General features: G+C 40.7%; 6 protein-coding genes across 16 annotated transcripts; 1 reads left to right on the forward strand and 5 right to left on the reverse strand.

The window, feature by feature from the left end:
* Positions 1-14,830: 14,830 nt before the first annotated feature.
* On the reverse strand, positions 14,831-40,469 carry LOC145434531 (DBH-like monooxygenase protein 1 homolog). 3 transcript variants are annotated; one of them, XM_080311877.1, is made up of 17 exons: positions 39,920-40,466; positions 37,890-37,958; positions 34,735-34,865; positions 34,557-34,667; positions 34,143-34,289; positions 33,879-33,969; positions 33,762-33,809; positions 31,791-31,918; positions 31,059-31,133; positions 29,890-30,091; positions 29,668-29,831; positions 29,517-29,611; positions 17,928-18,084; positions 17,749-17,845; positions 17,549-17,679; positions 16,131-16,226; positions 14,831-16,069 (listed from the first exon to the last, which is right to left on the reverse strand). In XM_080311877.1, the coding sequence occupies exons 1-17, from the start codon at positions 40,086-40,088 to the stop codon at positions 15,995-15,997; spliced, it is 1,986 nt and encodes a 661-aa protein (XP_080168003.1). In that variant the 5' UTR covers positions 40,089-40,466; the 3' UTR covers positions 14,831-15,994. The 3 variants fall into 3 exon arrangements, with proteins under 3 accessions (XP_080168003.1, XP_080168002.1, XP_080168004.1); XM_080311876.1 differs by having other exon boundaries at positions 37,890-37,961; XM_080311878.1 differs by lacking the exons at positions 14,831-16,069; positions 16,131-16,226 and having other exon boundaries at positions 17,332-17,679; positions 37,890-37,961; positions 39,920-40,469.
* An 8,028-nt stretch (positions 40,470-48,497) lies between these two features.
* Positions 48,498-56,967, reverse strand: LOC145434538 (DBH-like monooxygenase protein 1 homolog). Its single transcript, XM_080311889.1, has 5 exons — positions 56,795-56,967; positions 52,246-52,356; positions 51,386-51,532; positions 49,767-49,854; positions 48,498-49,701 (listed from the first exon to the last, which is right to left on the reverse strand). The coding sequence occupies exons 1-5, from the start codon at positions 56,933-56,935 to the stop codon at positions 49,640-49,642; spliced, it is 549 nt and encodes a 182-aa protein (XP_080168015.1). The 5' UTR covers positions 56,936-56,967; the 3' UTR covers positions 48,498-49,639.
* A 5,092-nt stretch (positions 56,968-62,059) lies between these two features.
* On the reverse strand, positions 62,060-69,829 carry LOC145434537 (uncharacterized). Of its 7 annotated transcripts, XM_080311884.1 has the most exons (7): positions 69,616-69,829; positions 69,513-69,553; positions 69,062-69,200; positions 68,914-68,991; positions 68,784-68,834; positions 64,242-64,406; positions 62,060-62,294 (listed from the first exon to the last, which is right to left on the reverse strand). In XM_080311884.1, the coding sequence occupies exons 1-7, from the start codon at positions 69,662-69,664 to the stop codon at positions 62,179-62,181; spliced, it is 639 nt and encodes a 212-aa protein (XP_080168010.1). In that variant the 5' UTR covers positions 69,665-69,829; the 3' UTR covers positions 62,060-62,178. The 7 variants fall into 7 exon arrangements, 6 of the variants coding, with proteins under 6 accessions (XP_080168010.1, XP_080168011.1, XP_080168009.1 ...); XM_080311885.1 differs by having other exon boundaries at positions 68,914-68,988; positions 69,513-69,829; XM_080311883.1 differs by having other exon boundaries at positions 69,513-69,829.
* A 2,176-nt stretch (positions 69,830-72,005) lies between these two features.
* Positions 72,006-90,015, reverse strand: LOC145434530 (DBH-like monooxygenase protein 1). 3 transcript variants are annotated; one of them, XM_080311874.1, is made up of 20 exons: positions 89,727-90,011; positions 88,311-88,421; positions 84,395-84,541; positions 83,804-83,891; positions 83,685-83,738; positions 80,144-80,274; positions 79,465-79,575; positions 79,086-79,238; positions 78,818-78,908; positions 78,705-78,752; positions 75,611-75,735; positions 75,367-75,441; positions 75,064-75,265; positions 74,844-75,007; positions 74,693-74,787; positions 73,369-73,525; positions 73,207-73,303; positions 73,007-73,137; positions 72,286-72,381; positions 72,006-72,219 (listed from the first exon to the last, which is right to left on the reverse strand). In XM_080311874.1, exons 1-20 carry the CDS (start codon positions 89,976-89,978, stop codon positions 72,139-72,141), a joined length of 2,409 nt encoding a protein of 802 aa, XP_080168000.1. In that variant the 5' UTR covers positions 89,979-90,011; the 3' UTR covers positions 72,006-72,138. The 3 variants fall into 3 exon arrangements, with proteins under 3 accessions (XP_080168000.1, XP_080167999.1, XP_080168001.1); XM_080311873.1 differs by having other exon boundaries at positions 75,611-75,738; positions 89,727-90,008; XM_080311875.1 differs by lacking the exon at positions 72,006-72,219 and having other exon boundaries at positions 72,312-72,522; positions 75,611-75,738; positions 89,727-90,015.
* Positions 90,016-93,456: 3,441 nt separating this feature from the next.
* LOC145434683 (uncharacterized) lies at positions 93,457-96,855 on the forward strand. The gene is made up of 3 exons (XM_080312029.1): positions 93,457-93,744; positions 94,450-95,678; positions 96,370-96,855. The coding sequence occupies exons 1-3, from the start codon at positions 93,717-93,719 to the stop codon at positions 96,853-96,855; spliced, it is 1,743 nt and encodes a 580-aa protein (XP_080168155.1). The 5' UTR covers positions 93,457-93,716.
* A 1,940-nt stretch (positions 96,856-98,795) lies between these two features.
* Positions 98,796-114,231, reverse strand: LOC145434545 (DBH-like monooxygenase protein 1 homolog). Its single transcript, XM_080311893.1, has 20 exons — positions 114,021-114,231; positions 113,555-113,665; positions 112,676-112,822; positions 111,335-111,422; positions 111,218-111,268; positions 109,863-109,993; positions 109,690-109,800; positions 109,015-109,161; positions 104,072-104,162; positions 103,959-104,006; positions 102,962-103,089; positions 102,679-102,753; positions 101,390-101,591; positions 101,171-101,334; positions 101,015-101,109; positions 99,979-100,135; positions 99,817-99,913; positions 99,609-99,739; positions 99,057-99,152; positions 98,796-98,993 (listed from the first exon to the last, which is right to left on the reverse strand). Exons 1-20 carry the CDS (start codon positions 114,177-114,179, stop codon positions 98,913-98,915), a joined length of 2,310 nt encoding a protein of 769 aa, XP_080168019.1. The 5' UTR covers positions 114,180-114,231; the 3' UTR covers positions 98,796-98,912.
* Between the last annotated feature and the right edge of the window lie 21,128 nt (positions 114,232-135,359).

Consider the following 135,359-nt stretch of genomic DNA (forward strand, 5'->3'; position numbering starts at 1 on the left):
TTTGACCCGGCCGGGGATAGAACCCACGACCTACCGATCGAGAAGCTGGACGCATCACCATTACACTATCTCGCTCGTGTGCCACCCTGCATGTCACCAACTATACGTCACGGGGGTCACAAAATGCCAAGGGTTGCCACGTTGACCTGATTAAATAGCTATATACCAGGGTTGTCCATAATTTGGAAAATCTCGAAAAAGATGCGTATCCATGTCAGACATGGGATAATCGCGATTAGTAATCGTAATCGATTACGACGATTACAGCATTTTCAAGTAATCGTAATCGCAATCGATCACATTCGAAAAAATCCCGAAGTAACCGTAATCGTAATCGACTACTTCCCATATTTAATCGATTTCTTTGTGAAATAACGATTACTTTTTATTCGTACAAGGACTGCGACATAAACTGAACACTCGTGAACAAGGAAGAGCTATTATACCAGTTATTGAGAGCACAAACGTCTGATTTTCAAATGCCACTGCTCATTATTACGTCAGAGGTGGCCTATTAGCTTTGCTCGTCTTTGCGTAGGAAGTGTCCACTGTCCACGCATAGTAAATAGATATTCGATGTACATTAGTGTGGTTGTAATAACAAGTAACCCACCGTGCTGCATATCGGTTTATCAATACATTTCAGACGCCAGTGCCTCGCATCAGGATAATTAATCATAATCACCTCTCTGCCTAAGTTAAAATAGCAACTTTTGTATTGATGATTGGTTATGGTTATGCTTGGTTAAACTACAGAATGTAGTAGTTCTAATTCTATAGTTAAATGCAGTTTCACCGTTGCTGCTTGGCGAGCAGCAGGCCTATATGGTACGAACGTACAGCAGACAAAGGTTTAAAATTTTGTGCTCGTCAAATAAAACATTACGGTTTCCACAACGAAGCATTAAAATCAACAGCTGCTGATATATATCATAACTTGGCCGTTGTTTTGCCGTTTCCCGTAATGGCAGTTTGCATTACATTATCTGCATTAAGTTGAAGGCAGAATTTTACGTTCACTTTCTGTTGTTCTCATATTATTCTACTCGAAACGGGCGCCAATCGCTATTTTACAATTCTACACTGTACATGTGGACCTGCCGGCATCGCCATCGGCTTATATACCTTGTTAGCGTGGGTTGTAGCTAGAATCAGGATCGAAACAGCAAAAGCTTCCCCCAACCAAACGTTGGTCTTGGGCCCCTATAGGGTATAGTCAATTTTGAAGTTGAAGATTTAATTTCGTCAATAATATTGGTAATTGCATTATATTGCATTTTTAATCCTATCTCAGCGCCCGATGGTCAGATTTACCTGAAGAGCGCGGGGGGGGGGGGCGTAATTCATAAATATTTATAACATCTGGTATCTTGCAATAATTACGTTATTGTATGTTGTTAATTCATGACCTCCGGTCTGTTATATAGCCGAAAGATATTGATTGTAGTGGCCCAAATAGCAGACTAAAAAAAATTGCGAGAGACGCACACACAAATTGTCATGTCTAATGCTCTGTGGGTGCTGCCCGGGTGGCATTTGCATCGTGGGCTCGGATTGGAAGGAATGGACTGTTAGTCACGCCCACCAAGCGCGGCTATTAACAATGGACACATACCCTAAGTTTTGGCCAGTGTCTTTCTTTAATAGCACAATTCGTGGAGTCTTATGTTGGCCGAAACTGCATATGTCTTTTGATGTGTCGAGGAGCGGTATTGACTGGCACCTAAATCCCTATTATGCATGCTTTATTTCTTGAGGGGGAGACGTATGCATTTCGAAATCAAGCTATCTAGAGACATTTAATTTGCAAAGCTCGAAGAGAAATTCCAAGTTAATGAAATCTCTCGAAAATACGCTATAATTTATGTTGGTTTACAAAATACTTTTGAATCCCCTCCAACCACGCTTCCCACCCAATTGGGGAATTGGGGGTGCGGCAGTTATGGACCTGGCAAGAATGCAAATCATTGGGTGCGATAAACTGTCCTCTATAGAAATGGAAAATGGGTACATTATGACGTAACAAGGACATGTCCCATCTTTTTTAAAGACAGTTGGTATATCATTGGGTCTTTCCATGTATTGTCTTCCAATATAACTACTACGATGCAAAATAAATGTAATCGTGAGTAATCGTAATCGTAATCGACTACTTCCCTATTTTGCTGTAATCGTAATCGTAATCGTAATCGCGTGATTCAGAAGTAATCGTAATCGCAATCGATTACATTCATGAAGTAATCACCCCATGTCTGATCCATGTCTCATTCTGTAGATTATCAATAAAAAACATCAATGAACCTGTAATAAGCTCATAGGAAAGTCCTTAACATTCGTCTAAATGCGTTTGAAAGTAGCTGCCGTAGAGTGGGCGTGTTAGCGACCATAGAACGGCGAGAAGACTAATAATCACGAAATCACGTCTATTAATTGGTTATTCAGCTATGCTTGAATGATCACGACCACAGCGGCTTGCTGATTATGTGCTTTTATTAGTCCAAGGAGATTGCTAACAGCAACGATTCTGTAAGCGCATTGTACATTGGTGATTTAGTAATAAAATGAGACATCTGGTCATTGAATGCTTTAGTGTTAAAACTAGGTAACGATAGGTTTAGAGCAACAATAGCCTCTTACAGGCATAACAGAGGTGAAACAGCGAATGATTGTGCACTTATAGAACTAAGTATAGATCCAAGAAATACCTATATGATATGCTTGAGATTACGCCAAGTGGTCCTGCTTTTCTGGGTGCAGGTAAGGCATTTTAGACATCACCAAACTGGTGCAGCATAACATGTGAGATGGATGCTGGACACAATCCTGTATGCTCAGAAGATATGTGGGCCGACCAGGTAGCTTACATTGGATCTATGAAGAAGAGTGTAACTACCACACCGCTTCAATCCATCCTTTTTATGTCCATGTCTGGTTTGATTCAAGCATTAGTCGTTATGCAGCCGGTATTGATCTGACATCAGTGGCGGTTCGTCCTATAGGGCAACTGGGGCATTGCCCCGCCTAAAATTCTGTTCAATAACAATTTAACCATTTATAGACGCACCGCGCTCAATATATACCGAGATCACAGCGAAACCCGCGTTCTTCTTGTGCTTTCGCTTGCAAATGCCCATACATAGAGAAGTCTCTGCGAAAATCGAATTCTCTTCTGTGTTTTCGCTTTTGAATGCCTAGCCGGGGCTTGCCCCGGTAGCGCTCATAACAAGCTTTCACTATCTATTCTCTCAAAGCCGCGCACAATTAAGAAACGGTGATATACTCTCTCCTATTCGTAAAATGGCCGAGCAACCGGGGCATATATGCCTGTCGCCCCTAAGGTGTGATGTAACAATCGTATCTATGTCTGAACTCGGATACCGTGATATGCGTTGAGTCGACCTTTGCTGGAATAGGTCGATTTTGATGGTGTTTCACACCATAATAATTCTTGAAACTTGGTATGTCATGTCGTGATGGTGGTATTTAACACTGTCCTAAGTTTCAGGGTTTCTACTCAAAGTTTAGGGTAGTAATTCCGTTTCCAAAGTCGAGTGTGTGCTGATCCGTCATGTATCGCAAACATATTTCACGCAAAGCCGGTATTGGTCTCCATTAATTTTAACGATGCTCCTTAGCTAGATCCGTCATGAGCTTTTACATGGTATGTCTTGATTTTAGTATCGAACGCTGTGCCAAGTCTCAAGGTTGGCACTCAATGATTAGGGCAGCAATTTCGTTATCAAGTTCGAGTATGGTAGAGATGTGCGCTGATCTGACACTTAGCCTACCTAACGCATTGCGGATTTCACGCAAAAGCCGGTGTATCTGTGTTCCATACTGAGATAGGTGATGAGATGATGATATCATGAAACAGTTTACTAACATCCTCGGTTTGCATTCAAATATTTAGTTATATTTTATATTCTCCAATGTCAATTTCACCGTGGAATGGTGGCCTTCGGGCCATTTGCTCACAATTACAACCCCTGTCAAGCGCGATAGCTGTTTCGTTTTCGATGGCGGCTAACAGCTCATCGCTTGATCAGCCTATTCCTCAGTAAATTTTACGCAAAATTCGGCGTTGATCAATTCGTATTAATTTTGACAGTGTACCATACCGAAAACGGTCATGAGGCTACTTCTCGATGATTTCATGTAACAGTGTACCAAGTTTTCGGCTTTCATCCACGTATTTATTCGGTAATATATTTTCCGAAGGCGATTTTGCAGCAGACATATAGACAGTAGACACTATAGACAGTAAGCCGTATGTGTCGTGTGACAATCTCCAGCCTCAAGGTCAAAATCTCCCAAGCTGTAACGGGACCGAATTTCCGAGGCTGCTATCCGTAGTTCTTCAGAATGATGTTTTGGATTCAATATGACATTTCCTTGTCCAATCTATGAGATAACAATTGCGTATGTGTCCGAACTCGTTGACCTTTCCAGTAAGGCATACGCAATCTCTCGATTTATAGTCATTTCCATTTCTGCAGATAAGTAGTCAGGTCAAGTGCGATCATGAATCGTGTTGAATCTTTGCTCCGTACGCCGTTTAGCCAGCTGCCTTTAGAGCAAAAATTAGAGGTAAAGCGACTAGGTCCGTATCAGCCTAGAAATTGCCCATTGGTCCAATCGTACGCCGGAGGAAAACGCACTCGTGCCTTTTCTTCAGCGAATTTCGATAAAAATGAATGGCTTACTTATAGCGAGGATAAAAACGCCTTGTTTTGCTTTTACTGTCTTTTATTCGACAGTGCCGGTACCGGAAGCAGTGGCTCTTGTTGGAACAAAATTGGTTATCGCGATCTGAAGCATTTGTCAGAGCGTGTGAAAGCGCACCAAAAATCCAAAAATCATTGTTTACGGGAAATTCATGTGACCATCATGAACGTTGAAAAACGCTACTGTGACGTCATATTGATAACAAGTCGCTTGCGGCCCTTGCCCCATCACCCGATATCGTCACGAGCCGCCACTGTCTGACATTCATTAAGAACATGTTAAGCAATGCAAGCAAACTGTGTTTTTTGCTGGTCCTACCAGCATAGTCTGTGCTTATCTTTAGACCTCTTTGCCTGGCATCATTGAGCACTTTGACAGCACTTGCGGGTATGATTCATTATGCTGTAAGAATTTGACAAGTGCCAAGCATAAATGACTGATTCATCCAGCACTTACAGCATTCATGACTTCAATTATGTACCACGACAACAGCCTAATAAGATCAGACAAAGTAGTGTCAATGTCAAGCTTTATATTTGTATTCCCCTCTGAAACTAGAAATCCGTTTGCCACTGGCATAAGCGCCTTTGCACTATTTTTCCGCGTGTTTTTGTGCTTTCCATCAATGAAATCAAGGCATTCAGGCTACAACGGTTACTTTCACAATAAGCCATCCAGTCATGTATTTAAAGATATTGTGAAGCAGCTGTTCTTAGTTCATCATGTATTTCGTAACTCAACACGTTCTGAATTAATCCTAAATCATTAGTTGCGGACCAACCTACAATGCACTTACGGAATCACCGCCGTCAGCCGACTCCTTGACGAGCTCATCAACAAGCCGCCAACGTCGTGGTCATTGAAGCATAACAGATTAGCCAATCAAACGCCTTGATTTCGTGATTACTAGTCTGCTTGTCGTTCTATGGTCGCTGACACGCCCGCTCTACGGCAGCTACTTTCAAACGCATTTAGACTAATGTTAACGACTTTCCTGTGAGCTTATTGCAGGTTCATTGACGTTTTTTAGGTATAATCTATAGAATGAGACATGGATACGCATAAATTTTGAGATTTTCCAAATTATGGACAACCCTACTATATACCCTACGCAACGCAAGCTACGACATATTACTATTCCCCATGACAGTCTCATACATTGTTGCGTCCGTAGGATTGCCAAGTCACCGTTCCGAGTTGCAAGTCCTTTTCTGATTTTGACGTTTGACCCGACTCAACTCGAGTCATTTTTATTTAATTACTCAGTCAATCCGACATCGAGTAATTTTACGAGAAGGTCGCAACAAACCAAATCACAAATTTCAGTTACGAGTCATCAACGGGTCATGTTTTATCATCATGACCTAGAAATGTGACGTAATAGCTGATCTTCTACCACATGGTAGCTTAAATGATGTGATAGTGAAGTTTGTTGAGATTTCAGTAGTTTATTCCAGGTCACTGCGGGATTGGATTCAACGGTATCGCCAATGAACTCATTGAGGAAGCTGCTACGTTTCAAGCAGAACAAATATCCAGTGACATCCCACTCTCCCTTCAAGAAGCCAAAATAATAACCAAAGAACTGACTCACACAAAAAACGAATTTGAAACGAATAATCCCGAAAATCTCTACAAGCGAATTCACGTCGCACATGATATCTCGCAGCCACTGGGACTATCAAGAAGGGAAACAGCAATATTGTTACGGCTTCAGACTGGATATTGCAAGCTGAACGGGCCCTTAAATAGAATCGGATGTCACGACGATGTCAAATGTGCAACATGTGGCATTATAGACACGGTTGAGCATTTCTTATTACAATGTTCTCGATATAGCTCGAAGCGAAACTATTTAAAGGACATAGCAATACGAAACCATGTGCCCATAGACATTGTATCACTTCTCGGAAACCCTTACACAATTTTGCCTGTGATCGATTATGCTTTCCTCACCCAGAGGCAACTATAATGTAGTAGGAGAATCGGGTGCATATGCTTACAACACTTTGGTCTGGTGCACAAGGCCGTACCCAGCTAGCACGCCCACTTGGTATCCAGGTGGAATTTAGGTGGTTAGGTGGGATGGATAATCGGAATGGGTTAGTACAGGGGTGGGCAAACTACGGCCCGCGGGCCGCATGCGGCCCGCAACACCGTTTTGTGCGGCCCGCGAAAGCCTCAACAAACGTTGTAAAAGAAATTGAGAAAATGCGTACAAAAACCAAATTACTGTAGGGAATTGATTAAACTTTTTCTCAATATATTTCAACATGGTGATAATAAGTTATATTCTTACCAGGACCGTAACTGCCGCACCCCAAAACCTCCAATGGGAGGCCAAAATTATTTCGTGAATATACTTGAATCATAAAGTATTTTTTATAAATTTATGCAACTTCTAAAAAAAATTTCGCGCTGTACGCGATTTGCTGTTGTCGAATAACTTGATTATTGGATACTCTTCCCCCAACAAAAATACGCATGATTTATCGAAATGGGCACTTCGGCGTCGGCCATTATCACGCCACGACGCACCAAGACATATGAAGTTATAGGCCATGTAATATGCGACTCCGAGAAGTGTGCCAGAACGATCCCAGCAAGACGACCTTGGCAAAAAAGGACTGCCCTTGTTCTGACCGACAACTTCGAGATATATAGGGCCTATGTTCAATTGTTCATGGGCGCCTAAATGGCTGGCGCCGAATGTTCCTGTCCTGGCGATCTGATCACAAGACAAATGTAATGTCGAGGTAAAGGTAACATTGTTTGCCTGTAAAGAAATACCAATTTGAAAACGTATATTACGTATTTTAGTTTAGTACGTTTGGGCGATTTCAATATCTTTTGACACAACAGATAGGAGGTCACGAAATAGCATCATGTAACGAAGTCATTATACCAACGTGTAATGTTTATTTATTATTTAGGGGTCCTACCTTTTCCAACACACCTCACACAGCTCTACCGGTAAATCTGATTACGTGGGCAGAGAGAGGATAAAAATGATAGCAATATATATGCAATTCTCGATTATATCATAAATTATAGCAATTTTATAGCAATATAGCAATTTTTCGCACTTCGCGCATTAAGACGAAGCATTCGAAGCAAGCACTAAAAGGATACTTAATGTACATGATAAGTAGGGGCAAACAGCGTATAGCAGAAGTTCTGTTTATCACCTTATGTGGGGGTTCAAGACCAACGTTTTGGGGGGCCTAGTGCTGTTACGACCCTGATGCTTATCATAGTATTTTTTTAAATCCATTGATGGCGCGATAGTCCGACCTTGAGGCCCATGTGTTTTTGCAAGGTTTGAATTGCTCACAGAAAGTGAAATGACTTAATTCGGACCACGACTGTGATTTTAGATTGGCAACACGAGCAAGTTTATTACTTTCAGTTCTGTACTTGGAAAAACCGCTTCGCGAGTGTGTTATATAGATTGGTTCTTTGTATGTGGAGAAGTATTTATATTTATAATATTTATTTTTTGTGAGAAGCGTATTTAAAGGTAACATGAGGGTTGTGATGCTGTCAGCATTGTGTGTCCTGGAGTTGAACCAAAAGTACAATGAGCATAGCATATCTATGTACAGATCGCTGCGAGCAGACTCAATTTTACATCCAGTTAAGAATCGGGACAACCGACTTTCATCTCTAAATTGGACCATGAGGACAACCAGCTTCTAAACTCTCGCCAATGTTTCTAACGCGTATACGCTATCATCAAATCAATGTCTGGTTTCTTTTGAACATACAAATACATATATAATATTTCCATGTCATCGGTCACTATATAGCCTAATCATTTTACAATATTGGATTTGGGCTTATACTATCCCAATTTTATATTGTGCGGCCCGCGAATGGATTCAAATGTTGAATGAGGCCCGCGAGCTAAAAAGTTTGCCCACCCCTGGGTTAGTAACATGTAACCCACATCGAAACCAAGCGGGATTTCCATCCATAAAGATGCGTGGTTATACCATACCAATCCCAGGTAGATTGCAATAAGTCTCTTCTCATTGTACCTATCAATTTGAACTCGGGGGAGTTTCACTTGTTGAGGTTTTGATATCAAATCATCTTGAAACACGAGAAATCCACTTATAGATGAGCTCAGATTTCCCATATATTACCCACACAGGAACCAACCTTATTTTCCATCAATGTTATTTGGTTTATTTCATCGAATAATAGAGGCGGTTCCGTATGTAGTAAAGTTTTCTAGCTATTATGCGATCCCTGTTGCTTGCTCGAACATCGAACATTAAAACCCCTACCATGCTTTACTTCGTCAATGTGATTTGAACTATTTAAAATTGTCACACTGAAGTGAACTTAAATTTCCGTTGCTAGAGTACTCAATTCCCCACAGCGTGCGTTATAATTTTCTTGCGTAGATCCCATTACCTTTATCCCTTATCTGTATCTATTAATTTTAACACAGGATTAATTTGACTCGTAAAATTTATATGATCAAATAACTGGAACATGTTATTTTATCGTCAATGAAGACGGGTCGATTTTTCATACGGCTCCCACATGTGACCGAGTAGTTTTCCGAAATAGAGATGCTTCTGTTATATTTTCCTACAGCAAGGTTTGTTCATCTATATAGTAAAGTCATATTATAATCGGTTTCCGATTTATTCATTTGCGATGATGGTCGCTGGGACATTTCCAAATTGAATTCCATCTCCATATGAATTGAATTCGGGTACTGGTGACGATAAGCGCCTGAGAATCGGGCGGCCTCGGTTCGACTCCCGTCGGAGGTTTGTCCGGGCTCCTCTTCTTCCGACATGTGACCCGAGAATGACTCGACGAAAGAATGCACTCGCAAGTTATGGAAATCGCTAGCAAGGGCCGTGGTCTCGAAAATGATCAACATCGAGAGTAACTGTGACGGCGAGCAATCTAAGCCGAGGTAGATGTCAGTCTAAAAGACGGCAACTGCGCGTCGGTCGGCATCTTCCTATCTGTTCATTACATCGCTTTGTGTCTTATCGCATTGTACATTGTGTGTGTCTTGTTCAGTTGAAAATATAACTTAACGATTACACAACAGTGATGACGGCCTCACTCACCCACCGTAAAGGTTATATACTAAGATTGTCGTATTTATTGGTTGGTGGTAGCAGGTATGTACTGTACAGTATACAATGTTAAAGTTGACTAACGTGTAGGGTTTACCTAACATCGCCTTAGCACATGTCTACTTCGAATTCTCGGCCTGCACCGCAGCTGCCACTGCTACAAGGACCGGGGTCGTAATATTGTCTTCGCTACCAGCTTAGTGGGTTACCCACATGGCTCCCCATAAAATACCTCTGTAATATGGGGCCAAAAAGGTACGGGTACCGATTGGTTTCCCCACCTGGTTACTACAATTCATCTCACCTTGATACATTGTGGTACCTAAGTAGGCGTGCTACCTGGGTAGCTGCTAAGCACCATAACCCCCAATATATACACATTTAAATGCAACCCTAGTTATAATATGTCGTGTGCGAAAAATCATTTGGCGTGCCGTGAACCATGAAAAATCATCTCGCGTGTCAATGTAAAGATATAGTAGCTATAAGTGTTCGGATCAAGTCACCATCTTCGCGTCACAAGTCATCTCGAGTCATTGCACATTTTGACTCGATTCGAGTCAAGTCAATCGATTTTCGAAGGTGATTCGAGTCTAGTCAACTCACTCTATTTTTAAGGCCACCCGAGTCAAATCAAGTCAAGTCACGAGTCAAGTCAGAATTCAAGTCAAATTGAATATTCGAAGATCGAATGATTATTCAAAGTCATTATATTTTGCTGGCTGTTTGAAACACAGATTGATTCGCCATTTATTCTGAATCAAATAACTAATATAAAGTTAAATGTACATTAAAAAGTCGTACAACTGCTAACAGAATACGCGAGTATCAGTAGCCTATAGCTCCAGGTTGTTACTTATCAGTCAAAATAGAGGATCGAACCCCTCGAGAAGTTGAAACAGATTGATGATCCAATACCGTGAATGCACTAGGCCAGTGCTCTTCAACCTTTTTCGTCGCGGTACACCCTTTTAACATTTTCTCAAAACTCGTACACCCCGACCATATAATACACCGATAACGCAGAAAGTTGCATTTTGATTACATATATAACACGTCCGGATTCCAGCGGGGAGTCGCCATCGCCCATGGACAACAAATACTCGTATGAAATTTGATACTGGGAACTTAACACCGCGGAGAGCCCTTGTGGTGTTCTGTGCCTTCACTTATTTCATGAGATATGCCTTGCGTAAATTTTCTTATTGTAGAAGCGAAACATCCCAGCAGGCTTAAAATATATAATTTATGTACCAAAATCGCGAGTATAAATGTCAAGAAAAGATACTAGAATTATGTGTGTAGTCGCGCGGAGCATTAAAATTTTGCCCCTTGAATGGATTTCGTCGAAAATGTTGGTAGTTTCACATATTATTGTCAAAAGTTTATTCATTCTCAGCTCACATGATCAGATTAACCCGTAGAGCTGATGGAGGGGGTCTTCGAAAATATTGGGCACAATATTAATGATGATGCATCTTCCGGTTCTTATTATTATTATTATTATTATTATTATTATGTATAAAAGCATTTAGTGGTGCTTTTCGCATCGAAGGCTTTTTGCACCACGGCGCTTTAGATATTTTGATCAAAATGATAGCATGAAATGTCGTGAAAATACAAGATGAGTACATAGCTAAATGCGACGCTTTGACTCTCGTATGAAGTCCAGTAGATCGGCAATAATGTTGATGTCTGTTAAAAGGTTCTTATTAATCACTTAGTTGCATGTTGTTATTCAGGGTTGTAATGACTCGAGTCACGAATTTTTGGTGACTCGACTTGACTCGAGTAATTTTCTTGAAAAGGGAAAATGACTCGACGCGACTCGAGTCAATATTTGGATTGACTCGACTTGTACTCGAGTCATTACGCATGACTCGACCCAAGTCATTGACTCGGCATATTTTATATGACTTGAAGATAAAGAAATTGGCGAATCGTACTGGCTACATCAACGCATATGACGAATTCTGCCGATATCGCTATTTGTCGCCACTGCTTTCGTTGCACTCGTCTGATATCAGATATGCCGCCGTAAAAACAAGAGACAATGGCACATATAGTAGCAATGCATTGTACAAAATCATCCTGTGATGAAGAGGTAATAGATCCTCCGCAATCAAAGTACTCGAGACTTTTCGATTATACAAGCAAACAATAGAAGCAAAGTTTAATTAGAGGCAATGAAATGATCCAGATGGTCAAGTACTTGGAAGAGACTGATAAGCTCGTGTGTAGATTTGAAGGCGATGATTCTTTGCATTATTGGGCGACCAGAAATGAAGAGTATCCAATGCTCTTCAATGTGGTTCAAAAATGCTTGTAAATTCCTGTATCTAGTGCGCCAGTGTTTCAGTGGATGTGGATTTATTCTAAGGCCATGTCGCTATAACATATATGAGTATCTCCTTTCCATTTTTGAATTGTAACTCATCATTTATTTGATCTGCTGTCAGTGAAAACACACAATACACTCCATCCATTTGACATTTTGTTAGGTAAGTGCATTTGGCACGTGAGTAATAATGAATGGCTAATGTTGCGTGATGTTTGTACAATAGGGTTGTTCAAAAATAACTTCTTATTTATTTTACTGGATGGCTACTTTATTGTACTGGGTGGTAACTAAAATTGTAATGTTGCATAAAAAGAATACTGAATCTGGCTTAATTTTAAAAAGTAGAGTCAATGATATGAGAGGAGAAAATTTTATATTTGAAAATAAAGGGAGTGTTTTTGGTGAGAAATTATTTCATATAATATAATTACATGCTAGTAGTAAGCCGACTATTTTTTCATATCCAAAATATTCCACTCTAATAAATTCGCTTTTTCTAGTTGGAATTGAGCCAAATTTGCTATGAATCATATTTCTACACAATATAACAATATCATGAGGCGGCCGGTAAAATTCGAAAATCTCTATTTGTAGTTAATCCAAAATTTCCTCTCATATTAGTAACGCTCCGGCGGCTATTTCGGGAGCTGAGCAGGAAAGCTGACCTTTTTTAGTCAACCACTTGATGATGTGAAAGAAAAACTGCACGTCTACATAAACATGCATCTGTTGATTCTCTATCAGATGGTATCTAGACGTGAATTCGTTGGTTCTATATCAGATAGCATGTAGAATGAATTCGTTGATTCTCTATAAGCTAATTCAGGATTGAAAACATCAGTTGAACATGACTTCAATACTGTGATTGGACTCGACTCGAGTCATAACACTATGACTCGGACTTGAGCCTCTAAACGGTGACTTGGGCTCGGACTCGACTCGGTGATGAATTGAAAATGACTCGACTTGACTCGAGTCAAAACCACAAAAGTAAGATTGACTCGTGACTCGGAACAATGTGACTTGGTTACAACCCTGTTGTTATTTCTTGGCCTCCCACCAGGATTGTTTGTATTGTTATTATTAATTATTTCTATAACACATCAATGACAGTGGCGATAATCGCATGTTTAGAATTTGTGCGCCACGACTGTGCATTTCTTAATGACATCACAAAATTACGTATCGAAGCTTCGAATGGAGCAGAATTGACCTCGGATCAACTCTTTGTACATTCCACAAGCGGGACCATTCAGAAATATCGAGCCACTCTGAAGCATGAAGGGGGTTTGGTCGTTACGTATACTCGCGACGGGATCGAGCATTATCAACCTCTGAATCCGGCTGACGAATTCGTCATCTATTCGCCCAGCGTAGTTGTTCCTAATCCCGACCTTCCGCTCGTATCGTATATACTACAAGCCAGTGATCGCTACATCAAACAAAACGGTCAGATCGAACGCAAGAACTCGGATCGCAACGTCGGATGGCAGCAAAGCGGTGTACCTCGAAACATCAACCGATCCGGAGGATTTCAGCACGCGAATCGGCGCAATAGCGATCAGCGATATCATTGATATGCTCTTTTTTCGAAATAAAATCGTACACTATACAATGCTATTTCAATGAGACCGAGTAAAAGTTAGGAGACATGAAAGGTGCTGAATCGTATGAAATGCGGTGACTACAGGGTTCGAACCTACAACCTAGATCAAGATAGTTGACTGATTCCTCTGTGATGACGTTATGAAATCTAGTTCAAAGTTTAGTGTATTACACGAGAATTCATATTCTCAAAAACAGCTCAGTACGTATAATCATGATGATGTAGCAATGGGTGTTATATGGAGGGATGATGTAACAATAGACGTGGCTGATGACGTAGCAGATGATGTGGCAATGGGCGGATGATGTGGCAATGTAGGCGTGGTAATTAAGGCGACGTGGCCTTCTGGGATTGGACGGTAACAAACGAATCCCATCCTACTACTCCCGCTTCGCTAAAAGTATACTTAGCTTTAAGCAAAAGTTCTGTCAGTGTCCTACTAATTACTGAAGACCCTTTAAGTTATTCCCTAATCTTTTGATAATTTAAATCCATATTGAAGTTTCCTATTTTATATTCACTTGCTGCAAATGTGTACTCATGAGCAATGTTCCCTCTAATTTTTCACGAGTCTGCTCGCACTCGCGAACTCACTGCGCGGTCTCTTGGAAAACAGTGCGTAACGACTAAAAAAGGCCATCACTTCGCCGCGGCGACTTTGTCAGCAGTTATCCGCCGCACGCGCGCAGCTTGAAGGGAACATTGCTCACAAGCAGCTAAATTCTAGACGAAAAACGACCAGATGTAGGCCTATACATCAATCACTAAAGTTGGGTATCATCAATGACTTCCTGCAGTCACGTTTACTATCATAACATGAGACAGTTTACCAGCAACAGCAGCTTCTACTCCAAAGTGCTACTTTGAAACTCGCAAAGTACACAGACTGCATTAGTGGCCGTAGGCACATTGATATAATCGTTTCGTAATAAACCAACTCGACTATATTCTATGTCAGCAGCAGAGACCTTTACCCAGAAAAGAATGAGTAACTTTGGAGCCGTGCTGCAAGTCGACAGATACGGAATCATACGAAACAATATCGATCTAGTCTAGTGTATATGAAAATGGTAGCCAAATAACGCAAAGTAGGCCTATACCAAAAAATAATGTAAATGACGCTCATCATCCAGCTGAGCATATTCATTCAATCTACTCAATCTGACAAAATATGGCATCTCATTTGACCGCGTGATTCGACGACTTAGTTTCATCATGTGAAATTCAAATCAGATTTCATGACCAGTGAAGGCTAGCAATTTTATGTTAGGTATTGCTCATTCAGCTAGTGATTCCCAAATTGTCGTACGCAGGAGCATCTCAAGTGATACGCGAGTACCTTCATCGAACCTATAAATTTATGTATTTAAAAAATTATTAGATCAATATTTTTAATTTGCTTTGTAGCCACGTAACGTTGGGTTTCTGGTCCCAGGTACTGAGAATCTTCGATGAACTAATGACCTATTGGCACAAATAATATAAAATACTTGCTTGCTTCTTATGTTCAACTATGCCCCGAGGTTAAACTATATCAGACATGCACCGATATATTCACCATTGTACAATCGCATGTTAAGCCAGATCATCCATCATCCCAAAAGTTCACAAAGCTCATTTTATAACACCTTGACGAACTTTTATGAACAAATGTAACAAATCCCTGAAAAGAATTGTCACGATACGCGCGTTTCACAGTGTCGCGCGTTGAGAATTATCACCTGTTGTCACGATTTCAAAAGATTATCACCGAATCATGCCATCACGTTTTAGAATTTCTGCCAAAGTGGTCTAGTTGCTATTAACTTGTAATCAAGCTAACATAATGGCTCTCAGCACTTCCAAGTTATCGGCTCCTGTTTCGGTCGATATAACGAGGTGGTACGTAAGCTCAGTAAAAATGTTCAAAATCTTACAATTAAGTTTGGAAGTCACTGATTTAGGCTGTATAGGTGTATAGCTTTTCAATCAACGTTATTTCGTGACATGGTCTCAATTGTCCGTTTTGTTATATGCTTCTCCATCATTTTTTCTAGTTGGCATCACCATACCGTGCATCGCTCTGACATCATTCAGGCGGTGAAGAAAAATTTCCATTCAAGACTCATGATTTACTGGTTGGATAACACTTTTTTTTTATCGCCAATAAAGTACAATTTCAAATAACTTTTTGAATGTCGCCGATCAATCCATCATATAGGCCAACTTCAATCTTTAAGTCGACGGACATGACGGATTCATGTCGACATATTCCCCAATTTTCGGCGGCGTGAAGCTTTTGAAAAAGCTCTGAATATGGAAACAGACACAATTATTGTGGATTTGAGTATCGGAGTAAATTGATACCAACCACCAAAGGTGTGCTTTCATGGTGACAGGTGACGAATTGCTTCGTTTTTGCAATAAACTCCTGGGCGAACCTCCGCTTCTCGTTGTCCCACACAACCTTGACATTTAAAATATGATCAGTAACTGACAATGAAAGGATAGCCGGAGTCCGAATTGGCATACTTAAGGATACTTACCTCCGAATATTAACATTAGCCGGATCGGCCTCAGACAGATCATGTAAAAATACTATGGACTTCTATTAATGACGATGTGAATTCAATACGACATATACTTCGATATTTTCAGTTAAAATTAGGAAAATTAACTGGAAATGTTCCTACGTGAAATCTCGTCCTTCGCTGGATTATGCTCCGTGAGTTCGCTAGTGCCATGGAGACATACCCTATGGAACGTTAAGGAAATCGATTGGAAGTGATCGAAATTATCAGCGTTGGTGCTCAAGTAAAAACGTAAGTAAGGTCCTCAATTTCTACAAAATAACCAGTATAGGTAGAGTTTCCCAAGTGTCCCCCGTGTGAAAGCTATTTATACTTGAACTACAGAAAATTCGAGTAAGTAGTTTGACATGAGTGGATTTGGTCGAATTAAACAATTTAACCTGTGGTTGCTACTTTTGGAGTTACAAAATACTGTATAGAATACCTACGCAACCGATGTTATCTTACTACTGACAGTACAAATGGCTCCAATATTTGAAAGTATCTTGAGTTACGGTGAGACAGAGTCTTTTTCGACCATTTAGGACAATTTTCGTCACTAACGTGATGCAATGAAAATAGCCGCTAAAGCTACTTTGAACATTACCATCCATATCCAAACTATAGAAAGTGGTAATTTAGAGTAGAAATGTAATTAGTCTAAAGACAAAGCATTTTCTATATATAGTTATATATAGATGCCATATGTCCTTTTTAGGGAATTGTCCTCTTAATTTCAAGAAAACCAAAATATCTCCCGAGGACGCTCAAATGTCCTCTTTATTCGCAAATCATCCTCTTCCATTGTCGTAAGTGTTAAGTGATGACATGGAGACGACTAAAATGGCAATTTAACGTCGACAGAAAAGTCGCGTGAAAACTGGATCCATATACCATTTATATACAGTTGACTGAAAAAGCGGTCAGCCCAACGCAAATTTGCTCGGAAGCTCTTTTTTGGCCAACTAAGACTCATAACCATTTTCCGTCAAAATCTTCGGTTTTAATGTTTGTTAGTATCATTTGTAAAAAGTTTTCTCTTTCCCGGATGTCATAATATGATAATCAGATAGTCATATATGTATAGGTAAATGTGCGATGTGAAATTATTTTTTTTCTGACTGAGAGAAAATCCAGGTTTCGTGAGGGGTTGCGGATTATTGTAGGGGTTTCATAGGGTACACAGTTCCGTCACTGATCTAGAATCTGAACAACCGACCCCAGAAAGCAGTTTCTCCGAGATGATTTCCATCGCCTTCCAAAAGTTGTTGGATATTTCCGATCTGACTCGACGCACGTCACGTTGTTTGAAAGTCACGTTTAATCCTTTTGCGAGAACATCGAAATTTTCTAAATATATGCAGTCCTCCATCTCATACTCGAAATACAGAAGGGAAGCGTAATAGCTTTTTATATCACCTAAAACTGATCCCCTTGACGCACACATAGACACAGGTAACGCTGGGTAATGTAATATAAAGGCGAGGCACATTTCACTAGAAGTTGGCAAGCCGCCCTGAAAAATGTTTCGAAGTTTCGAAGTTTTGAATAGTACCGAAGTGCTGATTTTTACATTAAACCAAGCTGCAAAACTGTACCGGTGTGATGTTTTTCCTATCGAGTGTTGAATAGCCACATTCCAATGCCAATGAATCGCCCGCTTTCAACAATACAGGCTCCTCGAAATATTGAACTTCCTGATAATTGAAGTCGTAATGTTGATCAGACACCACGGCTTTCAGCTCCGTTCCATTCCTATAACAAGGTAATGATTTTACGTTAACCTTTTGCATGCTTGAAACAGGTAACTATACGTATCACAATCAGGACCAAAACAGCACCTCGTCAGTCCTCACCACCCCCAAAAAAACATTGCTATTGGGCCTCCATAAGATAGGCGGGCGGACCCTTTGGTATAATGACTTATTGACATGATGTTATTTCGTGACCTCCTGATCAAAAGATATCGAAATCGCCCAAACTAATAGACGCACGCAATTACAAATTGATATTTCTGCACTGGCAAATAACTTTTTCTGCGGGTTGGAATTTGCCTCGTTGGGTTCAGATTGCTGGGACAGGACAGGCCTAAAACTTATATATCTTGGAGCGTCGTGCCGTGGTAATGACCGACGCCAAAATGGCCATTTCTGTAAATCATGCGTAATTTTTTACTTGGGAGAAGGGCACCTAATATTCAAGATAATTGACACCAATAAATCGCGCCCAGCGCGAACAATTTCTTTAAAAGTTGCATAAATTTTCAATTTTTTTTACAATTCATGGTAATTCACGAAATAATATTTGGTTTCCTTCGAGCTCCCTCGTCATTTGGGGGTTTTGGGTTGCGGCAGTTACCGTACTAATCATAATATAGATATGGAGTTTATATATTACTTGAAATATTATTTCGCGGTACCATATTAAAGTCCCGAACCAGTCTACTGATTTCAAAATGTTACCTCGTGCCGCTGCTTTTCAGTTGAATACTTTATTATCAGGCATATATTTGATAATACACAGGTCGCAACACCTTTATTCGTGAACAACGAAATTAGCAGGAATACTATGATTATCCGGTTGAATACAACTATGAACCGATCAAAAGTATCTCTAACGACGATATAAGTTGGCATATTTCTGTGTTTCCTGTCGTAATCTGGCTTAGCCCTGCGTAAATGCGCTGTGAGCAATACAAGATATTTAACTGTAAACACGTTGGAATTTGGTCATCATTATTAAATCGCAAGTCGTGTTTCTCTTCCCAAGTCCTGGGACCTATTGTTGGGAAGTGACACAGCAGTGCGATCATAATAATTGAATACATGAATAGTATACTTGTGTAAACTGTATATGATGTTTCCGCATTAGCGTTTTGACATTTTGAATGGCTACCTTTATCCCATTTTTCCTTAAAACTCAGAACTTCGTGTGCACTGTGCAGTGTGCCCTTTCGAATTAGAGAGAGTGCAACCAAAACGCCGGGTGGCCTAGACTAGGGGTGTCAAACTCAATTCGGGTCGCGGGCCGGATCATTAAAATGTGTGTCAACACACATCCAAATGAAATTACTGGTTTATTGCATACACATAGGCCTACAGTTTACTGAGTAAACTTGCTTACGTTACAGGAATAAGCTACCCCTCGAACGGCAGGACTTTCAAAAGTTATTTGTTTTTGATATTTGTTCTGTGAGATGTCATATTTCATGCACCCAAACCTTCTGATGATCGGATAAGTGTGTTCTGGCGGCGGACAGACTAACCGGCGGATAGTGGGGCTCATGCACTTTCGGACCGAAGTCACGACAGCCATACGGAGAAAATAGCTCGAAAGACCGAAAGTGCATGAGCACCGTCTTAGTCAGGGTTCGTCAAATCAAATTTTAGCATGACGCGCTTTGGATGTGCGATTATCGCCCAAGCCGATCTATTCGATACACCCTATGGGTATATTATCGTAGTATAAATAAAAGTGGTTGAAAAACTGTCACCTACGTTATGGTATTTACCATGTCACTTGGCTCCAAAATGCAGAGATATGTCCTAATCAATTTTAAAGTTATGGGTGTACGACTAATATTCACTTCGAATGGTAGCTTGGCCCTTTAAATCAGAGGTCTCAAACACGCGGTCCGCGAGAACATTTTGTGCGGCCCGCGACGACATTTTGGGATTCGACGATGTATTCAAATGCCATATATCTTATTTAGATTTAAGAACTTAAAGTTCATTCTAAAACTACTGCAAAAACCTGAAATCTCAGTACACTTCACTATCACATCGCTTTTAAGGCAGCAATGCGGTAGTAGATTAGGTATTTCGTCACATTTCTAGTTCATAATGATAAAACATGACCCGTTGATGATTTGTGACAGAAATTTGTTATTTGGTTTGATGCGACTTTTCGTAAAATTACTCGAATTCGGATTGACTGGGTGATCATATAAAAATGACTCGAGTTGAGTCGGGTCAAACGTTAAATCAGAGAAAGTCTGGCGACTTGGAATGGTGACTTGGTAGTCCCACGGACGCTACAATTTATGGGTGCGATCGTTGAAAAGGTTAAGAAACAATGCTATTATTATGGTACACTAATTATTATATTCATGTTGCTATTGATCTGTTTCAATACTAATCGAAAGCAAATCTAACGCTGATTAAATTTGACTTTGGCAATGGCAGTAACAATAGCTTACTTACCACGACCATATCCTAAACCCGGATTAGGCTACACCGCTTAAATTTTCTGTTATCAGATCAATCTTCAGTAAATTTTTAAATATTATACATAAAATTGTAGCTCGTCAAAGATGCGCTAGCTGTATTATAACCCGACAGCTTTTACGATTATGCATATATGCATGACGTAATGATGCATCCTCTCGCATGATGTCCATAACTCATTATTTTAACAGATTATGCCCGGCTTAAAAACAATTTTATTCAAATATTTGAAAATATGATTTTTTTTCGTGCCAAGCGTGGATAATACAATAGTAAATTACATTTTCACGATGGCTGTGGAATGCCTGTCTGCAAGGTCCCGTTAAATAAGGTCTACTTGGAAATTATACATTCAATACCCCTATTATTGATGCTGCGGATCGCGGCGTCATCAAAAACTAGGAAATTTGCCCGTGACCACATTTGAGTGTGAGACCTCTGCTTTAAATCAATGACACAATCCTGTCCACGCAAAATGAAGTGGGGTCTATTGGAACAATATTTTTGAAAAATGTACACATATTGACAATTGGACGTAGAACAAAAATCGACGGTAAATTAAATTGAACGGAAGGTAAGGGAGTGTGACCAACCAGATTCGTAGGTTAAACGGAAGGAATTATATCCCCTTTCATTACATACGGTACGTCTCCTTTAACTGCGCTCCCCTTTTGCTGCTGAATCTTGAAACTTGACATCTCTTTCCCTTAACGATCGCATCAATATTTGGATTCAAATACCGACTAGCAGTGCATTTAACGACCTCGTTAAAATGTTTATCGGTTGGCCGTGAGCGTTGAACTGTTTTATTATTGTTCATTGCAAAGAACACTTGTTCGCGAAGATATGTTGTTCCAAACATGGATAAAACCTTGGCGGCCATGGCTGTTAATCTGGGGTACTGCGGTGTAAGATGTTGTTGTTGTTGTTTATTAAACAAAAAAACTGGCGCTTATCGCCTGACGGCCTTTTGCACCACAGTCATTGAGCATAGTACACAGATAAGGGAGTTAACACGAAATAATGATCAATAGCACAATGATGTAGAATCAATCAAGTGAGATAAGGTGATTCCAAAAATTGATTCACTCACGAACATTACAGAAATAAATTACAGACTATACGTTTATAAATAGCGGTTGCACGATAACACAAATTCAACGACATACGGGACCATACGAGAATCAGTGAGCAAATCATCAATACAGAAATTCACTTTTAATTGAACACATTTATCAATAAGAAATGAACGATGAAAGTCATATTTAGGGCAACTAATTAAGAAATGATCCACAGTTTCGGGGTAGCGGCAGTAACAACACGCAGGAGAGTCTACCATTCCAAGTTTGAACAAATGGCCATTTAATCGACAATGACCTGATTGCAATCGAAGGATTATACTATCATAAAGGCGATTACCATAACCAGGGGAAGGATGTAGAACAGAACTGTTGAAGGACTTGTAACGTAGGCCGTTTTCGGAGCTCTGGTATTCTTGATCCCACAATGCCATGCAGTGGCGACGGATTATGTGCCGGGCTTCTTGTTCGGAGAGCGTCGGCATATCTTCGGACATTGACGGAGTGGTGGAGACATTCTTTGCCAATCTGTCAGCTTCTTCATTGCCGTGAATGCCCACATGGCCGGGAATCCAAAGGAATGATACGTTGACGTCGAGTTCCCTCAATCGAGACAGGGAGAATAAAATATCATAAACCAGCTTATGGCGAGGATACATGTTGAAGTTACGAATGCAAGCCAGGGCACTCGAACAATCTGACATGATCAGATAATCGGTTGACGAGTTGCGATTTCGTGTAATCCAACTCAGCGCTAGGTCGATCGCTATCATTTCAGTCGAGAAGACAGAGTGCTCGGCTGAACAAGCCTGGGCAACTGAAACGTCAAGTGAAGGGATGCAAAACGCCGCTCCCCCTCCAACAAGCGATTTAGATCCGTCCGTGTATATTAGCGTGTGTGCATCGTAGTTATCGGCAACGTGACTTAAACAAGTCTGGTTATAGGCCTCAATGACGCCACGTAAAGCATTCTCCGAGAGGAGAGATAAATCAACACGTGGTTGAGGTAACAACCACGGAGGAGACGAGGGAAGCCGGTACCTGTCCAATATGAAGCCATTGAATAGCGGTGATTTAGTATAGGTGTTGAATGTCTGAAAGCTTGGATTTGTGAGACAGTAAATGTCATGCCAGGAATCTTCAATAATTTGGCTGATGAACGAGTTTCTCGGGTCCTGGTTCATCAGGTGGCACCGGTAATTCATTGAAATGAACTTGTGCCGCAGATGCAGAGGCATTTCCCGACATTCGGCTTGAATCACGCAAATCGGGGTGCTGCGCATGGCATTTGTACAGATCCGTAAAGCTTTACTCTGGATAACCTGGATCTTCTTCAGATGCGTGACCGGTGCAAAAAAGTACGCCGGCATTCCGTACTCCATGATGGAGCGAACGAGGGAACGGTAGACACACAGGAGACTCTTCTTACTGGCTCCCCAACTTGTCCCAGTTAGAGCTCTCAACAAATTCAATCTTTTACTACATTTAGAGGAAATGTATTCGATATGTGCTTTGTAGGATAGTCTCTTATCAAAAACGACGCCGAGATATTTGAATGTTTCCACGAACGGTATATTCGAACCATCCAGTTGGAGAGCAAGAGGAGGTATTTTTCTTTTTCGTGTAAATAACATTGCGACGGTTTTGGATTTGGACAAGAGCATACCCCACTTGTCACACCATTCTTGAATGGAGTCCAGAGAGCGCTGCATGGACAGAAGTAGGTCTGGGATGGAGAGACCGCAATCCCAAAGTAAGAGGTCGTCGGCGAATAGGGCATGGGAGGTGTTTACCAACAGGGGAAGATCGGCCATCATGATTGCAAAGAGCAGAGGGCTAATGACACTGCCCTGTGGCAGGCCATTTTTTAAAAAATGAACGTTGGAGAGAGAACCACCAACTCGAACTTGAAAAGATCGGTGTGACAGAAAATTATTTATCCAATTCAACGTTTGGCCCTTTATTCCAAGCTCTGTTAGTTTGAACAAAAGACCGTTGCGCCATACCATATCATACGCGGATTGGATGTCCAAAAAGACTGCAATCACGGAATACCGATTGTTGACCGCTTTGTACACGGTATCATGAAGTTGCATGATGTTATCCATGGTGCTACGCCCATGACGAAATCCGGACTGAGCGGCGTTGAGAAGGGAGTTAGATTCCAAGTACCATCTCAAGCGCCTCGTTACCATCACCTCCATTACTTTACATAGGTGACTAGTCAGCGAAATGGGACGATAGGATTTAGCCGCAGCTGGGTCTTTCTCACCTTTCAATATGGGGACAACAACAGAGTGTTTCCAGGTGTCGGGAAGAAGGCCATTACTCCAAGAAGAGTTGATCAAACGGAGGATATATGTTAGAGACTTGTCAGACAAGTGCTTTAACATGGGGTAAGCGATATCGTCCAAGCCCGGGCTGGTGTTTCCTCGCGACGAAATGGCTGATTTCAGTTCGGCCATGGAAAAAGGATCGTTAATGATATCATTGTTAGGCGCTGAGAGACTGGTGATTCGGGAGGATATTTGATTCTCAACCGCTTCCTTCCTTGTTCGGAATGCTGACGTGTAATTGCTATCACTGCTAACCGACGAAAAGTGCAAGGCTAGAGCGTCAGCCTTCGACCTGTCGTCACTACCGGTAACGACGCCACCAATAGTGATCGGAGGTATGATATTGTAGGAACGAACACCAGAAAAGGAGCGAACTACCTTCCAAACTTTGGAGTAATTACTGGAATCATTCAGAGAAGAACAGAAGTTTTCCCAACTTGCCCTTTTAGAAGAAAGAATCATTTTCCGGCATTCCGACCGCAAGCGTTTATATCGGGTTACATCATTCATGCAGAAGGTCCGTTTCATTTTTAGGAAAGCAGCTCTCTTGCGTCTTACGGCTCTATCGCAAGACGCATTCCACCATGGCACAGAAGGTTTTCGGTTCGAGGAATGAGATTTTGGAATTGACGAATGCGCCGCGTCCAGTGCGCATTCTGAGAAAGTCTTGTTCAAAAAGTTTACATCTTCATAGCCCGAAGATTCTAAGCTCCTATCGATTTTTCTTTCAAAGGCCGCCCAATCTGCTCTGCGAAAATTCCACGAGTTTTTCCTGTTTGTTTCATTTGAAAACGTTTCTTTGAAAGTAGTTATCACAATAAAATGGTCGCTTCCCAGTAAACGATCCGTGACGTCGGTTCGGCACTTCGAGGATACGTCGGCTGACGCGATGGATAAATCTAGTAGCGAGTATCGGTTTATGGCGTTAGAGGCAATATTAAGATGGGTTGGCGAGCTGCTATTCAACACCACCAATCCATTTTGGTCGAAAGCGTCAAATAGGAGGCGGCCCCGTCGGTTATTTCGTTGCCCCCAGGAAAGATGGTGGGCATTAAAATCCCCGAAGATTATTGCACGACGTGACAGCGATTCAAGGAAAACAAAAGCGCTATCTTCTGAAATTGCGGTAGGGCTCATATAGACGTTGCAGATGCGTAGGTGACAGATGGATATACATAACACTTCAATGCAAGATGGGGTGTCAAGTTGGATCTCAGTCGCGGGGAGAGATTCCCGCACGAAAATGGCCAGACCACCGGAATGAAGCGAGTTGTCTTTACGAAAGACCCGAAAACCCGTCAGCTTGGGGGAATACTTATCGATGAGATGAGTCTCTTGAAGCAATATTACATCAGGGGTATTTGGTAGGTTATTGATATATTGTTTAAGCTCGGGTAGTTTACGATAAATACCTCTACAATTCCATTGGATGAAACGAAGAGCTTGATTAGACATTTACTTTAGGAGCAGGAGCCGAAAAACCATGCTTAAGGCATGCTCTGGAAACGATTTCAAGCGCATTGCATTGACCTGATTTGACAGCCTCCATCGTATATTCAACGATTCCAACAAGTAGGGAAAGTAACTGCGAAAGATCTGGGGTGGATGTTTGACACGAAGACATAGGGGTATTCTCTTCCAATTCGGTAGGCCTATGGCTAGCAGCATCGCTAACAGTATTTTCTTTCGATTTGGTCTGACTGAAATGTCGCAAATCCCCATGATTGGGAGCAGGAGCGGAAATGGTATGTTTGCTAAGGATCGAACTGATTTTGGTGCGACGAGGTCGTGGTTGTCGAAAATATGTAGAGTCGTTAGCAAGGACTTCACTAAAAGTCCTGTCCATATGAGAAGTAGGCAAAGAGGTAGCAACTGTGGCAGAGTTCAACACGACCTTCGCTTCGGAATAACTGATTTTTGTACGTTCTTTGATAATTTGCAGTTTAGCTTCGGTTTTATATACGCTACAACCGCCATATGCGGCACTGTGAGGTTTTTCGCAGTTGATGCAAAATTTTTCCTTCGTGCACGAGGCATGTTCGTGGTCAGAACTACCACATTTACTACAAGTTGCTTTTCCTCTACACGATTCTTTGGAGTGGCCGTACCTATTGCAGCGATAGCATCTCAAAGGGGGAGGATTATAAGGCCTAGTCCAGAACCGAAGGTAAGAGAAATTGACACTCTCAGGTACCTTTTCACAGCGGAAGTAGAGGAGAACGGCGGAACAGGAGTCGTAACCTTTGTCGACTTTCCTCTTGAGGCGTTTTACGGCTGATACTCCAACACCGCTAAGGTTGTCGAGTAGTTCTGACTCCTTGATATCTAGGGGCACGCCAGAAATGACAGCTCTGCTAGCAAATGATTTTTCGGGGTACAGAGAGGTTTTTACGTTAATTTTAGAGCCGGAAACTTTGTCTGTCAAACAGTCAGACTGGAGGAGAGCTTGAACCTGTTTCGGACTAGTGCATGTGATTAGAAGGTCTCCTGACCGAAGAGGACGAGGTCCCTCATATTCGCCGATCAATGAATAGAGTGCCCTATGCACTACTGTAGGATGGAGGCGCTTCAACGAAAGGCCTTCACCTGATACCACGACTCTCATTTGGCTACTATGTTGTTGACCTGCTCCATCCTGAGGTCGCTCGCTCAATTCCGGTTCCTGGGTGCTAAGAGGTTGCTTCGTAGGCTGACTAGCATAATCCTTAGCGGAGACTTTCGCTAAAGAAGCACGAGCATCGCTATCACTATCACTATTGACCACGTCCGTAGAAACACACGACAGTTTGCGTTTGCCAGAGGAAGAGACTTCCATCCGATACTGGCGTTGTAGATCACTAATTATTATAGAGCGCTTGTCTATCTCAGACTACTCAGCTAGGAAGCGCAGCAAGAGGTCCGCACGCGACGACGTCTCAAGCCGAATCGCGGTGTAAGATAAAACTTGTTCAAGTCCACTGACGCAAATTTATCCTTCATTCTGGTATCGCACTGCAGGTCAATTAGCTCGAGTTGAATTTCAGCAGCCATTTTAAATGGCTTGAATGTAAATGGCGATCGGAACACGGCAAATGTGTTCTTGAGCTAGTGGAAGACCCGAAACCTCCGTTCAAACTCTTGCAGTAAATCTGCTATGTTTGTTTTGTAGTTTTCCGCGCCTGTACACTGTACAGTGTACAGTATGGTGCATTCCATCTCACAGCTGTTAGACATGGAAAATGTTTAGGTCACCTCTGTAAAGCCGAGCCTCCCACAGTGACAGTTTCATTTTGAACCCGCGTCTGTCGTCTTCATACTGGGTCACAACCTTATCGCGCCCCTGCAAATTCGTGTTAAGCGTGTTCAAGTGTTGCGTAATGTCAACCATAAAAGAGATCATGCTCCCATTCTTTGGATTGAAGTTCGTCTACTGGGCGACCTTAATGGTCCATGAACTCTTCAATTTCGCCTCGCAGCACAAAAAATCGCTTCGGTACTTCGCCTCCACTAAACCACCGCACACCAGTGTTATATAGTGGTACTATACGTCCTCCTTTTCCTGGTTTTGAAAACGTCCATTTTTTTTGAGATTTTGTCCTCTTTTTTGAGAATTTTGGTTAAACACAGGGCAAAATTCGACCGAGATACCATAAAATAGCACTGAACTAACGCTCAGGCGGGTATTTCAGGAGCTGAGCGAAAGTTTACCTTTTTTGTCAATCACCTGATAAAATGAAAAAAAAACAGTATTTTGGGCGCTGAGCGAGAAAGCTGACATTTTTTAGTCAACCGACCACGAAGTGGGACAAATTCACCATTTTTCACGATTTTCCACCGATATTCTAAGTTTGCAAATGGTGAAAAAGTATCCTCCTTCCCCTGTTCCAGAATATGGTAACCCTAGTTTTATATGGTAGACCAGCATGGGCGTCATTTTCGCTGATGAATTCATCGAACTGGCGATGATTTGATCCGAGCGCTCTGATGAAATTAACCACACTCATAACATGGTTCATCTTTATAGAGTTTTGCAGCATAATGCTTCCTGATGCAAAATACAGAGGAAGGAATATACGTCTCGTCCACCGTTCATCTTCACCCGAAATTTCGTGGCCACACTGGTCTTCTTTCCGACCATCGACATCGCACCGTCAGTAGCCAGGCTTATTGCACGGGACCAGTCTACCCCGCCCTGTCAAGCGCTCCAACGAGTGAGAAGAAAATATCATTCTCTGTTGTAGTATCGGTCATGGGCACGAATTGAAGCAATTCCTCAGTCATTTGTAACGACGGATCAACACCCCTAGTGAATATGGCCAATTGGGCAACATCTGTGATATCGATGCTCTCATCGATCGCCACTGAAAATGCGATAAATGATTTAATCATTTCTTTTATTCGCTTTCCAAGTCATTTGATACGTCAGTTATTCTATGTGCGACCGTGTTTCTTGAAAGGCTGATATTGACAAATGCGTGCCGCTTTTCAGGGCACACTACCTCCGCAGCTTTCAGCATGCACGTTTTTACTACCTCTCCATCAGAATATGGCTTGGATGCCCGAACCAACTCATAAGAAATAAGGTAGATTGCCATCACAGATGCTTCAGCTATACCCCGGTGGCGGGTAAACGTGGATTGCTGGATCTTCAGGCAGGCCTCAAGTTTTTTATTTCGTCACTTGGTAGATGTCCTTGGAAATCTCCGTATTTCTTTTCATGGTGAGTCTCGTAGTAGCATCGAATATTATATTATTTGAGAACAGAAACTTGCTGATTACAAACCAAGCATACTAGCTGCGCGTCCAACTCTATGAATGAAAAACTCTTTGGTCCATTTTTGTTTGAATATTCGCACTCGGTATCCACTCTTATAATTTTTCCCATTTTCTGAATGTGGATTATCGTGATACATTGTGATATAATAATAACTGGGTCGGTTAGGAATATCACTGTCGGTATGTCGTTACAATCTCCAGCGCCCCACGCTTAGACAAGGGGGCGCAAACTAAAAAAGTGTAATTTCGTTCGGTCGTCACTTGTGTCTATTACCAGCGAGATGCGATGTCAGTAACAAGCGTATCATATTACCATCCGGCAGATGCCAGTCACTGGAATTTGCGTACAACCGCGTACTGTTCATTCCTGCTGATTAGCAGCATTCATACGTAACAATTGAGAGCAAAGCGCTGCAACGCGTCCGATCGATTGCTTTCGTAATGTTATATGATTAATAAAAACCATCGGTAAAACTGAGAAATCTGAGCATGCGTATTTTTCAATAATCCAGAAATGGTCTCGCGGGCAGGATGAAATGGTCTCTTGGGCCGTATGTTTGACACCCCTGCATATTACTATATTCGATTGTTGTGTATATATCCGACTACAAATGCCGGGGCTCCTGCTAAATTATTAGACGAGCCAAGATTATGTGAGTTATTTGACAGGTTAATTACATGGAGTTACGGGACATACAATCACGAGAATGAAGAAACCTAATTCATCAAACTAAGCAAAAAGTATCTTAGCAAGTATCTTCTTAAATCGATAAAATGGCAACTATAATTGCCTGAAATGACGCAGTCTCATCGCGGTTCCGGCCAAGTGAGAATGAAGCAAAACTCCGAACATCTTGACTTCATCTACTCCAGCTCCTTCCATCGCCTATAATTCATGGCTGCGATTAGTGCTCAAGGTTTAGCAGGGATAAATAGCGTTACCCTGTTCAAACAACTTTCGCGACAATAACCGTTCAGCCGCAAATTCTCGTGCCCCGGTGGAATCCATATCGTGGAGATGGCGTGCTGGATGTTGAAAAGGCCGATCATGTTCCGTGGTCTTTCTCTCACATACGAAATCTGCATTCCTGAGCTGTCACGAAACTCTAACCGAAAAAATAACGATTTCTAGACTAAATTTCGCTTCTAATAAAAGTCTCGCACCTTTGCCTTCGGGATTGTCATAATGCATTTCTATCATCGCGTATTGAGGGTGACTGTAGCCGCCTATCGGAATTCCGGAATCCACCGGATACGAAGATCCAGACCCACCAATTGCCCAACCCCCGATACTTTTACTGCAGCCTGCGGAATAAGGACTGATCTCCTCATAGCACTCATACGAGCGTGCCAGCTGTTCAGGGCTCTAAAATTATAAACAGTTGTTTTGACGAGTCATGTTTTAGTTAATCAGTTTGGATGTTTTAGTGAATCAGTTTAACACTTTAGCTGCCAAGGCCTATTATGGAAATTACTAGTAAACGCCAGCAAACAATGAATTTTCGACTAGTTGGATATTTGGCTGGAATTGGGCGTGCTGATAAGTGTAAACCTTGTGCATCTGATGAAATTTTTTTTTTCCAATATCAAGGAATTATAAAAATATTGTAATTTTAGTTGTTGCTCATTTTTTGAAAAGCCACCTAGTGGTCAAACCAAAACATTGTTAACCAATAGTATACATATGTGATTTAAAAAAAAATACTTCCGGCAACAAAAATAGTTGTTTATGACAACAAGCCTTTCGAGTAGCCTCGAATACGGCCGTAATCAGCGGATAGAACTAATTCCGGACTTTACTGTACGCATTTGAAAAATATCTTAAATATAGGATTGCTGGCAGTCAAAGTGGTAATTCAACTGTCCTTTATTTTCATTCCGTTATTCTCCTCGACAACTCTTAATTGTTTTGTTTGATTTAATGATTGGTTGATTGAATTGTTGCATCGTCCGTTTTCGTTTACCTTTATATTGCTCTGTTGCTGCTATTTCTTTCTCCATTCAACTGTTATCGGACGAGCAAGCAATCTTGCGAATCTCACCATTTACATGTCTTTATTCTGAACAAGCTGTTTCCGTATAATTCATTTGGACTGCTTGAATTTGAGATCAGAAGAAGATTTGATACGCAATGGTTTGTCTAGTCCGAGCCAGATTTAGTGTACAGCAGACAGGATCCGACACCTGACAAAGCGCCACTCATTCACTTCAGTGCCGCGTCGGAACAACAGTCAAACAATTTGGACAGAATCATGTCGAGGTAAGAAAACTACATGATTTCATTACCATCAATATCGTATACTTATGCAACACGCAACAAAAGGCATACTTACAACATCTACGTCGCACAAATGTATTATCATATGGTGTACGTTTCGTTCGTTTCCTTTTGTTATATACGGGAAATACTGAAAAGGAATGAAGAATACACTAATATAAGTGTTAAGCTCGAATATACCTTTCAACTACTATTCAATTCCAATCGTATTTTAGTGAATAGTTCCTAATCCCTGAATTATTAGCGATGTTAAAAGTATTCACCGTTGATGCTCAAGTAGAAACACAAAAAACGTGGTATTCATTTTCAAATACAAGTAAAAATGGGCTTTAAAACACCTTCTGGAACTGATTTCAGTGAGATTTTAAATTAAAGATCGTAAAAGTATTCGAGTAATAGAGTTTGAGAGAACAGATTTGTTTGAGGGATCACTTACTCCCAACAGGTGTCTCTTACTCATATATTAGAGATATATCTACGAGCGACTATGGTGATAAAATGCAGAATGACTAATGATACGTCATATAGGTGCAATTTCCGAAAGAAATTCAGTAGTCGAGGTATAGAGACCACTCCACTCATAAAGCCATTGTAGGCACCACGCCTCTCTAATATCGGAAATCGAAAGCCAGAAAAGTAATTACTTTTGTTTGTTGACTGTTTGGATACGCATTGCAAGTACAGGCGACGCCTACTTAATTACTTCATAAATATAGAAGTATTTTGTTTCTGAGTATATTGGTGCAGAATAATGCGAAGTCGAACTTTCACGATCTATGAAACCTACTCCAGTGATATATACAGTTTCGTTCGCTTCGGAAATTTTCGCATACTGGCACAAATAGTTTGTCGACTTCGCTGGTACGAGATAATTGGAAGGTCCCACAATGACCTGAGGCTCGACATTCTTCTTTGCTGTAACATTTGTCAGAAATTATTCGTAAGACATAGGCACAAACATAATTTTTAGTGCAATAAAATTGTTGACACATAACTGTACGATATGATTATTAACATTTTTATAGAACGGGGAATTGGAGAATATCGCTGATTATGGTGTTGTGCGCACGGTTTCGGTTTAAATCATTTCAATCGGTGTCTTGATGAGCTTTTACCTATTCAATACGAGCATAGCAGCGGAGGATAAACATTGCCGTGATGAGATATCGCATAGATAAACGCGAATGAATAAATAAATAAATAGTGACGTGAATAAATGAAAACAATTGGAAACGTACGCAGTTCAGCATGCAATATTACCACGAGCAGCTGATTTCACTGAACAAAATTTGGTTCAATTCGAATATTTTTTACGTGTCGGTGATCAAACTTTCGAAATCTTGGTTTAACCATGTTCTCAATTGATGACACACCTATTCAGGGCCACACGACTTCCAGTCTTTGCAAAAAATCCTCACAACCAGTCTGTAAAATAACTGCATAACAGAACCTCTCTTCTGTAACGAAGTCGGGAGATTATGTTTTGCTCACATTTTCGTATTCTCTCGCATCAGTCTAAGTTTTGAGTGGATTTTGAAAACCGTCCTGATCTTGTGAAAATGAACAATATTGAACGATTTCAGAGACCTCACTATTCAGCATACTGTGAAGCAACAGTATGCACGAGAGTAAATGACTTAACAGAAGTGTTGGGATGACTCGAGTCTCAACCAGGGTTTATAGACTCCACCGGGGTCCGAAGAACCAAATTAGGGTGTGCGAAATACATTGTGGATTTAGTCCTATATGCGGTGGTATATTTTCTTGGCCAATTTATTCAACTGTAAAATAGTCTTTGCGCTACGTGCGATTTTATGTGAATTGGCTTCTCTGATTTTGATATAGGTACCATCGAAAATTGTGTTAGATGGACAGGGGCTACGAGAAAGCTCATTGGAAGCACACGGAGTGCGATCGCAAAAATGGTTAAGAAGCAATGCTATTACTATGGCTCAAGAATGATTATATTTAAGTTGTTATTGATATGTTCCTTTAATAATAATTGAAGGCAAATTCTAACGCTGATTTAATTTGACTTTGGCAACGAATGGCAATAGCCTATATACTTATCACGACTATATCAAAAGCAGGATTAGCCTACACTGCTCAAATGCTCTGATATCTGATCAATCTTCAGTAAATTTTAAAATATTATACATAAAATTGTAGCACGTCAAAGTTCCACTAGCTGCAATATTATAACCCGACAGTTTTACGATGTCATGATGCAACCTCTCGTATGATGTCTATACCTCGTTAATTAAAAAAACAATTTTATTCAAATATTTGAAAATGTGATTTTTTTCCCGTGTCAAGCGTGAATATTATAATAGTAAATTACATTTCCACAATGTTTGTGGAATACCTGTCTGCAAGGTCGCGTCAAGTAAGGCCTATACTTGCAAATTATACATTGATTATCCCTGTTATTGATAATGCAGCCCGCGGCGTCATCAAAAACTAGGAAATTTGCCCGCGAGCACATTTGAGTTTGAGACCGCTGCAGTAGCCTATAACGTAATATAAGCGATGTCGGAAACAATGAGTTTCGATATTATGCAGATTTTGATTATATTTTTTTTGCCAACTCTATGTAAAGATGTTTTGGCCGGCGGTATTCACTGTACAGTCTACAGACATGACGCAATGAAATTTTGGTGTTAGATGCATGCAATAATATTTATTACTACAATTTTAATTGGTCACAAAATGTACGTTGTTTTCTGCAAACAAATAAATAATATTAACTCATTCTTACATGATCTTTTCGAAGCAATGCGATTAATCAACTTCAAGCTTTTCCCACCTGAGAAGTTATTAGAATTGGCTAAGTAATGAAAAAAACTATTTCGTCTATGAACCGAAATCATATTACCTCTGTTGAAACCGTGGTAATGACCGAAATGTGGTTTTGCTTCAGACAAGTCACTTTTTCCATACGCCCAAATTACCTTATACGTACCTGACTGAAATAGTCGTGATAATACTAATGTAGTGTTTTAGGAATGAAAACGTTATGTAGACTGATCTTGTTGTTTGGCTGAATACGTGAAATATTACTCATGAGATATTTCCGACCATCGGCAGATACAATGAATATCTCCTAATAATGACGTTTTAAATCGCTCATAAATCTCACCTCTATGTCCATATCCTCTGAATTACACATCAATCTATTACGTCGAATTGTAACTCCGGTATGGGTGTCATTTTCCCAACCCGAAATTATCTCGACGTTTTGTTCCTGGTCTACATCCGGCACACCATTTCGATCTGCGTGGCAGTCCTGTTAAATCGTGATGCCTATCTGTCATGTCGTAACCTTCATATTTACTGCAAAATGCTGCTTTCCTGTTACTTCCGTCCAGATAAATATGGTTAAAGATCGGTTCTATGAAGGTACATAAGCGAATAACTATTGTGAATATTAAATTTAAATATGACGTTGGACACGCATTGAAAAGTGTCTTACATTTAATATAATATTTAATAGTATTTATCTAATTTATGACATAATATATTGGTGAACGAGGTGTTTAAAACCCTCACGTACCAAAGCATACGCTTCGCCGGACTTCACTCCCATCATAATAATATCAGCACCATTCATTGACGTAGTTCTTGAAAAACCAAGTCCGACCCATCCTTTGGTGGGAGCAATGACCTATCATAAATGAAATAGCGTCTCAGAAATCCAAACCACTCAAAGGATCACAAGTAATTATCTATACCTGCATCGTGATAGCAGTTTCATCAAAATCCCAGTAGAAATTTACTGGCATCATTTCATCCAATAATACATTGTACGAGAATGCTATCTCTCCAGGCTCAAGCGATACCATGGACTCTGGGTTCTCGGAACCTGCAAGGAATTTTATACGTACAAAGTAAGAATTGCATTAAACTACACTGCATAAAAGATATCAATATTCTGAATTCGAGGAAACAGGGAAAGAGCCTACGACTAAACAGATGCCACAAAGTTTTAGATATGATTTTGAAGTAAAAGTGATACGGTGTTGCTGTTTGTTGCATTCATGGTGTTTGTGAACTACTATGGTTATTTACGGTAGGCCAATCTTCGTCACTTTTATTCCGTATCTGCCGCTTGTAATACCTCCCACCTCTGGCTTTTCTATGATACCGATTACTCGGATGAGATGGCGAGAAGGTGCCTAGATATACCTCCATCACTCGAGTAGGAATATGGAGTGGACCTTGATCGGACGCGCAAGCCATTGGTGTTTCAGCTGTGGTTTATACCAGTGGTTCTCAACCTCAGACTGACTACCATAAAATAGGGTTACCATACGTCCTCTTCTAAGAGGATTTGTCCGGCTCTGGCGGGTATTTCGGAGTGAAAAACGGCGATTTGAGCTCTGAGCGAAAAGTTGACCTTTTATTTAGTCAACCTATCACATAGTTGGAACAATTGACCGATTTTTGAGAATTCTTCTCCGGTTTTGCAAGTCTCAAATTTCTGAAAAAGTGTCCTCTTTTTAGAATTCCAAAATATGGTAAGCCTACCATAAAATCACCCTGATGCCATCATGAAGATAAATAATTACGATCAAAACCCTCGAAACGTCACTCCCTAGCACCATATAATTGCAGAAAACGGTTGCATACTGTACATTTTGGCTTCATTTCAACTTTGAAATTTCACCGGTCCGCCAGACATTTTTTGAAATTTTACCGGTCCGCGAGGTGAAAAAGGTTGAGAACCACTGGGTTAGAGCACTAAATATTTGTATACCGGAGTCAGAGGTAAAACATTTTAGTTTTTGCCGAGCATGACGCCGGGATTTAAGATTCTAATTGAAGTAGGTCTTATGACAGAACGTGAAAACAGACACTCGGTCAAGGGAAGGCCAAGGCAAATTTCAAATAAAAAATGCAAGTTACGCTTAGCGTTAGGGCTATATAGGCTGCACACTGCTCGAAAAGAAGCGACCAAGACAATAAGCTTTGTAGGCCTACTATCCCCTATTCCTTTCAGTACAGTGGTTCTCGAACCGGGGAGAAGCATTCGAAGGAGGCGCGAAACCGAGATTGAATGAACATTTTTTCGGGCATTGCGCGATTTACGCCCAGCTCATTGCTGTTCCTCTGTGTATTGTCCGACTTAGATATTTGAGAATACTCTCATTAACAGCCATCACTATCCATGCCATCAAACTATCCGTTGGGATTGTTAGCATCCTCGTTGCTCTTGATAATAATTTGTGACATCATGAACGTGGATACGGGTTTAAAGAGAGCCGAAAATGTATCATGTTTAACATTGTTTTCAATCATGGCGTCGAATAGATTTTGTTTAATTAACCGCAAGTTTCTCTTTACCTAACATCAACACATTCACTGAGCTGCATTTAATAGCAATGTAATTTATAAATAAAATCAAAATGAGCCGAAGAATAAAGTTAAAAATTTTACCAGGCCCGCCAGCATATTTTAGAGTTCTCATCTCGCCCTCGGCGAAAAATAATTACCCATTCTTGCCATAGGGCGTTCTCAGCTTATCGAGGTGTCTTACATAGTAAGCCCATCAGTAACCGTGCCAAGCAATAAGTTTTTGCAACCTTCATCTCGCCAGTGACAATATCATTTTCCAACAAATTATATCTCCGGTGCAATAATATGTGCTAGCCAGTGGTTCTCAACCTTTTTTTAGATACACCCCCCTTTTTCATAGTGAAAAATTTCGCGCCCCCTTATCGTCATATCACAAAATCCAACTGGGATGTTAACAACCCCTACAGATTGTTTGGTGGTATGGACGGTTATGAATGTTGATGAGAGAATAAAAATATATGAAATTGGGTATATATAGAGAGAAACGCGTGTGCATTGCAGGTAAATCGCGCCGAGCGCGAAAATTTTTTCAGGTGACCGCTTCTTCGCGCCCCTTCAGATGCTTCACGCCCCCCCCCCCCCCCCCCAAGGGAGCGCGCCCCCCAGGTTGAGAACCCCTGTGCTAGACGGTTATTAACAGGGATGTGGAGTCGGCGGAGGAGTCGGAGTTTGGCCAATTTTCGCTTGATTGAGTCGGAGTAGGAGTCGTGAAAACTGAAGTGGCTTGAGTCGGAGACGGAGTAATGGAAAAAATACTGACTGGAGTCGCAGTTGGTGAAAATGACCCTGACTTCGACACCGACTCCAACTTCTTTATCGTGAAAACAATTGCTTTCAAAGGTATCTTTAAATTACTAATATATTAACTATAATAGGATTTTTATGTACCATCAATCACTGGTATTAGAAACGATATAGATCGGGGGCGGCCAAGCCGTGCCCCGCAGGTCAAATGTGGCACCAAAGGGGATCACAGCATAGTGTCCTATATGGTGTCGACACAGGCAAATCTCACGCCTCAGTGAAATTGTATCACGTCACAATTTCCATTTGGCTACAGGCAATTTGACGGTCATTTTTGACCGGCTTGCCGAGCATTAAATTTGGTAAAACAGGCATCATTCGAAAGCTGACTCTGCACTGATTACGAAAATATAACTTTTATTCCGCTCGTGGCCCTGGAACTCCAACAATTAGCTTCGAATTTTTCATTGTTATGGATATTGGCATTGGGACGCAACAATGCTGTCTGGCGAAAAGAGAGTGTAGCTCAAGGAAAAAAGAGCCAGACAGCAATGTTCAGCAGTAGTAGTGGAAATAGGTGAAATATATCGAAATCGCACCACTGTACCATAAACAATTTCGAAATCCGATAAGTCATCGTGCTCTGTCTAGCTATAAACTTGAAATTCATGGCCCTGAAACACATTGGCTGTAAGATTCCTCTATATTTAGAAAGTTGAACTTAAATCCCCTGCAGCAATACAGTTCTAGCTGTTATGCGTAAAAGGCTACGAATTATAGTTCTCACCATTCACAACGCTTGTTGTCGTTTCTTCGCTAGTAGAGGTCACGATTGTTGCTTTAGTCGCAATTGAATCTGCTATATATAAAATCGGTAATATATAGCCAAAACACAGTTGACTCCCCTTAATTCGAACACTGGTTTCGTTTAACTTAGTGCAAATTAAGCGGAAATTCAATTATTCAATAATATCAATGAATATCAAAAATATGCTCAAATGTAGTTGTCGTCTCCAAGTAGAGACTTATGAAGAATGTGATTGGAGTGGGCTGACTCTGAATCTCCTCTCTCAACTGGCACGAAACAAGAACTCCAAATGGACGAATATCTTATTAAAATACCGTTGAAAAATTGCTGGTAATATCCTGGTAAGACCAAATACTCCAGTAAATAAAACAATAAATGAACAGACCAACAACAACGAAACAAAGCTGGCTACTCTCACCACGTCGCTCACGTAAATGAACACACGTGCGCTCCAAAGTAGTTTAAGTGGCGAGTGAGCCATAAAGAAAATAATATCCACCGTGACAGTAGTTGAAATCAGCCTATACTCCGTTGAGCGCTACTTCTGAGTTTGAATTTGGTGAGCTTTTTTGAATACGAGATAGGTTTCATCTTCAAAAATCGTCTTCTCAGAATTCCTACAGATTCCGTCAGAATTCATACAGACTCCGTCAATTTCTCGCACCCCCACGGAGCCGCGCCCCCAGGCTGAGAACCCCTGCTTTAAATAGATAGGGGACTGTAGCTTATTTCGTATCTTCGCCGGAAGAGCTTAAGTCGCCTTAAGATTTGGCAGTAGAATTGTTACCAGGCGCAAGAGGCTACACTTGGGCAGAACACTTATCTTCCTCCCACCTCTTTACCTTCGCTGTCGCCTCCACGCCACAGCGTATTTTGTAATTGTTGTCATACATCTTGCCTGTATACTCGGAACTGCTTATGACAGTGGTTCTCAACCTTTTCGTCTTCGCGGACCCATTTTCGACGAACGCGGAACCCCGCGGGCCCCCCACAAAAATTTTGATCAAATTTAGCTCAATTATCGTGCAATCATCATTTATCTTGTGCAAGTAATAACAACAGGCTCAGTGATAAACGGCGAAAATGACTTTTCTTGAAAATGAAATCATACTATTCATATGTACATTGGGTTGCATTCCATTATTTAAAAGCGAATTCTGCAACTGCATTTCTTGAAATACATGGTCGTATCTTGAAAATCCGCGCCTTCGATTTGATATGAACGAGTGCCCAGAATCCATTCCCACAATTATTGGTGGTGGTGGCGAATGTAATGATAACGCGTAACGCTTCCGGAGACACATTTGGGTATGATCACAACAAATATGGCACCAGAATTGACGAACAATTTTTTTCAATAAGCATGTAACGTTTATAGCCTGCTCATTACTATCTAGCAGCAGTTATTATGGGAAAATGGTATGTATACCACGGGAAAATGGATTTATGTAAACATTTCGAAGTCAACGTGACTTTTTTCTCCAATCCTCAACAAAACATCTCTAAACTGCAAAATGTTTGTATCAGTAGTCTAATGGCGATTCAGCAATTAGAATGAGTCTACACAGTAGGATATTTCATCTCAGACGGCCATTCTGCTGACGTGAGCTCTGGAGTTTTATTAGTAATGAAGAGAAACCACCTCGTGATTTTCCGAATTGAGAATATCTATTCGGCTATCAACTATTTTGAGGCTTCGCGGACCCCTGAGGGTCCGCGGACCTCCGGTTGAGAACCACTGGATTACGATCTTCGCTTTACATCGAGACCCTCCGCTCAGCAAAGCCTATATACTACATACACCCTCTACCAGGAGCGACACAAAACTACAAGAATTTCAGTCTTCTGCAACTATAGCTGCATAAGCCTAGAAAACCCTCTAGCCTCAAGCTACAGACATATAGACAAACACTGTATAATACTAACCTAAGTCACCTTCACCAATGCTACGAAACCGACCTACTCAAAGCTGAAGCAGCTAATACACAAAAATGTATAGACCCGCTTACCTAGGACGGCGGCGATCAATTGACGCAATGGTTTCCTAAGAAATAGCGACTGCAGACGTCTTCTCAGCTGCCGTTGACTGTGATAAGATATTGCAGCTGAAAAGTGAAATACATTCGTTATACCAGATCCGACCAAACATGTAGGGGAGATGTGGTACCGATGGATCATAAATTGCAAAATGATATCTGGCCCTCAAATCTTCAGCCGAGAATAGCAGATCTTTTGCAGTCTCAACACTGCGATACAAGCTCTACCTATCGCGGACATTTATATGAACATCCGCCTTTTCAAAACATATTTATAAACGTTTAAAATTTGTTGCTCGAACGTGTCATCGGTACCTACCCGGTGGGTCCAAAGGCACACAGCCATGGGACCTATGAAACATACGCTCAGAAATTAAAATTTGTTAACCTGTTTTGTTGTGGACTATAAGCTAAGCTACAGCAAGCCAATGAAGAATGTTTCGTTGCCACTTTCAAGAATAAAATCAATTATATCAACTCAAAATGTTGGCAGAAAATCACGCTTTGATTTACGCCAATACTTACAAAATTAATGTCACATACATATTACCCCCAAATCGACATTTTGATATTCAAATACCTCGGTATAGCGATAAAACACCGCAGGTAACTATGATTTACAGCCTATATATATGTAGGCGGGTTTCTGTTGTTAAGTGATTAGTTGGTCCATCTATTTTGCTTGATTTGGCTATGGTGCCATAGGTCCCCCACCTCGTAAATATTATAATTGAATTGAAAATAGCCCCCTCGAGGATGATTGACGATGATATTGATTTAAAAAATATGTGCCATTGATTTAAAAAATATGTGCCATTATATACCCTGATACAAGCCCAATACTTCACATCAAAAATTATGGCGGACTTGTTAGTCTGAAAGGTGATATAGAAAAATGCAAATGTCGATCCAAATTTACTTTACACCCCCTAAAACGTAAATCATTCGTCACAGACCCCATAACTCACGCAGGTCGAAATTTTTTTCATGTGAGGAAAGATTCTGCCAGCATGTAATTGTAGGCAAATTCACGGAGTCTAATCATGGAATTATCATGGAGAATTTTTCAAGTATTTTCGGTCCCAGTGATCCATCGGTACCACATCTCCCCTACATTATACAACCTCATGATGAGAGATAAAGAGAGGGTAAAGCAAACAAAAAAGAGCTCCTTGAGGATCTCAAATATGGCATACGGACTGAACAAGCCAGGATACTGTTCTAAGAGGCACAAGAACCCTACAAGAGCAAGTGCCAATAGAAGCAGTGCCAATAGAAGCAACTAATGCCGAGGTTGCAGATGCGGTTCAGAGATATACCTGTGGACAAGTGATCAACATACTTAAAACAAACCTCCGGGTATCCAAAATCCATAATGGGTACAGACAGATCATGATAAAAAACTATCGCTCTATGGAAAACTACCTTCACACGTTTCTATCAGTAAAATCCAATGTAAGATTTTTCTCCCAACGGGAGAATGCATACCGCACTGTTACAAATGTCTTCAAACAGGGCACTCCACCAGACAATGCCAGAGTGTTACTGTCTTCATTGAATGCAAGGAGCCAGGACATCACAGGGAAGACTGCCCACAACTAAGGCAAGATTACCCGACAATCCGGTAGACATCAGAAGAATTGAAGAAAATAATACTGATAACACGTAAACGTAGACAAAAATAAAGAAAAAAACAGTTAACATCCGGCTGCAGATGAACGAATTAAAGAAACTAATGAAGATGACTTCCGGGTAAGAGGACACGTAAACGTAGACGAAAATAAAGAAGAAAACATTGAACATGTGACTGCAGATGAACAAGACAATGATGAGGCTGTAAACGGAGTCGAAAACGAACTCCAGCAATGTAGTTGGGTTCATAGGCGCCTACTTTTATTTTTGAATGGGGTGGCGGCAGGCGCGTAGACGGGGGGGGGGGTGTCGAAACCCTCTCCTTTTGAAACGCAGAACACCGTCTTTTCGAAATGACCATTCCCATTCCGATACTTATATTCAGTTGCAATTCAACAAGTCGTATTATCAGTGTTACGCGCGGCCGCGACCAATTAGCGAGATTCTTCTGTGCACGCAGGTCGCACAATGTAACGAGATGCGATCTCCAGCTGAGATGATTGCGAAATTAGGTTATTGATTGCTGCGCACTCGACATTCGTCGCTGGACTGCCCAGTAACACGGCGTGACAATTCTGGAACAGGAAAGACAGACAAGAATGATGATTACAAACGCGCGCGACCTATATCAGTATTTATCCCTTACCGCCAACACGATGGGTTTTTACTCAGTATTGAGTAGCTCGAATCGCGACAATTGGTTGCTGATTAAAACATCGATTTTGACTGCATCGCTGCATTTCCCGATTTACGACGTCGTAAACGAGGTTGCTTCGTTTGTCTGATTACTAATCACCGATTACAATTTATTGGGGCGTTTTAAGCACTAGTTCGTCGCCGCCCACGAACCTGCGTATTCAATTGTTCGCGCGCGTATCGGTTAATGGTAAATAATTGGCATTTACGCGCTATCACGGACTCCCTAATTGACAGCGCTGATGATTTGAAATCGCAGAAGGCGGGCGTTTAATCTTAGGGAATGCAAACTTACATTATGGGCACATAGAAACAATTACAGCATATTCAAAAACTTTTTATACTATTCAGAGAAGAAAGAAACAGAAAACTTTACTTCCATGGCAGAACGATTATAATTTAGACAAACCTAACAACGGAATATTCGAACGACCACAACATAACTATACCAAATGGAGCCCAAAAACTTGCGCTGAACTCGAAAGACCACAAAGAGTCCCTAACAATCCTGAACATCTATGCGCCGCAATCAAGTTGGAAAACACAAGATGATTTCTTCCGACATCTTACTGTGGGAATAAGACAAAATGGCAGCCCTATCATACCGGGTGATGTCAACATGATCATGGATAAGATAGACTGTGAAAGGCAAACTACCTTTATAGTAACCGAAGCCGCAGAGATATGGATTATTAAAATTAAACAACAAGAAAATGGTAGATATCTACAGATGGCGTCATCCCTTTACAAATATCTTTATGAAGACGAGCGCTTTCAACTCGCGCCGCATAGACATAATCTATGTTACGAAAGATCTAGCCATGATGACGACGGCCGCATGCTATGAAATCAACGGCTTCTCAGACTATAAGTACTATGCAACAATTAGAATTAAACCAAAGATATCAGAGAAATGGGGGGAAGGGACGTGGAACAACAACGCGTCTCACCACAACAACACCAAATACCTACTAGAAAAACTATACGAGGAATTTAGCTTTAGAAATTTAGAATGCCCCGGCACATGATGTTGGTTGGTCGACCTTAAAAAGAAACTAAAGAAGATCTCTATAACATACGGAATAGAAGTGAAAAGGAAGCAGAGCGAAATCCAAGGGAGCCCAAAATGTAAATTAAACTCTCAAAATATAAATCCAGAGTAGAGGGCCCAAATGACTCGAAAGCTAATGGATATAGAAAAGGAGAAACTCGACTGTCTCGTGAGATTCAATTTTAAACAGATACTCGAGGAGAATGGAAAACCTTCACACTAATTCTACGCCAAACTCAAAAACAGGAAAATGAGAAAAAAATACACGATTGGAAGACAAAGCTGTTCATGTTATGGAAGACAGAAAGGAAATTATAGACAGTATTCAGGAATTCTATGAATACCTATAGAGCGACAAAAATGTTGGTGAAGAAAATCTCCAACAACAAATAAATGAATCCATAGTAAATACCCTAGCACCTGATAAAGGGGAACTGCAGGATAGCCCTATTTCAGAATCGGAATTAGAAATAGCAATCAAAACTTTACATACATACAAGACGCACAAGACACTGGGTTCAGATGGTATATTAATCGAGTTTTACAAAACCTTCTTCTATCCAGTTAAAAACGACATGCTACAGCTTTACAACAATGTAGCCTATTACTGTTCGGCAACACTGCTCATTCGTGAAGTGAATTAATAGTAAGTCTCATATATAAGAAAGGGGATCCCGAAGAAATAAAGAACTGGAGACCCATATCCCTGACAACCGTTGATTATAAGATCCTTACATAGATTCTAGTAAATAGGATGAAAACTGATCTCAATGACGTCATTTTGCCGCCCCAACAGTGTGCGGTAGAAAAGAGACAGATGTCTGAGATATTGAAAAACATCGAGGCCGTGATATTTACAGTAATGAAAAGAAAACACTTTTAATATTAGCAAACGTTGATCAGGTGAAGGCTTTTGACAGAGACCCCCACTAATTTCTCTTTGAGATCACGAGAAAACTTAATTTTGGAAAGAGATCGAGAGAACTTATTCAAAAAATACACCAAAGTCCCTTAAGTAAGGATGACATTAATGGTAACTACACCGAAGATATTCGCCTTAGAAGAGGACTCTGCCATGGCTGCCCCCTAAGTAGGCCTATGTGCCTTAACGCATTCACAGCTGAACCCTTTACGCAAATGATCCTAAGAAATGAAAAGATAAAAACTTTAAAGTCGGACAGTTCCAACTTAAGATATTACAATGCGCACATGACTTGACGATCCTCATCACCGACTTGGAACGTATGAGGAATTTACATGCTTTGAAAAAGCTAAATAACTAACTAAATAAACAAAAAACTAAAATACTCAGCCTTCACTACAAAGCCTAATCGACGAGCAAGAATAAACTACAGGAAAATATCAAGACGACCATCAAAATATTGGGACAGTACTTCGGTGAAGAGCAAATAAAAACAACAAGGCGGGGCTACCAGGAAAATAGAAAACGCACTCTATGGCAACAATCATCGTTAACTTACCTGGAATGGTAAAAACACAATCATAAACTCGACGATATCGATTCTAATTAGCTATAATGCGAGATCCACCCCCCTTTATTGGAGACAACTGTCAAGATAACAAAACCAGTCCTTCAATATTTATGGAGTTCGGAAAAAATTGAAATAATAAAAAGAAACAATTTTATGAGTGAAACACAAGAAGGTTCAATTGATACACAGCACGTTCCTAGTAAGATCAAAGGCATGACATCGGCATCGAGTTAAGTCATGACTCGAGTCATCCCAACACTGGTATGTAAGTTGAGGGATCGATTCAATTTAGGATGAGCGTCCTTTTTGGTGTTACATCGGGTTACCATGAGATGCGAAAAAGAGGACTCTCAAAAACCCTGACAGCTGTAATACGCCCGGAAAAGACAAACTGGGTAAATTCTAAAGTTTTGGAATCATTGTACCAGGTCCACACTTAGACTCGACCTCCGTTTTACTCGAATTATTTCGAAACTCTTTCATTCACTGCGTCGCAGTCGAGTTTCTGATGGTATCTTCATCAGACATTGGGTGATTACTTCATGAATGTAATCGATTGCGATTACGATTACTTACAAATGACGCGATTACGATTACGATTACAGCAAAATCAGGAAGTAGTCGATTACGATTACGATTGCATTGGAAAAGTAATCACGATTACTCACGATTACATTTATTTTGCATCTTAGAGGTGATATTGGAAGACAATATATGGATTGCGCTGAAAAGGCCTAATGAGATAACAAACTTCATTTAAAAAGGATGCGTCATTTGCTTGTTGCGTCATAATGGAACCTACCTCTTGCCCATTTTTATATAGGACGATCAATTGCACCCAACGATTTGCATTCTTGCCAGGTCCTTGACTGCCGCACCCCAAATTTCCCAATAGGGTGAGGAGCGAGATCGAAGATGACTCAAAGTATTTCGTAGACCAACATAAATTATTGAGTATTTTCGAGAGATTAAATTGACTTGAAAATTCTCTCTAGATAAGCTTGATTTTGAAATGCATACGTCTTCCCCTCAACAAAAAAACATGGCCTACATTATTTATAGTAGGGCTGCATTTAAAACAAATGGTTGTTTAAAACACTTTGTTGTGTAAATACTTTTCAAATAACATGTTGAATGAGCCTATATGGACAGTAACCACCTGATTTAGCCGACGTACATCGATATGGGATGGTTGAAACCCTCAAAATAGTCGGTTCAACAGTTAAACGACAGATATTTCATCAAAGGAGCTATATTTACCCTATATTTTTTAACGTCAATGTCAATACACATTCGTGACGACATGGCTCAAAAAACATGATTCAAACATGTTTACTTTAAATTGATTTTTGTTTTAAATGCAACCCTACTTTATAGGAATAGGAATTTAGGTTCCAGTCAATACCGTGCCACGACACGCCAAAAGACATATGCGACTTCACGAAGTGTGCTACTAAAGAAAGACCTTGGTTGAAACTTAGGGTTTGTGTCCATTGCCAATAGCCGCGCTGGGTGGGCGTGAATAATAGTCCACGGTCCTTCCAATGTGAGCCCACGATTACCAGTGAACCCAGTCCTCGGTGAACCCAGCCTTACAAACTCGGCCCTCGGTGAACTCGGACCTCGGTGAACTCGGCCCTCGGGATCTTTTGTTATCAAGTGTATTAACAAGTATTATTATGAATTATTAAACTAACAATGTTATTATCAACTGATTTGTCGATCTTGTAAGGAGGTCAGGGCATGCGTAGATCACGCAGTCACGGCGTGATCAGATCACGGATTGCCCAAGCGCCAGGCGCGGGAAAGAACGCGACGTTCACATATCGATCAGACCTCAGTGAACTCAGCCTTACAAACTCGGCCCTCGCCGAACTTGGACCTCGGTGAACCCGGCCCTCGGTCAATTCCACCCTCGGGAAATTTTGTATTCACCGGCAACCCTAATATCCCCCTTCCCTAACCCTAATATCCCACCTCCGGCAACCCTAATATCCCACCTCCGGCAACCCTAATATCCCACCTCCGGCAACCCTAATATCTCCCCTCCCCCAACCCTAATATCCCACCTCCACCAACCCTAATCTCCCACCTCCGGCAACCCTAATATCCCACCTCCGGCAACCCTAATATCCCCCCTCCCCCAACCCTAATATCCCACCTCCACCAACCCTAATCTCCCACCTCCACCAACCCTAATATCCCACCTCCACCAACCCTAATATCCCAGCTCCCAGCATTAATTCAAGATTGTTCGGGGGCGGAATTCACCGAGGTCCATAGTATTCGAGAAACACCACGAATACCACAAAACAAAAAAGTAGAGTATGTGAGCATCGCGTTATCTCCCCCACTTACTCAATCCGTGAATACAAAATTTCCCGAGGGCTGAGTTCACCGAGGTCTGAGTTCACCGAGGGCCGAGTTTGTAAGGCTGGGTTCACCGAGGGCTGGGTTCACCGGCAACCGAGCCCACAATGAAAATGTTTCTTTTAGTCTACTACGTTTGGGATACAACAATATCTTTTGATGATATCACAGACCGGAGGTCACGAATTAACAACATACATTAAAGTAAAACAGGATACCAGACACTATAATTATGAAATACGTGCCCCCAGCTCTACAGGTAAATCTGAACATCGGGGTAGAGTAAGGATTAAAAATTAATAATAATAAAATGCGATTACCAATATTACTGACGAAACTCAGACTTCAACTTGAAAATATCACCCCATGAGGGCCAAAGACCAACGTTTGGACTGGAGGAAGAGTTGCTGTTTTGGCCCTGAGTCTAGCTACAACCTCCGCTAACATGATATATATTATATAAGCCCATGGCTATGACGGCAGGTCCCGATGTTGAGTAAAGAATTGTGAAATGAGGATTGGCGCCCGTTTCAAGAAGAGTCATGTGAGAATAAGATTCTAATTCGTAAAATTCTGCATTCAACTTAATACAGATAATGCACTGCAATCTGCCGTTACGAGAAACGGCAAAAACGGCTCGGTTATGATGCAGCTGTTGATTTTCAACGCTTCGTTGTGGAAACCGTAATGTTTTATTTGACGAGTACAAAATTTCAAATCTTTGTCCGGTGTACGTACGTACTAGATAGGCCTACCGCTCGCCAAGCAGAATCGGTCAAACTGCGTTTAACTATAAGCATAACCAAACATCAATACACAAGTTACTATTTTAAACTAGGCAGAGTGGTGATTAATTATCCTGCTGCGAGGTACTGGCGTGTGAAACGTTTTGTTAACCTGATATACAGTACGGCGGGTGTTCTTACGATCACACTAATGTACGTACATCGGATATATCTATTTGCTGTGGATACTTCTTACGCAATGACCAGCAAAGCTAATAGGCTACTTCTGACGTAATAATGAGCAATGGCATTTGAAAATCAGACGTTTGTGCTATTACGAGCCTGGTATAATATCTCTTCATTGTTCACGAATGTTCAGTTTATGTAATAGTCCTAGTGCAAATAAGAAGCACTCGTTCTTTCACAAAGAAATCGATTATATATGGGAAGTATAGTCGATTACGATTACGATTACTTCGGAATTTTTTCGAATGTAATCGATTGTGATTACGATTACTTGAAAATGCTGTAATCGTCGTAATCGATTACGATTACTAATCGCGATTACCCCATGTCTGATCTTCATACTTTTTCTAGATAAAGTGGACAAATTCTCAAAAAAGAGAACATTTAGGCCTCCTCCGAGAACACGTTCTGTTCACTAAAACTGAGGACAAACCGTCTTAAAACAGGGCGTATGGTAACCCTAGTGTTACATTTTGGTTAGGTTTAGGGTGGGAATTGTGTCAAGCCATGATTGGGGTCAAGTTAGGGTTCGGACTAACCTTAGGACAGAATATGAGTTATTAGTATATAGGCTCATTGTTCGGAATAATCCCTTTCTCAATAAAGCTTAGCACAACGACATACCTTTACTCAAATAATCAACTTACAAATGTAATAATTTGAGATTATTGTAGAGTACTGAAGCTATTCGCCGCTTTCCAACAACAATAATCCAATTTATTTGTAGCTACAACTATTATTTCGATGTTTTTTTTTCTCAGCACAGAAGCCTTTAAAACCTCGATAAGTATCAAGGCATCCACAACGTAGAGTACGAGGCTTTGTATGTAGGTGAAAACGACAGTTCGATGAAACCTTGATCCATCCATAGCATTATCACAAAATGCAATTGAATGCTTACCATCAAAAATACCAACTTATCATCAATTGGTGTAGAATTGGCATTGCGTTCTTTAATATTTGTGGCCGCATGAAATGTACAAATCTGAATTTATCGCGTAATCCATATTTCTATAGCCACGTATTACGCGATACTAGACTAGAATCGGACGAAGCTTCATTCTCGATCACGAATCGACTCACTTACGCACTCGATTTTGCCAATCCGAAATATTTTGGGTATTTACCCAATACATTGATTAACAAAGTCAATTGAATGACAATTCCGCCTATCCTCAGATTATTGCTATTGGAAATGGTAACTTACTAAAGTCAGGTGAGGAAAATTTAGTGTAGTTCCCTAAGTTTATTTATTGTATCAAGTGAAAAGATTACAAAATTGTGATAACATAAAAAGATAGGAAGTAATTAAAACAACTTAAAGAAGCCTTGCAATCAACCGTCCGTCCTGTCAGCGCACCAGATTGAATATAATGGAAGGCAACATGAAACGAACTAAAATAGACAAACGTGAAAATGAAGTGGCGATTACGAATTTAATATAAGCCTGAAAATATCAAGGATTTTGAATACAGAATGTTCATAACTCGCCTGCTGGTCCCGATTGATCTTTTCTTCTCAATAAATCGATTTCAGTATTGCCTTGAAATATTGTTAATTAACTGCTCATTTGATGCTTATTTGGTAGTCACAAACATGTATATCACCTGATCTTATGTTATGGAATTTTACCACATTCCTTTCGACCTGTATGTCGACTTGGTCGACCACCCAGAAAACTTCCATATTCCCAGCCTTAATAAGAATATCAATATTTGTTATTATTCTGCAACATATGCAATGTTGTTGCATATTTCATAAGCCTCAGACGTAACTAGATAGCATGCATGCAGTTATAACTGACGAGAGAGAGAGAAAGAGAGATATCAGTTTCATTCGCACCATCCAGATGCTTTGGCGAAATAGATGCGATGCAAGCGATAGGATGAGGGATATCCAGTTAGCAAGATCAAATCGTTTTTTTTTTCTTTCCATATTGTATCTAGAAATGGTGAACACCTAGCGGGGAAGCTGCGGAAACCAGTTTTGCATTCAATTCTTTGGTCCCAGCCGACCGGCTAATGATGGTGCACGTGTCCTTCCGACTGACACAATATCTCCATCTCGATAGCAAAGATAGACTCTAAATTAATTCCAGTAATAAAAATTATGGTTGTGCATGAATTTGAGTGTTATTTTTATGTATTCTATCGATTGTTCTGCCAATAAGAATGATTTTTTGTCAAACTTATTTCACTTAAAACTCACACAAGGAGTTGAGGAGAGTCGTATTTAAAAGAGAGAGTAATTAAAAATCAACATGTTAAAAAGATGGCCCTCGTTCAAAACAGGTTCTATTGCGTCATTTTTCATTATTCCGTCACGATGTCGTTATTTTAGATTGTCACGTCACATTGCCATGTGGCTCTTCAAGAATTACAATTGAAAATTGTCAATATGGCTCCTTTGACAAAAAAGATTTCAGACCGCTGTCTCACACGGACATGATAATCATAACATCCATACAGTGCCAGTGATATGCAATTGCTGCTAAACCGACGACGGCTGCGAGAGCTTCAATTAAATTGTGTGTGTCGACTATATCTACTAATGCAAGTAGCGCAACGGCTCGTACTGCATTTTTTTGAAGGTATTTACACAATTTTGACGTGATTAAGCGGCTATTCGAAAGGAACATATGCATGCTTAATATATGGTGCATTATCCAAATGAAATAACCAATTTAGTCCACTAATAATTAGCATTATGTAAATATTGCAGCAAACAATACATTCGTATTGTCAAATTTATTCCACTGGAAGCATTTCGACTAGCTCTCTTCAGCAGTGAACGCCAGTAAATGAGGTTAACCAAGTTCGAAATTTAGATATAATTTTTTCGTTGTGTCGTAATAATGACAAGTAAACAGAGTCGCGAACGGCAGTAAACAGTGCACGGCTACGGTACAGCACACACAAAATCAGCTGTAAAACAGTCGAATAACAACACATGAACACAACACTAACGGAAGATTCCCAGCGTGTAGAGATGTTCCTTCTGGCGACAAATTTTTTCTATATTTCGAACTTGGTTAACCTCATTTACTGTCGTTCACTGCCGAAGAGAGCCAGACGAAAAGCTTCCAGTGGAATGAATTTGGCAATATGAACGTCTTGTTTACTGCAATATTGAAGTTCTGTACTTCGAAAAGCCTATTATATCAATATAAACCAGGATGCATATTCCTACAGCAAGAAAAATAAGCAGCTCATCTGGTATTCTTCACCTCGATTGTTTTGTCAAAAACATTGCCCGATTTGAGTGGACGTCTCACTGTTACAGTCGTATGAGTCGCGTTTTCAAAGCCGTCCAAGATATCAACATTCTGCTCTGCGTCAACGAATAAATGTCCAGTTCTCGTTGTATAACAGTCCTGTAAATTATACACATTTCAATGAAACCGCCGTGTACATCATTCTGCATAAAAAGTAAAGGCTAAGCCTTCCGATTTCTAACAAACAGAGCCTGACTTGCTTAGAGTTTTTGGGCGGAAAACGATAAAACCAATAACATGCACTTTCAATGCTAACCACGATATCGAAAAGAACATGACATCTAGCTTATAGAGACATTTCCAAAAAATTAAAATATTTATGTCAATAGCTTTACAGGCACGCCACGCTTCGACAAGAAACGACCTAGAAATGATAAATCTTGACCGCTGGAAGTTGTCGTGACTAGTATTGAAATAATTCTACTGTTCGGAGTATTCAATTAGTGTTCATCAGTTTACACCAATTACCCAAGTGGTATGATTGTAGATGTGTACTTCCAGTTCTTGGGCGAGCAATCCGGACCTTTTTACTTAGTTGGAATAGAATACTTTCATTTGAGTATAAATTGGCGGTTTTCCTTCTACTCTACCTGAGTGCCAACAATACCTTATTTGACCCTCAGTGACTCACACCACCTCCGACTTCAATTAATATATGATTATTCCCATCCAAGCATTCGCATATTAGAGTTTTCTGACCCCGTACTACCATGTTAGGAAGTCATTAAAAGTCCCGATACGTTTTTCCACTAAAGGTCGTTATCCTGATTAGACCTAACAGAATTTTAAATTACTGTCCTATAGTGACGCACATAAACATACTCCATTCCGTTTCGCACCCCTCCGACTATGAAATCGACACCTGTAACTGCGCGAGTTGGTGCAAAACCGATTCCAATCCATCCTTTCGTTTCTCCAATCATCTGAATTTGAAAAGAGGTGAGGTAAAATCGATATTCCATAGATCAGGGGCGGGCAACATACGGCCCGCGGGCCGGATCCGGCCGGCGGACAGTTTTCCGTCTTATATGATAATGTGGCCTGCGGCTACCGAGATACCCCGCTACTTGCTTACTACGTCAAATTTTAGTGACTGTATGTCATTCGTATGCGCAGCGTGCGAGTGGAGCTTGCACGTAAGTTCGTCGAAGCGAGAAGACTTGCATTATCGGCATTTACGATGTACTCAACCCTAATATCGTTTGTGGTAATCATGGTGTTGGTAGACTACAATGGTCATTTACACCAGACCGATATTTCTAATTTTTGATTCCGTAACCGCCGACTTGTAGCACGGCACACTTGTAGGCTTTTGTAAGACACCGCTTTTGCCAGGGAACGCCAACTCAAAACGGGTCGCGGGCCACATTTCAAATTTCGTAGATGCCGCGGTCCGCATGAATTTAATATCGAGATAAAATAGGCCACACAGATGAACAACGACGTTATCTCATCACCTACTCATCCTTAATGAATTGCTATATTGGTAAATTTGGGGTACGGGCTTATCGAGCACCTTGAAATATTAATTAGGGATTGCACTGTGAGTTGATTGAGCACAGCATAGTTTCCTATAAGGTGTGTACACAAGCAAATCTCACGACTCAGTGAAATAGGTCTACGTCACACTTTCCCTTTGTTCAAAGGCAATTTGGCGGTAATTTTTGACCGGCTTGCCTAGCCTTAAAACTGATAAAACAGGTTTCAATCGAAAGCTACTGCGGTGCTGGTTGCGAAAATATAAATTCCATTCTGCTGGTGGTCCTGGAATCCCCCCAAATCAGCTTCGAATGTTGCATTGTAACGGAGTTTGGTATTGTGACGCAACTATGCCATCTGGGAGCAGGTGAGGAGCAGAGTCAACCGCAAGCCATTATTGGCCATTGCTGCGCAACCGATTGAGCATTCACACTCTTACTCTCGTGCGCGCTTGCTCCTGAGCTGCTCAGACGGCATGGCTGCGTCACAATACCAAACTCCGTCACAATGCAACATTCAAGGCTGATTTTTGGGGTTCCAGAACCTCGAGCAGAATAGAATTCATATTTTCGCAACCAGCACCACAGTAGCTTTCGATTGATACCCGTTTTATTAAATTTAATGCTCGGCAAGTCGGTCAGAACTACCGTCCAATTGCCTTTGACCAAATGGAAAGTGTGACGTAGACCAATTTCACTGAGCCGTGAGATTTGCCTCTTTCCACACCATATAGGACACTATGATCAGAGAGAAGCAGACATGGCAGCGCCTGTATGACAATGCTGTTCTCAAATCCTCATTATATCCTCGTCATTATCGATGAGAAATGGCTTTGAAGTGACATTACTATCGTTAAAATACATTCATTAAATACGATTTCTTCCTTGTGTATGTGGATAAATGGCGAATAATGTGTCGATTCAGCAATCCGGCCCGCCAAGTAGTTAATTTTCCTATATCCGGCCCGCCGACTGGAGAAGTTGCCCGCCCCTGCTGTAGATGCCTATCTGGAAAGCGAGAGAGTCTCGAATCGTGACATATCATACACATATCAACAATTTTTTTTACAATTATCTACTAGTTGTTGACGATCAACCCTGACGAGTGTCAGCCAAAAACATTCGGGTGCATTTCAATATGAATATATTTTTCAGTTACTGGAAATAGTTTTCTACCTTTTTATACTTGATAAAAGTTGCAGTAAAAATGGAAAAATTGAAAAATGTTGCAATTGCATAATATATCAATTTTGAGCATTTAGAACAGTGATTCCCAAGTGCGGCCCCCAGATATCCTTCTTGTGGCCCCCAACATATATTAAGAAATCGATTAATGACAAAAATGAAATTTATATTTGTAAAATACTCTTGCTTGGCTTGACCTATGTGGTTTTTAATTATAGAATTGCAGGAAAGTTGTGAATTGTGAGTATCGACTGCTAACGTTATGTTACTGCTGTTTCAATACAATGTGCCCCAACTTTCCAGTTGAACGAGCAGTAGCTATAGATATAAATAGGTATTGATAACTTTCAAAATCGGAGGAAAATCTCTCCCTCGTGGTCGCTTGACTAAAAAAGAAAGAGGCACAATTCCCGGAACATACAGTTTTTCTTTCACATTAACAGGTGGTTGACTGAGAAAAAACTTCCAGGTCCAGCTCCGAAATAGCCGCCGTCGCGTTCCTACAGTGCTGACTTAATGTATATCAGTCGAATTTGGCCCTATGTAACCAAAATCCTCAAAAAAGAAGACATTTGGGCGTCCTCCGAGGACACTTTAAAAAAATCAAAAAAGAGGACAAATCATCTTAAAAGAGGCCGTATGGTAACCCTATGATAACTAGATGTGCAACACGTGACTCACGGTTGAATACGCCGAGATGCATACTGCTTAGTCGGCTAAAAGCAGCATAATTGGTAGTCCTATATTCAGGGCCGTAACTGCCGCACCCCAAACCCCCCAATTGAGGGAGCCGAGCTCGAAGGGGCCCAAAATTATTTCGTGAATTGGAATAAATTATAGAGTCATTTTTAAAAATTTATGCAACTTCTTGAAAAAATTTAATTTTCGCGATTTCAATTCGCCGCATGTCTTGATTATTGGGTACTCTTCCCCAAGAAAAAATACGCAAGATTTATAGAAATGGGCATATCAGCGTTGGCCATGACCGCACCACAACGCACCAAGACATTTAAAGTTTTAGGCCATGTAACATGTGACTCCAATAAGTGTGAACGATCGGCAGCGAGAAAGCCATGGCCGTAAAGGACTGCTTTTATGCTGACCAAAAACTTCGAAATACCAAAAACTTCGTTATATATGCAAAATACATATAGGTTTATTTGTCCATAGGCGCCTAAATGACTGGCGCAGAATGGTCTCGTCTTGGCAATCTGAACCCATCAAGATGAATACCATCCCGCAGGAAAGAAAATTACATGCCAGCGAAGAAATACCAATTGATCTGAAATCGTGTGATCTTCCAGTTTAGTAGGTTTGGGCAATTCTACATTTTTTGATATAGCAGACAGGATGTCACGGAATAACATCATGTGAAGAAATCATACCTAGGGGTCTGCCCGCCCGAAGATGTTTAATTTTATGGGGTCTGCAGTTTCAAAGACACTCAGCTCTACCGGTAAATTGGATTACGTGGGCAAAGACGACAACCACGCAATTCCCGATCTTATTCACCGAATTTATCATGAATTATCGAAATATTCGGGCGTCGCGCTGTCTCGATAAACAGTACAACTTTGATTTCGTGGCAAAAGCGAACAACGTCATGCGGGGTCAGTTTATCACCCTATGGGAGCCCGGGGTCCTGACGAAGTGCCGTTACGTTCCTGCCAACAGGTACCCCCGGATATGTTTAATTCCTATTGAGGGGGCAGATACCTTTACAAACACACCTCACTCAACTCTACCGGTAAATCACATTACGTGAACGGAGACCAGACGAAAATTGATAGCAATACATGCAACTCCCGATCATATTGACCGATTCAGTCATGAAACTAAAGAAATTTTTCGCGCTTCGTGCGTTTAGACGAGAAAAGCTGATTCACTCAACAGACACCCAATGCAGCAGATAAGTAGCGGTAAACGGTGTACAGTTTCGAAACCTCGCCAGGGCAATAAAACTACTCCGAAATAGCCATTATGACTGTTTGGGTCCGTTTCAGAGCCGTAGTATTCGTGCGGCCCCGACCATACTCTGAAATTCTAAATTTGGCCCTCACACCGAAAAAGTTTGGGAACCACTGATTCAGAAGCTGCCGGAAGCCGTAAAAAGTTGCAGAAGTTACAAAAACCTCCCCAACCGATTACATGGCAAGACGTCGTCTACAAAATCCTGCCACATTTGGGAAGGAATTATGGAGTTGACCTCGGTAGGACTCCAACCTGCAACCTATTGGTGTTGCAGCTGTACATCATACCACTCCGCTATCTCCCCACCCCATTGTTGAAATAGGTGCTTTGATGCTATTACATTTATGAGCTGCATTCTAAATCACGTCAGAAATATCGGTCAAGCGACACAATCGTTAGTCACTATTAGAGGCCTATTGTTAACTAAAGCAAATTTCGCGAAAGTATTGATAATAAGACACCAGGAGATAAGAAGACCGAATTCCTACATTATAAATACACACATATGGCAAATGACAAGATGCTGTTATAAGCTTCAGTGTCCACCGATTTCAATTACATAAAGTAATGTATCATGCGACTCTTGAAACAGATTTCTCCTAAGCTGCCTTTCACTGTTGCATAATTATTTAACGGGCTGCATCTAGTCATTAGCTATATGTGTATAGATTTTCAAAATGTTCACTGACGATTCTATATAGTGAAAACGTTCACAATACGTTCATACCGTCATTTCGATTGAGTCTTTATCATATTTCCATTGTAATGAAAGTCGAGGGCTAAGTCGTTTAACATTCCAAACTTCATTACTAGCCGTTTCACCCCAGCACGCAGGCACAGTCAGCAATACCGCTATCCAAACGTACATAGTTGTTTTTATTATTGTGTCCGTCCTACGCAGAGCAGGAGATTGCATAAATCGCAGATTTGAAAGATTTATATACGTGGACTTTACATGACTCTGACAAGTTTTCATATATTACCGCATGTGCTAGATGAGTCGGCATATTTGCAATCATTCCAAGCCTGGGGCAGATGGTTAAACGATTCTTAGAATATTTTATGCGACGTTAGCTTTTCAAAACATCTTGTTTGCGTCAGTACAACCTATTATCTCTGAAAATGTGTCAAAGGTTACATGTTTGCCGCAAACTTCATTTTAAACTGAACAAACATAGATATAAATAGATGTGACTGTCATTCTCTCTAAACTGATAAGAATGAACTAATCTCTCTTAAACTGTGCCAAAGGTTGCAAGCGCGACGCTAACGTAGTTTAAACTTTTCAAACATATATATGTGATGCCTATTATTTTCGACTGATAAGTACAGACGACACTCTCGTAAACTGTGCCAAAGGTCGAATGGTTGACGCTGAAGTCGTTCTAAACTATGTCAGCCCCTATATATTCGTGAATTGAAAGGTTTTTTTGGGTACAAGGCTTTTGCACACAATTGATTAAAATATACATATTTTAAATCCCTATCACATTGGGTGACACTCATTAGCAATAAAATCATCCATCAGGGTTGATTTTGGATGTTTTTGTCGAAAAGCAACAAACAACAATATTCGAACCTCTATTTCAGGAAACCAACATCCACATTCCTAAACTAACATGTCCGTGTAGCAACGTCGGAATTCATTTAAACACTGTGATTTTTTTAAATAATCAGAAAAAATGAACTGTGCGTAAATCGCGAGGAGCGCGAACAAAATTTCAATTCAATATTCTGTCTAAAATAATCATGTACAATAGTAGCACGTAGCATATGGCTAGTTTGGAAATTTCAGTGTCTACTCTTGTAATATCCTTATTGAACTTAGCCTAAATGTACCCAACCAGCAGGTAAAATAACAAAAACAATAGCCCGGGCCGCACGCCATTCAAATTTGGCAATTCATCATGGGAAAAATAATAATCTCTAAGAGTCGCAGGTGTTCGGCAGCATAATTCATCTGAGTACTTTTCAGTTGCGATAAAATCAGCTTATTAAATATGGCATTGTACAATTGAGTATACTCGCACGGGCTTCTTTGACGTTGTAAGCCACTTCGATTTATATCCTTGTTTCTTAGATTCGAATGACATATTATACATGGCGGCATTTGACATGACCTTGTAAGGAAATATCAACTCAATTCTAGCGTTGGGATCCCGGGAAATCCCGATCCCGGGATCCCGGGATTTGAAGCAATCCCGATCCCGGGATTAATCCCAATGAAATCCCGGGATTTGTAAACAGCATTTTCCAAGGCTTACGTAGCGGCATATCTCTTATTTTGGTAATAAAGCAATGTCACAAACTCTGCTGATTGTCTAAAACAATTCACAATTATTTGATATTAAAGCCAGCTATGTCGTAACAATGATTTAGGCTACACAATCACTTTCGTCGTAGTCTACGAATCGTAGCAGTGTAACTGAGTATCGGAAAGTCACAAGGACGGTGCTGTGGAGGTGAAATACAGGTCGAATAATAGCGAATTTCGAAGACGTCAATGCGAAGAAAAAATTACATGTTTGGCGACACTGTTTGTTTTATAAATCTACATAAAAAGTCAAATGCAACTTGTGTCAAGACGTTTTGAAAGCTTCAGTGTCTAGCACAAAGGGACTGATAACGCATTTAAGGTCCGTAAAAATGACAGTAATTAAACCATGCATGATTCAACCGGACACGTCAAAGAAAGATCAGCCAAAAATGAAAAAGATCGATTCCTATAAAATAAATCGCATAAGCCTCGCCTCGATGAACTTCTTAACCAGTTAACTGCTGTGGACGGGTAAACATTTATTCAATTACCCAAAGTGAGTGAATTCGTCGGGCCTTCAAGGCTTATGACTATGACTTGCCAGGATGTCGCAAACGGGTGTGTGACTTGGTGATCGAGCACAGCAAATAAATCCGTAAGTGTGTGGGAGAAGAGCTTATGGCAATGAAACGCAACATTGGACGTTTTTCGATCACGTTTGACGAATCAACTTCTACACGAAACAGGCGGTACATGAATTTAAACGCTCATTATCCGGGTGGCCTTCGGTCGCTGGGTTTCTTTCGTATTCACGGGAGCATGTTTCTGCGTCAATACTACAAGGAATAAATGTTGTGTGTGTAGCTTGTATGTGTATTTTACTATACTTTGCTAATCCCGGGAAATCCCGGGATTGAGAAGAGCAAATCCCGGGAAATCCCGATCCCGGGATTTCAAATTTGATCCCGAAGTCCCAACCCTACTCAATTCTTTATAACTTTGTGTCATTATACGCAGTCTTTACAGATGCCTGACAGACAGACTGTATAGATCAAGGGTCACCAACACGCGGCCCGCGACTTGATTTGAGATTTCGGAAGAAAACTAAGAAAAAATTTTGAAATGCTGAAATTAACATGCAATGGCCCAAACACTGCCAAGACCGAGACGCTTAGAAAACGGATTGAGGCAGTGTTTCAAAAACTGGGGGCACGCCCCCATTGTAGGGGCGTGAAAGCATCTGAACGGGGCGCGGAGCTGCGGTAAACTGAAAACATTTTCGCGCTGCGCGCGATTCACCTTGATTTCGTATTTACAATTAGTGCTCTGTGCATAGTCCGTAATTTATATTAGAGAATTCTTCCATCAACATTCATAACCTTACATGCCATCAAACTATCTGTTTGGATTGCTAGCTGTATGTATGGGTGCATTCTGTGATATGAAGATAAGGGGGAGGCGCGAAATTTTTTAGTATCATTACGGAGGTGTATCTAAAAAGGTTTGTGAGCCACTGGCTTAGGGCTTCCCCACAAGATCAAGCTTTACGTGGAGATGGTCTTTCAGCTAGTAACGTATCTTGCTATATAGCCCTCAAAAGCGTTTCCTGGTATCATGCACAGCTCAGAGTTCCAAATAAAATGAAATTGATGACAATGATCTTTTGTTGTATTATTATTGCTTTATTAAAATATTACTTCTTTTGTAGTCACCAAGTCCATCGCCTATGTTAGGTAGCAGAGAGTTGTACTGACGTAGAGTTTTATAACGTAGTTGCCAACTATGTATCGATATTGATTTCATGCGGCCCGCGGCCGCTGGGAAATTTGAAAAGTGGCCCGCGACCCGTTTTGAGTTGGCGACCTCTGCACTATAGCAACGTATATAGGTCTTTTGGAACGATTTCTGTCTACACACAATCGAATTATAGTCGAGTAGGGTACGGCCACGTGACATATTACGTCACGTGAAATACAGACCACGATCTATAAGTTATTCGGCGATTCCGAGAGTGTGTGTATGTCGGGGTTGCCACCAAGTCACAAGTCAATCTCAATTTTACAGTTTCGAAACTCGATTCAAGTCGGGTAATTTTCAACTCATCACTGAGTCAAGTCCGAGTCCAAGACTTCGAGCAGAGGTCCAAGTACTTAGTGCCATGACCAATGTTCCCTCTAAGCTGCGCACGTGCGCAAATGCGCAGTGCTGACATGGTCTATGGGTACAGAATATCTAAGTTGCGTACAAAAAATCCGAAGCGACGACTTTTTCTTTTAGTCGTTACGCATTGTTGTCCAAGGATCTGCGCAGTGAGTTGTTGAGTGTGCGCAGACTCGTCAAAGATTAGAGGGAACATTAGCGGTGACCCGGGTCCGAGTCCAAGTCATTGCGTTGGTTGTTCCGTTTCGAGTGGAGGTCTTGTTAAACCCACTTTTTACTACTCTGTGTGGTGATATCGAATGCTTCGCATTTATAATATAGTAGCCTACTTTTCTTCACTTTTAACAGCTTCTGGTCGCATTTTCAAGCACCGGTACAAATAGATTAAATACCAGTAGTATGGTAGCTTTACCTATCTTCAAAATTACAATGAAATGTCGGTCTTGGCCGTCCCAGTCTCGAGTAATATTACTTGGTACGAGTCATGCTCAACGACTCGAGTGCAAGTCGAATCAATACAAAGATTGACTTAACTTTAGTCGAGTCGAGATATTTGGGTATTTTCAGACAATGACTCGTATCAAGTCGAGATACGGGAACGTTTCGAACACGGCCATCACTACCTCTCGAACCGTAGGTAATCATGAGTGGCCAAAGCCTATACTATTCAATATATTATGAAAAAAAGTTTCAACTGGGACAGAAAAATCGAGCAAGAGTGAATGTATATATGTATGGTACGCATTGAGGCAGGGTTGCTTCTTGGCGACTTTGAACATTTCACACTGTGCATGTTCATGGATGAAACCATATCTCTGTTGTCTAACCTGACACAAACTATCTGTGATTAAGCCAACCAGACATTTTCAATACCAAGTTAAAAGTGAATGGAATTATATATACGCATTCGAGCTAAATGCTGCATGAGTCGCGCGTGGCGACCACCTGAACAAAATGCGTGAGCGGTGGCAGCCGGAGAATGCTTCATTAGGCAAATTCCGAAAATTACGGCCCCCAATCGAGGATTTCAAAACAAATGCCGATTACTAACAAATATCCTGATGTTGCGAACCAGGATCGTCTACTTCCTAATTGCTGCATATTGTCTACCTAGTCGATGGATTGATAAATCCACAGATTCACCGTAAATCCAGATTTTATAACTCGACTTTTTGATTACGATCCCAAGTTCCCAAATTTTCATTTGTCTTTCAAGAGCCCCTTGGAAGTTATTCCGCGGCCCCCTGAACGGTTCACGGACGTCGATTTATGAATTTTGTTTTGCACGATTGTTTTATCGCTTCCTACAAGTTCCGTTCAATAGATGATGACATTTTTATAGTAAACTTTCATAAAAATCGATATTTTCAAGAAACCTTATTTTCGCATTTTTAAAATTTTATTTCGGGCAGGTTTGGCATCTGGTTTCCGTAAAGCCAAAAATAACAATGCCTGGTAATAACTAAACACATTTAATCCCTGTACAATTCCGACTCCTACTAACACCTGACCTGGTGCAATGCGAGTCTTTAATGAAAGAGACAGGGAACAAAATAGTCAGAAATGTAGTCGGTGTCATATATCTTCTATCACGCTATATTTCTTTCATAGCTTATGTTCTTGATTTATTGTAAACTCAGCAGTTCTCAAAGTCGATTCACGCCGGAGTTGGTCATTCTATTATTATTCGTAATTCATTCCAATTCAACAATATATACAATCGATGTACCATCGCTTTCTGACAGTTGGTCCATGTTGTCGTCAGAATCCAGGAGAAGGCTTTGAGCTGCGAGTGATTGCATTTGTTTGCCTTAAAATGAAGATCGGCTGTCAGTACTTAGCAGAAACACGTTATGGCCTACTTAAGGGTTTTGGACTATTCGCATGTAGGTGCTCACTGCTCAGCAAAACTACAGTTCGAATTGCGGAAAACACATTGTTGGAATCAATTTGGTCAAAATTATCGCTGTAGATTCCCAATCAACAACTATGAAAAATAGGAACTATATAAGCGTTATAGCTCCTTATATGGTTTTTGTAAAGTTTGCACGATTTCTAATTCAGTGTAATTTTGCTTTCAGCGCGTATGTGTTGTCTGATACGTAGCAGTGTGAATCGCAGTGATATATTTCTGGGTTGTGGTACAATATGTATATTCCGCAATCGACTCCAAATAAAATATACAAGTTCGAAAATGCTAATTCCCGTATCTGATTAGTTTCGGTCAAAACACAAGTATTATAGCGCAGTGTTAGAAATAGCGCAATAACTGTGACACGGGATCCATACCGAGCTCCTTTTCCGGTCGTGAATCCAGAGTATGAGGGGTTCTTAACACACTGTTATAGTCCATCGGTATTATGTCTCTTGTTTTGGGTGGGATTATAGATCTCATACCTATTATAGCATCGAACAAAGTGCTACTAGACTAGTTTTAGCAAAGGTTCAAACTCTACCGAAACTCACATGAAATAAATTACAGTCACACAAATGCATTACGGTATAACCAGGACTGTTATGTACCAGGGCCTAAACAGCATTTGATCAGCCTCCCCACACCCCATTGAAAAAAAAACTCGGTCTTTGGTCCCCATATGATCATAAACCAGACTTCTTAACCAATAACAGAAAGCACGTTTTACTGTTATTACTAGGGCGGTTTTTTTGACATCTCAAAATTTGTCAAAATTTTGTCAAAATTGTAGCGTTAGGTCAAAATTTGTCAAATTTTTTCATCAAGTCAAAAATTTTTTGACGTCTGCATTTTGTTTGTGTCGTATATTTTGCACTGTCGGTGACCATATCATCTGATATTTTACAGCTTGTAGCCTATTTTATAGGCCTACTATTGTAAACGGCTAATTGTCTGCTCATTGTGAATCATAAACGGTCAAATAAAACAAATATGTAGACAAGGTGTTATGGTCAACGTACCGCAATATGCTAACTGAAGAAATACTCCTTGGGCATTGCTTCATTCTTATATTAGGAAGCACATGATGAAAAATTGTGATGTTGAGAACATTATCAGAATGGAGCAACACGGTGTTTTACCAGCAGTGCACGCACAACTTGAGTGTTGTCAGCCAACAACTGCTACTGTTGAACTTGGCAAGCTTCTTAGTAAGGACATGCATTTTCTATTCAAGAATGTAGGGAAGTATATCTCGTTGCACTACGATTTTTTTTAATTATTTTCACCAAAACACATATTGTAGCCACTGGAATTCTTCATAGGGCCAGAATTTGTTATAATATTGTTTTTTCAGTAAAAAAGTTGCCTGATTCTGAGCCCAAAGCGTTTTTTCAGATCAAACTACTTCGTAAGAACAGCCAACCAGGAAAGAAGATAAGCGGTACAATTTTAACATTATGTGGGTAAAACACCTAATTTGCATACGTTAGGTAAAAAGTTGGTCAAAATCGTTACGAAATACGAGGACACCAACCGAAATGAAAGATATCGCAATGCCCACTGATGAGCTACCTGCTTAGAAGTTACAACATGATCTCAACCGAAAACAAGAACATGTGAACACCCTTTATGACGCGATAATGTAGTTAGCAAAGCACGACCGATCATTGATGCTGAGAAGCATCGTGACATTGCAACCTCCGCGAGTATAAGTAATCCGAGGCAGCGAAACTTAAATTGTGTTCTAGAATTGTGTGCATGATACATTAGTGGATGCCAATGCGAAATAGCAGTATCAAAATCCACTTCGATAAGAATTATCTATCGAATAAACTTTCTTACCGTGACTGTCGTAGGCGTCCATAAGACCTCTACTCATACTCTCTAATGTTCCAGACATCGTTTGCACGACGTCATTGCGACCGGTGAATTTATTTAGAACCGCTTTAATCCTCTTCGTAATCGCTATCACGTTTCTGTCACTCGTCGGCCGCCCGGTCATCACCCCTAAAAAGTCAAGGATTGTTATCCAATGGCACTATCGTCAACCGAGCAATACTGGTTATATTGTAGTTACAAATCGAGGTGATACATATAGATGTTAGCCCAACTATATCCGCAGCGCCTTCTGTTCATTCGATATGGTGAGCGAACTTCATGAAGGTTTAAAATACGGCTGTTTAGTAGCCAATATTGACTCCGTTTGTACTGAATTACTCAATTGTATTACATAATTCCGAAATCCACATTTTGATTCGTGAATCGGATAATTTCTGGTTCATTATATAGAGCCGAGGAGGTCATTGACGTAGAACTTCATCGTTATCAGAGTACTCAGCTCATGGGGTTCCAAACCTGGGGCGAAGAACTCATTGGGGTCTGCAGTCGAGCTCTAAGCGATCCACGAATAATCAATGCTGAAACTACAATTATAAAACTACATTATCTGTCACGTCTGTCCTTTCCGTCACTTACGGACTTACTGTGTCTCAATTTTTCGTCATCAGGTAGCATTTCACGCAACGACTAGACCTGGTGGCAATTCAATTTGAGACCTGCAATTTTAGACCCTGCATCCAGTGGCGGCTCGTGACAATATCGGGTGGTGGGGCAAGGGCTGCGAGCGACTTTTATCAACATGACGTCACAATGGCGTTTTCCAACGTAAAAAAGTAACTTTAATATGATGGTCACATGAATTTCCCGACAACAGTGATTTTAACGTAGGTGCCGCGAGAGGTTTGCCGGTGAGCCGTGACTTGAAGTGTGGTAACAAATGTTTTATTCATTTTTTTTAATCAAAGGATTATTTTACATAATGTACGTGAACTAAGAATCGTCCCTATGACACGAATCAATTATCAGGTCATCCTTAGTAGCATGCGCTATGATTTCATGATAGAGTTAGAGATTACGCAAATCGATAGGCCGTCCGAAAGTGTTTCGTAGACGATCCTGGTGTGTTACGACCACTGAGCTGGTGGTTACGAGTTACGACCAGGTGATAGGCAACCAAAGCGGAGGTACCCGGCGTACGATTGGATCAATGGACTGGACAATTTCTATCATCATCATCATTGGTTTATTAGCAATTTTATCAGTTCAATACACCACAAAAATGCGATACAATGAAAAGACAGGAATATGTCGAAGCGACAAGGAGTAGTCTTCTAGACCTTTAATTTTCGCTCTAAAGGCAACTGCGTAAACTAGCCTACGTACGGAGCAAAGATTCAATACGATTCATGTTCGCACTTGACTTGACCAGACTAATTCCAATGACTAGAACTCGAGAGATTGCGTAAGCCTAACTGCAAAGGTCAACGACTTCGGACACATACGCAATTGTTATCTCATAGATTGGGCCTGTCATATTGAATCCAGAACATCAATTTGAATGGTCTTTGAAGAACTAAGGACAGCAGCCTCGGAACTTCGGTCTCGGAACAACATAGTACATTTTGGCCTTGAAACTGGAGATTGTGACGCAACACATACGGCTTACTGTCTGCTGCCAAATCGCCGTTGGAAAATATATTAATCAATAAATACATGAATGAAAGCCGTAAACTTAGCATACTGTTACATGAAATCATCGAGAAGTAGCATTCGCAATCTCATAACCCATTCCGGCATGGTACACTGTCAAAATCAATACAAACAGACGAACACCGAACTTTGAGTAAAATAGATCGAGGAATAGGCTGATCGAATGATCAGCTGTTAGCCGACATCGAAAATGAAATAGCTATCGCATTTGACAGGGGATTGTAAGCAAATGGTTTGAAGGCCACAATTTCACAGTGAAATGCACATTGGCGAACATAAAATTATGTGAATATTTGAATGCAAACCGAGAATCTTAGTTAGCTGTTTCATGCGATCATCGAGATATACCATTGGAAATATCATCACCGATCTCGTTATGGAACGCAGACTAGATTAGCACAGACAGACACCGGCTTTTCCGTGAGATCCGCAATGATGTAGGTAGGCTAAGTATCAGATCAGCGCGCATCTCTACCATACTCGACCTCGAAAACGAAATAACTGCCTCAATCATTGAGCGTCAACTTTAAGACTTGGCACCGCGTTCGATACTAAAATCAAGACATACCGTGCAAAAGCTCATGACAGATCTAGGTATGGAACATCGTTAAAATCAATAGAGACCAATAACGGCTTTTGCGTAAATCTGTTAGCGATAAATGAAGAGTCAGCTCTCACTCGACTTTGGAAACGAAATTACCACCCACATAGTTCAGTGACAAACTTAAAACTTATTACAGCGGTCGATACTAACATTAAGACTTACTGTGCCAAATATCATGACCGATCTCGGTATGGAACATCGTCAAAATCAATGGAGACCAATACCGGCTTTTGAGTAAAATCTGTTTGCTGTACAATGTACATGATAGATCAGCACACACTGAACTTCGGAAACGAAATTACCACCCTTATCTTTGAGTAGCAAGCCTGAAACTTGGAGCAGTGCTAAATACTACCTTCACGACATATCGTACCAAGTTTCAAGAATTATCATGGTGCGAAACACCGTCAAAATCGACATATACCAGCAAAGGTCGAGTCAACGCATATCACGGTAACCGAGTTCAGATATAGATACGATTGTTACATCACACCTTAAGGGCGACAGGCATAGCTGCCCCACTTGCTCGGCCATTTTACGAATAGGAGAGAGTAAATCACCGTTTCTTTATTGTGCGCGGCTTTGAGAGAATAGATAGTGAAAGCTTGTTATGAGCGCTACCGGGGCAAGCCCCGGCTAGGCATTCACAAAGCGAAAACACAGAAGAGAATTCGATTTTCGCAGAGACTTCGCTATGTATGGGCATTTGTTAGCGAAAGCACAAGAATAATGCGGGTTTCGCCGTGATCTCGGTATATACTGATTGCTGTGCGTCTATAAATGGTTAAATTGTTATTGAACAGAATTTTAGGTGGGGCAATGCCCCAGTTGCCCTATAGGACGAGCCGCCACTGCCTGCATCACGGTGTATGAATAGGAAATAGGAAGCGAGTGACGCAATGTGCTACGCGTCATCGTCACGACACTAACGGTCGTTGGTTCGAGCCCCTGCTGTGCACTGTTTTATGTGCCGTCGGTTTCTCTACACGCCTCATCGCTGACCTCGCTGCCGTAGCAGCAGTGTTTCTAAATCCCAGAGTGAAGCTGAGCCGAGCCAAAAGTCGGCAGCAAAGTTCAAGCTATGGGCTAATGAAAAACGAGAGAAACCGCTGATGAAATAGAGAGAGAGAGAGCATGGAAGTCGTCCGCGACATTACAATGGCCCGATGGACTGAAAATTACGATTACTGAAAATGATGTCGTGGCGCAAATGACCGCACAGACGATAAGCGCGACTTTGTGTGCCAGTGTGTATGTGAATGAGAAAACTAGTTGTTGTGTCACGAACTCGCGAAGATTCATCTTGCAGTTGATAGTCACATACAATTAATTGCTAAATGCACGCAACCCCTCGACCAACGTGCGTTTTGAAATTAATTTGGAATTTCACTTCTATACATTTCATATCATTTTGTGTTTCTATACTTGAAGTAGTAAAGACTGGTCTTGCAAGTCATACCCATGTTTGAAATGGAGTTCAAATTTTTGACATTACTTCTACTTCTACTTTTGCCTGACGAGCCACTCTGGCTACTTTGACGACATATGGTTAAGGGGCGGGGTTTTAAGCAAGTGAAGACAGCTATCAATCATCTCGAAGAAATTTCCAACTTAGTGACAATAATTCGTGTCAGTTTGTCCCGAGCGGCATAATTACAACACATGCCTATGTAGGGATACCATATGTCCTATTTTTTCAAGTAATGTAAAATGTTCAAAGTTGACGTCTAAATGTCTCCTTTTTCGCAATATATCCTCTTAATATAGATATGAGAGTTAAGCGACTGTACAAAGACAACTAAACAATGTCACGATAGACGTGAGAACTGGCTTTCGAAGGAATTTGTAAACAATAAACAACGTTCCACGGGAGGTTGGCTACAACCAATTATACGTGGGAATGGGTCTTTCGGTGGTCGAGTCGAGAATAACCTTGTTTTAATGACTTTGTTATTTAACGTAACCAAAAATTGGACGCGGAAGACGCATTTTAGGTGCCGAATCGGAAAAATTAATTAACCGTAAAAATTTCAAAATTACCCGTTTTAACGTCGGCTATTGTAAATTTTGTGACTTGTAAAAAGTGTCCTCGATTTCGGATGTATAAATATGGTGATGCTAGCCGCCTAGCGGGATAGTTAATGTTGGCCGATCAATTTAGTCAGGTTGTTCAGGTTGTATACCGCAAATGCGACTATCACTTGCCATATTCTACTACAAGTTAGAAATACCCTTGCGAGATACCATTCTTCTTGTTCGAGGTCGTAGGCTCAATTCTGTTCCTGACGATACGAAGCATATCGTTGTTTTCATATATGTTGCGCTTAATACAGGTAAAACAGAATGGAACGAACGGCCTACCTGTTCTAAAAACTGGAAATCTTCCAGCATCACTTCCACCCCACCCATTTGCCAAACTATAATGATCCTTGAAATCTGCTGACAAACAGACAGAAATTAATGATTCGTCCTTGCCTTATCGTCTCCCCAGCAGCGTACTACATCATACCAGTCTCGTTCGAATGATAGTTTTGAAATTGAACATTCAGATTCATTTTGTGTTTATTTGCAAATTTTCGAATCTTCTTCAAAACATGACTCCTGTACTGTGGAGCACGAAGCTGAGTATCCCTTTGAGAATGTTCTGTATATTGATAATAATGTATAGAGACATTGACTTGCGATGAATATCTGGAAACAAATAGACCTACAACACACAATGAAACGTCGCCTAATTTAAAGGAATCGAATAGTTACGGTTCGGCATAGTATAGTCGGATATCTTCCAGTATAAAGCCAGGTGTTTATGAACTCGGTTGTTGATTATCCTACGTAACTAGTATTACTTGATTCAGCCATTTCATAATTCAGAGTTTGAGCTCGCTACAAAGTGAGTTTACACCATGAGTTATTACAAGCTAATTATCTTCGACATTTGTTTTTAATATTTTACAGACCTGTGCAGCACTTGGATGCTGTGATGTAGCGCTGCTTGTCGGCACTGCAATGACATAACGAACCATTCCAATAACTCCGACATCAAAATTGCACATCGATACTTACATACGCTAAGAACAGCATACGACACGGTCAATCTCCATAGAAGATTCATTTCAAAACGAAGGATATCGCTTTAATGCTGCTCTGGATCTCATAGGCATGGCGGCTTTTATATCAATTTAGTGATACATTGACATTGTCTTTATAAGGTTACTCAGCTGTATAGGCTGTATCCTGAAATATGTAGCCTAAATCTAACCCGACTCATCCGCTTGTAGTCTAAACCAGTGGTTCTCAACCGCCGGTCCGCTGACCGGTGCGGGTCCGCGACGACATTCCTGCCGGTCCGCCAGGCATATCACAATTTCATACCTTAATTTCAAGATGCAATTTTGAAGGCGACAAGTACAAAATAGATACGAGCTGACTCACGTTAAACAGCGCAGTTTGCGCGATCATTCGTTCTCGATTTATTCATTTTGTGCTGGACCGTAACTGGGGAACCCTAAACCACCAAATTGGAGAGTGGCCGAGCTTGAAAAGGGTTCAAAGTTATTTGGCAAATGAACATAAATCATAGTGTATTTTTTGGAAACTTTTCCCAGCATTTTTCGATTTCTTTTCGCGCTCTTCGCGCTTTAGTGTCACTAACTGCCTCGCATCTAGGTGCCCTTCTCCGAGAAATACGCATGATTTATAGAAATAGGCATTTTTACGTCAGCCATTGCCGCGCCACGATGTACCAACACATAATAAGGTTTAGGCTTACATGGAACTCCGAAAGTTGTGTCAAATATTTGGCAGCGAGAAAACCGATTCAGTCATGAAAGATCGAAAAGTTTCGCTATTGGCGCGATTAAGCTACATAAACTCTCTGCTTACACTGAGTAGAATGAATGTGCTCACAAGTACAGGTGAAAACATCAACCCAACTGTAGGGTCTGGGGGCATAGCCCCCAGAAGTTTGGCTTATCGCCCTGAGGGAGCCCAAGACCAAAGTTTTGGGGGGTGGGATGACGAAGTCATTTTTCTGCCCGGATTTGCGCATGACCGGTATAGCTGCTGTAAGGTGTTTTCTTGCGGCACGCATTGTATTCATATAATTACCAGAGTAGCCTGCGTCTGGTGGCAGTGGGCAATGAGCAAGGTAGCACGACAATTTGCTTGGTTCTACTCCGAAACACTTATTCTCTCGCGATATTGTCAAAGACAAGAATATTATTAGTGTTGGCGTAGTCGGTTAAACCCACGGCCTTCGGCGCGAAAGACTGTAAACGACTCTCGGCGGTAGCACGTTTATATCTGCACAAGGAAATTTTACCTCGACTCAGCAGACTCACTACCATAAAACCACATGGATGCCATCATGAAGATAATTAGTAACGATCAAGACCCTCTAAATGTCACTATCTAGCACCATATATTTGCAAAAAACGGTTGCATACTCAACATTTTTGCTTAATTTCAATTTTCAAAGTTCACCGGTCCGCCAGACAATTTTTTGAAATTTTACCGGTCCGCGAGGCGAAAAAGGTTGAGAAAGGTCTAAACTTTAAACTGAAATTATAACAGAACAATTCTGAATGAGGATCTGATAACTGTAAAATCCCACGATTTCGAGTGTTAAACATACGTCTGCCATGGTTAATTACATTTGGCCATATGCGTTGTTATTGTTCACGGCTAACTAATAACCTCGTCTTCTGCGGAAATACGAATCCTTGTAACAGTTTTGAAAGGGGCGCAACGGATATGACTTCAGTGCGCGCATGTAAAAACAATGTTTTAATGCACTATAAATAAGTGACATAAGTTCATTAGGATGTACTTACGGCCATGTCTGCTTTATTAGTTCCAAAACCATTTTGACTGAAGTGCTGGTGAGGTCATTAAAACATAATATGTAACATGGTAATATACGCCAGAATCTGGCGCTCAGACCTCATTCATAATTAATCTTATCGTACCCAAATCAAAGTTCATAGTCGCTAAAGGACAGGTATTGCTTCAAAAAAAAATTTTGCACTTTCGAGTAAATTCAAAATTTTCAACCTGAACGACATCCGCGATTACCGGTTGGAATGAATTCAAATTTGGTGTTCATCGTTTTTAAGGCAACCTAACGATTTAGTCAAGTATCCAGCACGATTCGGGAAAAAAAGTTGTTTTTGAACAGCCCTAGTATACACTCTTCTATTGAAGTATATTGGCAGAGATATCGCATCACATCAGAAGGCATGAACTGACTACAACTCTCCTTGAAGTCAAATTCGAATTTGATTTCCAGTCAAAATATGCTAACTTTTATATATGTTCGGCTATGCTTATTTAAGCTTTTAGCTTCCCATCAAATGTTGTTTTGTAATTTATCTGTATCTATTCAGTTAAGTTTTTCCATCACGCTTTTCCTGCACCATCACCACATCATCCATATTTATAATACATCAACCAGACACAAATAGAAAATATTCATTCGTGAGACCGTTGACTTTTTTTATATAGAGAACTCGCATTTCAGAGCAACGACAGTAGTGATCAGAATATGGTTCAGACCACCCCCGGTTATTTCGTGAGGTCGTCAAAGTTTCATCCTTCGGTCAACGGACAGGACGGATTATTTTCTACATAGTCCCCATCATTTGGCGGCATGAAATCGCTAAAATAGTTCTGAACAAGCAAACAAATCCAGTTATTTTGACTTCAGGCATTGGTAATTAATGCATGGACACTTACCAGCAAAGATTTCCCTTTATTGAGACAGGTCGTATATTGTTTCGTGTTTTGCATGAAGTCCTGGGCAAACCGCCGCTTTTGGTCGTCCCATACCACCTTGATATTTCAAACATGATTCCGTCAGTGAAGGATAGGGAAAAAGTATTTCTGCTGGTCCAATGGTTCTCAAAAATTGGGACGTGGCATCCCCCTGGGGGGACGGTGGCGTGAAAGCATCTGGGGGAGCGGCAACGCCGCCTGAGATGAATGAAGTTTCAGTAATGGCAATAAAACTTAAACGACTATCCCTTGAAACTCGAATGATGATTTACTATAAAAACTATAACACAGGTAGTCAATGACTGTATTTTGTCTATTACATTCTTTCTTAATGTATAAATTATGACAATGTACAATTGTACATTTTTCGTAAACTTGACTATAAAGCATTCCCATGCTATATAAAATTATGGATTTTCTGGCAACATTTTAATAGCTCAATGTTAATAATCCTACACATGTCTTGCCTGCCCACGATCGAAGGGCCGTGACCCAACTCCAGGTTGACATTCCTGAATTACAGACGTTTGCCACCTATACGGACAAACTAGAGTGCGGCGGAACGTGGTTAATAACCATCTGTATACAGCTGAGAGTTTGCGAAATTTGTTTCTCTTCGGGAATCGCTATTTCGTGACTAATTTATATCGGAATAAGGTATTCATCCAATACTTGAACTGACCCCGGACAACAGCTTCTCCGATATGACTTTCATCGTATTCCAATAGTCGCGAGATATCTCCTCTCCAACACCACGAACCTCTTCTGGGTCGAAGGATACGCTTAATCCTTTCGCGAGAACATCGAAATTTTCTAAATTTATACAGCGTATATTCAAATACTCGAAATATATCCGGGAAGAGCACTGGCCTTAGATATTACCGTAAACTTTTCCCCTTGACCCACATAGGGTCAGAGGTAACGGTGGGTAATGCAGAAGGAAGGCGATACACATTTCGCTCGAAGTTGGTAAACCTCCCTGAAAAAGATCTCTAATATATAGAAAAGTGTCGCTTTTGCATTTACCGAGCCGCAGAATTGTACTGGTGTGATGTTTTTCCTATCCAGCGTTGTGTAGCCACATTCCAATGTCAATGCATCGCCCGCTTTTAATAATTTTGGCTCCTCGAAATATTGAATATCCTGATAATTGAAGTCGTAATGCTCATCAGCTACCATGGCTTTCAGCTCCGTTCCATTCCTACTTCAAAGAAATAACTTTAAATTCACAGGAAATCAGAAATAAGTAACCATAGTGTCCTATATGGTGTCGACACAAGCAAATCTCACACCTCAGTGAAATTGTATCACGTCACAATTTCCATTTGGCTACAGGCAATTTGACGGTCATTTTTGACCGGCTTGCCGAACATTAAATTTGGTGAAACGGGTATCAATCGAAAGCTGACTCTGCACTGATTACGAAAATATAAATTTTATTCCGCTCGTGGCCCTGGAACCCCCACAATCAGCCTCGAATTATTCATTGTTATGGAGATTGGCACTGTTACGCAACAATGCTGTCTGGTGAAACGAGAGAGTTAATTGGTCACCAGACTTACCGAGGAGAAAAACCTGTGTCCATGAGCCGCATCGACTACAAATTGACATTTCTTCACAGGCCTCATTATTTCTAATTTTCCGCCGACAGCGGTGTGGTCATTCTGGGCCAACGTATTTCGCCGCCGATAGTTTTCGCAGAGCGGAGTGGCATCTTGATCGAAACGTTACTGGTCTTGGTACGCAAATCGTGTTCCTGTTCTCTGTTTATATTTTAGCATGGTGCTACCCATATTTAAATCAATACATTCAGTGACACTTGAGCATGCTAGACGCAAGGAATAATTTTCAAGCTGAATAATCAGACCTAAATTCTATTAATATTTTTCATGTTCATTTATGAAATAAATATCCCCCTCGAGCTCGCCTCGTCAATTGGGGATTTGGGGTGCGGAAATTACGGCCCTTACTATGAACACACTTATTGAGCTTTATTGAATCTTTAGGGTGGACTAGTGCTTATACCACCCTGCTATGAATATTTACCCGATGTTGGTGTCAAAACAATATCGTAGGATTCGTAGCTATTGGTCCAGAAAACAGGTTCCTAACTTTTTGACTTGGAAGCCATTCTAAAAGTCTTTTGCATGATGAGCAATAAGTTTAAAAGAGGGATTAAGGTCAATATGCTTCCTGCTGATCTATTATTAACGCGCAACACTATGCTGGTATTAGCACGGCTTGCATGCGATGTAATTCTTCAATCGCTGGTCAAGTTCAGCGACTGAACATTGTGATGATTCAGACACCGTTTTGGTGATTTTAATGAAACTATTCAAACTATCTGCCAAAATAAAAGAATTATTGCCTGAAGTGACGCAGTCTCATGGCTGTCCCGGCCAGATGAGAATGAAGGAATATTCCAAAAACCTTTACCTCATCCAACTCAGCTCCTTCCATCGCCTGTACTATGAAGTTGTAATAAATGTCAGTGGTCCCGCATAGCTAAACACCGTTACCGTGGTCAAGCAATTTTCGCGACAATAACCGTCAACCTGGAAATGTTCCTGACCAGGAGGAATCCATAATGTAGCGAGAGAATGTTGGACATCGAGAAGACCGACCATAGTTTCGGGTTTTTGCGTTATATACGAAATCTGCATGCCCGAGCTGTCATGAAATTCTAATACAAAAAAGCTCGGAGTAGACTGTGGTCATTTTATAATCTAATCTTTTTACCTTTGATCTCTGGATTGTCATAATGCATTTCTACCATCACATATTGCGGATGACTATGTCCGCCTACTGGAAACCCGGAGTCTTCAGGAAACGAAGTTCCAGACCCACCAACGGCCCAGCCCCCTAATATCTTTCCGCAGCCAACGAAATAAGGATTGATCTCATCATAGCACTGATATGAGCCTGCCAGAAGTTTTGGGGTCTGAAATTACGAAATTAAATACTAAATTCACAGTAGCAAAGTATTCAGTAACACCAACATCGTGTTTAAATGCGAGTCCTAGCAAAAAGGCATATACTCACAACATCTACTTCACACAAATATATTATGACGTGATGAACATTACGTTCATTTCCTTCTGTTAGTTGCGGGGAGATCTGAAACATAAATATTAAGAATAAGCCAGGATCAGTGTTGCAGTCGTCGTTATGGGCGAGTACAAAGTCAACTGAAATATATTTAATTTCTTATTATGATAAAATGCTCTTACATCGCATACTATACACAAAAATGTGACGTCGGACTTTCTCGATAGAATAAACTTACCCCGGTGATATATAAAGTTTCATTTGCTTCAGAAAGCTTTGCATACTGACACAAGTAAAAAGTAGACTTGGCTGGTACAAGAAAATTGGACGGCCCAACATTGACGTGAAGTCCGTCCTTCTGTCCTGCTGTAAAATAGCAAACGATTGTTCAATGTTCATTAGAGATCGTATGATACAACACTAAAAAAATTGTTTACGGCGACTTGGACGGAAATAGATAATATACGTCAAGGTATTTCCACACATAGTAAATGCCTATCGCATGTGTAGCTTTGCCAGAGCCGTTAGTGTATGGCCTTGAGAATTTTAGACATATACATGGTGGCGTAAGTATCAGTAACGGGCTGGTCGTGCCTCATCTGCGACAATGTAATTCTTCATAAATAGCTCGGAATTCATAATAACTGGTATCAATCAAATGCTATCGTCAGACTGGTTCCGAAAATCCAAATATTAACAGTGTCAGAGCACCAGCTTAAAAAAAAACGCCAAAACGCCAAGGAAGGTGACATTCGGCTTTATTACAGACAATGCCATCGCAAAGAAACAATAGCCAGTTGAGGCACAAACGAATCTGCCTCATACACTATTCGCTAACAATTGGACAATACAAGAGTACTTGAAAATATGGTTGGCGGTACTAAACTTGAGTATTGCTTTCACAACTACATTCATTGCAGTAAAGAATTTATTAACTCGAAGACTTTTCGTGTGCCCCTTATCGAGAGTTAACGGCACAATAATAAGCATACAGAGAGAGATTCAAACGAAAACCAAAATGGCAAAGTATGACGTAATAATACAATAATAAAAAATTAACGCTAGGCAAAGTCAGCTGTACCGGTAGTCATAACAAGAGACGAGAGAATATCAACTTATACTATAATACACGGAAGACAACACACAGACAAATAGCGGTATATATTAATGGGAAATTTCAAGATTATATAGAAACTCTTTCTGCCGACATAAATCCGGATTGGTCAATTTTATTATGGTTGACTCCAAGACTGACAGATGGAAGGCAGATCTGCATTTAGCAATCACAGTGAACATACTGTCATTGTAATGACTGGCACACACCGGATAGTTCATTAAATGTTGACCAATTGCAGAGTTGAACGCTGAGACCTGGTTATAGGAAGCAGAGTCAACCGCTTCCTTACACCGACGAACAAGTGCAGATCGATCGATAGGCTTGTTTACTGACCTAGTCGATTTAGGCACATGTTGGTTCACTCGTTCAGCCAACCGCAAAGATATGCGACCCACATACCGACTATCACAGTGGCATTGGAATTTATATACAATATTACTTGTTTGTAAAGCAGGGAGCACATCCTTGCGAGTTTGAGGCATGAGCGGCCTAGTCATGAACACCACTCGGGTATTTAGCATAAAATAGCACGATTGCACTGATGACCGGATTTGATTAGAAAAGCCGACTGACACTGACCCAAGCCAAGGGAGATGTATGTATACAGGGCATTTGTCTGGTCCATGAATTCGCGGCTGTTTGAATTGCGACATTTTCTTTGTGATGGCAGATTCAATTACGTAGTCTGGATATCCATTGTCAATCAACATGGATTTGATTTTATCAATTTCCACCACGAGCCGAACAACAGAGCATATCATTAGCGCACGGTGAACTAATGACGAAATCAAATTTAATTTCCGTTGTTTAGGGCAAAATGAGTCCCAGCGAATATAGTGACCGGTAAACGTTGGTTTCCTATATACTGAAGTAATGAAACCGAGGCTGCTCTTTTCCACCAATACGTCGAGAAAGGCGAGTGAGCCGTCAGACTCTTTTTCGATGGTGAAGTTTAGCGACTCGTGCAAGTTGTTTAGAGAAGCTAAGAAAACATTGCAATCGTCTTCACTGTCGAAAATTGCGAATGTGTCATCAACATATCTAACATACATGCGCGGTTTGATTGCATTTAAGAAAAGTTTACTTTCTTGGAAACCAACAAATATATTTGCCAAGCTAGGCCCAAGGGGTGACCCCATTGCCAAACCCTACAAGAGTATTGTAGGAATTATATAGTAACGACGGCCAATACGTTATGCGGAGCAAATACATTCCCACTACTTATGGCTGTTATGTATTTTCCATCCATAGCTACGTTATATTGTGGTATGTGATAGCTACTTTCATAGACGGCATAGTCGTTGTTTGTGGTCTTTATGCTGTGTTCAACTGCAATACCTATAACACTTAATTCTGGTATCTGATAGCTATACATTACATAGCCACAATTTCACAACATCAATTTCACAATCAATTTCACAATCAATTTCACAATCAATTTCACAACATCACAATTTTCAGTACGAATCATCATCAACGGGTCATGTTTAACCATCATATACAAGTAATGTCACGTACAATAGGAAATCTTTCACTGAGTCGCAACTTTTGAACGTGATGTGACGGTGAAGTTTGATAAGTAGTTTCTGGCTTCTAGAGTAGTTTTACAGCGAATATTATGTTCTCAAATTAAAAAATGATAGTTAAATATTGTCGAATACTTCGAAATCCAAAATGCCGTCGCGGGCCGCACAAAATGATCTCGTGGGCCGCGTGTTTGAGACCTCTGGTAGAGAATCTTGTTAGCACTGCGTAGAAATCGCATTGCTGTAACAGTCTCACGGCATTAAAGCTATATATCCTGATCATGGACACTGTAAAATTCTAATATTTACTCCAATTTATCGATATAGATAGATGTTGGATTTGGTGATAAACAAATTATGTTTCAGTACACCGGTCTTAAACTCCAATTTTATGGCGGTCCAATTTCCTAGTTTTGATCACGCAGCGGACCGCCACATCAATAATAGGGTTTTTCAATCTCTTTTCTAATTGACAAGTTGCCCTTATTTGATAGGAACTCGCAGAAGTACATTTAACACCCATCGTGGAAATGTCATTTACTGTGTAGCAATTCACGCCAAGCACGAAAAAAATCACAATATCAGATATATAAATAAAATTATTTTTGCACTTGCTTTGGACGCGGGCCGCACAAAACGTTATCGTGGGCCGCGTGTCGGAGGCTTGTGTTTTATTAAATTATTCTCACTTGATCTTTTCGCTGAAATCGGATTAATCAATTTCAGGCTCATCCCACCTAAAGCAAATGTAGTAGCCTTAGTAATTGAATGCATATTTTCTTCATGAGCCAAACGATCTTACCTCTGTTCCAACTGTGATAATATCCAAAATGTGGTTTATTGTTACGCAAGTCGGTTACTCCATACGCCCATATAACCTTGTACGTACCCGACTAAAATGATGAAGTTATGTAAAAGATATGTTGTAAATGTTGCAGTTATATGAACTGAACTAGTTTATTGACCAAATACGAGCAAAGTGACCAAATTCTCACTTTGTTCAGGCCATTGCTGGTGCAATTAAATGTGTCATCGTACCGCCATTCATAAATCGCACATAATATATATACCTCTACGTCTATATCCATGTCATCCGAATTACAAGACGATCTACTTCGTCGAATTGTGACTCCAGTGTGGGTGTCATTTTCCCAACCGCCAATTACCTCGACGTTTTGATTCTGATCTACCACAGGTACGCCATTTCGATCCGAATGACAGTCCTGTTAAATCGGAAAACCGCTGTGATATTATGTCATCCAGAATTTTAAATCTAATATCTTTTTTCGCGTTACATCGCTTCAACAACAGACGAATAGCGGTTTAACAATCCCCGCTAATTATTAGCCTTAGAAATTGACGGTAAACAAGGACACGCCCACAACGACAATCAACCTTTGAAGCAATATAAGATATATTCTTGTATTTGTGATGAAAATAGTACCATACCAAAGCGTAAGCCTCGCCGTATCTCACTCCCATCATAATAATGTCCGCACCATTCATAGAAGTTGATCGTGAAAAACCAAGTCCTACCCAGCCTTTGGTTGGAGCGATGACCTATTAAATGGAAATCGTACACTGTAAACAAAATCGCGCATCCCTATTTCGTAGCGTGCAAATCAGACAAACGACACGTTCACGTACACGATTTGCTTACACTTACCCCAAAGGATCAAAACGAGAGAAATATGCCCTTTTCTAAACGAGACGGGGGTAAAGTATGTCCTGATCTCTTGTACCCACCCATCCACCCCGACAAGACACAGAGGATGTTAGGCCTGCTCGTAATCGGAGAAAAAAAACCTTGGGATCCGTGTACTTGTTCGTTCTCGCGGTTGGGGCGGAATTTCATACTAGAAATTCCCATGGCCCAATTTTTAACCGATACATTGTTAAAATGGTAAATACATCAATTTTTCTGTAATGTGTATTATTATAACTTTTTGGCGGTTATCGCCGATACAAGTCACGGTAATGAATGTTGTAATGCTCATAATTTTCATGCTTTTGGAATACTTTATGGACGGCCTTCAGTCACGCATTTCAGTCATCCCTTTCTTTCTCTCTGTCTCATTCTCGCTATCTCTCGCCAGAATAAAAACAAAGGAAGGCAAGTTTTATTTACCTGCATTGTAACAGTGTTTTCATCAAAATCCCAATACAAATTGACCGGCTGTAGTTTATCCAATAATGCATGGTACGGGAATCCTACATATTTGTAATCCAGCGATGCTTCGGGCTGTGTTTTCACGGAACCTGTAATATATATTATGCTCCCCACTAGCATTCAATATGTTTTATATCCCGCTTGTGCATCATTAGGTGATTTAGACTTCGTTGGAACTGCCTAAATAAAAGTTTCTTGGGGATATCAAACTGTCCCTTGTTCTCGTAGAAGTGATGTAACGACATTCTAGATATCACTTCGGAGTCAGATTCATATAGTCCCTAATTGGTCTGTTACGTTACTTAGAAACTACGAGTCAATGTAGATGGCCAAACCACACTGAATCTCATCGACAATTTTACTGCAACTAGTAATTGTAAGTTTGTTTAGCAACTATTCGGCACATATCTTCATGCCGTCAAAAGTTTTTTCCTCACTACATTGTATGCGCTCCGACCTCGGTGATGGTATAGCTTTCTGACTCAATTTTAACAGTATAGGGATTTTTGTTCGGTTTAGGTGGGAATCCTATTTTTGCGTAATTTATTAAATACGGTTATGATGCGGAATACGGCCTGTTGACGTGTGCTTTTGGAAAGTAACTTCTTAGTGAAAGATGCTTATTAGTGTCACTTTCTCAAACGTCGTAAAACCATAGTGTTCTATTTGGTGTGGGCACAACCAAATCTCACGGCTCGGTGAAATTAATTCACGTCATACTTTCCATTTGGCTAAAGGCAATTTGACTGTAGTTTATGACCGGCTTGCGGAGCATCAAATTCGATAAAACGGGTATTAATCGGAAGCTGCCGCTGTACTGATTACGAAAATATAAACTTTATTTCGCTCATCGCCCAGGAACCCCCACAATCAGCCTCGAAGTTTTCATTGTTAGGAAGAGTGGCATAGTGATGCAACAATGCTGTCGGGAGAAACGAGAGCTTAGCTCATGAGCAAATGAGTGGCGGCGCGGCGAGAGTGACTGCTCAACAGACGTCACGGCAATGGGCAATGAGCTTGTGTTGCGAAGTGTAATCGCGTTGCAGAGAAACGAAACGAGCACACAAATTAACAGCCATTCCTTGACTTGTAAGGGTAGAGCTGGGTCCACAGAATGCATTGGGGCCCTATGAATTTTCATGCATTGTCATTCAACTTATAGAGGTCTTTCCGTCTAGGTCAGGGGTGGGCAATTATTTTACTCCGCGGGCCAAAAGGGAAGTAAAAAATACGTTTGTGGGCCGAGTGAAAAAAATTACCTATATCATCCAGCGTATTTTAATTTATTTCTAAATTACATTGGTAATAAATTATGCTAAGTGAATGTGTTGATGTTAAGTTATGAGAAAGTGACGGTTAATTAAAAAACTATATATATTTGCCGTCATGATTCGAAACAATGTTAAACATGACACATTCCAACTCTCTTTAATCCCTACCCACGATATTCTATTAGGACTCAACAACAATGGATCTCAAACTTTCTCAGGGACGCCTTTCTTTATGATAGGGAAAAATTTCACTCCCCCTTATCATGATATCACAAAATATTAAAAAGTGCAACCAGAGTGCTACCAATCCCAACGGATAGTTTGATGGCATGGAAGGTTATGGCTGTTGAAGAGAGAATTCTCAAATATCCAAATCGGACTATACACAGAGCATTAACCATAATCTGGGAGGAATTCGCGCGGGGCGCGAAAAAATCCCCCCCCAACTTCTGATGCTTTCGCGCCCCCAGTTCGAGAACCACTGCACTGAAATGTATATGCAATAGTACAGAGCTCATTTTCTTAGTAGCTGTCCTCCGAGCGGTGTGCAGCCAAAGTAGTTTTGATGATGAGCAAAGCTTGCAGTTTTTCTGAACTTCGCCCCCCCCCCTGACCGAGTCTTTCGGGTTTTCGTCATAAAACCGACTTTATTTGAAATCCTTAATTGCGGCAACATGCTCGGCAAAAACTCAGAGAACAGGGTTATCCCTGACTTCAGTATGCAAATATTTAGTGCTCCAAGGTCCTAAGCCTTCTTTGAGTTTCAGTTTTCGCCTTTCATGCCCTTTAATCCGTTATGGGTGATAGATATGATGTGTCATTTAGTAATCGCGGGATTTGGAAACGTATCATGTAACAATTGGAAACACATACCGTATAATGAGTAATGTGACGATGGCAACGAAGAAGATTTGAACTCAACTATTTTGAAAGAGGGATTTCTTGTGAAATTGGCACACATATTTTGCCACATTGCCTTTATTTTGAATCTGGATTACGCATGCGAGGTAGACTACGTAAGCAGCATAATCGTGGCATATTAATGAACATGCTCCAAAGTAAACGAAATTCCCGTTCAGTTGATACAGCCTATGGTTTTGGTCATTAAAAGAGGAAGTTTTATGTTTTGAATTCCAAGCAACCATTCGGGGGCCGCATTTGGCCCGCAGGCCGCACTTTGCCCAGGTCTGGTCTAGGTAGCTGCCAGCTGGTAGCTGTATACATTGGATATGTCAGATTATTATGATATCGATTGACTTAGCCCGCTTGTTGTGTAGGGCTCCAGAAACACGTTGCACTGATAATGGAGGGTGTCGATAGTTTCTATGGTCGCTTTGCTTAAGTGTGAGCACACATTACCAGCCTTTCCTTCACCTGTAAGGGTAGGACTTGGTCCGCAAATGCAGCAGGTAAAATATTGATTAACGGTTGACAGCAGGGGTGTCGAACTAAGCTGGGGTCGAGGTCCGGATTCAATCCTTCATTAGATAGCTTGCGGGCCGGACCAGCCAAATGATGCCAAAATGTTACCACCAAATCCTTACCTTCGTTTTTCACGGAAATGCTCTATTACCAAGCACAGGCCTATATAGCCCGAGCCAGCAATATAGGAGATTTACCTAAACGGCGATTTGGTTTATCATTTTTCAATCACCATTCGGATTTCTCTGAACGATGGAAACCTTTTGCGCGGTAACATTGCCGCGACGCCAGCTGAGCACTCACTCTCGCAGCTCAGCTACTCATTTGCTCATAAGCGGCGCTCTCGTATCACCAGACAGCGTTTTTGCGTCACTATGCCTTTCTCCACAGCCATAAAAAATCCGAGGCTGATTGTGGGGGTTCGTGGGTCATCAGTGAAATAAAATTTATATTTTTGTAATCAGTACAGCGGCAGCTTTCGATTGATACCCGTTTTATCAAATTTGATGCTCGGCAAGTCGGTCAAAAATTACCGTCTAATTGCCTTTAGCCAAATAGAAAATATGGCGTGAACTAATTCCACTCAGACGTGAGATTTGCATGTGTCCACACCATGTAGGACACTATGGTAAAACAGTGGAATATATCCATCGTAGAATATTAGATAGTAACAGCCGCCGGATTCATGCAGTCTATTGCGGATTGCAGACTCACTACCGAAAATTGCTGACGATTAATGAACATTACCTTCAAGTAAGCCAGTAATTACGTAAAATTGGAAGTATGAAATGGGCAGCATAGCCTACCTGATGCTTGCCGCGTTTGTTCTTTTCCTCTCAATAACTCGACTTCAGTAAAGCCTTGGAAGAATTTTAATTAATTGCTCATTTATTGATAAGTTGCTAGCAACACACATATAACTCACCTCTGTCAGCGTGGCGGTATTTCACCACTGTCCTTTTTCTCTTCACATCAATACGGCCAATCGCCCAGAGAACTATAATCTCCCCAGCCTTAATAACAAATTTGACAATTTGCACCATTTTCGAGCGTTACGAATATTTGTACAGTACATATTTTATTATCCTTGAACGTCAGTAGATAACATATCTGCAGATATTTGTCTGGGTTGCCTACGTGCGTTCAACTGTCTTACGTCTATCGGTATTCCCTTGACAGTCATTTGAAACGCTTTCTGAATGCGCTTAGTTCACTAGTAATTTGTGGTTGTGGCTATGGTTGGTAGTGTCTTGCGATTCAGCTCTAGACTGAAACGAAAATATTGTATTTTGCCGATTTTCGCGATAGCGTAAGGTGCAAATAGGGTAATCCACTGCACTCCTGATATATATCTGTATAAGGATTCGTGTAATTGATCCGTTTTCACCCGCCAGAATGGATTTGAAAGAAGAATGTGATAGCTAAAAGTCAAAAGGACTACGTGCACCCTTTCCTATGATCCTTTTCCTGGTAAATACACAGTTTTCCTGTGCATGTATTTATAGCGCACGCCTACCTTGATTGTATTGTCGAAGGCGTTATCTGATTTTAGCGGACGCTTCACTGTTATTGTCGTATGCGTCGCATTTTCAACGCCGTCTAAGATATCGACATTTTGATCTGCGTCAACGGTTGGAGGCCCATTTTTCGCTGCATAACAGTCCTAAAACAGAGAAAATGTCAAGGAAATCATTGTTTGCGAGGATATTCAAGAGCCGGCGATCAACCTATATGAGGAAGCACGTTTCCCATTTACGCAAATAGAAGATGCGTCATATTCAGTTACCGGGAGAAAGCGCTCTTAACATGATATGATCTCAATCAAGTTTTGTTATTTTCGTGCATTTTACGTCGGTATCGATTGTCTCTTATTTGTCTAGGATTAGTAATTACCGACGATCATTATTTCCTCGTGTGTCTTGCTTCGTATTTATACCCTTCTGTTCTGTTGTCTACGGTCTTTCGTTTAACTGCACTCTGGATCGTGTCGCCTGTATTAAAGTTATTCTGCTGGTAATATAGGCTACTGATTTCATATTGAAGCCTCGTCGTTTGAGTTATTGTTCGAACAAGATCAAGAACATAACAAATTCGTCAACAAACAGTCTGGCTGTAAAAACTGTTTAGTTAAAATAGGAAAACTGAAGAAAAAGTGAACGATAGTAGCAAATGATCGATGAAGCAATGTCTGGGCGAGGTAGGGCAGTGTTAGTATAACGACAGGGGGTGATCAAGTAGGTCTTTTTTGAATCTATTTTAAGGCAGTTCACGGATATGTGATGGTAATGCATTCCAGATGATAGATCCCGAGTAGTCAATAGATCTCTTAGTTAGGTTGCTATTGGGTGGGGGTAAGTAGATATTTCCCTTTGACGAGGATCTCGTGTAATGGGAATGGACATTTTTAGCAGGTATGGAAAAGTCATCAAACACACGAGGCAGACTATTGGAAAAATATTTGTAAATAACTTGATACTTCGAAGCGATTTAGTTCGTCAATTCGCAAAATTCGATGATTACGGTAGTAAGGCGATAAATTGGTACGTATTATCGGTTCACATCAATCTCAAATATATTCTCTGGCTTGGTCGCGTCGAAGATGTGCGACAGTGGAGAAAATTACGGAAATTACATCAAGGGTTACGAGCGACGACGCTTTGAATGGATACCACAATGATTGATGAGTGGTCTTTCGTGAAAACTTTTTACCCAGGGGGTGGGCAAAAACTCTTTGGGTCGCGGGCCGCATTCAACATCAGAATCCATTCGCGGACCGCACCATAATAAATTAGGATTATTAGCCAAAACACAATATTGTTACTTAATTACAATAATGGTAACCGAGGACATATTAAGGTAATATATATATATATGTATATGTAAAACAAACCAAACATTGATTGGGTGATATGATAACGTACACGCGTCAGAAGCATTGACAAGAGTTTATAAGTTGGTTGACCACAGTAACCAAATTGTCAAATTAGGAATGAAGTTCGGTTGTGCCGATTCATAGAACAGCATGAAAATTTGAAGCTATGGGCATTTTGGGGCAACGATCTGTTTTGCTAAGTCTACATTTGCATTACCTCCAGACAGGGCTGTAATGTCTCGAGTCATGATTTGATCCGAATCCGAATCGAGCTGCAGTTTTTCGGTGACTCGACTTGACGCGAGTCATTTTACTAAAATACGGAAAATTGACAAGACTTAACTGAGTCAATTTGTCTATTGACTCGTCTTGTACTCGAAACATTTCGCATAACTCGACCAAGTCATATGACTCGAGACTCGGACGGCCAAGATAGGCATTTCTTTGCAACCTCGAAGAATAGTAAAGTTACTGCAATATTCGTATTTCGTCTATCATAGGGTTGCTATACGTCCGGAATTATACTGCCCTAATGTCCGGAATTTTGAATGCTTGATATAGGATCAATTTTTTTTCGGTAATTACGATAAACGATGTATTATTTTTGGGCAGATTTATGCCACTTGAAAGTTTTCTTCGCGATGCGCGCAATTTAGTGTTGCGTCCATTGATTTTAATATGTGTACCACCGCCCATGCAAAAAATGCAATAAAAAATAAATAACAATAACCATCAGTCACAAAAATAAGTATAATTGGAATCGTAATTACAGGAGAATGGTATATTCCTAGAGTCGGTTAAGGCTATTTAGATGCTTTAATCAAAGATAGCGGCTAATCAAATTAGAAATGAAGTCGCGACCATAATAGGTTGAAAACCACCGGATGTGCAACCTGCTGGTGCGGACCGGCATTTAGGCTCATAAATTGCCATGTCCATGTGATATGACATGACTTTACGATGTATAATTACGTCCCCTGCATTTTCGAAGTCATCTTCCGCACCAGCTGTACTGCGGGCGCTAACTATTATCATATGGGTGGACGGAGGATCAAAATTTTGTAGTAACATATGGAAGAACCAATATTGTAGACGGATTTCATTCACAAAATTTAACGACCAGATGCATATAGAAATCAGATGTAGTAAGCCCCCAGAAGTTGCATCGATTCCCTATGGCGAGCGGAAGATCAGCGTTTATTTGGACGGGATGGGGCTGAAAAATGTTGTTTCGTTCCTGGTTACAACACAAAACCACATAAATGCATTGACCTAACACTATAGCGGCTCCTGATCCGGATCGTGACCACCTCTGGTCGACATGTAAATCTTTGCTACTGTGACGTCATATTGACAGATGATGTGTCATAGCCCATTTTGAAATCCGCTAGTGGGCGCTTAAGAGTGTCCGGAATTTGATCCACAAAATATGGTAACCCGGGTCTATCAGTACTGGTCGGTACTGGTACTTGAACAATAGAGCTATAAACTGTTAAGAGTGAGGAAATTATAACAGTATGTATCAACCTAACAGAGTTGTCAAAACATGGGTTAAACATGACCTGAGCTGGAAAATTAACACTGAGCACGAGGGCTTGGACTCGGACTCGAGTCTCAACGATATTACTCAGACTTGACCCTCTGCTGCCCGACTTGGTCTCGGACTTGACTCGGTGGTGATTGCAAAGTCCCATAAAAGTGAGATTGAGTTGTGGCTTGGAGCCTTGTGACTTGATCACAACCCTGCCTTTAGGACACACAATGCTGACAGCATCATAACCATACTACCTTTTAATACGCTTCTACGATACGATTATCGATAATATAAATATAAAATACTTCTACACATATTGATGACACATCTACCTAACACGCACCACACACCACCATGTGATAAAAAGATCTACATATAATCCGTCGGAATACCAAAGACAAAAGTGATTTGGCGCAGTGTGCTACGCAGCACAGTCACGACACCAATGATTGCATGTTGGAGCCTAGGCTCTGCCTAGTTTCTACGTGTCAGATATCTCTACCTGGGCTCCTCATCGTCGATCTCACTGCATATGTGGTGTCGTACGAAAAGCCTTGATAGAATAAGTGATGTCGAGGCATCGAAGGTTGATAGCAACAGATACTGACGAGGACGCATGGAAGAGAGAGTGAAAGATGGTGAATGAATGCGTGCAAGTTGTCCGGAAAAGCGGACCAAGAATTCAAGAGTTGAACGATACAATACTCATGATCGCAACGCAAGTGACCGAATAGGCTACGCGCCAAAAACTCTTCAATAAAAACAAACAAACAAGTCAGATATCCTAAATACCCTATATAACTTATAAATATTCATGCTCATTTTTGTTCGCACTATCGTCGCGAGTTTGCGGGTTCTTCTACAATGTTACTAGCTCAGAATTACCTGCTTGTTGATACATCATGGTATATAAGGGATGAATGGCAAAAGAATTCGTGATATTTCGATTATCCTGGAGTATTGCGTCAGCTTATCCAACGAAAAGGCCGACAGCACTGGGAGAAAGATTGTTCTAATGTTACCCACATAAACATACTCTTTTCCGTTTAGCACCCCTCCGATGATAAGATCAGCACCTGCCATCGTGCGAGCGGGTGCGAAGCCAATTCCGACCCATCCTTTTGTTTCTCCGATGATCTGTATTTCAAGAGAGGCATTTCACTCGAGTATGTGTAGATGCGTATCTGATAAACCAGTGATTTTCAATCATTGAGGGTCAGCGATATTGAGGTGCGGGAAGCCCTCCGCGTAATGAGGTAGGAATCGGTGGATGCGTGCTTGAAATTCCAAGTGTCCATTAACGGCCATATACATTATAATAATTATTGCGTCGTGCCTACCATTGTACATTATTGCTTGTATTTTACTAATACCAGAATGTACCTAAGAGTTGGTAACATTATCTAAAAGCAAAAGTGCACAAAGTCGCAAAGGTGGTAAAGTTACTGCGCATTTGATTAACTCTTTATAGTAGCACTTCGCATGCACTGCATATCATGCGTGCATTGTCTGATCGATAAAACTTCTAAACATGGCTTTTTATAGCGGTAAAGTGCAGTCACCCTACGTACATACTCATTGTTCAATTACTCAATTATATCACACGTTTTATGACTTGCAACACCCGCAGAAGCAGCGCATTTTGTTGCAAGTCTGAATAACTGAAGTGAGTGGCTGGTAAGGGAGTTTGGGGAAGAGTGCATCTTCAATCCGTGGCGATATTTCTTTATTGTGTGCTGTAAATATGATGTGGTCCTCAATTAAAGATAAATGTGCAACAAAATTGTCAGTTACCCGTTTTCTTCAGAATGCAAGTTGCAATATGACTCTGTGCTGTTGCGTCAAGAGGACGCAAAATGGATGACGTATGACATAATCAAAACCTAATTACCTAAGAAATGGCACTAAGACGAATGTAGCGTCATGAAATTGAAACAGCGAAAAAAATGCTTTCAGGAGATTTCGCAAAGTGTTTTAAGAAGCGTTATTGGGTGACGACGAATGACCTCATTACCACACATATATATATATCCATATAGCTGGAGTGTAATGCTACTTTCGTGAAAATCTCTTAGATGCAATTCGTTTACGGTGGCTTTAGAAAAATGGCTGCAGCTAAAAATATAACGACTTTCATTTTTAATTTGAGACCACACAATTCGCTGAAGATTGTATTAAAACAGCAAGCTGGAACCAACGTACATACGATCGAACGGCAAGCTACTGTTGTAAGCTTCACTGTACCCTAATGCCAGTAACAACAGGAAATTTTATCACGGAACTCATGGAAGCGATGTGCCATGAGCTGCAGTGGACTGTTGCTAAATTATGTAACAAGATAAGTCTGGTTATTTATCCTCAAGTTCGACAGCTAAAGCTAAGTTTTTTTCGAAATGCGAACTGACGAGGCATAGGGAGAACATATACAATACGTATAAATACCTTCATTTTAATTGAATCTTGATCAAAGTTCCAATGTAATGAAATTCGTGGGCTGAGTTGTTGAGTATACTTCCAATCTTCATTGCCCTCCGATGCACTGAAGAACACGGATATAGTCACCAATACCACTATCCAAACATACATATCTTTTTGCGAAATCCGTCCACCGTGATAGTGAAAGAGGGATGTACTACGGCAATTACGCAAATCTTGATTTTGACAAAGGTTTATATATGTTGAGTTCACGTGCATCTAGTAGTCTGATAGCTGTCTATATTTCATGAGAGTGTAGAATGTGTCAGCATATTTGCAATAATTTCCAGCCTGCGGCGTATTATACTGTCTATCTATAAAGTATCTATTCGACACACTGAAACGTATACAACTATGCAGACGTATATATATGTAGGCCTATATGTGCGTCATATCTTCAACAGCATTACGTAAACCCCATTTATTTATTTATCCTACGTTATTGCAGCATTGCAGACGTCATCATTCGATACCATAAAAGAATTTGTAAAATTGTGCTTTAAGTAATTTCCACGTGACACATATCCTGTTCTTGTCATATTTCTGATACAGATTCGTAAGAATATGCGGTTATCTCTCTTTATTCGTTTAGCTTTCCATGAGTATCAATAATTCCGCAGAACGTGATGAATTCCTGATTCGGGTGACGAGGCTTCGCTTCGCTACACGGGTTTGACATGTTCACACTTTTAAAATGCTTCCAAAAAACACTTTTATAATATTTATATACAACCAAATCATCATAGCTCTTTTGTTGAATGTTATCCAAAATATTCGCAACATCTATTGATATAACGTTTTCGCAGATAGTGCCTTAGCGGTACGTTCCCAGAATCCGGTAAGGTCTGACCTCATTACGTCATTTCCACTTCACAAAACTTCGTACATATTGGGATTAATGTAGAAAAGCATCGCAAACACATACTTCATGATGGGAGCATTTCTTCTGGTGGTGCAATCAACTGTGTCGCAACAGCTGAAGTTTTTCTTTTTATCTCTGGATACTTCTGAAGCGGTTTCGTTTTGCTTTCGATATAATTACACAGATTGCATAACAATTAGAGCTGATACAAGGGAGGTGTATAAAAGAAAAGAATAATAATCCTTCGTTGTTGCGATTGGTCTGAAACCTCAGATTTACCACAATACGTGGAATCTGAGAGAAAACTTGATTAATATACGTCACGAATTTTTGCTGAAGAAGCTTGTTGTCTGTGGTTTCTATTTGTGCTAACAACATTGGAATGGTGACCAGTATATAGGCTACACGTTACGGAATGTTTTATTGTTTACATGCTATATATTACATAAAAAGCGATTACCCTAACAGGCAAATTACTAATGTGTTACCACAACGGCGAAGATATAAAAGCATTGACCCAAACAGGGATTACCTAAATTACTGGAATCTTCATATTCTTCATGGCGCATTTAATGTGCTTTTGGATATTTGGCGTACCTGGAGTAGCTTTCTACCCATTTTACACTGTTCCCACTTGTGCTTGAGTATATTTGTTATCAAAAACTGCTACTAATTTTGTACTGAAGTAGGTTCTGCCTACTTGCACTGCGTACTGAATTATTTATGATTTTAATTTACTTCTCGTCAACAGTTTTCTGTCTGGAATACTTTCATTTTCCATTACTTGGAAATGGTCAATGCTACCCGTGCTTGAGTAGAAAGTAACGCGGTTACTTTTACTTCTACCTGAGTGCCAACGACGACTACTTTGACCATCTCTGGTCGTCGATATTTTTTTAATTAGGCTATAGCTATGCATTTGGGGTATATAGCGGATTTGTCGAATGTGTGCTACGATGAATAGTCCAAGTTCACACAAGATATCAAAATTAACTGATTACCGTAATTTTCCATGTATAAAAGGCGGGATATAATCAAATATTTTTGCCATAAAATCTGGGGTGAGTATTATACATGGGTAAAACAATCTAAAAGAATCTTCCTCGAAATAGCATTTGAAATCACACCTTTCTTTTTGTTTGTTGTCAATCGAGCATCACATTTAGCCATCCTGCCCAGTATTTCGTATTATCAGTGCTGGGCGCTAACAGCCACCAGCGTATGGGAGGAGTATGCGACGGATGCGGGCGCATCCCCTATCCAAATATCTGAGATTGTCACGAATTGACTTTTTAGTTTCCTTACTATATTACAAAATCAGTGACAGAAACTTGTTTAACAATATACAAGGAGCATATATTCAACGTAACGGGCATATTTCTGTCAAAACTACATTCATTGCAGTATTGAGTTATCAGATCAATGACGTTTGATTCTTACGGAGTTAACGGCACCATGACAAGCGCACGAACAGAGAATCGAAGTCTTAATTTGAATTCCAGTTTTAGCATAATATAATTATGATCACATGTCCATTATGTCATCGATCGGCATCTTCCTCCAGATTAGCCTGGGACATGCATGGTTTGCATTTCTGTTACTGGGAAATGTTTTCCCCTCAACTATATCCTGGTTTCTGTATATTATGACTACATTACTGTCCACTGTGTAATCAATCGGTATTGGGCAATCTTCCTCCAGATTAGCCTGGAACACCCATTGCTGGCTTTTCCGCTCTGGCGCTCTTTAGAAACATTTTCCATATATGTAGATAGTAGATCCTGGTTTCAGCATATTATGACCGTTTCGCTGAACGCTATGTCGTAATGTCATCCAAGTTGGATGTTTGACTTTCCGCTCTTAGAAATATTTTCATCTTGTTTCGATCCTAGATTTCGTTATCTGAATCAAATTCGCCATCTTCTCGATGCGGCAAAGTCCATATTTTCGGCTTCTTCCACATTTCATAGTTGCTATCCAACATAAAAGATCATTTGCCCAATTTTCCGCCTCTTCTTTTTCTATAGCATAAAATACTCATTTGAACTGTTATGAAATTCTAATGATTTATACTGTGCTTGAAATTGAAGCCTAATACCTTACTCATTCGGAATCAAACCACTCAGAATTTGCCCAGCTTGTTATCAAGCTGAACGTATGTCAGTAGATTACGTTAATTATCCTACATTTTCTTGCAAAGCAATAACTTGAAAAATCCAAAGTAATTCAAATCATTGACTAAATAAATAACTTATCAACTTTTATATGCCATCGCCAAGAACGACACGACAAGCTACTAGGATTACCTAGTATATCCCTAGCTACTAGCTAGAGTGCTAGACGCTACCGCAGCTAGACGCAGTAAACTTGTCATGGTCACTGGGTTGAAACAAAACATTGAGGTCATAGGTTAACACGGGTTCGGTTTATCAGTTATAAGTTATAACTTTTATCAGTTCAATACACCACAAAAATTGCGATACAATGAAAAGATAGAAAGGTATCGAAACGACTTGGATAGTACTTGAAATCAGACACTCACCTTGGCCTTGGCGATGTAAAGATAAGGATGCGCAGATTGCACACTGCATGAAAAGTAGAAAGACTACACGGCTGATAGACGATACCACGAGGTAATCCCGGCACAGAATAAAATATAAGGCACATTTTAAAATCATCTCTCGTACATCGAAAAAGCAATCTAATATCACCAAGCTCCGAACTACTGCCATAGGTAAAGGCTTTGCTACTGCGATCTCCGGCAATGTAAATTGACGTCATCGCTACATACGGATGTATTGTGGGTAGTACCCTAAGTGATGTCATAGTGATAGCGACAGTTGAATCATAGATCACTATGTTGATTTAGTAAAGGCATGGGAAAATGAATGGAAATCTGTTTTCCATGGTACGGGAAGTTATGGAAAAGCGGGTACTGTTAAAATATATTTGATTCGTGACAGGTTTGTCGTATTATATGCGCCACTCGCTTCATACATAGCTTTTGCTACTTTATGTAAAATATCGTGGTCTGTGGTGTTGGCTGAGTGAGAATCAGAATCAGCAGTATCGCTCTGTCTCCTGTCTGGAAGTTTATGAAAACGAAATTCATGCACAAAACCGGTAAGTTACTGCCTATAATTTTTTCAAGTTGAGATTTTCTAGGAAATAAGTTCACTTGAAATTAAGTTGAAACTACCGGTACGGTAGTTCGTGTATACCGTATCACAGTTGCACTCTAACTTAGCAAAAAGCAGGGTTGTAACTAAGTCACAAGGTTCCGAGTCGCAAGTTTTGACTCGAGTCGAGTCACTTTCAATTCGTCATCGAGTCAAGTCCGAGTCCAAGTCACGAAATAGAGTTTCGAGTCCGAGTCATATTGTTTTGACTCAAGTCCTAGTCCAAGTCATTGTGTTGACTGTTCAGTTCCGAGTTAATGTCATGTGAAACCCACTTTTTACAACTCTGCTTGGTGATACAGTATGCTTCGCATTCGCAATATATATACCAATTTTCTCACTTCTGACAGTTTTAGTAGCATTTTCAAGTATCAGTATTGACAGACGAAATGAGAGTAGTGTGATAACTTCACTATTTTTGGAAATTACAATGAAATGCGCCTGTCCTGGTAGACCCAGCCTCGAGTCATGCAAGTCGACTCACTGGACTTCATCGAGTCGAGTCGAGACATTTTTATTTATTTTGAAATGACTCGAGTCAAGTCGAGTCACCAGACAATAGCGACTCGAGTCATTACAACCCTGGCAAAAAGCACTATGAAGTAGTGTAACTACTAGATAGCCAGTAACGATTTTGAATTGTGTGCAGGTAATCCAATGGAAAAGAGCCGAAAGAGAAGTTCTCGGACAAGATTGATATGCAAAAGCTGTCGTCGATCCATATCTTCGTCTTCCAAAGAAGATCACATAACGGCTGCTCATGGGGGCGATTGTTCAATTGAGTTTAGTGTGGAAGATCATCTTAAACAAAGCAAGCTAACTTTCAAACCCATTGCTCGGCCCGTTGAAGTTGAACAGTCTCAGCAGTCAGTACTGGTGCCAATCGACAGTGCACATGTAAACTCCTGCTCTCCTGAACTTGATATCCCTACTGTGGCAGTGTCTTGTCCTTCAGTGCGAGAAATACCTGTGATAGCGCCCAGTGATGATGCTTCTTCATCTGTTCCAAATTACAAAACCATTGCTATGTCAAATGTCGATCCTAGATCTAGTAGTGATTTGCAAACATCTGCTAATGATAACATTGAACCTCACCAACCAATTCTACAACGGTACAATCCGAAGAAGTATGATGATGAAAAAAGACCAAGAGATTTCAATCCGAAGCTTTTTAAAACTCACCCCTGGCTAACATTCAACGAGAAGGACAAGACTATAGAATGCTTTCCATGCATGAAATTTAACAAATCGAAGGAGGCATTCAAGTATTTACAATATAGGATGCCTCATAAGTTGACTATTCATGCAAAGTGTAAGTCTCATCTTACAGCAATGGAAAAATGGGTTAATCTCAAAATCAATTGCTTCAAAAAATCTTCGATTTTGACAAAAATGCGTGCATGCCACCAAGAAGAGGTAATGCAAAACAGGCGCTACTTGAAAGTGATAATAGAATGTCTGCTTTTCACTGTGCAGCAAAATATTGCCCAACGTAATTATACTGAAAACCGACTCCACATTGATGAAAAATCAGATAGCAACCGTGGGAATTTTCTGGAGCTCCTCAATTTCAGGTGTAAAGACATTCCATGGCTAGCGTCAAGACTGGAGCATTCGTTAGCACTACATAAACAGTGGACATCCCCAATTATCCAAAATGAAATCGTCGATATAGCAGCTGCTCAAGTACAGAAAGCAATTTGTACAAACATTGCTCAAGCTGGGATTTTCAGTCTCATAGTTGACGAGACGACCGATGTTAGTAATGATGAGCAATTGTCGCTTTGTATACGTCATCTGATACAAGGTCAAATCAAGGAAAGTTTCATTGGTTTTTATAATCCAAAAAACACTGAAGGCGAAACTTTGTTTCTTCTTGTAAAAAAAAGTGTTAGAAGATTTGGGATTGGACATTGAGAATTTGGTCGGACAGTGCTATGATGGGGCTTCTAACATGAGTGGAAAACACAAAGGTATAGCAACCAGAATACAGAAAATTGTACCACAGGCAGTATATGTACATTGTTATGCTCATCGTTTGAACTTGGCCCTTCAGGATACTCTGGAAGCAAATGCCATTTTGAGAAATGCCCTTGGTTTGATACAGTCGTTGCATAATTTTTTTCACACACCAAAAAGGGAAACTATTCTACGTGGTTTTTCTGATGAAGAGAAATTTGGCAAATATGTCAAACTGAAAGGAATTTGTGTGACACGCTGGGTATGTCGTTATAAAGCGGTGAATTCTATAGACATTCAAACCTGCCGAATAATATTGGCACTAAAGGCTTGCTCGAATGAAAAAGATTCGAAAACCTGTGTTGATGCTGCTGGTCTACTCAAGGCTGTCTGCGATTTCCAATTCCTTTTGGGACTTAAAATTTTGAATTGGATTTTCAAATTTACTGACAGCCTTTCCATCCATCTTCAAGGGACAGAAATTGATGTAGGAATTTCACAACAACTGGCAACAGCAACCATTTCATGCTTGCGTAATGCAAGGACTAAAACGGCATTTCATGGAATCTGGAAAGACGCTTGTAAATCTGTTGAACATCTGAAACGCCAGGATGTTGACATCGAGGTGACTCTACACCGGAGACAGCAGTGGCCATCTAAAAGGTTCCAAGCACTGGTTGGTGAGGATGGTGAGAGGGACGCAACTAGGGGGTTTTCTGATGAGGAAAGGATGTGCTATGAAGTGTACTTTGACGCGATTGATAGAATCTCTGCTGAGCTATCTGAACGGTTTGCCAACAACACGTCGAAAGTTCTTCTGTCGCTAGCAGAAATGGTTCAAGGGAAAGGAACTAAGGATGACTATAAAGAAATATCCGCCTTTTATTCCATAGATCAGGAATTGTTGGAATCTGAGTGTATTCTGTTCCAAAACTTAAATCCGCAAGGTATAATCAAAAGTGCTGGAGAATGTACGGAACTTCTTGTGTCTACAGGCATTGGAAAAACCCTTCCCCATTTCTCGAGGGCCGCACAGATTTTTGCCACTATTCCTGCGCGACATCTTGCACTGCTGAAAGGTCTTTTTCAGGGTTGAGAAGGCTCAAGACCTATCTGAGATCCACTATGGGGCAGCCACGTCTTACTAACATGGCGGTATTATACCTTGAAAGAGACATGACAAATAATATTTATATTGAGGATATCATAGATGTGTTTGGTATGCGCCATGGCAGAAACAAATACTTTTTTTGAATTGCCAACACTACCCAGAAATTGGGAAGCCTAGATTAATCTTGGACTCTGTATCAGTGTGTGTGTGTGTATCAGTCATTTGCTTTCAGTGTATTTCAGTCCTGAATATCCTGAATATGTGAAAAGTTGTTTCCAGTGCGACATCGAAACAAACAAATGCATTATAACTGCTTTTGTGATTCATTGTCTATTTGGGCGATAAAAATATTTTCGCATCCCTAATAGTTTTTGCTCCCATACACCTATGCTAACAGCTCCCCAGTCATTTCATGCTCGGAAAGTTTACAGAATTGGTTGATTATGCGGTAAGGAATTTCTAATTGGAATATATCCTGAAATAAAAATCCTTGTGCATTTTTATGATGATCGCTGTTTGCTTCTCCAAAATATCGGTCATGCTGGTTGGACCGGTATAAAGCTCGAGCAAGCTTGGCAATTGGAAAAGTTCACGTCTTGGTAAATTTCTGTGATATTAATGGCTCACCGGGGAATCCGGACAGTGCCATTTTCACCATAAACCTCAGTTATAATCTTTACGATGAACGGATATATTCGACTGGGGTCTACAATAACTTATCGATAACTTAATTTATCGTAGGCTCCGATTCGACTCATAAACTTTGGAGAATAGGTCCGTCAAGTATAAGCGATATCTTTCCTCGCAACCATAAATTCATGTCCGAGGCCAGGGTTGCAGTGCTTCGAATAATCCACGATTGTTTGAAACAGACAGTGAAATCATGCAAGGCAGTTTCCCTCAAAAAGCCATCACACCTCGCAGTGCATGAACGACTGCTCAAATACTCCGTATTTATCACAGCACACAATGAATCGAACTTTCTACGGATCTGGGTGACTGCTGAATCAGTCCATTGATGGGCGGAATCGATATTATCAAGTAACAATGGACTTTTCCGGTACAGCTGATTTAATAGGCCGACGACCCTAAATTGCCTTGACTGAATCAATTTCGCATTTTCAATGTGTATTTGACTGCTTCATTCATTAATCGTTTCAACACTACGCAGTATAGTTGACTTTCAAACCTGCACCGCCCCCATTTGCTCTCACCACCAAATTTTGTAGCCACTGCCCCCCAATCACCCATTTCTTGCCCAGCGCCCCCTTTCACGCTCGCAAACGCCCCCAGCAGACGCTGGCGCCCACTTGGGGACCATTGGTATCGATACAATGCCGTTAAGTATCAATGATTACGTGTAATCGATCAATATATCATTATGGTTCAACAGTGACATCGAAAAACAGAATGACCGAATCGCCGCGAACAGACTTCAACGTTCGTAATCAATTGTAGCTACGGTAATACTAAAACATAACAATCGCTGGCATCTTATCATACGCGCAAGTTCGTCAACAAGAGAAGCCTGTATAGAATTGGTATTGACGCCTGTAGCCTACTGCTCGTGCGGTGGTGCGTATTATGCATGGGTACAGGCTTTTTTTCCAGGAATGACATGGCATTTTTAGGGTGCGTATTATATATGGTTATTAATATGCATGGGAAATTACGGTAAAAGTAACTTAACTGAATTAGAAATTAGGTATCCCGGATCAGACAATGAGAAAAATAATTGGATTCTGGATTCTATCCCATTCCCGGAAAATCTGCAGGATTCCTATGTGGTTAGAATTCAAAATCCTCATCCACTACATCTCGAGCTTACTATATCTCGTCTGATAAATATTGTTGCATAGCGTCTTCCTGCAATCGGAACTATGCTCAATCATTCTACAATTCCCCACTATCATCACAAAATTCCATTTTGCAAAACTCATATTATTATAGGAATGATAACTCGGATTTGATGAGCAAGAGAATGTGAATTTCGATACATTTCGTAGTGATGCCAACCCTGCAGGTATGAAACCCATTTCAGTTCATTCTTTCGTCGATGGACAAGACGGATTACCATCCACATATTCCCCAACTTTGGGCGGGGTGAACTCTTCAAAGTAGTTCTGAATATATATAGTCGAACAATGATTATAATTTCAAGTTGCTGTTATATAATTAACACCCACCAGTATTGCATCGCTTTTATAGAGACAACTCGCGTATTGCTTTGTATTCTCCATGAATTCCTGAGCAAACGCGCGCTTGCCGTCGTCCCACACCACCTTAATATTTCATGTATGAGTATGAGAAGTACAGAAAGTGAAATGCCAATAGGGGTATCGACCTAATCATTGAACTATGTTTGGACGCAGGTTGAGATATTAAACCGGAAAATTAGCATGAAGATTGTGTAGCCTATTTATAGTTTGGATACGCACAACGTACCATAGTCCTACGAATTTAAAAACTCTGTTTATATCAGAATATATCAATTTTGTATTCCTAGTTGCTAAATCGTTGCAAATGGCAGTAACTCGTGTCTACTTCAAAAACTAACGAGGACATCAAGTTTACCTGTGAAATTTATTTCGATTAATTACGTGTTTGTAGCCTATAAGAAGGCGAAGTGCGGTCTACGATCGAGTAAAATTGTAGCTCGCAAGATAGCCATTCTTATTGTTTATCAGAAAGAGTCATGTATGAATAAAAATATTAGTATAATCGGAATTCAAACTGACTCCTGAAAAAAGTTTCTCCCATAAGATTTCCATTGCGCTCCAATAATTATATATGATTTCCATTCCAACCCGCTCCACTTCTTTTGGATCCAGCGATACGTTTAAGCCATTGGCGAGCACACTAAGATTTTCTAAGTAAAAGAAATTGGATTATATCAATAATCAAAAGTTATCTCGATAAGGAAATATTATCAGATTCAGAAATCACCATAGACTTTGCCCCTCGACCCACATAGGGTCATACGTAACGGTGGGTAATGTAGAATGTAGGCAATGCACATTTCGCTGGTAGTTGGTAGCCCGCCCTGTAACATGATGGTTAAGAGTTATGAGTGTCCCTATTCAACAGTCCGAATTATCAGAATCGCACCGGTGTGATATTTGTTCTGTCCAAGGTTGTGTAACCACATTCGAGTGTCAACGAATCTCCCGCCTTCAGGGATTTTGGCTCCTCGAAGTACTGAATTTCCTGATAATTGAAGTCGTAATGGTCGTCCGACGCCACGGCCAGAAGCTCCGTTCCATTTCTATATTCAAGAAAATTTAAGAATAATTTTAACCCCAATTTAGCCGAGCTATAAGCCGTAGATCAGTGATTTCAAACTGGTCAGTAAAGAAGAATTTCCAAATGCCACAGTTTTGTATTCAATTTGCCAAATATGCCAATCTCTTCTCACGATTTGACTTAAATTGTTGTTCCGCCCATAGATGCTGTAGGCCTGATTTCGAAGACAGTTATTTTGATTGGACGGCGAAATTGAACAGAGCGTTTTGTGTGTGCATTACAATTGGAAGGCTTTGCGAACGCGGATTGGAAATCGCAATCCAGCCCGATAATAATCAGCAAACAAGTGCCATGACGCGAGCTATAATCCGAATTCAGAACCAATTTATGTTCGAGTAAAAGGACAAATTACTGCTTAAATAGGAGCTTTCACGATTTTAATTATATAATACGTGAATTCGTGTCCACTTGATACTCTCGTATTCTCGCGCAATCTCACTTGCGTGAGTCTAGTTTCAACTTGCTACTCACGCAACTCGTTGTGCGCAGAACTGCGTTCTCATTTGTTTGGTCATATCTCATGGCCAGTCTCACAATGACACTTGCATTAGACGTGGTTCGAACACTGAAACGCGTTGGAAACCACTGTAGTAGATAAAGCTGATCTCCCACCTATTTCAGTAGACTTTTGGACTTGTTGAAAGTTTTTATCTCAATTTCGGATTCTGAATTTTATTTTCAGTTTTGACTGAAGACAGGTTAGAACACCTGAATAATGAAAGAATCACAATAGTCAGAGTTATAGTGATCAGTGTTTGTGATTTTGATCAAATTTGGGGTGATGAGTAATTATTTCCATCCGTCGATCTACCAGATTGAAGCAAGCAACCAAAATAATTGCCTGAAGTGACGCAGCCTCATCTTTGTACCCGCTAAATGGGAATGGACAAATACGCCAAAAATCTTGACCTCGTCCACACCAGCCCCCTTCATTGCCTGAACAACAATGCTGCGTTAAAGAAGACGGTGTATTTTGGGTTCAAGTGGGCATTAATACCGTGTTCAAACAGTTCTCCCGGCAATAACCACCAAGCTGGAAATTGTCAGCTCCTGGAGGTATCCATATCGTGGTGAGGGAATGTTCGATATCGAACAGGCCAACCAGCGTTCCTGGCTTTTCCTTAACATACGATATTCGCATGCCGGAACTGTCAACAAACTCTAAGCGAAAAAGCTGTAAATAGACTGAAAATAGTCCACATTCAGATCGCGTCACCTCTTCCTTCTGGATTGTCATAGTGCATTTCCACGAGAACATATTGAGGGTGGCTGTAACCGCCTACTGGAAATCCAGAGTCCGTTGGAAATACAGTTCCCGAACCGCCCACGGCCCAACCTCCCAAAATCTTACTGCATCCCGCAAAGAAGGGATTTATCTCATCGTAGCACGAATACGAGCTGGTCAGCTGTTTTTGACTCTGAAATTAGACGGCTGCAGCTACATCTCGAACATACAAATTTTAAGAACCAGCATAACTATTACAGAGATCTTGAATCGGTGACTCCTTAATATGCCCAATCCTGCATATGGCTGTTTTGATGATGACATCGGACTCTACGATTTCCTATAAGTTTATTATATGCTGGCACTTCTTAATTGGCATCTATTGCAGGAATTTTCTTTTAACTTTCTATGACGAGACAAATCAGTATTGTTGTGACAGCTAAGATAAGCCGTTGTGGGGTCAGTATTAACAAGATCCCATTTTTTTTTGTACAAGTACAACTAATTTCTAGAGTAACATCAGGATGTCCGAGAAGGAATGAAAGTTGAAGAAGGAATTATAACTAGTATCTTACATTTCAGGTGAGGATATAGGAAATAGTATTCGTCGGAAGAACAGATTCTGCGGTGTGTCAGGGTTACCATATTTTGCGATTCGAACGAGAGGACACTTTTCAAAAATCTGAAAGTTGTGGTACCGAAAAAGAAAACTGGTATGGTAGGCCTACTCTGTTCACTAAAAAAGGTCATCTTTCCCGTCTCTACTTCCGGGATACCCGTCGCAACGTATTTTTCATTGACTGCCTTGCCAACTCCAGCGTTCGCTGCGTCCGAGTCGAGTTTACGATCACATTTTAATACTTTTTCCAAAAGAAGAGAATATTTTAGCGTCTTTCGAGGGCACTTTCAATTTAATGAAAAAAGAGAACAAATACTCAAGAGGACATATGGTAACCCTAGTTTCATATGCAATCATAAAATTACGTCAATGAAATGGTCCAATATAAAGCGGCATTTCGACTTGCGTCACTGCCACATCGATTTTATCACTCAACACCAAAAGAAGCATTAACTGTAACAAACGTGTTACCGAAGAATGAACAGTAAATCCACAATTGCTGGTTTCGCTTCGAAATTTACATTTCATTGCCTTCAGTATAGAGATTTATCATACGTCTCCTACAGACATGCAAGTTAAAATTTGTGGCGTCCAAAGCACACCCAGAAGTTACCGTCGTCTGTTCTATTACAATGAAAATCGTTCGCAAAAGTTTACTCACAATCTCCACGTCACACAAGAATATGGTGACGTGATGAACATTACGTTCGTTTCCTTTGGTGAAATATGGATGTATCTGAAAAAATGATAAAGTTTCAGCGTTGACATCGAAAGGACGTATACACCACATTTTTCGTATCATCTTTTCGTACGCAATGCTTTAAGCTGCTGCATAATAGCATGTTTAGCTACCGTTTTCAGTGGAATGTGTCAGGATATTTGCTTCTAGGGATTTGCAGTCAGTTTGTATCCGGCGCCCAAACTTGTGTATAGCTCCAACTTACTCCGGTAATATAAATGGTTTCGTTTGCTTCGGAAAACTTCGCAAACTCGCACAAGTAATATGTAGATTTCGCTGGCACAAGAAAATCCGACGGACCGATGTTGGCCTGAAATTCCTCATTCAACTCGGCTGTAAAAGTAATTGAATTGAGCGGTTGAATTATTGTCAAATCGCTATGTTACAAAAACGGTTCACGTTAACAACAAATTACCTAACTTTACAGGTAAAACATATTCAGTGTAGGCGAGGTCAATGGACTATCTGAACAACACAAGTATTGTAAATATTGTGGCTTTCACGTTTATGGCATCCTTATATAGCCAAGTTGTAGTTTTATAAAACAACATTTGACCAATATTCTCGACGAATGTAATTAGAGTCTATTCAGGAATTCACATTGGTAGATGATGCATCATTGTCGAGTGCGTATGATCGTGCGATGTCAATCCTATCATATGCACGACGCAAGTCAAGACTTTGTTCGCTAGTGATATTGTGTCGTTTTAATGCTCATATATGTGGAAAAGATGAATTAATCTATTATGTATCATATTCCATTCTTCAAATATCTTTGGAAACGCCAGCGGAACGTGATACTATAAAATTTTATGTAGCATTTATGATTATATATTCATTCGAAGAGACTTTTGGGGGTACAAAACTTTATTATACATTTTAATAATATATTCATATCATAATTATATTAAAACCCTAAGCTTTTCGAGCTGACACTCTTCAGGGGCGATTGTCAGCAAATAGAGAATTTCAAAAACTTGCACGCAACTACATTGCATACATCCAAGTGTGATGTCATAAAAACGAAAACAACATTGAGTACAGGGAAACCGAGAGCGCACATATCCTATGAATCATCATCAATGACTAAAGATCATCTCTACCTGAGCAGAGAATGAGGCCTGATAAATATCAGAAATACCTAGCGTACATGAATAATTTTGTACTAAAAGCGAAATATATTACTGGTGAATGATACTCACATGATTTCCGTATCGTAATTGGATTGATTAGCTTCAGGCTTATGCCACCTGAAGATAACTTGAAAGCTCATTGCTACAGCAAAATATTGTCCATAAAGAGCAACGCATCTTACCTCTGTTCCATCCATGGTAATAGCCGAAATGTGGTTTGTCGCCATGTAAATCATTTGTCCCATACGCCCATATTACCTTGTACGTACCAGACTACAATAAAAAAAGTAGCGGTTAGCATAAAGGATGGTCCAAAAATACGCTTCGCACTCACTGTCGGTATGCCTACCTTGGAAATTCGGGGGCTTGAATTTACCAACGAACCCTGGAAGATCTATCAGGTGGACGTTTTTGTGGGATAACAGAAAGATTCAGTAACATTTCTGAGCAAAATTCTTTGAAGTCCAGTTTGCTGTTACTAACTGCATCACGGAGGTAGCAACAGTGTTGGGATCAAGTCACTACCTTCGAGTCACGAGTCATTTCGAGTCATTGCATATCTTGACTCGAGTCAAGTCAAGTCAACCGATTTTCGAAGGTGACTTGAGTCAAGTCAAGTCAAGTCATGAGTCAAGTCACAATTCAAGTCAGATTGAATTTACGAAGTATGAGTCATCACTCATTCAAATTCAATTCAAAGTCATTGCATTTTGATAGCTGTGTCAAAGACAGATTAATTGGTCATTTATATTGAATCAAATAACGAATATAAAGTTGAACAAACATGCCAAAAGACGTTGTATCGCTCGCAAACACGTAGAACTGCTAATAAAATAAGTGAGTAGCTGTACAGTTACATATGATACAGTCAGCTATTATCAGCCAAAATATAGAACCGAATACGAAACCCCGAAAAGTTGAAACAAAATGATACGGTACAATGGCCTACACTACCCATCTTCACATCCGTAAGAATATAAACGCACATAAGCTACTATATTTGTTCAATTTAAATCAGTGTCTCCCAAACTTTTTTGAGCTACCGCCCCCCTGGACAACGAATGGAGTGCCACCGCCCCCCGAAACCCCCCTCACCACACCTGATCATAAAACGAAAGTGGTTCTGCATTTAATATAGCTAATAACGAGACGAATGAAGCTGGTGTATAGGCTAATTATCATCATTCTCGTCATATTGGGTTTGAGTTTTGATAGGAACAATATCAGTCTAAAATCTCCAGTGTTCACTTCATGTAGGCCTTCTGGCAAGTCGGTTTCTGATGTTAGTCAGGAACTTGGTCACGGCGCTGAGAACACGTTCTATCAAATATAAGCGGGGAGGACAACGACAAAAAAAGCCAACCCGACTCCTGTGAGAGTGTTTATTTTTTATTCAATTGTGTATCCAGAACGATTGATTGGAGATTTTGAACTCAAAATTTTTCTACACTTCAATTAGGGCTAACATATTTTGGGAATCTGAAAAGAGGAAGCTTTTTCAAGATTGTCAGATTTACAATACTGGAATAAAATCCGGAAAAATGGTAAATTTTTTCTGAGTTAGTAGAAAAAAAGGTCATTTTTTCTGGCTCAGGTCCCAAAAAATCCGTCGAGCACTGATTTCCTATATCTCAGTCAAATCTCCACATACATTTAACCGAAATTTTAAAAAATAGGACAAATTCTCAAAAAAGAGGACATTTAGGCGTCCTCCGAGGGCACTTTCAAATAAAGTCATAAAAGAGGACGAATCCTCTTAAAAGACTACATTGTAATCAGCTGCTCAAACATTTCATGCCTGGAAACTACACAGAAAGGATTGAATATCCGGCGATGAATTTCTAATTGGAATATATCCTGGAACCAAATCACCATCCTCGTGTAATTTTGTGAGATGTTTGATTAATGTTTCTCCATCAAAATCAGGTATTCGAGCTGGACCGGCAGCTCAAAGCAAGCTTGAGAATCGGAACAGTTGTTTTGCTGCAAAATTCCGGTGAATTATTGATGACTTGTCATCGAATACGGACAGTGCCATGTTCACCTCTATCATTACTAAGAATGGATATATTCTACCCTTAAATTTTGAGAAATACGACAGTCAAGTAGGAGTGATGTCATTTCTCGCAACCAGAACGCCGTGTCGAAGGCCACGGTGACAGCGCTGTGGAAAATCCTCGATCGTTTGAAACAGATAATAAAATCACGCAAGACAGTTTTTCTTAAAAAGCCATCACATCTTGCAGTGAGCAATAAATGCTCAAATACACTTCGTAGTTCTCACAACAGCACATAATGAACCACGCTTGTCGGGGATGATGCCGACTGCTAAATTAGTCTATTGATGAGCAGGAATAACATTGTCAAGTAACAATGGACTTTTCCGATACAGGTAAATGAATAGACGGACGACCCTAAATTGCCCTTACTTAATCTATTATGCATTTTCCTGCGAATCTAGCTGCTTTATTATTCAATCGTTTAACACTATACGCAGCAGTTGCCTTATTCTAAATCTACACTCCCCGCATTTGCTTTCAGCGCCCCCCTACCGCCCCATTTTCTAGCCAGCGCCCCCCAATCGCCCATTTCATGACCAGCGCCCCCTTCACGCTCGCGAACGCCCTCAGGGGGCGCTGGCGCCCACTTTGGGAACCACTGATTTAAATCATACGAGAGGGGGGGCAAAGGTGAGCACTTCGCAACGTAAGCATTGAGCCGTCCAAGAAACAGAGAAACATTGAAATTCGATTAATCTACTACTAGTACGACAACGTAAGCTGTGATCGTTTCGTTTGCGTCAATTTATTTGTGATGTAACAATCGAGGATCAGTGTAACGTACAAGCAGTGGTTGCTCTCACAAGTGACACCGGCGTATCTCGAACAATCCGAACATACACAAGATACAGTGATTTGATCGACGCCGTTTAGTTAATGACTTGAAATTGACTAGTAAATTTTTCTCCGAGTCACGAGTCAATGCTGATTTCTGAAGCTCCGAGTCAAGTCAAGTCAAATCATTTTTCCAAAGCCACTCGAGTAAAGTCAATTCATACAGAAAAGTTGACTCGAGTCAAGTCATGACCCGAGTCATCCCAACACTGGGTAGCAAAACTATGATGTACCTTGCATGGTAATTATTTATATTTTCTGGGAAGCGAGTGGCGCAGTTGGTTAAACACTGCAGTCACGACACCAAGGACGTAGGTTGGAATCTCGGCTCTGACCAACTTCTACGTGTCGGAGGTTTCTCCTGGCTCTTCATCGCCGACCTCACTACTAAGGTAGTGGATTGAAAGCCCAGACAAAAAGTGAGCCGTGCGACAAGTCGGCAGCAGAGACCACGACGGGGACGCGTGGGAGCGAGAGAGAATGAAGAATGACAGCGAGAGAGATTGAAAGACGTACCCAAGAATACAAAAAGCAAAGACTTATGGACATTATGAAATTCGTGTCGTGGAGCACAAGGCCTTAAAAGGCGTGAACATGAATACATACATACATTTATATTTTCTAAAATTCAGCTCGAGATAACACATTGCTCTGGTAACGAATATAATAGGTCTTCTCCCTTTCATTGCTAATTAAATCAGGCTTGGGAACGAGCTATAGGGTGACAACGCGATGATGTCAGAAGCATCGGTGTCTTATGCCACCTCTCAAAGGACATTTGTCATCCGTGGTGCAAAATGTTGCAAGGTATCCTGCGGTTATTCGAGCAGTCATAAGATACTGGGTGCAAAAGATGGACACTAACTAGCCTAAAATTGATCGCAAAGCGCCAGAAGAGACTTCCGGCGGACGTTTACGAACGAGTTGTTATGAAACATTATGGCGGCCGCGGGCTATTTGACAACACGTTTCACAACTGTCGCATCGTCGTGCGTGACATCTTACGTAAGGTCCTGAGCCTACTCTGATAAATCACCGGAACTTTTACAATATCTTTTCCAGAGAGTGACATGGAAGAAAGTAAAAGTGTTATCGAGTACTACTATCGCACCAATAAGAATGAAAAAGCGATCCTAATCCTAATTTCTATAAGCGAACTGCAATGTCGATCAATGTAACTAGCGGCTAGATGCAGTATCGTATTTTTGAACGCCACGGTGTAACTGAACAATGCTACTCAATGCGAATAGACTGCAAAATGTACTTCAGTACTCCATAAAATGAAAGTTCTTCGATAATCCGATAATACCTCTGGGGTTGCAAATGATATGATGAGTAGGGCGATTTTTTTACCTAAAAACGGAAGATTTGTCCTAAAAAATCAAACTTCTGACATTTTTTACTCTAAAAATTCAAATTTGATCGAAAGTATGCAAATTAGGTGTTTTCCCCGAATAATGTTAGATTTGTACTACTTTTCTTTATTTCTGGTTGGAACTGTCTGTCCTTACGAAGTAGTCTGACATGAAAAAACTTTTTTGACTCAACAGCGAAAGATACTTTCCTACATTCTCGAGTAAAAAGTGCCTGTCTTTACTAAGTAGCTTGCTTGGAATGGAAAGAACGTTCAACAGCAGCAGTTGTTGGCTGACGCCACTGTAGTTGTGCGTACACTGCTGGTGACACACTGTGTTGCTTCATTCCGACAATGGTGTCTACATCACAATTTTTCATCATGCGCTTCTTGATATAAGAACCATGCAATGCCCACGCAGTCTTGCTTCAGTTAGGATATTGCGGTAGGTCGGGCATAACAACATATCAGTCTATTTGTTTCATTTGAATGTTTATCATTCACAATGAGCAGACGATGAGCCGTCTACAACGGTAGGCCTATAAAGTAGGCTACAAGCTGTAACATGTCAAATGATAAGTTCACCGACAGTACAAAATCTACGATACAAACGAAATGCAGGTTGCAATAACATTTTTACGTTGTAAACAATTTTGACATTTTTTGACCTAACGCTACAATTTTGACAAAATTTTGACTTTTTTCGAAATGTCAAAAAAATCGCCCTGATGAGATATAGTGAAATTTAATTAGTTATCAAACAAATAATAAATCATGCGTTCGATGTTTGATTAGATAATGTAAATAGTAATCAAATGGATATTCGCGTGGACTAATGCCTGGTGACAAGGTTAGATAACGACCGTTGTAATCTTACCTCTAGATCCATGTCATCTGAGTTACAAATCAGTCTATTTCGACGTATGGTGACTCCGGTGTGAGTTTCGTTTTCCCAGCCCCCGATAACCTCGATGCTCTGGTCCTGGTCTACAACTGGCACTCCGTTTCGATCAGAATGACAGTCCTGTTGCAGACGGGTATAAAAACGTAGATTTACTGTTATCCTGGACCCATGTGAACTAAAATTCAAATTAGGTTTGAACGGAAAATTGTCTCCCTGGAAAGCTTATCTTTACTCACTAAGCCAGAAAGTTTGCAGCTATTCGAAAATCTATATATACATATGGCGTAGATAGATGTCGGCCATATACAGTGACAGTTATATACATACTCAGATGATCCAACCCGATAAATGCATTTCAACAGGGAGTTTCAAAAAATAACATGAAATGAAAACAGCGTTACAAGTGGCAAGAGAAAACTATTGCATAAGATGTGTATATTTTTTAGCTGCGAGCGAAGTGAAACTGGGCAATTCTTCTGTGTGCATTGTCTGTTTTGTTGTTCATGTCCACCATGATTTTCCACCGAGTACACGTGTCGTCAGTTGTCTTCAACTGAGATAATAATGGGTGCTATTGAAGATTGTAATTCTGGTACTTCAGTTAAGCCTTGATTAATTTTGGAACGTCTGGTTGATATCATGTCTCACCAAAGCGTACGCTTCGCCCGATCTGACTCCCGCCATAATAATATCCGCACCATTCATAGACGTGGTTCGAGAAAATCCAACTCCCACCCATCCTTTTGTTGGAGCAATGATCTAATAAAATTTAACCATGAATCGGAAAGGAAAGAAGAATTGAGATGCGCATTCTACTTTACTTGCATTGTGATGGTACTTTCATCAAAATCCCAATACAGATTCACTGGTTGCAGATGATCTAATACTGCGTTGTACGGGAAACCGATAGGTTCAGACTCAATGGGTGTCATCGGCGGTGTTTTCCCGGAGGCTGCCGTAAATAAGTAGCCTACTGTTAGTGACATTGATTTAATCCAGTGGTTCTCAACCGTTATGCCGCGGCACACTATAGTGTGCAAATTAGATCGCCCAGTGTGCTGCGAAAAATTGTGGTAAAAGAGGTGGACGCAGAACCAATATTAATGAATTAAAATGTTGAGTGTGGCACAATCGATGGTTCTAATATTTTACCCGCTCAGGACACACAATGTACAATGCGATGCAATTAACAGCTAGGAAGACATCGAAATAACAAGTTTCTGTCTCTCAATCTCAAAGCCAATGGCTGCACAGTGTCATGACGCAGGTCGATGCGTTTTTTCTGTTTTTTCTAGTCATCATCTTGCCACTTCTTCGACATCTATGTTCATTTTACACTAACCCGATTTTGCTTGTTATGATTCGTGAGATGCCTGCCGACTAGTATGGCCCACTTCCACTCCAGACTTTTTGTATGACAACGCTCATGCAGATCCGATGGGGAGCCGGAGCCTAGATAAAGATAGGAATGGATTTTGGAGTCGACCTTGGCCGAACTCGAACGCGCAACACATTTATTATGCAGCGGTATAACGTGCCACTACGCTACTCGCCACTCAAGGTATCCGAAGTGCTATAGGGTGCTGAGAACTTTTTTCCCTTTGAGAGGATGCCACGAGGTCGAAAAGGTTTTGCCTTTCACCGCATTATGTCAGGAATGAAACTATTGCAAATTGTAATGGGTTTCGATATAGGGCCCTGGTCTGGCTTCCGTAGATCGGGTTTCATTCACAATATCAACATGCGCTGTGGCGCAGTGTTGCGATCACGATCATGAGGGGAGAGTTAGTTATCAGACCAATTAGTCAGAAGACCGATAGACGGTCGTATCCAGAGGTATAGCTTCTTTGACGGCGGCTAAAGGTTTATCCATTGCTCCGAATCTCCAACAGAGCTGCACTGTCAGCTATAAAACGGTATTTTAGGACTTTAAATGCAAACTCCACTCTAGCCAAAATGCAGGTAAAATGTAATCGCCGGAACTAACAGTATTATGACCAGTAAATCTTTGAATATAGGACTACCGCGTTAAACCATTAAAAGATACATATCACTAGTATTGGGATCAATTAACTTCCTACAATAACAAGTCACTATACGCGTCGTTGCACATTTTGACTCGAGTCAAGTCAAGTCACTCGATTGTTTGAGGTAACTGTTAAAACGAACAATTTACCTGTTTTCTGCTTCTGTTCTTTTCCTCTCAGTAACTCGATTTCAACAAAGCCTTGAAAGAATAATTATTCATTTTATATCTTTTCTTCTGTCAGAAGTGATATCAATTTATAATCACCTCTATCTGCGTCATGATATTCTAGCATTGTCAGTTCGTTCTTCATATCCATGTTACCGATCGCCCATAGAACTATAATCTTTCCAGCCTAAATTTGCAATACAGTTAGCAATTACCAAGATTGTGCATCATTAGAAATGCTACTTGAAGTAATATTTTAGTCACCATATTACCAATTACAATTACGATATCATCGGACAACTGTGTGTGATGCCGACATTTATCCACTATGGTTCAATTGTCTGCAGTCGGGACCATATCTCGCGAGACACATATGCCTTTTTCGAAGGTGACTTATGGCTCCCAGAGTAGTAGAATAAGTTGGCAGTTATCATTCAGCATAATTACGATATTGCAATGATCTGTATGGTTTTTCAAGACAAACATACATTCGCGGAGGCGTTGGCGCGGTACGTAACGAATTTGATGACTATAACGTCATGCGGTCGCTCGTTTCATAACTGAACATTGAACAATGAGAGAGAGAGAGAGATATGGTATTCTTTTTCGCCTGCACCATCGAGATGCTTTGACGACGGAGTTGCGATACGGCCCCATGAGGTCATCTAGTCTTCGCCCCCGTTTTTTTCTCCTCCATGCTATCCGTGATTGCTGAGCACCTAGCAGGATAGCTGCGGATACCAATTTTTGAGTCTTTGGTATGACCCGGCCGGGGATCGAACCCACGACCTACCGCTCGAGAAGCCGGACGCATAACCATTACTCTGACTCTTTATTCGAAATTTTCTGCCTTTCAACAGCAGTAGCGATGGAAACGAAAATGTGCACTATGTTACGGGACGTCGGATCAAACATATCGACTGATATAATTATGTAAATAGATGCGTTTCAGATTGATTCAATTATGAGACTATATCGTGAACAATCAAGAAATGCTACCGCGACAAACAAACCGCTGGACTATAATCGTTGAATATCGGTGATATAATTATTAGGACAGAAAATATCCTGACTTCTCAGAGACACATAATCCGAATTTATACCGCGAATAACAGTACTTTCCGTATACCGATTGAAAGCACGATTTAATGCGGAGATTAGCTTTAGGAAAACGCGAGAATCAAATTGCGAAGAGTTCTGCATTTAGTGGAAAGTGGATTTGTGGTAGTTTGGTGTTGGTATGTACTGATCGTGCCGGGACGCCAGTAAATCCGATTACCTGGTTTAATGAGTCCACGTGCTGTAATATCACATCGTTTTCACCACATACAAAATAGTGCACACGAAGAATCAAATTTAGTGAGCTTCGCCTTCGCGGCGCAATGTTGGCAAGAGCGATTTTAATCAGATCTTCAAGTGCTGTTTCTGTATAGTGCCTACCTGTATTGTTTTATCAAAGGCGTTGTTTGATATCAGCGGACGCGTCACTGTTATGGTCGTATGCGTTGCGTTTTCAATCCCGTCCGTAACTTGCACATTCTGTACCGCGTCAATGGAAGGAGGCCCATTGCTAGTAGCGTAACAATCCTGCAAATTAAAACATTGAAACGACCACTTATGGTCACTTTGTTTACGAGACGGACTAATTACAACTTAACAGACTGCGGCAATAATGCTCGCCTTCTCGAAATTTGAGATGGATTACTAAGACTTTTTGCAAGTCGATGTCATATTTGTTGCTCCGTGTATAGTCGGAATTTCATATCTGAGAGTTCCTTCAACAGTCATAACCTATCATATGCCATCAAACTATGCATTGGGATGGCGAACATTATAGTAGCACTTTTTAATATGTTTTGACATGACGATCAAGGGTGCGCGAAATTTTTCGCTATCATCAAGAGGGGGTTTGTGTGAAAACGTTCGAGAACCACTTGATTATATAGTTACATATCAACACAAGCATCATGCACGTCACATGAGCACAATTAAATGATAAAATTGTCCGCTTCATTTACGTATCCGTATGCCACGATGACTCTGACCATACAAAACGACCAGTTACATGATTATTTTCGTATACGAATATCCTTAGATTGGCGCTGAGGCTGCAGCTCTCAACAGACAAATAGCTAAGATATCTAGTCGAGTTTCGAAATACATGTCTTGGTTTCATCGCGTTCATAAATGTATTTTGATGCCTAGTATAATCTTGCATCGTATAAACAGCGATATATTGATGCATCTACACCATGACGAAATTCGAACCCTGTAAAACTATTCATATTAAATGTTGTATTAACTGAGGAATTTACCGACCCAAACGTAGTGTTTGTCGTTTCGTATTCCCCCTATGATAAGATCAGCCCCAGCCATTGAGCGAGTTGGCGCGAAGCCGATTCCTATCCATCCTTTCGTTTCCCCCGTGATCTGCATTAAAAACAGGGCGTTAAAATGTTTTCGTCTGTGAACACTGGCAAATTGGCGGAGTCGAATATGCGGGACTTGCAGCGCTTTCAGCTTCAGCTTTTTCGTGATAGATCTTTTCAGTGAAAAATACCGATGCCGAACATTTCAAGGAAAAATTTACAGCCACAGTTACAGTTGCGTTTAGGTTATATCAGGCCAGTGGTTACCAAGCCTCTTAGAACCCGAACCAAATCTGAGTTTGATGTGCGTCTCGCTACCCTTCCCAACATAGAAAAGGGATTTTTCATGGTAGCCGAGTACGTTTTTTTTAGTTGTTAGACAAGTCGCAAACAGTCAGTTGTAGTATGGAAAATACCTTCATTTCAATTGAATCTTGACGATAGTTCCATTGTAACAGAAAACCTGGGCTGAGTTGATGAGCATATTTCCAGCCTTCGATGCCGTTTGCATGACGGAAGTACAAATACATTACAAGTAGTACTACCCCCTTAAGATCCATCGCTTTCCGCAACATTATCGGACTGAGAAACGAAAGAGACTATAACACTAACTATAAAGCATGCCGTTGAAACGTGTTTATATAGAATTGTCTTTGCAGATTCTTGGTATGTGCAATTGTGCATCCTACCATATATGTTCAAGAACAACGCGATTTTGCAACAATTCCTTGCCGACGGCGTATGGTCTTTGTTCTGTTGCGGTCATTAGTGTAAGTTTCTCAAAACAATATTTTTCGGAGGATTAGAGCGTAATCACTGCGTTAAGGCTTTTGCAATTAACAGTCTGGAACTTGAAAGAAATTGTCATCCAGGGGTCGGGATGACTCTATTGATTATATGATATGACTCTCTGATAAATGTTCAGTTTGGCATTTAATTCTTATTTATCAATATAGCCACAACCCGTTTGAAAATTTTCATAGCAGCCATAATCATAATTTTTGCGGTATAGGTGAGATAGGTCTGTGTGCGGTCAACCAAGTAGCATCTCCATGGATCTTTGGGGCTCTGAACCCCGTCCTCTAACAATTCCTCAATTCTATATCAAATATTGCCTGCTTATCCAATATGATCGTGCTTTTTTTCTATAATAGGGCAAATATGGCACCTCCAAATTATTTATGTGTCTACATCGGGCAAATGTAATATGCAGAGTTCTATACGAAGTACGTGTAGTTGCAAAAAAATAAGGTTGACCAGGGGTGTTCAACCTCTTTGTTATTCACGCACGCGTACGCGTACGACTCGCGAGGCAATCCACGTAGGTATTCTTGCCTACGCAGACGACCTAGCCCTGCTTTCCCCGAACACCGCATCGGCACAGCGTCTCATTAACCAGCTAGAGGCCGCCGCCGCTCTTGTTGGCCTCCAGATCAACGCTAAGAAGACTGAAGTTCTGGCCATACCAGCTCTACCGGAGAACGCGACACCAATTCAACTGGGAGATATCGATCTCAAGTATGTAACGAGTTTTGTATACCTCGGTATTGACGTCGCTGACTCTGGAAAAGCGCTCAAGGCGAGGCGAGCAAAGGCCTGGGGCGCGGCAAGACGGCTACATAGCCTCTTCCATTCAAGTGCCTCAACCCAGCTCAAGACCCGCATCTTCCGTGCCACTGTCGAGCAGGTTCTTCTCTACGGAATAGAAGCACTCATGCTGACAGAAAAGCTGGCTAAGGCACTCAACGCCAGCTACGATGCACTCCTCTGCTACTCACTCGGCATCCACCACCCGGAGCACATATCCACCAATGCTCGGCGCAAACTAACAAAAACAGTCCCATGCCGTTTGCTGGCTGCTGAACGACGCTTACGCTTAATCGGTCATCTAGTGCGGCATCAAGACGATCAACCAGCCGCCGCCATCATCAACCACATTCCGACGGAGCCATGGCGCAGAGGTGGCTGGAATAGAACCACATGGTGCTCAACAATAGAGACCGAGCTAGCGCAACGCGGGCTATCGCTCGAAGACGCCCACGGCCGCCCACGCTGGAGGCGCTTAATAAGGGCCCAAAACTGATTATCTTGATGTTCATTTGTTTCCTGTTTTCTTTTGCCCTTTTATTTAATTGAAAGCCGATATATATATATTTGTTATTCACGGCCCTGCTTTGATGCCATATGTAGCATACGTCCATATTACAGCGGAGAGTCGTCATGTCCCATCTGGACGTCATGTACTCATGTTAAATTCGCGAATGTGAACTCCAGTGTTCTGTGTCATCACTGATTTCCTGAAATATACCGTTCGTATAAAAGTGTTTAATTGTAGCAGTAGAACACACCCGCAGGCTTACCATTTATCTACCAAAATCGCGAGTATAAATGTTAGTTAAAGTTATCTGGCTTTCCTTTTCTAGTCGCGCCGGGCGCGAAAAATTTCTAAATCTGGAAAATTTATTTCGTCGATAATATTGGTCGTTTAATATATTACTGTCAATTATTTATTAATTCTTTGCCCACGTGATCAGATTAAACGATAGAGCTGGTGGAGGGGGTGTCTTCGAAAATTTTTGGCACAGAGTTAATGATGATGCATCTTCCGGTTTTTATTATTCACTTTTTTATGTTGTTATTTTTTGACCTCCCGCCAGGATTGTAGGCATAGTCGAAATACATATATTGGAATCGGCCAAACGTACCGTCATTCGTGAGACGCACACGATCCCGACTTGGTATTTTTATGGGGTGCATTATTATCCTTTGAGGTTCGCATTTGTATGGTAGGAGTCAGATTACATTACACTTTTATATCAAAAACGAAAGATCAAAGTCACCCTAAATCGCATCAAGAGTGAATAAAATATTCGAGTAAAAATATCGGAAGGATTTTGGAACCAATTCGTCAATTCAAATTGCATATTGACGGTCGCCATCACACGCTAATTTAATTATTTCATGAGAGCCGCATGAACATTGTTAAACTGGTTGGCCCCCGTTGGCCTGTTGAAATAAGGATGAACACGACTGCAACATATTTGATATGCCTAATACTGATCGGGGCTCGAGGTTACCTGAGCACCATCTAGCACAGTGGCTCTCAAACAAACTGGACCACCTGAGACACCCTAATATCGCCGCTAAAATGATGTAGGCTACACTGCGCTATTTATAAGCAACTCACAGAAGGTACCAAATCGGAAATTATGAGCTATCAAGAATCATTATAGACATATATCGCAAGCGGAACGCATGTCAACTCCATTCTGTTCCAGTGTTGGGACCAAGTCACTACCTTCGAGTCACAAGTCATCTCGACTCATTGCACATTTTGACTCAATCGATTTCGAAGGTGACTCGAGTCAAGTAACTCGATTTTTGGAGGTGACTCGGGCCAAGTCGAGTCAATTCAAGGCAAGTCACGAGTCAAGTCACTAGACATGTTAAGTTGAGTTTTTGAAGTACAAGGCATGATTCAGAGTCATTGCCTTTGCCAGCTGTATTAAATACAGATTGAGTCCCTATTTATTCTGAATCGAGGAACGAATATGGAGTTGAGTATACACGCAAAAAGTCGTTGTATCGCTAGATCATACGGAGATCTTCTTAACTACGTAATTGAAGATATGGCATAGGGTTGCCATACGTCCGGAATTTCCCGGACATGGCCGCAATTTCATTTTTTTAAATTGCTTCCGGGAGGAAATTCTAAAATATTTTAAATGTCCGCAATTTTGAAGGCTTAAAGTAGGCTACAATTTTTTCGTAAATCAACTTAAATATTATTATTTCTAAGCAGATTCATGCTATTTGGAATTTTTCTTCGCGCTGGGCGCGATTTATGACATCGTATTTTTATATTACTACGGGGACCACGCACCGGCCTCGCAAAAAATGCAATCAAAAATAAATAAAAATAACTATAATTTACTGAAATAAGTCTAAATGTAATCGCAATTACAAGATAACGGGATATTCCTGGAGATGATTAAGGCTGTTTGGTTGCTTTAGTTTAGTTCGGAACCGGGGGTCGTTTGCCTTTATTCTGGGGTAAGCGAAGATGTTGGACGTCATCAGCCTCTAAAATAGGCCGCGAGTAAGTAAGTAAGTAAGCATGCAGATGTGACTAGATCTCAATTTTAGCGAACCGACTCAAATTCAGGTGAAAGTTAGAGATTTTAAAAGGTTAAACATATCAATTGATTGATTTACCTATTCTTGTTTAAATCACACTAACGTGTAACTTACAATGGCAATACATATGGATTAGGGTTGCTCAAAAATAGCTTTCTATTCCAAATTCCCCTCGCTTAGTGATAAAATTGTCAGGTTTCCTAAAAAATGCTACACACCAAATTTGGGTCAATTCCGACCAGTAAAGGCCGGGCAATCCTAAATTGAAATTTCGACCATTTTCGAATTTATAGTATATACTAGTGATTCCCAACCTTTTTCGACTCATCGCCCCCTTATCAAGCTCAAAAAACTTTCATCGCCCCCTATAAGAAGGCGACCCAAACTTGAGATATATTGAGGTCTCGTGACCACCGTTCTCTCTAAGCTGTGCGCCTGTGCAATTCCGCAGTGTTGACACGGTCTCAGCCTGCGCACGGAAAATCTAAGCTGCGCACGAAATAGCCGAAGTGATGACCTTTTTTTAGTCAGCACCACAAAATTAACAAAAAAAGTCGTTAATTCGGCAGTCCGATCAAAGTGATGACCTTTTTTTATTTGTTGTGCACTGCTGACCAATGGACTGCGCAGTTAGTTGGTGAGTGCGCACGAACAGAGTTTTGCCTAAATCCTAAACGTTCAACGATAAGTTAGATCAGTGCTCTTCAACCTTTTTCGACTTGGTACACCCTTTTAACGTTTACTCAAAACTCGTACACCCCTGTTCATTAGGGGTCTTCAAAAAGGACTTTTGTTCTCAAATCGTACTGGCTATTTGATAAAATTGTTAGGTTACCTAACTTAAGCCTACACACCAAATTTGGTTCAATTCCAACCAGTAGCCGCATTGCTACGGGAGAAGAAAGTTTCTATTTATTATATAAAAATAAATCACGAAAAATTTGAAATTTTCCTGTTCACCCCATGAAAGTATTAGGTTGTCTATAAAATCGATGTTCTTCAAATTTGGTTCAATTCCAACCAGTAGAAGCGGAGTTATTTCCGTCAAAAAATTTGGATTCGAATAAAATAGTATTTGGTCACAGAGTCTCCTCGCAGCCAGTTAGGCCGCCCGCCACGCAAATTGGAATTTATTTCGTGTCAGCCCCAAAACAGCATGAAATTACGAACGATAATCAACCTAAATGTAACAGTATTGGGGAGAGAGTATGTAAAGCTACTGCTGCAGAAGCGGTAATTCAGATCAGCGATGATAGCAGGCGCACCAGCGTACTGCGTATCAGGCCTGCCCCACACAACACACAGTCGATAGTAACACATGGGCTGCAAAAGATGTCAGTAACCTCAGATCATATGCTGCTATACACAGTCTATTGTCGCTAATTTGCATCACTAGTAACAAAATACTAAATTGCAAATTTATGGCGAAATATTGGACATAAAATCGGCATTTTAAAACAAAAGGGTTTCGATTTCAACAAGGAAGCTGTTTTGACCCTGGCTGGCTACGTCACTTCATGTATGTGCATTTCGGTATTTATTAACGTCGGGTAGGAAGTACCGATTCAAGAAGTCTGAGCTATCGCGGCGGTTTCCTCAAAAATCACTAAAAGACAAATGACTATAGCTGAACACATGTTTGTTAACTGCATACTTTCCAACACCAAACGGAACCATCGGTCTATTGACGACGGCTAAATGAATACGAGAAATATTTGCATATGACATCACAATCAAGCGGTGTACAGTATTACACTTGAGATAACATCGTACCATATTGCTCATTCACCTGTGCGTCAACCTGTACTGACCCTTAAACCTGCCTTTGTGATAGCTAGCCACCCTTTGTAAATTCTGGTACACCCTAGGGTGTACGAAAACCCCGGTTGAAGAGCACTGAGTTAGATGACCATTACTGTACTATTCGGTATCACAATAACTTACTGTCCTCCAAAAATCTAACCGCATAGGGTTATCCACGTTTTGGCAATCGTTGGAGTTACTAGTATGCAATAAAAATAAGGCTACTTCGAGAAGCAATGCTGTTGTGTTACGTCTAAAAAGAAGACCAAATTAAACTACATCGGTGATCGAAAATCAACTGTAACGCTTGCTTCAGATGTCATATATGGGGTTGGCAACTGCAGGAAGGCTCTGGAAGTTATATATTTCATAACATAATACCAAACTGACTGTAACATAACCAAATTATCCTCATCGTTCGAGATGTCTTTACATCTTAATAAAGATCAGAGAACATAGTTGGGGAAATGAGTGGCGCAGTTGGTTAAACACTGCAGTCCCGACACCAATGGTTGCTGGTTCGAGTATCGGCTCTGCTATGTTTCTATGTGTCGGAGGCTTATCTGGGCTCCTCATCGCCGATCGCGCTGTCCTTACAGCGCCTTGAAAAGTTCAGAGGAAAAGAGAGCCGAACTCCAGAAGATTGGCAGCAAAAGACTAGGTTGCGGGCTCATGGAAATCGAGCGAGACTGATGGTGGAAGAGCGCGTGCATGGAAGTCCTTAATAGTTGTGGAAATTCGAACGAGCAAAAATAGTGCCAACGTGCCAAACTCGAAATTTTGGTGTCAACTAACGTGAAAATGTGCCTATATTCCTAAATTTGGCGCCAATTTGCTATACTGGATTCTTCGCAACGACACACTAATGAGCAGTATTAACAGAAAGTGCAGCTGATATTTGATTATGATGTAACAACTGCGGCATATACATTGAGAATAAACGAACGCCAATGACCAGATGGTACGAGGTTGAGAGAGTTCATAAACAAGTGTAATAGGAGGCAAATTTACGTGACTTGAAATTCTTTTCATGTATCGCAGGCTGGAATGGGTCAAGTATTGAGCCACTTTTCTATCATCGTCGATCTCAAATAAATTGAACTGAGCAATAAACCAAGCACATAATGAATCATTATTTGACTGAAAGTTCTAACGTTTTCGCCCCCTTCGTTATCTTGGCCCCCTGGATCGCCCAATCGCCCCCTGGGGGGGGGGCGATGTCACCCACGTTGGGAACCACTGGTATTTACGGTGAAAAAATTCGGCACTTTGATATGACCAAATACGGTGTTTCAGGCATGCATATATATATATATCGACTTTTCAATTAGATAAAATAAAAAAGGGCAAAAGAAAACAGGAGACAAAAAGAACATCGAGATAATCAGTTTTGGGCTCGTGTTAAGCGTCTCCAACGTGGGCGGTCGTGGGCGTCTTCAAGCGACAGCCCGCGTTGCGCTAGATCAGTCTCCATGGCATGCATGAAGGGAAAGTGATGCTTTTAACACGTGTTCACATCTTGATAAAGGCCTGTGATCGAGTTTGGATGATGTAATTGCTAATATATGAAAAACGAATATGACACTGATAAGCTGGAACTACATTGAAAGAGCCCCGTGAAAACGATAGTGATATACATCGCATATGAATGCTTTCAGCACTGAAAATGAATTGCCAAGCAGGTAAAATACAATAAAATATAGTTTGCAGAGTAGAGGCGATTTTTTTGTCGCACCAGTGCGAATTTCACGTAATCAGAGCAAATGAGCTTGTGGATAACAGCACTCCGCAATAAAGCGCATTGTCGTATTACTAGTCTAAGTGAAGACATATGTATGAAAAGACAATGAATAATAATCCGGAGATTTCATTTTCATCCGATCAAGACACCCACAATGCGATAAGACACCATGCAACGTAATGAACACATAGGAGAATGCCGAACGACGCACAGTTGCGGTCTCTTAACCTGACGTCCACCTCGGTCTAGTGCCCAATGTCACGGCTCATTTTCAATGTTGATCGTTATGCCGTGGCTCGTTCTAGCTCTTCCCATTACTTGCGAGTGCTTTCTTTCATCGGGTCTTTCTTCACCACCAAATCTCGAGGATGATATGAAGTGGTTCAGAACGAATATTGATATGATGAAGATATGTCATCATTATTATCAACCAACTGGTAACATGACATACTTCAACATCCCATTGTTGGTTGGCGCGAGTTCACTACGGTACATATAAATGGCCTATGATGATGCAGATCCGCTAAAATTCGAAAATAATGCCTCAACATCCGTAATTTGGCTTGTGGAGGTATATAGGAGTCGCAAAAAGCAAATGTCTTAACGCATTCCCAAGAAAACAGTCAAAACGTCATCAAATCTATATCGGCACGTCAAAAGAGACTTTCGGGTATCGATATTAACCTGAAAAATATATTTTGCTGTATTTGACCTGTGCGTCAGTTCATTTTATCTTCATGGTGCCCGATTTAAGCCTTAAAAGTATTTTATTTGCAAATATATATCACCATCGTTTTAACGAGAATGTTTCAATTTTGTTGACTCATTTCCAGCTAATCAGTGTCAAATTAATTTTTCATTAATTAGCGATTTCATTATCTCAAATCTATCACCGTCCAGTATAAAGATGTATACCGGTCAAAAAAGCATCACTTTCCCTGCAGGCATGCATGGAACACGATATTTGGTCATATCAAAGTGTCGAAATCTTTAACCGTAAATACTAAAAATTCAAAAATGGTCGAAATTTCAATTTAAGATTGCACGGCCTTTACTGGTCGGAATTGACCCGAATTCGGTGTGTAGCGTTTTTTTCAGGCAACCTGACAATTTTATCAGTAAGCGAGTGAAATTTGGAAAACAAGTTATTTTTGAACAACCCTAAAATATATATGATGATATCAAATATCCTCAATTACAATTAGTAATATGCCAACATATGCAATAGAATCATAAGATATCGATGACGTAGGATACAGTGCACTGCCTATACAGGCGACATGACGGAATGCCATCCACGGTCTTCTTGAAATGGTGGGGGTTCCGTTATTGTAGCTCGACGTCAAGGACAATGCCAAAGTAGCAATACTATTTGGTAGCAGATAGCCGTGAAGCACTAGCAGATTTTCAATATCTGTATGCGCATTACGTATATAGCATCTTTTGAAACAGCTTGTTTCTCTTTCACTCAATGCAGTTTAGTACCATGTTTCTAACGTTCTGTAATCGTTGCTGCTGTCCGGTATAATGAAATCTGTCATGCCTGGAAGCTGAACAGCTGGAGAATGAAATTGTAACACTGTAAATTGACCTCCACCTCAAAGCCCACCAGGCTGCAGCAAACATTTGGTGCCTCGTTGAACCGGAAAAGTACAGTATTGTGTATACGCAGCAGCTATGAAGGTTGCAAGCATGTTTGGTTCAACTTTATCATTGTGAATCAGCCTTTACGGACAGGAACTTCATCAAAAACAAACACATAGATCAGCGCGCTATTTGATAGCTTACAATGCCAGGCCTCCCACTGACTGATATGGAAACAGATAACATGATTTTGAGTCTGAAGTGAGACATGATTTATTTTAAAATTTGAGATGACTGTTGTTGTATAATTTATAAAACATGGTGCGAAGTAATTCATGATTTCTTAAAAAAAAATCGAGACGGACTTTCAGCATTCCCGTGGCCACTTACTGGCACGGATAATTTCGTGGCCGGCCACAGATATTCCGTGGACGGCCATAAAAAGTGCTATTCTGTGGCCGGCCATGGTGATTTTCATGGCCGGCCATGAAATTTCAGTATGGCCGGCCATGAAATTTCCATGGCCGGCCATGTCAAACTCATTCTCATGGCCAGCCATGACTAAATTTCATGGCCCGCCATAGCCAAATTTCATGGCCGGCTGCAATATATCAAGTTAGTATCGATGATAAATACTGTATGTGACCCAATCGTGGTCAAATGCGTGGTCAAGTGTGTTCTATTATGGGCGTACAGTAAATAGAACTACGTTAGAGCGAGAGTTTAGCTCAGTTTATATGCATTTTCACCCAAAATACCAGAAGAATAGAGATACAATGAAACGATAGGAAGAAGATGAAACGATCTGGAATAGTCTCTATATATCAATTAAAAATACAAAAAATGATGTAAAGAATGCATTAAAAAGGGGAATATCCGGTAAATGAAACAGGACATAATGGTATAGAAAGCTAGAAGCGATGAAGACATTATCAAAACTGGTAGCTGGTAAGTGTTGATTGTATCTTTTTTATAGAAATAGACCTAAATATTCGGCTGACACTCGTCACGCTAATCGTATGCAACTGCATAGAATTGGAAAAAAATGTGTACCAGATATCTGTCAGAAAATCTCTATAAGTTCCCCAAAAGCTGTGAGATTCACATGACATTCTGTGGCCGGCCACAGAACAGATCAAAGCTCGCTGTGGCCGGTGCTTCCCCGGTTCTGATATCGATCTTTACTCGTAAGATGTGCAATGTGCATTGTGCAGTTGCAATCGATTATATAGTTAGTTTTATTTTGTGAATAAGCAAACCTACTAATAAACAATATAATGATGATAATGTCCTTCATTTTCCAACCATGTTTATCGTTTATGATGAGTCTGCGATGCGAATAAGTAGCCTAATACATATATATTTGATCATGTAGTTTAAGGATGTAGGGGCAGTTTAAAATATTTTATGGATTGTCCTGATGAATTTATGAATAATACAATACTGTACTGGAAACTTGTCCTAATTCACTGCAGATTATTTTCGATTTACGCTTAAGTAGACTCGACTATATAACTCCTTGAATGCATATTCTATGTTTCATCGAGATACTGGATCGGCCAATCTGCGGTCATTTCATCTGTTTTCTTGTTTTCAATACCAAATACCGTAATCAAAGTACCCGAACGAAACAATTAGGGAATCAAAGAACCACGAATATGTGGAAAATACTCTTTCAAGTTCCAGAAAAGCTGTGAAATCCACATAAGATTCTGTGGCCGGCCACAGAGCAGCTCGCAGCACGCTGTGGCCGGCGCTTCCCTCGATCTTGTGTCTTTCCAACGGCATAGGACACGTAGTTGCAAACAATTCCATAGTTTGTTATCTTCCGTATAGCAGAATAGCTGCGAATTGGATAATGCCAGGCTGATACAATCCTTCCTTTCTGTATCAGGCCTATGATGAGTCCGCGATATACGGTTATATACATATTTGATTATCGTGCAGCTATACAATCCATACGACGTTCGAGATCCTCAACATCAATGGAGCTTGCACTCATTTGCACAATGAGAATTGCGTCGATGAATCTATGAATATTTCTATGCCGTAGCAGCACGTGAACTTGACACGCTGCAGATGTGCTGTAGATATAGAATAAAGGCAACGATGTAGCCTAACCTACTGGTAATATTGGTAAAATGTGAGGCTTTGTTCGCAGAAATTTGATTTTGGTCACGTTTCCGATCCTATATAATTTGTATGTATATTGTATATCCACCTGGGTGCCGTTCTTCAAGGTTGAAACAAATAATGTACGACGATACTTGATTACTTGGGTGCAAGGATCGTTTTGTATGGCATGTCGTTGTTAGATCAAGCTGTTAACCGATGTGGTGGGCATAGGACGTAAATGTGCCTGCTATATAATTAAATTACTGTTATAATAATAGATAACTCCAGATACTTTGCGTCATCTAATGCAGCACCATCGATCGATGCGACATCAAATGCAGCGCCATCGATCGATGAAAAAATGACCATGGCAAGCCTGCGAATTGACCAATAGGCATGATATATTTGTGGTTGATGCAGGGAACAATGTCCAATTCAGGGAACAATCTTGATGACACAGACAAGTCCCAATCGTTCATTATAATTCAACATTTGAATGCAGTGCAAATACTTATCGCCGTGTAAAGTGCATCTGATCTCTCGTGCCCCTGCGTGTTTTCTGTGAAAAGCATGTACTGGACACATTGCATTCATGCAACTACTTGTATATGAATCTTCAATTGCTTCAGATTTTGTGAAATTGGTTACGGAATAAACAAACTTTTCGTAGCAAAATATGACGGTTTCTTTATGTAGAAAACGAAAGAGGGGCAGGGAGTCAGATTATCCACGTTTGCATCACTAATGGGCTTGGGCGATGGAGATGCGAAGAAACTGCAAGGCTATCGAGTCTGCACCACGGCTTTTTCTTTCCGCGCAATCCCATTGCGTTGATCGCCTGGCGTGGAAGCTGTGTGGACACCAGTTTTAATGTAAAGACGTTGGTCTGACCGAGCAATAAGATGTACGCAGTACGCTCATACATTACTCTATCAAATACATATCTAGATTCCAGGAAGTTCAAGGAACGTACGTTTCGGTGTTAGTTTACAACGCACCGTCCCAGAGTACTTTTTCAATAGTCAGTGGGAATTAAATTCATTTCTACAGCGAATACAGAAGGTAACACGTGTAAACCCGTGCAAATTTTGAACCCATCCCTAAACTACCCAATAAAGTGGTTATGTCACTTAGGTACGTGCGATAATATAGTGGAAGTCATCTATAGAAACCTTGCCACCAGCAAGCTCGAGTTGCAAATGAAGAAGATCTACTGGACTATTGTCAAATTGGATTCAAAGGGCGGATTTTGATCCAACTAGATGTGCCAAAATCACGAACTGGCCATGAACTCGTGGCCGGCCACGATGAAGTCGTACGGCCGGCCATAAAATTCACTATGGCCGGCCACGAGACAACGCATTTTCATGGCCGGCCATGAGATATTCGTGGCCGGCCACAAAAAAATCCGTGGCCAGTAAGTGGCCACGGGAAAGCTGAGACCCCTACTGAAAAAATCTTATTGGCTAGCTCAGGGGTTCTAAGCCCTTTCTTGGCCGTGGCCCATTTTCCGGTTTGAAAATGTGCTGTGGCCCACCTCTAATCTCAAAGTCATATTTTCTCCTTATGTACTGATGAAATTAAAGCATAAACACGCCGGGGCATGAAGTCGCGCCAAGCGCTACAAAAATTTTCAAGTTGAATGAATATCTTCCAACAAACGACCAACGAAATATTCGTCTAGCTCCCCCAATTGGGGGTTTGGGTGTTGAAGTTACGGCTCTGGTAGATCATATGCAAAAACTTCTGAGTATATTATGATCGTCCGCTGCTCCATTCGCTTCGTGAAACACAATAATCGAATTCCTGCATACACTGTGTGATTGGGATTTTAGTTCCACTATTGAGTGGAATAGTATAATCATTCTGGGCCAGCTTCAAACAATTCATTGGTGAATGGGGAACTACAGAGAAGTGGAGTGCATGCTGTACAATGTACTACGTTGTATGTCACGTACTGAACCAACTGAAGTTGCGATGTCGGAATATTCAATGCAGTGATACTATCAATTTATGTGACTCTTATTACAATACGTACATTGATTTACAGGCATGACATTTTAAACAGGCTCCAAATATTAATGCGCTCCGCTGAATCCTCAATCCGTTACTATTCGGTGCGGTGGTGCAGTATACCTCCACCAGAAGTTGCTAATAAATTGTAATTATGGCCATTTTTAACCAGCAATAATACGACCTGCCGAAGTACAGTACACCAATTACACTTCATTCCGATTTTATTGCACACCTCTTTCAACGGCATACGACATTATGACCCTGCTGGAATACTTGGTTACTTCAGCATTACCGTCAAGCAGGTAATATACACGCGAAATTATTTTAGTTCCTGTTAGCCATAGGTAATCATAGCCAGCAGAAAAAGCCGCTGTTTCTGCCTCCCATTTTCTACTTGAAATGCTGACTCCATACGTACCACTACGTCTCATCAGAGTCGGATGAAAAGCTTAATGTAGCCCACGTATAATCAACTAATATGAATATATTTTTAGCGATTACCACAACAAATATTATTAAACTTACATTATTTCTAAAATTTTCCAAATAGCTCTGTGGCCCACCTCAAATGCTCTTGTGGCCCACCAGTGGGCCATGGCCCACCCTTTGAGAACCCCTGGGCTAGCTAGTTGAAATGCGATGTTTTGATTTGAAAGAGTCTCTTATAAGTTTTATCGCAATGTGATTCCTGCCCAGAACTATGAATATATCAAAGCGGGAATTTTGTATGCTACGGGTAAACGATGGGAGTAAATTTTAGCCCGTCACTTCAACCAGTACCCAAGAAGTTGATGACCCCTGCCCTAGGGTTTGCGATACACCCGGTTGAAGAGCCTTGGTATAATACACAGCTGCAACACCAATTAGTTACTACCGACCAAGTTCCTACTCAAGTGCTGGAGGTCTATCTAGGCTCCTTCTCGCCATATCATTCGTGTAAGCGGTGTCTTATAAAAAGAAGTGAACCGTGCTACAAGTCGGCATGTACGGATTATAAGACGAAGAAAATTGGCTTTGTGTCGATGACCACAGTGGTTGAAAAACACTATGAATACCGCAAGCAACAACAGAAACCCAACATCGCACGCTTTAAGATCTTGAATTACTCGGTTTGTTGAACAGAGAGAAAAGCAGAGATGCCGACGCTTGGGTAAAATTAGGACAATGCAGTTTTCGAATCCACATCGTCATCATGATAACCGCTAAGAAATGAACTCCTTCGTAGAGGCATTCCAAATTACTTATTCTACAGTTACAAACATAGCCATCCGCATTCCCGATTGTTAGGTAACTTGATCGCCGTTCAAATGTAGGCTGGAAACGCAACGTTATGGTACCGCCGATTAGCACTATTCTCCATAGCTAAAGTTATTATCTTGGTTTCGAGGAATTGATTAAGCAAATAAGTATTGGCTACCACCGTGATTGCGGCAATGATTCCGGAAGCCGGTTAACTGTGAATAGCCTGATAAAAATTTCAGCAGTTTCTCAGTTTACTGCTGTCTATATTAATGGTCTGAATTTGGAAATGTGGTAGGTGGATAGTTGCTTTGACTAGGGTACCATATGTCCTACTTTAGGAGGATGTGTCGTCCTTTTGCAGGAAATTGAAAATGTCCTTCGAGTACGCATAAATGTCCTCTTTTTTGGCGGTTCGTCCTCATTTAGAGCTTTGCGACATCTAGGCTAACGGACAGGGTCAACTGCAAAACGGCATAAATGACGCGAAATATGTTATGAGGTCGTTTGAGTGGGTCACTCAGGAGGCGAGTCAGAGTGATGGCCGTTTTTTTAGTCAACACTATTGACTTATCGTAGAAGTGAGTAATTCGGGAGTCGAGTCAAAGTAATAACCTTTTTTTAATCAGCACAAAAAGATTTCTAGTAAATATTTTATGGTCAGCTGTTTTCAATTTCGCTAACCTAACTTTTTTGATTTCACAAAGTTTCATCCTTTCCCGATTCCAAAATGTGGTAACCCTAACTTAAGCTTCGAAAAACATCACGTGACTCTCATGGAAATACCTGTGAAAATATATGCACCCTGCAAAGATTGCAGACCCCTGTAGCGAATGTCGCATGCTTATTAGGCATTGCTCAACTGTTGTTGTAAGGAATCTCCAACGATCGTGTCCAATTTCTTCAAGCACAACAAGCTTCGCTCCACCCTTTGCTCAAGTCTCAAGTCTCAATAATGGCCAGACGACACTCGGATGATTTCTAAATAAGTGGTATTCGTCCGCTGACATATGCCACCAATACTATTTACTGGTCACGTTATAATGTTTGATCTAGGTCAGTGATTCCCAACTGCGGCCCCCAGCTAGCCTTCTTGCCCCCCCCCACCCTTCAAGAATAATAAGAAATCGAGTTATGACAAAAAATAAAATTTATATTTATAAAATACACTTGCTTGACTTGGAGACTGGAATTTTTAATTAGGATTGCAGGAAAGTCGTGAGTAGACTGCTATCGTTACGTCACTGCTGTTTCAATGCAATGTTCCGTAGCTTTCCAGTTGAACGAGCAGTAGCCATAGATATAGGTAAAGACAGGACCACAACTGCCGCACGGGGCACAAAATTATTTCGTGAATTTACATGAATTATAGAGTAATTTTTGAAAATTTATGCATCTTTTTCAATTTTTTTTGCTCTAGGCGCGACTTCATGCTGCCAAATAACTTGATTTTTGTATACTCATCCCCAAGAAAAAATGCGCAAGATTTATAGAAATGGGCATTGGGCATATCGGCGTTCGCCATTACCGCGTCACGACGCACCAAGACATATTAAGTTTTAGACCATGTAACATGCGACTCCAAGAAGTGTGTCAGAACGATCGGCAGCGAGAAAACCTTGGCCGAACAGGACTGCCATTATGCTGACCGAAAACTTCGTTATATAGGCTATGCAAAATACTGTCTTGGCAATCTGAACCTCACGAGACAAATACCATCCAGCAAGGAAAAATTATATTCCAGTGAAGAAATACCAATTTGAAATCGTGTTCGTCTCTTAGTTTAGAAGCCTACGTTTGGGCGATTCTATATTTTTTCGATATAGCAGACAGGAGGTCACGAAATAACATGTTACGGAATCGTACTAATGGGCCCTACAGTTTCCAAGACACCTCACTCAGCACTACCGGTAAATCTGATAACGTGAGCAACAAGGACAAGAAATTGATAGCAATATAGGCTATATGCAATTCCCGATCATATCGACCGATTTTATCATGAATTATCGAAAATTTTCGCGCTTCGCGCTGGCTCACTTAACAGTAACACTAGTTTCGTGGCAAAAGTTAACAAGGCGATAGGGGTAGGTTTATCACCGTATGGGAGCCCAAAACCAAAGTTTATTATTATTATTTGGGGGGGGGGGGTGCTGACGAAGTGCTGTAGTGCAGTTTCGTTCCTGCCAACGGATATACGCCCGAAGATGTTTAATTATTATTGAGGTGCCCCACCTTTCCAAACACACCTCCGTCGGCTCTACCTGTGGAACTGATTACGTGATCTAAGAAAGGATAGAAATTGATGGCAATATATATGCAATCCCGATCATATTGACCGATTCAATCATGAATTACAGAAAATTTTCGCGCTTCGCGCGTAGGCGACTCGCTAAACCATCCCGAAAGCAGCATAATTGGTAGTCCTATAGCTCACGACCGAAGCGTCCGAATAATTTGAGCGGGAGAGCGGTCTTTGTCGAAATCTAGCGTCGCATTGATTCCAAAAATACAAATTTAAATCTTGCCAGGGCAATAAAACTACTCCGAAATAGCCACCAAAGGTCAATTTTTCTGAACAATGGGGGCGCAGCAACACAATGACCATAACAATGGCCAATGGCGTCAAACGATCGATCTGAACAATGCCAATTTTCATATTTTGATGACTATTTTGGGTTCGTTTCATTGCCCTGGTATTCGTGCGGCCCCGACCGCACTCTGAAATTCTAAATTTGGACCTGACACCGGAAAAGTTTGGAAACCAATGATCTAGGTCAATTTTTCCATACAGAAACATTTATCATCACCTATAGTCCCTTTCTTTTCCATCTAATTTCGCATAAATTGATTTTTATCCCATGTGTTATTCACTACTAACTGTACCTACCAGACGCTGCTTGTGGTGTCACAGTTGTGCGTTGATTGTTTACTACGAATCTCAGAAAAAGGAGTAACGCGTAACGGTAACCTAATGTAATCTATAACAGGGCGCCTTGTCAGCCACAAATGGTCAACTGAGCATGCGGTGCTGATATTTCTAGTTCCCCGAACAATATTATACATCCAAAACTGATTTTCTAACTTATCAGCCCTATCCGAGGCAACGAATGTAACCAGCGAGACCGGCCGTATAGCCATTGCTTTATAATATAATGGCTATGGTATAACTCATAGCTACGATTGTCAGTTGTTTCTTGTACCCTACTATGTACCAAAGAATGTACATTCTTTGCTGTGTACTAGGGTTGTTCAAAATTTGGAAAATGTTTGGAATACTGCGTATCCGTGGCTTATTCTGTAGATTATTGTTAAAAAACAATAATGGGCCTGAAAGAAGCTCGCAGGAAAGCCGGTAGCATTTGTCTAAATGCGTTTGAAAGTAGCAGTCGGCGAGTGGGCGGGGCATGGATGAAGTGGGCGGGCAAACAGAAGCCAATAATCCTGATTGGTTGAAGCTGGTAATAATAACCTACTGATTGGCTGAAAGACCGACTTTGTGAACACTGCTGGTAACGATTTCTGTGCGCTGTTGTGCAGTCGTCTCTGTAAGTGGCATTGCAGACATGATGTATTGCCTTTGTTAATTTTGTCATCGAGAGTCCATAGTACAACATCGCAACCCCCTTATTTATTATCTATCTGCAGAATGTGTATAATAGTGTTGCTATGTATTGCACAGGTGCTCTCGCTAGTTGAGATACGAATAAACTAGATGCATGCATTTTGCTACCTTTCCAAAACCTACTGACAATGAATGATACTCAAAAATTTCCCACCAGTAGTCAACATCTCAGTAGTATTTGTTACGTCTAGTCGACGTCTCACGAATAAACGAACGCATATTACACTTTTTATTTACAATTAAATGAAGGCAAAAAGCACTATTTACAAAAGACCTTAAAAAAGTACGTTGCAGGATATGTGTTGCATTGTCAGGCACAAGTTGCGGGTTACAGGCTTTTGATTAGAGTTGACTTCCTGCTGTCTCCAACTGTCTTCCTATGCTGTTCCACAGCTTGAAGCAAACTGTCTCTTTAGTCGTTGTTGTTCATTGTCAGTCAAGATAGCAGCATAGTCTGTGCTTAGCTTTAAACCTCGTTCTGCAGCATCATTAATTGACTTTGACAGAACTGATGTAGGAGCTTATTGTGGTGTAGGAATCTGATAAGTTCCAAACATCAACCGGTTGAGTTAACCACGCCCCACAGCATTCAATAAGATCAAATATGTACCACGACTGTGGCCCAATAAAGACATAAAAAGTAGTGTCCTTGTTGATCTGTACAGTTGCACTTAACGAGGCCGGGCCCCTTCTGAAACTTGAAGTTCGCTCTACCTGCAGGAGCATCTTCGCCATATTTTCTCGGGTTTCAATGCTTTTACTCGGCGAAAACAAAGCATATACAGCGGTTTCCTCCACGATATACCAGTCATACTTTAAAAGCTTTTGTAAAGCGCAGCTCTGGAAGCTTGTTCATCATGTTACTCGTAACTCAACATGTCTTGGGTGAATCTCAAGTCATTACAGGCTGCATCACGACTGATGCTGAAATCAATCCGGGCAGGAATATAAAAGTGAACTAAAACAAATTGAAGCGATGCAGTAGTTCCACAGATTTGTAATGTAACAGATAAGCCCACATGAACATCGTCTCTGAGCATACAGAATTGTACCCATGAATCTTGCATGGTGTGTTGCACCAGGTTTGTGATGATGTATATATTCACCTGCACCGAGAAGCGCAAGAGCATTAGTCACACATTGACTGTAGTCATCCCCGTGTGAAAAAATCTTTTCTGGTCAGTAGCAGACATGGGGTGATTACTTCACGAATGTAATCGATTGCGATTACGATTACTTGTGAATCCCGCGATTACGATTACGATTACAGCAAAATCAGGAAGTAGTCGATTACGATTACATTTCGAAAGTAATCACGATTACATTTGTTTTGCTTCTTAGAACTAATTTCAGAAGAGATTACGATTACTTGAAAATGCTGTAATCGTCGTAATCGATTACGATTACTAATCGCGATTACCCCATGTCTGGTCAGTAGTATCTTCAAGTTATCAACTGTCATTGCAGCTCGTTCTTTGAAACATATAGGAATAGTCAGAATCTTGAATTGCTGTTTTCTGTCAAGACAAGACTGTTCAAGCTCTTCTCAAGGTGATCTTGATCACGCCATCTTTCGTGCAGGTTTTGAAGTGATCGCACCAATTGTGATTTCTGCATTGTCGCTATCCTCGCCATTTTCCACACTGTCATTAGGCTACATCAGTGGTTCTTAACCTTTTTTCTTCCAGCGCCCCCTTTCAAAAATTATCGTGCTCCAGCGCCCCCCCCTAACTTCATATTGTAAGGAATGTAATAAAGACAATGAGTAAGAGGGAGGGCCGTAACAGCACTTCGTTAACCCCCCTAAAAACGATTGCCTTGCGCACCCATAGCGTGATAAACCGAACTTCTGAGGGCTTCGCCCCCACGAACCCCATATCGTGATTTTGATGGTCAGCAAAGTTTGTGTGGCCTGGTCGCCCAAAGTACCCTAATTTTCCATAATGCATGAATGAATAGGTGGTAATTATATATATAAGTCGCTATATAAACTTTTTATCCTCTCAGCCCACGTAATCAGATTTACCAGTAGCACTGAGTGAGCTGTTGTATAGGAAAATAAAGGGCACGTAATTAATAATTAAACATATTCGGGCGTGCCCGCAGGTACAATTATTCGTTACCAGGGCCGTAACAGCACTTCGTCAGCCCCCCCCAAACTAAAAACGTTGGTCCTGGGCCCCCATCGGTGATAAACCAAACTTCCGGGGGACTTCACTCCCAGACCCCCATTAGGCTGTCCGCTATTTGCTAATAGCCTATTAGGTATCTACATTGGGTGTCCATTAACTGTGGCAGCTATTCTCGCCTATTCGCGTGAAGTGCGAAAAAATTCACTAATTAATGATTGAATTGGTCAATATCATCGGGAATTGCATGTAAATTTAGATCAATTTTTATCCTCTCTCTGCTCACGTAAACACATTTACCGGTAGAGCTGAGTGAGGTGCAATGTTCCCTCTAAGCTGCGCACTTGCGCAGTACTGACACGGTCTCTGCACACAGAAAATCTACGTCGCGCACAACAAATCCGGAGTTATTACCTTTTTTTAGTCGTTACGCACTGTTGTCCAAGGGTCAGCGCAGTGAGTTGTTGAGTGTGCGCATATTATTCAAAACTTAAAGCGAACATTGTGAGGTTTCTTGGAAACTGTAGGGCCCGGTACTAATAATTAAACATATTCGGGCGGGCGAACCCGTTGGTATGACTTCGTTGCATGATGTTATTTCGTGACCCCCTGTCCGCAATATCAAAAAATATAGAATCGCTCAACGGGGATATCGCCCAACAGGAATAGCCCTGTCGACCAATCGTACTAAACTAAAAGACGCACACGATTTCAGGTTGATATTTCTTTACTGACATATAATTTTTCCCTGCCAGATGGAATTCGTCTTCTGGGGTTCTGATTGCCAAGATAGGAACATTCGGTGTCAGTCATTTAGGCGCCCATGGACAATTAAACCTATATGTATTTTGAAGGCTATATGTAACGACGTTTTCGGTGTTAATTTGCTCTGAATACTCATTAAGGATATGTCCTATCACCACATCATCTACTGCGAAGCCATTTTTCTCCAGCGCCCCCCATACCGCCCCCCTGAGCCCAGCGCCCCCCATATCGCCCCCTGAGCGTTTCCGCCCCCCTTCAAGATCGCCAGCGCCCCCTGGGGGGCGCTGGTGGCAAGGTTAAGAACCAATGGGCTACATCATCCACCACCACATTACATAGTTCATGAGTAGAGGTTGACTGAGGACAATGTTCTTTCAGATACAGAAAGTATCTCACTACTTCCCGTATAGTAGGTATTCTCGAGCCACAGATGTAATCGCAAGTTAATCCGACCAAGTACGGTACTGCTCCGATTTAGATCTTGATCTTCCGTTCTTCGCTGCGTCATGTGTACAATCTTACGCCGCTTTGCCTCAGCCATGACTGCCATATTGTTTCTCCAAAGCATACACTACCGCTATCGATTCTAAAGCATTCGGAGAAC

The sequence above is a fragment of the Botryllus schlosseri genome, chromosome 2 (assembly GCF_051294905.1).
Source record: "Botryllus schlosseri isolate E-star chromosome 2, Bs_hap1, whole genome shotgun sequence".
Classification (NCBI taxonomy): domain Eukaryota; kingdom Metazoa; phylum Chordata; class Ascidiacea; order Stolidobranchia; family Styelidae; genus Botryllus; species Botryllus schlosseri.

Bases quoted from the DNA above. Each gene is read 5' to 3' on its own strand.
- LOC145434538 (XM_080311889.1), bottom strand. From the start codon at position 56,935: ATGTACGTTTGGATAGCGGTATTGCTGACTGTGCCTGCGTGCTGGGGT. The intron at 51,533-52,245 runs GTGCGTCACTAT...TATAATTTACAG, and splicing joins ACGGAATGGAGTATGTTTAT to GACTGTTATACAACGAGAAC. The intron at 49,702-49,766 runs GTGATATACATG...CAATATTTCAAG, and splicing joins ATTCCATAACATAAGATCAG to GCAATACTGAAATCGATTTA.
- LOC145434530 (XM_080311873.1), bottom strand. From the start codon at position 89,978: ATGCACGTGAACTCAACATATATAAACCTTTGTCAAAATCAAGATTTG. The intron at 88,422-89,726 runs GTATTTATACGT...CTTGAAATACAG, and splicing joins AAGATTCAATTAAAATGAAG to ATCATCGGAGAAACAAAAGG. The intron at 78,753-78,817 runs GTAAGATCGTTT...CATTTGCTTTAG, and splicing joins TTATCACAGTTGGAACAGAG to GTGGGATGAGCCTGAAATTG.
- LOC145434531 (XM_080311876.1), bottom strand. From the start codon at position 40,088: ATGATCCATCGGTACCACATCTCCCCTACATGTTTGGTCGGATCTGGT. The intron at 33,810-33,878 runs GTAATATGATTT...ATAACTTCTCAG, and splicing joins TTACCACGGTTTCAACAGAG to GTGGGAAAAGCTTGAAGTTG. The intron at 16,227-17,548 runs GTCGGTTGTTCA...TTAAATGTCAAG, and splicing joins CGGAGAAACTGCTTTCTGGG to GTTGTGTGGGACAACGAGAA.
- LOC145434545 (XM_080311893.1), bottom strand. From the start codon at position 114,179: ATGTTGCGGAAAGCGATGGATCTTAAGGGGGTAGTACTACTTGTAATG. The intron at 104,163-109,014 runs GTAAGATTACAA...TTTTTATTGTAG, and splicing joins CAGATGACATGGATCTAGAG to TCTGGTACGTACAAGGTAAT. The intron at 98,994-99,056 runs GTGGGTGTTAAT...ATATATATTCAG, and splicing joins ATAAAAGCGATGCAATACTG to AACTACTTTGAAGAGTTCAC.
- LOC145434537 (XM_080311883.1), bottom strand. From the start codon at position 69,605: ATGTGCAATTTTGATGTCGGAGTTATTGGAATGGTTCGTTATGTCATT. The intron at 68,992-69,061 runs GTATGATGTAGT...TCTGTTTGTCAG, and splicing joins CTATCATTCGAACGAGACTG to CAGATTTCAAGGATCATTAT. The intron at 68,835-68,913 runs GTAGGCCGTTCG...TCGTATCGTCAG, and splicing joins ATTTCCAGTTTTTAGAACAG to GAACAGAATTGAGCCTACGA.
- LOC145434683 (XM_080312029.1), top strand. From the start codon at position 93,717: ATGAAAACGAAATTCATGCACAAAACCG. The intron at 93,745-94,449 runs GTAAGTTACTGC...AATTGTGTGCAG, and splicing joins GAAATTCATGCACAAAACCG to GTAATCCAATGGAAAAGAGC. The intron at 95,679-96,369 runs GTAAAAAAAAGT...CTGAAACGCCAG, and splicing joins GCGAAACTTTGTTTCTTCTT to GATGTTGACATCGAGGTGAC.